At 46.4% G+C, this 144179-nt stretch overlaps 1 protein-coding gene across 1 annotated transcript; it reads left to right on the top strand.

Annotated features, from left to right (window-relative positions):
* Positions 1 to 30364: 30364 nt before the first annotated feature.
* DISP3 (dispatched RND transporter family member 3) lies at positions 30365 to 79580 on the top strand. The gene is given in 23 exon segments (XM_087702044.1): positions 30365 to 30585; positions 46495 to 47412; positions 49647 to 49866; positions 52983 to 53119; positions 54370 to 54504; positions 54594 to 54754; positions 55701 to 55785; positions 55788 to 55839; positions 57930 to 58054; positions 58057 to 58074; positions 60022 to 60183; positions 60297 to 60458; positions 63937 to 64062; positions 65233 to 65369; positions 66068 to 66249; positions 67348 to 67478; positions 68866 to 69041; positions 69141 to 69267; positions 70450 to 70595; positions 72169 to 72328; positions 74015 to 74128; positions 75048 to 75214; positions 77176 to 79580. Coding segments are annotated over 23 exon segments (4191 nt in total). The 5' UTR covers positions 30365 to 30398; the 3' UTR covers positions 77539 to 79580.
* The last annotated feature ends 64599 nt before the right edge of the window (positions 79581 to 144179 follow it).

The raw sequence follows: 144179 nt of genomic DNA, 5'->3' as shown, positions 1-144179 counted from the left end.
CTGACAGCTGGCAGACTAGCTAACTATCATGGTTGCAGCCAGGGTAAATGCAACCAGCGATCCTATTTAAGCCCCAAACTTTGCATTTCACCCTCTCTGATAAGTTGAGCTGCAATCCTGAAAATGAACCAGAGATCGGTGGTCGTGCACCAGTCTATCTCCAGATGTTCCTGGGGTTCATCATTCCCCAGCTGGAAGCCTTCTGAAGCCACTGCAATTGAGTTCACACACTATTGTCAAAAGTATAGTTTGGGGTTCCAACTGGAGCCAGGGTTGCAGGAGAATAAATAAAATTGAGATCCAGACAGCTGTGAAGAAAGAAGACATTTTTATTCCTAAAAGCAAAACAGTTTGCTTTTAGGGGCAGGCTGCAGAGAAATGGGATACAGTGGCAAACGTTTATGGAGGGAACCTTTCTTGGGTGTGGAAGTGTCTACATGCTCAGGGTGTGGGTGTGTGTGCTTGTGAACATACAGTTCTGCTGGGAGATGTAATTTAACTAACTATTTGTGTTTGCAGGGACGCGGTGGCTCAGTGGCTAAGAAGCTGAGCTTGTCAATCAGAAAGGTCAGCAGTTCGGTGGTTCGAATCCATAGCACCACGTAATGGAGTGAGCTCCTGTTACTTGTCCCAGCTTCTGCCAACCTATTCCCTTCGCACATACATGCTTTCAAACTGCTAGGTTGGCGGAAGCTGAGACAAGTAACGGGAGCTCACTCTGTTACACGGCTCTAGGGATTCAAACTGCCAGCCTTTCTGATCAACAAGCTCAGCCACCGTGTCCCAATAGATTAGATACACTGAATTTTTTTTGAATATCCCTAGTAGGTCTGAAAAAGTCTTAGGATAGAAATGGAAGATTTTTTTAAAAAATTGCCGTATTCACGAAATATCGATCCATTTTGCTTAGTAACCCGCAGAAATGAATGTGAGAATTTCTGTGTGCAAAACCTGCAATTGTTTGTCCAATTGTGGCTTTGCCCACACCCGCCAGATAAAAAGATGTTTTTCAAACACTGGAAGGCTGGAAGTCATGGATGGGCTTGGCATCAAAATATCTCCTAGGTTGTTGGCAGTTGTGTAATTTATCTCTTCCTGTTACGACTCCTGCTTTTTTTAAAAAAAAAAACATTTTTCAGAACCAACATACAGAAATGTTTAATTTGCAGTTCGCTCCCCAGCTTTATCTCTCTTGGTTGCTCTTTTCTTGGCGAGTCTGAGCCGAAAGACCTGGTCTCCCTCCCTCCCTCCCTCCACCTCCTGAGTGAACAGCTTTTTCCAGTCGCCTTCCTTTGCTGTCTTCTGCAGAGTTTTATGTTTATTTCATTTGCCAAAAGTGCTTTCTTATTCAGCGGGAGACAGAAAGGAAACTAAAAAAAAAGCATAAAAAATCCATAAACAGCAAATGCATCTTGTTTGCAGCTCTCCCGGTTTGTACAATTTGACACACACACACACACATACACAAACACACATTCACACGCACGCGCACACAATTCTTCATACAAGAACAATGGTGTGCCTTTGTGTTTGTGCTCTGGAAAATAGTCATTGATTACGGGGATAAAATGAATTCAGCCAGCAGAATCTTCCCTTTTTCAGCTTTCCTGGATGTGAGCAGAGAGTGGCAACGATGGGCTAAAATTAATCAAACCTGTTGGATCACTAATTAATCCAACAACTAATCCATCGTTATCGTGGCTTTCAGTTACATTTTTAGGGAATCCCAGGGGTTGGGGTTGTTTTTTTTTGCCTGCTTCTCACGGAATGAGCAGTAAGAGAAATGAAAACATCGATAAGCCGGATTAATTATAGCTTGGCCATTATTCCTCAGACAGGAGCTAGTAGATATTATTAAATGTTAGATATCTTTATTCCACATTATCTGTCCTTTCTCTTGAAAAAGAAAGAGATGAGCGGGGGAGAGACAGGGAAGGAAGCCCTCCCTTGTTGAAACACAAGATAGAGAATACGTTCATTTTCACTGAATAATTGGTTACCTAAACCCTGGGAAATTCATTAATCTAGAATCTTGGATTAGGCACCAGTCCCCTGCACGATCCTTCTGCTGCCTTTTCTTTATTAATTTGAACCCAGGCACAATATTCCCTGCGTTGCCCACTTCGGGGACTCCACACAGGGTCTTCCCTGCTTCCTGGTCCATTCCTGAAAGTTGCGTTTGAATGTTCCCCCGAGTACGAAAAAACTCTGATATCAATCCTGCTATTCCATTTACTCCGTATTCTTCCCGGGGCCTGATGGAGACCAATTTGCAGCTGACATGTTTGCCTCCGATGAGAACGAGTTGAAGGACAGACGTGTGTTGTCATCCATTGGGTCCTGGAGGCTCTTATTAAAGGGACCTAAGCACGGCAGTCTGTCAAAAGGATATTAATTTTGCATTTCATTCCCCCCCCCCCCCCCCCGGTCTTGCAAATTTACGCCTTCCCTGGAAAAAACAGGTTTCCACCATTCCCCTGATTTTAGCAGTCTGCAGACCCCGGGAATGTCTTTCATCTTAAATGCCATGTCGGAGAGGATGGGAATAGATGTTCTCTCTTGCACATACCTGTGCCCTGAAATGGTAAATCCCATTCTCTCTCTCTCTCTCTCTCTCTCTCTCTCTCTCTCTCTCTCTCTCTATCTCTATCTCTATCTCTATCTCTATCTCTATCTCTATCTCTATCTATCTATCTATCTATCTCTATCTCTCTCTCTATATATATATATATATAACGCAAGGCCTTTCATCCGTTTAACACCTCATTTGCAGGAACATGGGGAGGAGGTAAGTAGAGAAGGGACTAGTTTCCCCCACACACACACATATTTTCTTTCAGCACCATGGAGAGCACCAGTGTGGTCTGGTGGGCCTTTGGTCTCTGGGGGGAAGGCATCTCCAGCTACCTCCCAGTAGCAAATCTGAAGACCAGCTCTCTGCCTGGGATGGGATGGGTATGGGTGAGGGGATGCAAACCAAGCCAGAGAGGAGGAGGAAGGCTTGAATTCAAATTTCACCAAGGAGAGAAGCAACCTAGAACTAAAGTGAAATTTCCTAACAGTGAGGACAATTAATCAGTGCAACGGCTTGCTTCCAGAAGTTGTGGGTGCTCCATCACTGGAGTTATTTAAAGAAGCGACTGGACAGCCATTTGAATGGAATGCAAGGGTAGGGTAGGGCAGGGTGGAGTGGAATGGGAGGGGAGAATAGAATAGAAAATAGAATAGAATAAGGAATAGACTATGATAAGGAATAGAATAGGGAATAGAATAGAATAAGCAATAGAATAGAAATAGAATAAGCAATAGAATAGAAATGGAATAGAATAAAATATAATGAATAGAATAGAAATAGAATAGAATAGGGAAAATAATAGAAATAGAATAGAATAAGCAATAGAATAGAAATAGAATAGAATAAAATATAATGAATAGAATAGAAATAGAATAGGGAATAGAATAGAATAGAATAGAATAGGGAATAGAATAGAAATAGAATAGAATAAGCAATGGAATAGAATAGAATAAGAAATGGAATAGAATAAAATATAATGAATAGAATAGAAATAGAATAGGGAATAGAATAGGGAATAGAATAGGGAATAGAATAGGGAATAGAATAAGCAATAGAATAAGCAATAGAATAGAAATAGAATAGAATAAAATAGAATAAGGAATAGAATAGAATAGAATACCTCCAAGTCCCTTCCAACTCTGTTATTCTGTTACCATTATCCATCATTTGTCTGAAGTGATATAGGGTCACCTTCTTGAGCAAGAGAGGGGGTTGGACTAGAAGATCTCTAAGGCCGTTCCCAGCTCTATTCCGATTGAAAAACAGCCTTTGATGCTGGAGGATGTTTTCATTTCCTCAGGGTTGGCCCTTGGGTGACACCCAACACCTCCACATCCAGGACCATCTCAAAGAGCCCAGCAGGATAAGGCAGCACAGAGTAAGTCTTTTCAGAGTTTTGACAACCGCGGCAGCCCACGCTAGTCTCTGATCTACACTCCCCCCCCCCCCGCCCTCTTTAGCTGAGTTCACATATTGCCATAAGCTGAGAAAGTGACAGCTGGGCAGGGTCACGAGATGCTGCCTCTTCCTCTACCTGTCCTCCCCCCCTCCATCACAGCTTTCCTTGCTCTTCGTTTCATTTCAGAAAGCGAAGGTGGGGGGGGGGGAGAACCCGATATTTTGCATTCACTCTGTGCATTCTCCAGAAGCAGAGTTAATTTTGTAGCTCCAGCAGCAATTCCCTCTCTCTCTCTCTTTGCCTTCGTTTATAGTTAGGAGCCTGGCTGTAATTCATTCCCTGGGAGCCCTGTAGCCATCGATCAAAAGGTGGACAGCTAATATGTCACTGATAGAAGGAACGGTGTCTTCAGAGTGGATGGGGCGCCATAAGCCAGCCTTAACTATTTCCCCCCTCCCCACACACCTGTCTTTAATTCCGAGGGAGATGATAAAAAACAAAGACACGTTCATCCAGGAAAGAAAGAAACACCACCACCGCCCCCAACCGCTCCGATCTTCTCTATCCTGGTGAGCATTTTGTGTGCTGCAAAGGTATCTGATAAAGGGATGTTCCTTTGATCATCTAAATCCAGGCCTGACTTCATTGGAAAAATCCCTTCCAACTCCCTGGGATGTTGTGTGGATCAAAAATCAGATTCCCCCCCCCCCCTGCCCCTTTGCTCCCATCTGGTTTTTGCTCATCACGCGTAAGGCAACCTACTACTTTTTCAGTTCAACCTGCCTCCGAGGTTTAGCAGCTTGTCATTGTGGCGATGTTGCCATGCAGCCACAAAAGGAAGATGCAAACAGATTATTGAACAAATAAAGGGTAAAAAATAGTCATCCTGGCACCAAAATATCACCTAATGAACCCAATAAATCCAGAAGCTGGATATGTACTGTGTTTCCCCAAAAATAAGACAGGGTCTTACTTTCTTTTGACCCCCAAAATAAGCGCTTGGCCTTATTTTCAGGGAGGTCTTATTATTTTTAGGGTGCAGGAGACAGTGAGTGTGGTCACCTCATGGCTGCTGCTGTGTGGCAATATTTTGGGGGAGGGATTATTTTCTGGGGGGAGGGATTATTTTAGCGTATGCGTCCAAAAGCCCAATTGGGCTTATTATCTGGGGAGGTCTTATTTTCGAGAAAACAGGGTAGCTCAACTCTCAGGGAGCAGACCAGGCAGTCAGCCAAGGCACACGGTTCAATTTATGATTTATAAGTCATGGGCAACTAGGAAATTTCTCTGCCTGCCCTGAAGGATTTTACAGGTGAGAAGGAGATGTTCATATTTTAGCGTTTTCTTTTTCCCCCGAAGTGATAACAAACACCAGAACCTCGATAGCTTGCTAGAGAAACAGACCTTGCCTTTGCAATTCTGCCTAATAAAACCTTGCCTGATCCCAGCTAAAGCTTTTCCTGTATGCATCATGTTGGTTTGAAATCCAAAGAAGTAGTCATGTTTGTGCCTTTAATGCCAGTCCTCATTTTCTGACTTTACGGAGCTCTGAAGAAGGCTGTTTTTAAATAGCGGCACTTTAATTTTAATACATTTCACCCTTCGATATGTCTGTAATGAGCCTTAACAAAAATTTTAAAGATGCTGCAGAAGTTGTAACTGTAAAAAAAACGGCCATAAGTCACTTTTTTGTAACTTGGAATGGTCAATAAATGAATTGTTGTAAGGATGTATGTTACCATATTTTTCGAGTATAAGACGCACCAAGATTTTGAAGAGGCAAATTTAAAAAAAAGGGGGGGGGGTTGCACTCTGCAGACCTCCCAAAAATGGCCCGTTTTTTGTCAAAAAAAGGGCATGCATAGCCTTTAGGAGGCTTGTAGAGTGCTCCTGGCGGCTGGGGGGGGGGGGGCAAAAACGAGCATAAAACGGCCCATTTGTTGCTCATTTTGTCCTCCCCAGCCCCCAAGAGCACTCTGGAAGCCTCCTAAAGACTATGCATGGCCATTTTTTGCAAAGGGGTTTCGGGAAGCCAGAAATGCTGTATTCAGTGTATAAGATGCACCCAGATTTTCATCCTCTTTTTTGAGGGAAAAAGGTGTGACTTACACTCCGAAAAATACGGTAGTTAACAAATTACAAAAATCCATGTCATGATGTGTCCCTCCTTGTTCTTTCTCACCAGGTGTGTTGGGTGGGGGGTGGTGGATACCAATGCAGCAATGGTGGGTTGCAGGTGGTATGCCCCGGTACGGGCGTACCAGAGCCTGCCTGGAGTACCGGATACCGTTCCGGTACGGTGCTCCAGAGGGCCCACCCGCCCCCTGAGATCCTTGCCTGTCTTTTAAGGCTTCCGCGCTTCTGCGCACACGCATGGCGCGTACAGCGCCTGTGCAATGCTCCACAGAGCAGCTGGAGCATCGCGGAGGCTCGCAGAGGTGCGTGCATCCATGTGGACGCTGCCGGGCCCGTTCCAACCGTACTGGTTGGAATGGGATCCAGAACCCACCACGGCAGTGCAGGTAACAGTCTCACCACCAGTGGTGGGATTCAATTTTTTTAACTACCAGTTCTGTGGGCGTGGCTTAGTGGGCGTGGCTTGGTGGGCATGACAGGGGAAGGATTCTGTAAAATCTCCATTTCCACCCAATCAGCTGGGACTCGAGAGGCAGAGAATAGATGGGGGCGGGGCCAGTCAATTGGTGGTATTTACCGGTTCTCCGAACTACTCAAAATTTCTGCTACCTGCTCTCCATAACCGGTCAAAACCGGCTGAATCCCACCTCTGCTCACCGCTGACAACTTTTGAAAGCCGGAGAGTCTCTCATTATTTCTTGATGCTTCCCTCGGCCCTTAAGGATGCTCTGCCGCTTTCAATCGGCCAACCTGAGAGATTTAATTATTGCCCGCAAAGGAGTCGCTGGAGCACAAGAGCGAGCGATGACAAAGCTTTCTCTTTGCCTCTGTGAGCACGCTCGGTTCTTATTTCATTCACCCCCAGAGCTTCTTTTCATGGTGAAGGCTGGGCCCGGGAAACAAACCACGGCTGGAAGTGAGCTCCCTTTCAACTGATTCTGAAAGATAATCACACGTCGCCAGGCTTCTGACGGCGGCCTTTTCTAAAGAATTGTTCCTCCGTTTCTCTGCCGTTCTGATGATTAAATGCTTCCTGACGTTTGCTGCACTTGGGTCGGGGTGTGTGTGTGTGTGTGTGTGTGTGTGTGTGTGTGCAAAATCAACATTTTGTCTGCCTTTCGAACTTTTATTTTGCTTGAAAAGAAGGGCGCGGAAGGAAGGATCCAGTTTTGAGGAACCTTCTAGTAATTCCCCTTTGCAACGAATTAACTTTCTATGTCAGGGGTGTCAAACTCAAGGCCCAGGGGTCGGATCCGGCCCACGGGGTACTTAGATCTGGCTCACTGGGCCGCCCTGGAAACAGCGAAAGAGTGGTCTGCGGTGCGTCTGCCAGTGAAAACAGGCTCCCAAACTCTGTTTTCAGCTGCCGCGGCCTCCTGCAGCCCTCTGCCAGTGAAAATGGAGCTCGGGCGGGCCGCATGCGGCAGCAGAGCTGTCAGCAGATTCAGACAGTAAAGAGGTTGGGGAGGAAGATGGGCCAGACCTGGAGTCTGGGGAAGGCCCTGATGAGGGCTCTGTGTCGGAGGCAGAGAGGGGGCCAAAGCCATCTGACAGTTATCAGCTGCCTTCAGAGTCAGACTTCAGTGAGGCAGAAGAACAGCTGGAGCCTGTTCCCAGTGTGCGCATGCGCAGAGTTGCCAGACAAAGGGAACAGCTAAAGAACAGGGATCAACTTGGGAATAAGGTCACAGGTGGATGGTGAATGGCCCTTCCCAGAGGGAATAAAAGAGGAGCGACAGGGGAGTGGAGTTTGCAGGAGACAATTAGTTCATTCCTGCATTTTTGCCAAGTATTGTGGCATCTGAAAGATATCGGCCTGGCCACTCTCCAAGCCTGTTAAAGGTTGGTAATTGTGAACTATCTTGAAAGGCTGTGGGTCAGGACTTTATTATTCACTATAAATTAAATAAAAGGGGTTTATCAGGACGAGGACTCGGCTTTGTGCTGCTGGGGAAGCCTAGGTCAGACCACCACCACAGGCGCTCCCGATTGTGACATCGAGATGGCCACACCCCATGGCTACGCCACACACCCCGAGGTCAAACACAACCCTGATGCGGCCCTCAATGAAATTGAATTTGACACCCCTGTTCTTTATCCTTTCTGGAATTCGTGCTTTAAAATGCTATGTCACTTCATCTGTCGCAACGCATCTCCAAATACAGAAATGTTATCACGCCAGGGAAATATATATGCTGAAATGAGATATTTTTAAAGGAAGTGTCACCTGGATATTTATATTTCTCCGTTGTGCGGGTGTGTCTCCAAAGAGAGATGCATTTTTGCAATATTTAACTCCGTACTGTCATCTTGACTCTTTCTCATGTGAGGACTTTATATATCATTCTTTATTAAATTATCTAGACTCCAAGGCCTTCTGCAAATGTATCGGAACACGAAGCTCAGGATGATATACAGGTAGTTCCTTGACTTACAATGTTCATTTAGCGACCACTCATAGTTACGACGGCACTGAAAAAAAGTGATTTTGTGTGGGTTTTTCGAACACAACGCTTGTGGCATTTCCACAGCCACACAATCAAAATCCAGACGCTTGGCCACTGACTCATATTTATGACGGTTGCAGTGTCCCGGGGTCATGTGTTGTGACGTGTTCTCACCTTCTGACAAGCAAAGTCAACAGGGAAGCCAGATTCACTTAACAACCAGATTCCTAACCTGACAGCTGCAATGAATCAATTAACAACGGTGGCAAGAAAGGTTGTGAAATGAGGCAAAATTCACTGTAAAAAACACAACTGTTTCACTTAGCAACATAATTTTTTTGGGCTCAATTGTGGTTGCAAGTTGAGGACTTCCTGTATTGTTAAGCCTCCCTTTCATGCACAGGTTTCACCCAGTTTCTCCCACCTATATATTTATTTTATTTCGTTTTTCCATCAGTGTCCTGGTCACCTAATTCCAAATGCATCTGGCCAAGTAGCCAAAAAAGAAAAAAGAAAAAGAAATGCGAGAAATCAAACCCCACCAAAGCGATGGCATTGAGTCGGATTCCTCCACTGTATTTTTTGTTATTTTTCTTTAGAAACCAAGCATAAAATTCAGCCCGCTGATTTAAAGACAAGATCTGGAGCAGCATAAACCAGAACGGTCTTTAAGAAGCCTGCAAAACTCCATTAAGCACACTGGTTTTAATTCTTATTTATCAGTATTTGGCATCTGTAGAAAGGGCTGGGGAAGCCTTGCCTGTCCCTGTTCTGACAGAGGCTTCCCAAGAGCATGAAGCAAACTTCTTGTCCTGACAAAAACCCCTTTTATTAATTGACTGTGAATTCTGCTCCTTCACATCCAGCAACATCTTTCGAGGGAGGATTTACGGTCACAGACCTTCTCTGGCTTGGAGAGCTGCCAGGCCGATAGCTGCAGAACTTGGCCAGGAGTCTCGGAGAGTCAGGAACCAATGAAGTGAACTAATGGTCTCCTGCAAGCTCCACTCCCCTTTCGCTCCTGTTTTATTTCCTCTGGGAGGGGCCATTCATCCTCCACCTGTGGCCTTACTCCTGTTCTTTAGCTGTTCCCTTCGTCTGGAAGCTCTATCCATGGGCACCCTGGGAACAGGCTCCAGCTGTTCCTCTGCCTCACGGATGTCTGACTCTGAAGGCAGCTGATAACTGGCATCTGGCTCTGGCCCCCTCTCTGTCTCCGACAGAGGACTGGCCCATTTTCCTCCCCAACCTCCTCACTGTCCGAGCCTGCTGCCAGTTCTGTTGTCGGTTGGTAGGCCACAACAGCCTTTTCCTTTAGGCTGAATAATGTTGTATCCTTCCCGGAGTGTCCCATTTTCTGTGACTGAAAGAACTGAAGCCGGCTCAGAGGGAAGGCCACAGAAATGGCTTGTAATCCCCCCTGAGCTTTTCAGATAGGACAGAATTTAAATCTAAATGGCAAATAATGTAATAACACCTCTTCTAATCTCACCCTTTCTAATCTAAATCCTCCCAGCCTTTCAAAGCTCTAACTACTTCCTTTGAAACTGGCCACATGAATACCGAGCTGTCGTATTCATGTGGCCATAATTTTATATATAAAAACCAGAGAACACCCCCTTAATATGTGTATACTGTATGTGTATGTATATCTCTCTATATATAGAATAGAATAGAAAGTATGTAGAATAGAATGTAGAAATAGGATCGAATAGAATAGGAATAGAATAGAAAATAGGATAGGATAGAATAGAATAGAATAGAATTCTTTATTGGTCAAGTGTGATGGACACACAATGAATTTGTCTTTGGTGCATAGGCTCTCAGTGTGCATAAGGAGAATAAAATACATTCATCAAGAATAAAAAGATACAACACTTAGTGATAGTCATAGGGTACTAATAAGCTATCAAATCATACTAGGAAACAAATAAAAACAATATAAATTGAAAGATACAAGCAACATGGTAATAGTCATACGTTGGAAGAGATAGATACTAGTAATAGTATCTAGAGTAATAGTAATAGAGTCTTAGTAAATTATTTGAACAGTTGTGGGAATTAGTTGTTAAGCAGAGTGATGACATTTGGGGGAAAACTGTCCTTGTGTCTAGTTGTTCTGGTGTGCAATGCAGTGGTGGGTTTCAATTTATTTTACTACCGGTTCTACTCCCAAGTTGACCCTGATTTCTTAGCTGTTCTTTTCTTCTGACAGCTCACTGGGAACAGGCTCCAGCTGTTCTTCTGCCTCACTCATGTCTAGCTCCGAAGGCAGCTGATAGCTGCCAGACAGCCTTAGCCCCATCTCTGCCTCCGATGCAGAGCCCTCACCCAAGCCTTCCCCAGCCTCCAGGACTGGCCCATGCTCCTCTCCAACCTTCTCATTGTCCGATTCAGCTGCCAGCTTCCCTGGAGGGCCACAACCCCTGCATTGTGGAAACCAAGTCTATTTTGGTTGGCTCAGATGTCATGACTGACCCAACTCCACTCTTCTCTAAGATGGAGTGGGACTTTCTCTCTCTAAAATGGTGAATGTGCTATTCTCTAAGCTGATTCTGCTGTCTGGTTTCCCTGCTGTTTGAAAAAAACGAGGTCCAGAAGCATGGAGCATCCACTGCTTTTCACCCAATGATTCCTTAAGAATCCACAGACCTAGTTTAAAGATCTTGGCTTCCCTTCAGCAATGGACTTGGCAATAGGGAGTGCCAGCATTCTGAGGAAAAAGGCCCACAAATTACCCATATATCTTCTCAAGCTTTCCTGGAAGAATTTAAAGATCCGACTCTTCTGGGCCAATTTTACAAGATGAGACCTTCCCGATATTTATTTATTTACTTAGCAGATTTATATAGGCGACAACATCTCTCTGGGCATCCCACAGCACATAAAACCCATAAAACACTCAAGCATATATTTTATTTAAAAACCCAGAAAGCAGAAAAACCAATGATAACAAGAGGAAAACCATCAGATGACATTAAATTCTTTGTATTGTCTTATTTATTTCCCTTTCCCTGTTTATTGTGAGCCGCCCGGAGTCCTTCGGGAGTGGGCGGCATACAAAACTAATAAACAACAACAACAAACAACAATAAAGGTAAAGCTTCCCCTTGCACATATATGCTCCCGACTCTAGGGGGCGGTGCTCATCTCTGTTTTAAAGCCGAAGAGCCAGTGGAAGAAGACGTCTCCGTGGTCATGTGGCTGGCATGCCTCAATGCTGAAGGCGCATGGAACGCTGTTCCCTTCCCACCAAAGGTGGCTCCTGTTTTTCTACTGGCATTTTTTTACATGCTTTCAAACTGCTAGGTTGTCAGAAGCTGGGACAAGTAACGGGAGCTCACTCCGTTACGCGTAGTGGTGGGTTTCCACTTTTTTTACTACCGGTTCGGTCGGGCACACGTGCGCGCTCCTGCGCATGCACAGAAGTGTCCAAGCGGGTGGGCGGAGCCTCCTGCCACCGCTACTACCGGTTCGCCTGATCTGGGCCAAACTGGGAGCAACCCACCTCTGGTTATGCGGGACTAGGGATTTGAACCTCCGAACCGCCAACTTTTCTGATCGACAAGCTCAGTGTCTTAATCACTGAAATTAATACATGGAGCCATGCCTATTCTGCTGGGCCTGATGAGGCAGGGATAGTGTATGTTATCCCTCAGACAACCCAGCCCTGTGCATGAAGACTTTTCAAGGTCAAATCCACCATCTTGAATTGCACCTGGAAGCAAACTGGTAACCGACGCAGCTTGTGAAACCCAAGTGTCTCATGTGCCCAACTAGACCTGCCCATAACTTTACCACCTGAAGCTTCCAAAAACTAGAATTAGAATAGCAGAGTTGGAAGGGACCTTGGAGGTCTTCTAGTCCAACCCCCTGCCTAGGCAGGAAACCCTATACCATTTCAGACAGATGGCTATCCAACATCTTCTTAAAGACTTCCAGTGTTGGAGCATTCACAACTTCTGGAGGCAAGTTGTTCCACTGATCAATTGTTCTAACTGTCAGGAAATTTCTCCTCAGTTCTAAGTTGCTTCTCTCCTTGATTAGTTTCCATTGCTTTTTCTCCTGCCTTCAGGTGCCTTGGAGAATAGCTGGACTCCCTCTTCTTTGGGGCAGCCCCTGAGATATCGGAAGGCTGCTATCATGTCTCCCCTAGTCCTTCTTTTCATTAGACATACCCAGTTCCTGCAACCGTTCTTCATGTTTTAGCCTCCAGTCCCCTAATCATCTTTGTTCTTCTTCTCTGCACTCTCTCTAGAGTCTCCACATCTTTTTTACATCATGGCAGCCAAAACTGGATGCCGTATTCCAAGTGCGGCCTTACCAAGGCCTTATAAAGTGGTAATAACACAATGGCCCCATGTAGAGTGCATTTCAGGCATCCATTCTAGAGGTGACCAGATACCCAGGACAAGAGTCCCTGTCTCTGATTACTCTGGCCAGATGGAAGGTTATTAACCTATATGTCTGCAATCTGCCCTATAGTTTCTGGCATGCCCAGATGTGGGACAAGCTTGGTTTGACGCCCTGAAGAGGCTCTGTAGAAGTCCAGTTTGATCCTAACACAACGCAGGAGTTTACACTGATTCGGCTCTAACTGGAGACGAATATTTGGTACTTATTCCCTGCAGCCAGACTGCTTGCTTCTCTTTCCCAATCATCCGTCCTTCATCCTTCCTTTGATAAATCACGAGCTGTGCTTAAATCAGGGGCCTGGCTCCACCCCCCATATATTGCAGGATAATTAATGAATTGATCGGCAAAGAGGGCAAAGCATTAATCACACAGGGCTGTCAGATCAATGGATGGGCTTCCTCTCCGCCGAAGGAGTCAGGCGCATCTCGCTTTGGGAGAGCAATCATTTTCTTTCCGATTATCACTGGTGCATGTTACTTCCTGCTAGCCAGCTTCCTGCTGACCAGGCAGCTGGACCCAACATCCCAGAGCAGAGGTGAGGGTCAAGGTTTGACCGCAGAATAAGGTCCTAAATTGTCCCTTCCAAGATATCATGAGCGAGGTTCTTCTGCGACCCAAGGCCAATCCTTCCCGCCTCTTCTTCACAAGTCAGCCGTGGTCCCTCTTGGCTAACAGAGGGGCTGGACCAGAGGTGGTATTCAGCCGGTTCGCACCGGTTCACACGAACTGGTGGTGGCCATTTCCCCAAGGTTGGAGAACTGGTAGCGATGGCTGGCTGGCCACGCCCCAAACTGGTACCCCAGCCTGTCCCCACTCGCTCATCCTGACCGCCTGGTTCCGCTTGCTCATCCCGACCAACCGCTTGACACTCACTTGCCCTGCCCTCCCAACACTCACTCGCTTGACGTCCAAGGGTTGTGCATGCGTGATGAATATGGCGTCGATGGCAGCAGGCTTGGAGTCTTCTTTGCCAGCTAGCCGCTTCCCTCAGGCCGCTAAAAAGTTCCAAAATTAATTTCCACCAGTTTGGTGGACGTGGCTTGGTGGTGGTGGGTGTCATGTGACTGAGTGGACATGTGCGTGAGTGATGTCAAGTTGGTCATGCCCACTCAGTCACATGTTTCCCCCCCCCACTAGCCACGGCCACCAAACCAGCAGGGAAATTTTTTGAAACCCGCCACTGGGTTTCAAAAAGGCAAGAGGTCGCCCTTGGGCCAAGGGGGGGACTCCCTCCCCTGCAGCTGCTAAGGATGGGAAGCCTCATCTTGTAACAAGTTGGGTGGTAGATGACATCCAATTATCCAAACAGAATACAATGTAATTTCACCCTTGGGCAGGTCCGCGTTTCCCCCGGAGGGTGATGTATGATGCTGGGGCCGCTATCTCTGTTTGTCGAGCCTGTGGCTTTATCCCCGGTTTCCTGGCAAATCTCCGAAGCTCAGGAGACAGAAAGGAGGCGAATTTTACAGCTGAGGAAGTCCGATAAACCACAATAGAGCACGCGGTTGTTAAAAAATCCCAGAACAAACACAAAGAAATTAATGGGTCTCCATCACGGGCTGATCCTTTTCTATTTGATTTCTACATTTCTGGATATCCCCCCACCCTCCTCCTTCCCTCTCCCCTTCCCTTTTGTTCTTGCTTTATGTTTTGTTACTTGTTTATAATAAAGTCAGCTTACAGGGCAGTTTTACACAAGGCTGCCTGCTGGTGCATCAGGAAAAAACACACACACAGAATTTAGACCGGGGAGGGAGAGATATTAGCAAGCGAAAATGTGATTTGGCATTGTTGAAGGGAAACAGTTAGTTTTTTGCAGATGTGTTATGGGGAATATTTCCAGGTTCACAAACATTCTGATGGATTTTGCCTCTGGATTTTAGTAGGGAGAAGAGTTGAATTAAACCTGAGGCATTGGGAACGTTTCCCGTTTGTGATTTCGGCACAAAATTTGTGCCTTTGCACGAGGCTGTCAATTTTACCTCCTTTGGAAGTGTCTTTGGAATCTGGTGCCCTGTGGTTAGATGCATGAATTCACACACACACAAACAAACACACCCGATCTGAAATAAATGATCAATCCAGGCACAGCAGGACAATTATGTTGTGTCGTATTTCAACAATATGCATGTTTCCATTCCTCAGTGAAACAGTGTAGGAAAAAAAAATCAGTCTTAATATGATATTGTCTATACTGGCATTTCTCAACCGTGGCGATTTGAAGAGGTGTGGGTTTCAACTCCCAGAATTCCCTTCTGGGAGTTCCCCCATGCTGGCTAGGGAATTCTGGAAGTCCACACCTCTTCAAATTGCCAAGGTTGGGAAACATTGGTCTATATGGCTATTTGGTTTGGTTTTCTGTTAGTCATCTAGTTTTCCATTCCATATTCTATTCCATTCTGTTCCATTCCATTCCATAATCCATTCCGTTCTATTCCATTCCATTCCCTATTCCTTTAGCAATAGCACTTAGACTTCACAGTGCTTTTACAGCCCTCTCTAAACAGTTTACAGAGTCAGCCTCTTGCCCCCCAATAATCTGGTCCTCATTTTACCCACCTCGGAAGGACAGAAGGCTGAGTCATGGTGAGCCTGGTGAGATTTGAACTGCAAACTGCAGCTAGCAGTCAGCTGAAGTAATGTGCAGTACTGCACTAACTACTGCGCCACCTCGGCTCTTCCATCCCATCCCATCCCATCTTCCATATTTCATTCTGTTCTATTCTGTTCCATATTCCATCCCATCCCATCCCATTCCATATTCCATTCCATATTGCATTGCATTCCATACCATACCATACCATACCATACTCCATTCTGTTCCATATTCCATATCTAATATTCCATTCTGTCCCATCACATCCCATTCCATATTCCATTCCATACCATATTCCATTCCACGCTATCCAGCAAGAATGTTTTGTAATGGAACTGTGCTAAATATTGGGAAGCCAAGATGAGCCTCTCCCACTGTGGTGCAGCCCTTACGTGAAACACACCATTGTAGGGGAGGCCATCCGTGGGCCAGTCTTGCCCAACTTCTGGGCCAAAGACTTTGCAGGAAAGGAGGAGCAGCCTCCCCCTCTTCTGCTTCTCCCTTTTGCTGCTGCTGCAGCTTTTCCTCCAGGAAGTCAATTCTGACATGTTGCTTTGAAAGCACACCCAAGGATCCACACATGCATTCTTCCCCAACTAGGGTTGTTTCTTTTTTAAATGGACATGCTCAGAATTACTGTTCCCAAGGCAACTGTAGTTCACCTCTTTTTTCAGAAATAAAAAAATAAAAACACCATATTAAAGCAGTCGAAGGATGATTACGAAAGCTGAGACATCCAAGGAGGGAAGAGAAAAGAAGGGACCAGCGGACCCCAAACTGGGGTTGCAGGGGGTGGGAAGAGGGAATAGAGTTCAGGACCTGAAGCACTATATCAATGCTGGCGAACCTTTTCAGCGCCGAGTGCTGAAACGAGGGCGCGCACGCACACACAAACCAGAAGAGCAGCTAACTGGCACACATGCGCACGCCGAGAAGATGGTCTTCCACCTGGTTTTCCAGTTTCTGGCATGCATGCGCATGCAAAGACCAGGTGCTGGGTGCGCATGCGTGCACCAGAAACCGGAAGATCACCTTCCCAGTGCTCGCATGCGCAACAGGTGACTGCTCTTCCGGTGCTCCCATGCGCGCAAAGACCAGGAACCCAGAAGAGCAACGGGCGACAGCTTGCACACCCAGAGAGATGGCTCTGCAGGCGATAGGTTTGCCATCACAGCATTATATAATCTTCAACTCCCCTGTGATCTTACGCAGGAGGGGAATTTGCAGCCCAAGTTTTCATCTTTAGGTGATAATGCAAGGAAAGTAAAATTTCCGGGGACTCTCAGCAGGTGGGAATTACGTCAGGCCGTTGAAGTTTAAAACAAAATCATTTGAGGGCCAACAGGGTCCTTAGGAAAGCACTGAGATGTTTTATGAAATGTTGCCAATTCCCCTCTGTGACTTACAGTATCTTTTTCCCTCTAAATGTTGTATATTCTCGTAAGGCTGAGTGTTTCCCTCCCCCCCCCCACTCCGTCTTCAGGATGATGGATAATTCCCTCTTGTGCCCAGATGAAGCTGTTTTAGCCAGCCAAAAAACAAAAAACAAAACCACGCCCCTTCCAGCTTGGCTGTCAAAAATTGAGAAAATCAGCCAAGCAGGCCTTGTAGAATACCCATCAAAAGCAATCCAGAGGGGAAATGGAAACAACTGGGGTGGGGGGGGATCACGGCTCTGGCAATGAACAGATTTTGTTAATCCAGAAATATGAATGGCTACGAGCCACAGCTTTTGAGACCATCTCCTCATTTAGCTCTGATTAGCTCTTCTTCCCATCACCACCGTATACGTTTCTCCTTTCTGTTTCGACTGCAAAAATCTTGGCGCAGGATTAAGAGTCGTGAGGAGCAAATATACACACATACATACAGTTTTATACTTGCATGCATCCATCCATAATTCTACCAGAGTCTCCGAGAAACGAAACCTTTGGGTAAAAAGCAGCTGGACCGGCTGAGCTTTCCAAGGCTCCCACGTGGCTCTCGTTAAAAATAATAAAAATAATAGAACATCTCATTATTTGAACCTGGCTGAGAAAATTAGAATGGGGGTGGGGGGATTGTTCTTTCCATCTCTTGTTCAGCCTCAGAGGATTTTCCCAGGATCCTTTGCGGATGATGGACAGTAGCAAAATTCCAGCAGTGTCTGTCTGTCTGTCTGTCTCTCTCTCTCTCTTTCTGTGTGTGTGTGTGTGTGTGTGTGTAAAAGGGAGTTCATTTATTCAGTTACAGAAGATCAAATAATACTCCCCCCCCTTCCCTCCCCAGATGTAGAATATTCTTTTCTGGGGGAAGAAAAATATTTTAAGGGGCTGAATCTCAATGGCAAATTGTGTGTGTTTCCCCTTAATATTTCATAGAACAAGCTATCAAATTCCCACCAGAAATGCAGTACCAGCAGAGGTGAGTTGCTGCCAGTTCGGCCTGGTTCGGCTGAACCAGTAGTGGAATTTAGGTCTGGGTCGCGGAACTGGCAGCAACCCAGACTGGCCACGCGTTTCCCTTGTCGCCGCTGCCATTGCTGGCATGTTGTTAAGTAGTGCGCGTGCATGCACAGTTCACTGTAAATTGTTCTGCGCATGCACGAAGAAGAATTTAAATTGAACTGCGCACGCGCAGTTCAAAGCAAACTGGTAGTAAAACCAGGAGCAACTACCTCTGAGTACCTGTGACCCGTCAGAACCGTGCTCGACTAAGCCGCGCCTGATTAAACCGCGTCACTGACGTCATCAACAGGGTGACAACAGCCAGCGCGGAGAAAGAAGGGCGCTTTAAATAGCGCTTTGAAAGCAAGCCGATTCAACTTAAGGTAAGGGTTAGGTTTAGGGTTAGCTTTAGGGTTAGCTTTAGGGTTAGGTTAAGGGTTAGGGTTAGGGTTAGGTTAAGGGTTAGGATTAGGTTTAGGGTTAGGTTAAGGGTTAGGTTTAGGGTTAGGTTAAGGGTTAGGATTAGGTTTAGGGTTAGGTTAAGGGTTAGGTTTAGGGTTAGGTTAAGGGTTAGGATTAGGTTTAGGGTTAGGTTAAGGGTTAGGTTTAGGGTTAGGTTAAGGGTTAGGATTAGGTTTAGGGTTAGGTTAAGGGTTAGCTTTAGGGTTAGCTTTAGGGTTAGGTTAAGGGTTAGGGTTAGGTTTAGGGTTAGGTTAAGGGTTAGGATTAGGTTTAGGGTTAGGTTTAGGGTTAGGTTAAGGGTTAGGTTTAGGGTTAGGTTTAGGGTTAGGTTTAGGGTTAGGTTAAGGGTTAGGTTTAGGTTTAGGGGTTAATTTTAGGTTTAGGGTTTACAGCGTGCTGCTGTCTCCGTGCTGTTGTCGCCCTGTTGATGACATCAGCTACGCGGTTTAGTCGGACGCGGTTTAGTCGAGCACGGTTTTGTGGTGAAACCCTGAGTACCAGGTGAGCTAATCAACGGTCTTTCCCCCCCTCCACACCTAAAAAGCTGTAATTATTGTTGTGACATGGCTGTGGCATTGCTCCACCCCTTTACAAGAATTTGTGCATCTTTCCTTGAGGAAAGAACCATTGAATGTAGCATCCAAGTTAAAGAACACCAAGATTAGCACGAGGCGTGGCAGATCTCAGGCATGGAAGAGGTTCAATATTACAGCATCTGGGGGTAAAATATTTGGCCTTGTGAAGACTCAGCCAGCAGGGATCCGAGTGGGTCAAGGTATCAGGCCTGCAGTTTTCTTTTGGATCTTTGACCTGCCACGCTTTCTACTATTCGACTATGCCTTTTCTATGGTGGGAAAATAGGAGGGAGGATTGTACGGAGTTAGATGCTATGTAGCCATAACAACATTCTTTCTAGAAAGCCAAGGTCATCCTTTGTCTCTGCACCTCTGCACCTGACCGGAACTGGATGGGTGGAAGCTGCCACCATGGCATTGGACCATGTGATGGGACTTGTGGGTGTGGGGAAAAGATCTTGAACTTTTAACTGGGTGAGGAAAACCGGGAAGCTTTCCGATTCGGGCTTTCCCAGATGTGCCAACATGGCTCTCTTCATAAATTGGAACTTTGAGCAATACTTTGCCTCGGACTCTGATTTACTTTTGGATGCTATTTGGAACCTTGGCATTGATCTAATTCGGATCTCTCTGTCGGATGTTGTTAGCAGATTCAGCCAGGAGCAAACTCGATCTGCACTAATCAAGGCTGCATCAAATATTTGCTTTTATGTTCACCTAAGCCAATACATGCCAAAAAAAAAAAGGTGGGGGAGAGGAAGGGTTCCACCTCCGTGGGCCGCCAAGCAGAGTGGGAAGGGCGGACGGAGCCGAAAGCTGGCAGCGTGTGGATTAAGGCCCATGAATATGGATGAGGCTCTAATTGGCTTTTCTATGTAGTCCAAAGGGGCTGGGGGGGGGGGCGCTAGGCTTCAAGACTTAATTGTTGTAGACAATTAATAACTTGGATCGTCTTAATTCCATATTGCGCTCCACAGCTCATTAGAAAAGCAAGGAGAGGTAACCCTCCGAATGAGCCGGACACCGTCTGCTGCTGTGCCAGTTGGAAAATTCAGAGGGGAGCAGAAGATCACGGCCAAACAAGGCTCCAGAGCCTTTGAAGCTGCCAGAAGCAGCACTCCAAAATTTTGCAGGTTTGTCTCCAAGGAAACTTTGCATGGGGGTGGGGGTGGGGGGGATTGCATCTAAAATTCCCTGCTTTTCTCTAATCCAGATGAAGGGTTAGGATCGGCAGGGGGGGGGGGAGAGAAAGGAAGAAACCAGTGGTGAAATTAAAAAAAAATTACTACCAGTTCTATGGGTGTGGCAGGGGAAGGATACTGCAAAATCCCCATTCCCTCCCCACTCCAGGAAAAGGATACTGCAAAATCCCCATTCCCTCCCTACTCCAGGGGAAGGATACTGCAAAATCCCCATTCCCTCTCCACTCCAGGAGATCGATACTGCAAAATCTTCATTCCCTCCCTACTCCAGGGGAAGGATACTGCAAAATCTCCATTCCCACCCCACTCCAGGGGAAGGATACTGCAAAATCCCCATTCCCTCCCCTCTCCAGGGGAAAGATACTGCAAAATCCCCATTCCCTCCCTACTCCAGGAGATCGATACTGCAAAATCCCCATTCCCTCCCTACTCCAGGAGATTGATACTGCAAAATCCCCATTCCCTCTCCACTCCAGGAGATCGATACTGCAAAATCCCCATTCCCTCCCAACTCCAGGGGAAGGATACTGCAAAATCTTCATTCCCTCCCCACTCCAGGGGAAGGATACTGCAAAATCTTCATTCCCTCCCTACTCCAGGGGAAGGATACTGCAAAATCCCCACTCCCTCCCCACTCCAGGGGAAGGATACTGCAAAATCCCCATTCCCTCCCTACTCCAGGAGAAGGATACTGCAAAATCCCCATTCCCTCCCTACTCCAGGGGAAGGATACTGCAAAATCTTCATTCCCTCCCTACTCCAGGGGAAGGATACTGCAAAATCCCCATTCCCTCACCACTCCAGGGGAAGGATACTGCAAAATCTTCATTCCCTCCCTACTCCAGGGGAAGGATACTGCAAAATCCCCATTCCCTCCCTACTCCAGGGGAAGGATACTGCAAAATCTTCATTCCCTCCCTACTCCAGGGGAAGGATACTGCAAAATCCCCATTCCCTCCCTACTCCAGGGGAAGGATACTGCAAAATCTTCATTCCCTCCCTACTCCAGGGGAAGGATACTGCAAAATCCCCATTCCCTCTCCACTCCAGGAGAAGGATACTGCAAAATCCCCATTCCCTCCCTACTCCAGGGGAAGGATACTGCAAAATCCCCATTCCCTCCTCACTCTGTGGCCAGCCAGAGGTGGTATTTGCCGTTTCTCCGAACTACTCAAAATTCTCACTACCGGTTCTCCCGAACCTGTCAGTACCTGTTGAATTTCACCCCTGGAAGAAATCCACCGTGCCGATCGACGAAGTGGATGAAAACTGTGTGAAATATGCAGCAGCAGGGGGGGAAAAAGCGTGGGTGGATGTGAAAAGATGGAGGCGACATCAAAGTCTGATTTCTGAGAGAGCTTTCTTCGGGGAGAAGACGCCACGAGGCCTCCTCCGTACGGAAAAATATCCTGCGCCAGCCGAAGTGGGCCGAGGGCAGGGAGGGAGAATTTTAAGCAGGCTGCTTAGAGGAAAACCAAAACGAAACTTGGAAACCTGGGTGAACAGGATTTGAGTCTAATAAAGCTACCGGCCACTGGGGGATCAACGCGAAAGATACCGCGATGACATATAGCAATGAAAGCAGAGAATATTCCACAGCAGTGGAAACGGGGCGACTGTGAGCCTGGAAAGAAACCCGAAATTGATGGGTAGAGAACTTTTCCACATTCTTCATCACTCCTTGCATTCCCAGTGAATTTTAGAAACTGGTGAGGAAGAGAAGGCTCCAATCATTCTTTGATTGACAGTTCCCTGCAGGTGAGCATCTGCCAGGAGTCTTCCTGGGCTCCTGAAAGGCCCAGCTGCTGCACAGAAGGACTTTGAATACCAGCAGGAGATGGTGGGTTCCTGCCCCCCACCTGCAGCCTAATTTAATTCCTCTTCCCCCATCCTAGTTTTAGAGAGAAAAACTGTACTTTTTCAAAGCTTTTTTCAAAGTCTGGAAAATCAAGCAGAGTGAATGCTCATCCTTTTAATTTTCTGTTCTTCACAGTTCTACAGCAGTCACACCTCCGTCTTTTTCAGCAGTGGCAGAAATAGAAGTAGAAATGAGGGCTAGAACCTTGAGTTCCAGGCAAATTTGCTGGGAGCCATGGATGCTTGGATTTAGAAGTGCAGATGCCCCTTGTGGAGAGACACTGAATTGCGGGTAGAACCCTCTTTCCCCAACTTGGTGCCCTGGCTGGACTTCAGCTCCCTGAATCCCCTAATCAGTATTTCAAACAGAGAATTCTGGGCTTTGGGGTCCAAAACATTTGGAGAGAATTAAGTACAAAAATGCTTGGCAAGGGTAATGAAATATGTCAAACTTTTACCTAAACTTGCCTAGCTGAATCCTCTTGAACTGAGGTGTAGAGGCTAAGAGCCTAGTCCTCGTGGTTCTTATTAAAAGGAGTACTGGAAGCATAGTCTTCCACTGAGTTGAGCATTGTGCAAGCAAAGATACGGGCAACGAGCTACTTAGAAATGTTGGGAATTAAATTTAAGTTTGATTAAGTTGGTCTGTGGAGATATTTTACAGTTTTCCACATTGAAGCCCTGCCTTGTCAGGATTCGTCTCTTTCACTTGGACTGGCATTGCCGAAAAGCCACAGGCAACTTCAGCTCCGAGAGGCAGTGTTAGAAATTCTGTTTATATACACAGAGCAAATAAAATGTACTGTCACCATGTGCTTTACTGCTCAACTATATTACTGTAACGAAACAGGAAAATCTACTTAGAACAAAAGAGCATAGAGTATATACCATAGATCCGAACTTGTAAATACTGCCATTTACTGGCTGAATACTACTGTAGTTTCATAGAAATACATTCCAACAATGAATGCCAATGCCAATGGGCAGTTTGAAGACAAGACAATTACGCTGCCTTGCTGAAGTCTCAAGGAAGTCCCTCAAGTCTGTGTGGATGATTCCCACATGTGTCCCAAAACAGTTTGAGAGAAGAAAAACAACAACAAAAGGTACAGCTGAGCAACAGCAGCCAAAATAGGCCATCCTAAACACGACTCACTGGAGAAGAGCCTACTGGTGGGAACGATGGAGGACAAAAGAAGAATGGGATGAGAGAGAATGAGGTGGCTGAATGGAGTCACTGAAGCAGTCGGTGTGAGTTTAAATGGACTCCAGAGGATGGTAGAGGACAGGAAGGCCTGGAGGAACGTTGTCCATGGGGTCGCAATGAATCATACACAACTTATAACTAACAACAAACAAAAACCATTGTACTCTCCTGTGTGAAATTTAGAAAGGATGAAAGGAAGCAGCCATTTTGGAGATGCTGGATAGATGTTCCTTGTGATCATCTGGAAATTTCAGCCCCTCTCCCTGGTCCCCAGTGAGGTTCTTCCTGAATTGGCAGGCCCACCCAACCAAGGAGCCATCGGTTGCCCTGGTTTTCTTGACCCAGGCACCCCTCATCTTTGTCTTTTACAGCTGTCCCTGCAGTCTTCTCTGACTGGGAAGCTCCATCCTTCTCTTAGCTCTGTGGCTGGGAAGGTGCATCGAGCCCAAAAAATGTTCGTGGTTTTTACCCTCTCCAGGCTCTATAGGTTTTCCTGGAGCCTTCGGGGGGGGGGGGGGCTGAAAACGATCTACCCTAAGCTCTGGATGCCCTCCGGAGGCCGAAAACAGGCCCGTCTCCGAACTTCTGGTACTTCTGATAAGCCCGTTTTTCGCCCTCCCAGACCCTCCACGCGGGCCCTGCACTTACCTGGCATCCAAAACGGGCTGCATGGAGACTCATGGGAGGGGTGGGGTGGGTGGGCGTGGCCAGCCAGTCCCTTCAACTACCGGTTTGGCGAACCAGATTAAAATTAACATCCGGTTCACCTAAACTGGTCCGAACTTAGCTGAATCCCATCCCTGGTCTTCACAGGAGGGAGATGGGCTTCTGGCATTGTGTGATTCCTCCTCCTCCTTCTTCTCCTCCTCCTCCTCCTCACAAGCCCCTGATTCTGCAAAGCTTCCTCCGGCCTTCCTTTGCAGTGCAAAACCACAAACCCTTTCCAGAAAATAGCTCCCCGAAAGCTATTAAGCTTGTTTAATTGCAGGGAGAGGGGGGAAAAAAACGCCACCTCAGCTGGGATTCTTAATGTCCTGTGCATTTTCCGTTTTCCCTCGCTTTCATCCCTTCCTCACATCTCCCCCCTGCGATTTCTTTGACGTGCCTTTTTTTGCTCACTTGGCCTCTGGTGATGGTTACCTCGGTCTGTCATTGTTTGTCTTGGGAATATAAACTTATTTGTCTCGCGCTGGCTGGCTGGCTGGCTGGCAGGATGAAACGACACCCAATTTCTTGCTCAGGTGAAAAACCAAACAAGCATCATTTCCAGGGCAAATCTAGTGTTCAAGCCTCGGGGTCAACAGCAGATCTATTGTTACTGTCCTCAAAAAAGAGAGACGGAAGCTTTGTCCAGCACTGGGGAAGTGAAGATGGGTAAGGGTCCAAGTGTCACTGGGAATTTTTTTGGTGGGGGGGGGAGGGTGTTTGAGACTCAAAAGAGTTGCCCATTGGAAACTAAACAAGGAGAAAAGTAATCTGGAATTAAGGAGAAACTTCCTTTTTTAAAAACATTTTATTTTGTTTATGCAAACTTCACATCTTTGCAACACATTACACTTCGTGTACATATCTGTTGTGATTCTTTTATCTGCACATATAACTCTTGTATAGCTATAACTTTATATATATATCTGTGTGTGCATTTATATTATTTCATACATCTTTTTTCTTCATTCTATATATAACATTCTATATATTCTATGTGTAACAACCTTTATTACATTTGAATCCTTTTGCATTTATTTCCCATTATTTATTTGCTAGTCTATTTTGTATTTCTATCTTGTAATCATTTTCCGGTTTTGTAGTTTTTTTGTTTAATTTGTGGATCTTCCTTCCTTTCTTTTTTTTTCTTTTTTCTTTCTTGCTTCCCCCCAACCCCTTTCCTCTAGCCAATTATACCCATACGGAGTATGGGTAATAATTATACCCATAAATCCCATATGGAGTAATATTCAGATTCTTCTTTTGGAAAAGAATCTTTTCTCACTGTTAGGAGAAACTTCCTAACAGTGAGGACAATTAACCAGTGGAAGAGCTTGCCTACAGAAGTTGTAGGTCAGGGGGTGTCAAACTCAAATTCATTGAGGGCCCCATCAGGGCTGTGGTTGACCTTGGGTGAGCGTGGCTGACTAGGCGAGCGTGGCCAACTGGGTGGGCATGGGCAGCTTGACGCCACTCCTCAAAGTGCTGGCATGTTTCCTCTTCGCATTGGGTAGACTTGAGTTTGACACCTCCAATTGTAGGTTCTCCAACACTGGAGGTTTTTAAAAAGAGACTGGACAGACATCTGTCTGAAATGGAATAGGGTCTCCTACTGAGCAGGGGGTTGGACTAGACGACCTCCAAGGTCCCTTCCACCTCTATTCCGATCGTGCAAACAGGAGCAGCGTTTTCCAGGCCCAATTCGGGCAGAGCTGAGAGGTTTTGCTTTCCAAGCCAGGTTTCCCAACCTAGGAAGACTGTTAATTTATTTCTGGTTTGTTAAGCCTTGTTCTTAGATTGTTCCTCTTCCTGGCTTGAGCTATTTTAGCTGAAATTATCCCACTCAATGCTGTGCTTTCCTGGTTTATTCCCCCACCCCCACCCCTCAATCCAGCATAGGTTTGGCTGCTGATCCTTTTCCCAAGAATCTTTGATCACCAGGGACAATAATGCCTCTGTGTGTGTGTGTGTGTGTGTGTGTGTGTGTGTGTGTGTGTGTGTGACTAATTTGCACTAGGGATCGTTAAGAGAAGGCAATCTGAGGATTTTATTTTTTTTAAATGAGACATGGTGCAGAAAAACCCTGGGGAAGGGGAAAGGAATGTAATAGCGCTCTCTCCCCCCCCCCCTTTGCAGTAAGCTTTGCGTTTTGCAGTCACTTTGAAATGAACTTTTTGCAGCTGGGAGCTCCTGCCAACCAGGGGCTGCCCTCCCTCCCCTCCCACCCCCCAAATATTGTGTCTCCGATCAACAATCCTGGCCACCAGGGGCTGCCCCAACTCCTCATATTGTGTCTTCGACCAACAATCCTGTGGGTACTGGCCTAGAAGCTCTGCGCTGGCTTTCGGAGCCCACGGCTGCAGGGAGCTTCCAGCTGTAGCCGCAGTCTACCTCTGAATGCCTAGCATTTAGTCCTGGGTAGTCCAAGGACAGAGGCCAAGAGGGTGTAGTTGCAGGGAGGACATCTCAGCAGGAATAGACCATAAAGGGAGAGGCTTCTCCCATCATGGCTACTATAAGCTGTGAACCATTCGGAGTTTTCCCACCGCAGAGTCACCCTTTGTGGAGTGCCCAGGGCAGCTGGACTCTGGAGTTGTTGGAAGCAGCCCTCTGTGCCCCCTTCGCTAGCCTGTGTGGTCTTCCCCTGCCTCTCTTCTGTCCCTAATTCAGAAATGGACAACCTGTGATCCCGAGAACTGCTGGATCCTGGGTGAATGGGGATAGGTTTAGGCCAGCTGTTTTTTTATTTGTAGCTCAGGGTGGAGATGAGGGCTCCTTGGTGCTCTCTGAGCTTGCTTGTTTTCTTGCAGACTTTTCATTAACCTAACTGGGTAACATCATCAATGCTAGTACCAAAGAGGGAAGGAGGGAGGGAGGAAGGAAGGAAGGAAGGAAGGAGAGAAGGGTTGACATGAAGGGTCCTTGGTGCTCTCTGAGCTTGCTTGTTTTCTTGCAGACTTTTCATTAACCTAACTGGGTAACATCATCAGTGCTAGGACTAAAAGGAGGGAGGGAGGGAAGGAAGGAAAGAAGGAAGGAAGGAAGAAAGAAAGAAAAAGAAAGAAAGAAAAAGAAAGAAAGAAAGGGAAAGAAAGAAAGAAAGAAAGAAAGAAAGAAAGAAAGAAAGAAAGAAAGAAAGAAAGAAAGAAAGAGAAGTATTTGTAGCTGAGAGTTAACATGAGGGCTCCTTGGTGCTCTCTGAGCTTGCTGGTTTTCTTGCAGGCATTTCATTACTCAAATGAGGTAACATCATCAGTGCTAGGACCAAAGGGAAGGGAGGGAGGGAGGGAGGAAGGAAGGAGGAAGGAAGGAAGGAAGGAAGGAAGGAAGGAAGGAAGGAAGGAAGGAAGGAAGGAAGGAAGGAAGGAAGGAAGGATTGACATGAGGGGTCCTTGGTGGTCTCTGAGTGTGCTTGTTTTCTTGCAGACATTTCATTAACCTAACTAGGTAACATCATCAGTGCAAGAAAACAACCAAGCTCCGAGAGCACCAAGGACTCCTCAGCTGTATTTTCTTTTTATCTCCTCTTGGCTGCTTTATAACCTCCCTCTGGTACCTTTTGGCCCCAATCTCAACCCGCTTCTGGTCCTGTCTTTTTTAAATACATAGTAATACCCTTCCTTCCTGCCTGCTTGCCTTCTCCAGTGCCGCAGGTGAGATGCAATGCTGATCTGGGAGAAATGCCTTGTCATCCACCTGTTTCAAGGAGTCCCTAATTTTGCTCATTGGATTGGGGCAAGAAGGAGGGTTAGGGGACACGGCTCCCGTCTCCCCAGCCCTTTTGCACCTGCCGGATCTTTTTCTATGCAGCCCCCTCCTCCCCTTTCCCCCCATACCAATTCATCCAAGTATGTGGTTGCTGGCTCGGCATACCTGCAAGGGGAAACTGGGACCACCCACCGACCCACCCACCCACCCAGCCCTCAGGCTGACCGGATTCCCTGGAGCTGGATTGTGGGGGTGACCAGCTAGATCAAGTGGTTGATGCAGCCAAAGTCCCTGTATTTACTCCCCCACCCCTTGTTAGTGGAGGAAGTTAGGTGGAGTTTTCTCCAAGGTGGGGGTGGGGTGGGGTGGACAGCCTGTATTGCTATCCTTTCTCAGTGCTCCCTTCGATCCCAAGGGAAGCAGATCCTTCTGGAGGAATCTTCTCCCAGGTTACTGGGGGGCAGTGATGGGGGGATCCTGCCTTCTAGACACAGTTGGGGGGGTGTCTTCCTCCCTCCAAACAAGAGGGGGGGAGACAATCCTCCCGTTTCTCTCCAAACAGGCCTGAAGGGGAGTTTGGTCCCCCCCCCACAAGTTTTTACCATGGCTGGGCAAAAATCCCTCTTGCCTCCAACTCAACTCTGCCAGAGGAGCAAAACATTTTTCTCGTCCCAGCCATTGCTGGCACGCTCCAGGACTACAACTATCCAAAATGTATAAATGATTGTGATTGATACTAAAACTGTATAAGGAGGTATTGAATAATGGAAGAATGAAGGATGGCACTTTGATTTAACTAAGGAAACTTGAACAACAAAATAGGTGGAAAACACGTCTTTGAATATTATAACGATATGAAAGGGGAGGGAGTTAAAATAGGGATAGGTTTTAGGTTTAGGTTTAGGTTTTATTGACATTTGTAGGCCGCCCTTTTCCCTGAGGGGACTCAGGGCGGCTCACAGAAAACCAAGGGAGGGGGAATACAACATTAAGACGACAACATATAATAAAATCAACACCATACATTCAATATTCGGGCGGGGTAACGGTCCTTATCCCCAGGCCTGACGGGCGAGCCAGTTCTTCAAGGCTGTGCGGAAGGCTTGGACGGTGGAGAGGGTACGAATCTCCGCGGGGAGCTCGTTCCAAAGGGTCGGGGCGACTGCTGAAAAGGCCCTCCTCCTTGTAGTTGCCAGCCGACACTGGCTGGCCGATGGAATGCGGAGGAGGCCCAGTCTATGCAATCTTATAGGTCGTAGGGAGGTAATCGGCAGAAGGCGGTCTCTCAAGTATCCAGATCCACTGCCATGTAGGGCTTTATGGGTGAGTAAAAGCACCTTGAAGCGCATCCGGAGATCGACAGGTAGCCAGCGCAGCTCGCGGAGGATAGGTGTTATGCGGGTGAATCGGGGTGCACCCGCGATCACTCGCGCGGCCGCGTTCTGCACTAACTGAAGTCGCCGGATGCTCCTCAAGGGCAGCCCCATGTAGAGCACATTGCAGTATTCCAGCCTAGTAGGGAATAATAATAATTATATATACTCCCATGATGGATTGAATATTGTTAATAATTGGTGTTATTAATAATCCCACACATTTGGAACATTGAAGCCATGGTGGGATAATGAGGGATTTTCATAATACTGAAGGACAATACCTAGGAAGGGATAACAAATATAGGACGCAAAGAAATGTTATTTGTGTTTAAATGAATTAATGGGGAAATGTAAAACAACTATGAAATGAGATAAACACTGTCAAAGTTAGAAGGTAAGAATTTCACATACTATTTGTATTATCATTGTTAATGTTGTCACAAAAAGATTTGACTCAGTCAATGCAATGTTCACAAATTATGTATGTTTATTATTAGGAAATAATAATAACAACAATTATTATTATGTATTAACAGGTTAAGGTATACAAAAGGACAGAAATATGGTTCAGAAATGAAAGGTAATAATAAAAGGCCTGTATAAATAATATGAAATAATGGAAATGAAATGTAATATGTAGGAATAATAAGACAACGTTTATGTGTATTGAAATGTATGTTACCCAGATACCACACCATTCATGCATTGATATGTATAGAATATAAAAATATTTATATTTATATATAAATAATCTCTCTCTCTCTGTATGTAGATGTTTGTGTGTGTGTGTATAATTGTCCGTCTGTCTGTCTGTCTGTCTGTCTCTATCTATCTATCATCTATCTATCTATCATCTATCTATCTATCTATCTATCTATCTATCTATCTATCTATCTATCTATCTATCTATCTATCTATCTATCTATCTATTCTATCAATATAAATTCGATTGCAAAATAGCTGGGTCCGAGGGAAGTGGAGTCACCCGCTTGCTCTTCTCCCCCTCCTTTAAAAAAAACCTCCTTTGCCAGCCTTCCCCTCCCCTTCCACGGCGTGGTCTCGCCTTCCCCTCTCCCCCCCCCCTCCGCCCCCAATACTGTACAGCACCGGATTATACCATCCTGCCTCCCTGCCGTGGGGGAGAGAGGGAGAACAGCGGGAGCCTGCATACATTGCCCGGAGCGGCTGCCAGGCTGCTGAGCCGGCGCTGTCCAAGGTGGGGAGAAGCGGGGGGGGGCAGCGGGGGACAAACCCCCAAACTGCCGCTGCTGCTTCTCCTTATCCCATCTTCGTCGTCCCCCACTCGGAGTGATGGTAGAAGCCCGGCTTTCGCAAACGCGAGGCTGCCCAGCGGAGTATAAAGAGCCGCGGAAGCGCGGATGGGACTCGGCTTTGGCAAAGCGCAGCTCGGGGATCGGCGCTGCCTCCGGGGGGAAGATCGCCGGCAACCTGCCCTGGAGAGGAGGCGCTTCCTCCGGACCGAGTTTCTCCCGGAGAGGTAGCAGCTCTAACCGGAGGGGTCCTCTGCCCGCTGAGCCGCTCTTGGCAGGTGGGGGAGACGGTGGCGGGTCCCTCGCGGTCCCCACTGCCAAGCATGGCGCACGTTGGAGAGAAAGGGCTGCCTTGGCGGAGGAGCCCCGTGCTTGGCAGATGGGCGCCCAGTGGGCGAACGTGGGTTTGGAGAGTTTGAGGCTTACGACTGTACTGGTGGGAAGCCAGAAGAGGATCTTCTTCCCTGGGTCCCTCCGGGTCTTCTAGGGAGGGGGAGACTCGGTTGTCCAGAGCAGCTGTCACCAACTGGTGGTCCGTGAGAAAATGTTGGTGGTCCACAGAAAAATTATTTGCATTTTTTATATTGCACTAAATGCTATTTAGACGCAGAAAAATTATTTGCATTTTTTATATTGCACTAAATGCTATTTAGACACAGAAAAATTATTGGCGTTTTTTATATTGCACTAACTACTATTTCGACGCAGAAAAATTAGTTGCATTTTCTATATTGCACTAAATGCTATTTTGACGCTCAGCTTGTTGATCAGAATGGTCAGCAGTTCAGCAGTTCGAATTCCTAGCGCCGCATAACGGAGTGAGCTCCCATGACTTGTCCCAGCTTCTGCCAACCTAGCAGTTTGAAAGCAGGTTAAACAAAAATGCAAGTAGAAAAATAGGGACCACCTTTGGTGGGAAGGTAATAGTGTTCTGTGAGCCTTTGGCGTTGAGTCATGCCGGCCACATGACCACGGAGACGTCTTCGGACAGCGCTGGCTCTTTGGCTTTGAAACTGAGATGAGCACCACCCCCTAGAGTCGGGAACACGACTAGCACAGATGTGCGAGGGGAAACTACCTTTAAATACTATTTATCTTTTTTTTTTAATCATATTAGTGTCCGCCTGATTTCAGATTATGAATCTAGTGATCCCTGAGATCTGAAAGGACAGTGACTCCTGGTCCAGAGAGCCGGACTGGAGTGTGTGTGTGTGTGTGTGTGTGTGTGTGTTGGTTTTGGTGAGACTAGATGTTGCTACTTCCTTTTGTTGGGCTAGCTAGCTAGAGAGAAGAAAGAGCTCTTAAAGAGTTGTTTGAGTTGGGGTGAGGGAGGCATAAAAAGTTCAACTTGGCATCTTTGTGGTGATTCCTGAATTTCTCAAAGGGGTGTGTATATCTGACAAAGCACCACCAGTTTTGGAGAGACCGTCCCAGTAGGATGCTTGGGGTCTTCACTGAGAAGAGGAGGGATGCCAGGCTAAGAAGATGCCCGGCTGCTCCCCCCTTTTCCAAGTTCAGTAAGAGTTCCCATTCAAGCAGGCCTCATGGTTGGACTCCGAAGCCTGGGTATTTTTCCAAGGGGGGTGGGAAGGAAGGAAGAGGAATAAGGAGAAATGATTGAAGCAAGGGATCCTGAAGGAAGGGGCTGCCATCGCCTTAAAAAACCAACCCCTGAGCCCCTGTTTGCACCCCACAATTCAAAGCACACCCTGAAATGTTTTGGCGAAGGTGTCTCCTAATTTGTCCAATCGGAATAGAGTTGGAAGGGACCCTGGAGATCTTCTAGTCCAGCCCCACTTGCTCAAGCAGGAGACTCTGTACCGTTTCAGACAAGTGGCTGTCCGGTCTCTTCTTAACTTAGTAGGGTTGCATCCCAATGCAAAGTCTCTGCCGCCAGGTGACTGGGATGGGAACTGAGCCAGGTGAGGTGGGGTTGGGATGAGTTTTGGGATTGCCACCTCTTTGTTTAGCTTCCTTAGCAGCTAAGTCAGACTTTCCCTGTTTGCATCAGCTTCATCCGTGCATCCAGCAGACAGCCAGGCAGGTGGATTTAGACATCGGGGGTCACAAAAGGGGCTGGTCAAGGTCCTTGGGTCTCTCTAGCTGAAGATCTTTGGGCCGAAGTTGAATAGGACCCCTGCTAGAAGGAACTAGCTAAGCAGAGAAAAGTGGGAACAGGAATGGTTTGTCCTTGTCAAGAACCTGTTTTAGGGCTTCACAATTTCACTTTTGTCCCTTGAAATCCTGGCATTACTCTGTGTGTGTGTGTGTGTGTGTGTGTGTGTGTGAGAGAGAGAGAGAGAGAGAGAGAGATGAGATAAAGAGAGAAAGATACAGAGAGAGAGCGAGAGCGATGAGAGACATATGAGAGAGAGATACAAAGCGTGCAATGAGAGAGAAAGAGAGAGAAATTATATATACACACATATAGAAATTATGTATACACACATATATGTGTGTATGTATATATATATATATATATAGAGAGAGAGAGAGAGATACAGAGAGATACAGAGAGAGCAGTGAGAGAGAAATATATATATATACATAGAGAGAGAGACAGAGTGATGAGAGAGAAAGAGAGATACAGAGAATGAGAGATGAGAGAAAGAGATAGAGTGATGAGAGATACAGACAGAGAGAGATACACAGAGAGAGTGATGAGAGAGAAAGAGAGGGAGGGAGGGAGAGAGCGAGTGGCTGACCTGTGAAGCCGCTGGTGGTTGCAGTAACACATGGAACTAAGTTGGGCTGCTGAAGGAAGCAAAAGGAGAGGAAAAGGGAATGACTTTAGTCTGAAGGCTGCATCCTGAGCTTTTGGTTGTGGCTTGGAAGAAGTCATGGGAAATCTTGAAGACTCTGACTTGGGGGTGGACTGTACCAAACTGGTGGCCCTTCTGGTAGAACACATGTTTTAGAATTTAGAAAGGAAAGAAGGGAAGGCAAGGGAAAGGGAAGGAAAGAAGGAAAGGAAAGAAGGAAAGGGAAGGGAAGAAGGAAAGGGGAGGGAAAGGGGAGGAAAGAAGGAAAGGAAAGGAAAGAAGGGAAGGAAAGGAAAGAAGGAAAGGGAAGAAGGAAAGAAGGAAAGGGGAGGAAAGAAGGAAAGAGAAAGGAAAGAAGGAAAGGGAAGGGAAAGGGAAGAAGGAAAGAAGGAAAGGGAAGGGGAAGGGAAGCAAAGAAGGAAAGGGAAGAAGGAAAGAAGGAAAGGGAAGGAAAGAAGGAAAGAGAAAGGAAAGAAGGAAAGGGAAGGGAAAGGGAAGAAGGAAAGAAGGAAAGGAAAGGAAAGAAGGAAAGGAAAGAAGGAAAGGGGAGGGAAGGGGGTGGAAAGAAGGAAAGGAAAGGAAAGAAGGGAAGGGAAAGGGAAGGAAAGAAGGAAAGGGAAGGAAAGAAGGAAAGAGAAAGGAAAGAAGGAAAGGAAGTGAAGGGAAGGGGGAAAGGAGAGGAAAACCTCTGAATTTTTCATTTGGACCAAACTCCCCAGAGGAAACAAGGCAGGACAGATTCAGCCTCACAAATAATTCAACCGGGAAATAAGGAGAAATTTCCTGACCGTTGTGGGAACTTCATCCCTGGAAGCTTTCAAGAAGAGACTGGACTGCCATCTGTCAGAAATGGTGAAGGGTCTCCTGCTTGGGTGAATGGACTAGATGACCTAGGAGGTCCCTTCCTTTGATTAAAATAACCAAAGAGGGGGCTTCTGCGAAGGACCACTGCAGCAAAGCCAAGGCCTCTTCTGCTTCAAGTTAGTTCCCATCACTCACCTCAGCTGCCTTTCCATGCCCCAATTCTGTCTCCAGCGCTTGCACAGGGGGAGCAAAACGGGGGCGCAAGCAGAGCCGGCGTGCTATTTCTTCAGTACAGCCCGGCGCCGTGATGATCCTGGCTGTTGTAGCGTTGGAGCAGGTGTGTGGGAGTCTATCGATAAACAGCAGGCGCGATCCTTGGGTAGGAAAGCTGCTGGCACTGCAAAGGGGCTTTTTTTTCCAGAAGGCTTTGGCTACGAACCCAAAAGCGGCTTTTAAAATGGCATTTTTCAACCCTTATTCCAGCACGTTTCCATTGGTGCCACAGAACACACCAAGCAATGAAACACGTCATTATGAAGTTAAAAGGGAAGGAGTTGGCTAGGATTGGTCCCTTCCTTATTTTCAGCCTCCCCTTCCCCTAAAAGTCAGCTATGTAAGCTGGGAATGGGTGGAAGGGACCTTGGCAGGCAAATGCCTCCTTCCCACTCGAAGCAAAACCAGAGTTGTGAATTCAATTCTCGGCTTGTGGAACGGTGTTAAAAAGATGCCTGGGAGTTAAGTGTACGATAAGGCGTTTGTTTACTGAATGCATTTGAAAATCTTCTCCCCCCCCCCCCGCCCCCAGCTTTCAAAACACCAAGGATGGTAAATCTGTAGAGATTCTCCATCTTTTAGGTCATGGTTGTCCCAAAAGGGTTTTTCCTTTCAGGAAGCAACTGGACTTCCTTTTTTTTTAAAAAAAATATAGTTTTTATTAAACATTATTACCTTTAAAAACAGAAAGAAAAATACAACAACATAAGACAAAACATACATAACAATATAAAGTTTTGTATCGGCATTCATTAGTTATACATTTTTTTTAAGCGTAGAACATACAGATACAAATACAATTTTAAACATACAACCCCCCCTCCCCTCCCGCGGTAACAGTCATTCACAGCCCAACTTTTTTCTTTCCTTCCTCATTGTTAGGTCTCTAAGCCACATCTTCTCATTGCAAAGTTCAGGGATCTATTACAATACCCATGTTCACTTTTAACTTTCCCCATTTTAAGTCCCTGCTGTTCTCCTTGTCGCCCACATATACCATAAGTTCCAGCTAAGATAATGTTCCGTTTCTCCTTTGCCCCTCAGCCAACCCGTCATTCTATCCATTTCTGCACATTCATAGATCTTTTTAATTATAACATCTTCCGACGGTATGGTAGTGGATTTCCAAAATTGTGCATAGGTTATTCTTGCGGCCACAATTATATGTAGGCTCAAATGCCATATTGAACTGCTTATGTTTTCTGGTTTAATGCTTAGTAGAAGGTTCTCGGGTCTCCATTCCATGTTTGCCCCGGTAACCTCTTTTAGCCATTTTTTAATCCTTTTCCAATATTTCGTGGCCTCAGTACAGGACCACCAAATATGGTAGAATGTGCCATCCTTTCTTCCACATTTCCAACACAATGGAGATAACCCAGGGAACATCTTGGCTAACCCTTTTTTTTTTCTTTTGAAGACGTTTTGCTTCTCATCCAAGAAGCTTCTTCAGCTCTGATTGGATGGTGAGGAATAATAGAAGGATTGATATTCCTTGCAAGACAGCTGGTCGTTTGCATCCTTTTGGAGAGTCCTTGAGGCCACTTGGAGGTTTTCCTGTGTCCTCAGAATCACCTGAGTGGTGCAAATGGTTCCTGTAGTCATCCAAGAAGCTTCTTCAGCTCTGACAGGATGGTGGGAACGGAAGGATTTATATTCCTTGCAGACGTCAATCTTGCATATCAATCCTTCCATTCCCGGCCATCCCGTCAGAGCTGAAGAAGCCTCTTGGACGAGAAGCCAAACGTCTTCAGAAGAAAAAACAAGAAAGTCCCAGTTGCCTCCTGGAAAAAAAAAAAAAAACACCTTTTGGGACAAAGGAAGGTAAGGCTGTCATTACCTTTTTGGGCTGAAAGGCACATCAGCAGTGGAGAAAGAACCAGAAGGGGACAAAGGAGGAAAGAAGTGGGGCCAGTTCTTAACGTTACAGAACTGCAGTTCATGATCATCGCCAGATTAAGCCGTTGTGTGAATTGGCACAGTGAGCAAATCCAGCCAACTGCGGTCTATTCAGGCAAGCTATGATTAGATAAGCTACGGCTTCGTACACCGGGAACAATCTGATGGAACAGCAGTGCAAAGCCCTGACGGAAGAGAAACCGAAGGCAGCTGGCTTTTCTCTTAAAAATACACACATTTTCTTCCCCAAATTAAACCTTCCTCACTCTCACTGATGCGGTGGCTCAGGGGCTAAGATGCTGAGCTTGTCGATCAGAAAGGCCGGCAGTTCGGCAGTTCAAATCTCTAGAGCCGCGTAACGGAGGGAACCCCGTGACTCGTCCCAGCTTCTGCCAACCTAGCAGTTCGAAAGCAGGTACAAAATGCAAGTAGAAAATTAGGGACCACCTTTGGTGGGAAGGGAACAGCGTTCCGTGCGCCTTCAGCGTTGAGTCATGCCAGCCACATGACCACGGAGACGTCTTCGGACAGCGCTGGCTCTTCGGCTTTGAAATAAAGATGAGCACCGCCCCCTAGAGTCAGGAACGACTAGCACATGTGTGCGAGGGGAACCTTTTTCTTTACACTCTTTCAACCACTCCCTGTAAGGCTTGCTTTATACAGCTTAGCTATCTTCGTTCTCCAGATAGGCGCTTCCAAAGATGGCGCCACTTACCATAAGATCGTATTAGCCAACCTCGTAGCGGCATCACTCCCCTGCCCCGCGCTCCTCTTTACTTTCTTTCTGGTTGGGCTTCGATTTTCAGATCTCAATTCTCTTTCTCTCCAAGTTTCTTTTGCTGTTATTAGGCTCCCGCTGAGCTCAGAAGCCACAGGTGCCCTTTTTCTTTTTAAGCCTGTGTGTCGTTTGGAGGGGACGCAAGTGAATGAATTCCCATTTGGAGGAGCAATGGGGGTCGTGCCATCAACCTCTCTTTCTCAGATCCCGCCTGGCTCTTTGGCTCTGCTCTCTGCGGCTCCTGACACCTGACATTTTTTCTGCACTGCTGGGTAAAGATGGTGAGATTTGCTGATGCCGGCACCTTCCTCCCCCTCTTCCTCCTCTTTCTTCTCCTTGTCTCCTCCTGCTCCTCCACCATATATCCTCCTGCTCATCCACATCTCCCCCTCCCGCTCCTCCCCCTTGTGTCTTCCTCTCCCTCTTCTTCTTCCTCCTCTTTCTTCTCCTTGTCTCCTGCTCCTCCTCCATATTTCCTTCTGCTCCTCCACGGCATCTCCTCTTCCTCCTTCTATTTCCTCCCCCTCCTCCCCTTCCTCCTCCTCCTCCTCCTGCCCCTCTTCTTCCTCCTCCCCTCCTGCTTCCTCTTCCTCCTCCTCTCCCTCTTATTCTTATTCCTCTTTCTTCCCCTTGTCTCCTCCTGCTCCTCCTCCATATCTCCTTCTGCTCCTCCACGACATCTCCTCTTCCTCCTCCTCCTTGAGTCTCCCTCTCCCTCTTCTTCCTCCTCTCTTTCTTCTCCTTGTCTCCTCCTGCTCCTCCTCCATATCTCCTTCCACTCCTCCATGACATCTCCTCTTCCTCCTCTTTCTATTTCCTCCCCCTCCTGCCCCTCTTCTTCCTCCTCCCCTCCTGCTTCCTCTTCCTCCCCCCCTCCCTCTTATTCTTACTCCTCTTTCTTCTCCTTGTCTCCTCCTGATCCTCCTCCATATCTCCTTCTGCTCCTCCACGACATCTCCTCTTCCTCCTCCTCCTCTTTCCTCCTCCCCCTCCCCCTCTTCCTCCTCCACCCCTTTTTTCTCCTTGTCTCCTCCTGCTCCTCCTCCATATTTCCTCCTCCTCCCCTCCCCCCCCCCCCGCCACAGGCCCCTCTCTCATCCGGAAGCTGTTTGCCCTTCTCTTTGCAATCCCCATTAAAGCCGCAGCTTTATTAGGCCTCTGGGAGCGGATTGGATTTTTCGAGGGCTCTCCATTAGCTAAATTTGCTAAACACTCATCCACTCACCCTCACACTAGCAGGCTCTTAAGGGGATCTGGCGCTTAGATTGTGTGAGCCGCACCCAGATATTCTAGCCTGGGAAAAGCCTCTGCAAACGGCACCAAGGCTCCCCCCCTTTTTTTTTCAGGTAGGGAAGCTGTGCAGCCCGGTAGCTTCAGAGGCTTATCTGGGCAGTGATAAAACCACTATTTGCGGTCTGGGCTTGTTGGCAAGCTGCCATTCAGGTGCACCCCCGGGCCAGCCCTAGCTTAGCTCGTGCACCGTCAGCCAAGGACCGAGCCGAAAACCAAGTGGCTTTGATTATTATCCCTCTCCTTACGGGAAATCCCACGGTTGAAATCACAGCTTCACATTTCCTTGGATTTAGGATCGAACAAGCAAAGATGATCTGTGAGGCTTCTGTGTAACTTGTGTTTTCCACCCACAAAGAGCCTTCTAGAGAGAAGGGAAATTCAGGGGAGGAGGGTAAGCCAGAGCAGAGTCCTCTGAGCTTCTTCTGTCCTGTTTTTCTACATCGTTGCTTCTCCGAGCATCCGATAAATAATTTCTCCTCTTTGGGAATGGGAGACCGATTCCACCTCCCCAACTCTCTGGCGCTGCAGAAGTTTAAAACCAGCTAATGAAGCTATTATTCTAATCAGCTGGAAAATTCCAAGGAGGCTTAGAGATGATGGCTTAGTCAATTCGGCTACTGAGGAGAAGGACGGGGGGCTTATTTAACAGGCCCAAGAAATTGGGAGGGGTCTGTGTGTGTATATTGCATGGCTGGATGGGAAGGCGAACCCGACTGCCACCACTTTCAGCCTGACTCCAGAATTGAAATGATTGACAATGCACCCCCCCCTCCGGATCAAGGGAGGCCTACCGTGTGTTCCTTGGAGCAGGGGTGGGTTCCGGAAGCCGCTACTGCCGGTTCGCTCAGGGGTGCGGTGTGCATGCACACTTGATGCACAATACCACTAAAATTGCTCTGCGCATGCACAGAAGCAAAAAAACAAGGTGGTGATTTTAGGGTGGGCAGTCCCTCACTTCACAAGGAGAATGCATACAGAGACAGAATAACAGAGTTGGAAGGTACCTGAGAGGTCATCTAGTCCAACCCATATATATATATATATATATATATATATATATATATATATATATATATATATATATATATATATATATATATATATATATATATATATATATATATATATATATATATATATATATATATATATATATATGGTGAACCCATGGCACACGTGCCACAGATGGCACGCTTTGCCCTCTCTGTGGGCATGCGAGCCGTCGCCCAGCTCAGCTCCACCGCCTCTGTGTGTGCGTTCCTCCCGCCAGCCAGCTGATTTTCGGCTCTCTGCCGCAGATGCGGGAGACGCCTATGCAAGCATAGTGGGGCAGGGCACACATGGGGTGTGTGTCACATGCACATTGCATTGTGGGTGTGGACATGCACATGCACGCTGTCGCACACTTGCACATGTTTTCAGCACACAAGGACAAAAAGATTAGCCATCACGGCCCTATGCAGTTCCAGACAAATGGCTATCCAGGGTCTTCTTAGAAGCTTCCAGTGATGGAGCAGCCACAATTTCTGAAGGCAACTTCGGTTCCAGTGGTTGATTGTTCTCACTGTCAGGAAGTTTCTCCTTAGTTCCAGTTTGCTTCTCTCCTTGATTAGTTTCCACCCATTGCTTCTTGTTCTACCCTCCGGTGCTTTGGAGAATAGCTTGACCTCTTCCTCTCTGTGGCAGCCCCTCAAATACTGAAAGACTGCTATCCTGCCTCCCCTGGTCCTTCTCTTCACTAGACTAGCCATGCCCAGTTCCTGCAACCATTCTTCATATGTTTTAGCCGCCAGTCCCCTCATCCTCTTTGTTCCTCTTCTCTGCATTCTTTCTAGAGTCTCAACATTTAAATATTGCGGTGACCAGAGACAGTATGGTGTAGTGATTCGAGCACCAGACGTTGCTTAGATCAGAGTGATGTTCACCATGCAATCTGCATAGTTTTTTTTTTGAAGGGTTTAGCACCCAAGACAGGCAGGCATCATTCTCCTGGGGGTGGGGTGAGAGGTGTGTGTGTGTGTATTCCATTTCCAAGGCCTGCAGCTGCTTTATCTTCCAAATTCTTCAAAGTTAAGCAAATTGTCTTCGCCAGCAATCTGCCTTCTGGACAAATGGCTTGGCTCCAGATTGCTTCCCCCTCCCTTCCTCAAGTTTTTGGATAGCTGATGAACCGAAGTGTGTGTGTATGTGTGTGTGTGTTTTTGTGTGTGTGCGTGTGTGTGTCCTTGGAAGCCCCAATCACCTTGTCTCTGTGGTGATTCTCCAGCCAGGACAACGAATAACCAGGGGTTGTAAATCCTACCATGGGAACAAGATTGGCTTCCCCCTGGAATGACTGGGCTCCAGAAAGCTTGGCGTATTTCATCCTGGAAGCATCACGTATTCCGTCTTCAACAACCAGGACAAGCTCACTCAGTTAAATGCCTCCTGGCCCCACAATTGGACTGAATGCAGAATGAGTTTGTTTTTGGGGGTGGGTATTGCAATACATATTATTATTATCTCTTTTATTCATTAAACATGAAACTCAGTCAACTAAACATTTAAAGATGTGTCACAAATACCATTGAATGGTACTGATGGTTGATAGGGGTTGCTGTCAGCTTCCTAGGTATTAGCCAAGTATCATCTTCTTCCTCTTCTTCTTCCTCTTCTTCTCCTCCTCCTTCCCCTCCATCATCATTATTATCTCTTTTATTCATTAAACATGAAACTCGGTCAACTGAACATTTAAAGATGTGTCACAAATACTATTGGCTGGCACTGATGGTTGATACGGTTTGCTGCCAGTGTCCTAGGTATCAACCAAGGACCTACTTAAAATATAAGATGTTCCAAGTATCGCAGTTTTTTGCAGTTCCGCTGGCGTTATTGCAGGAAGCTGCAATTTATGGATGTATCTTATAAAATTCTTGGACATGGTACCAATTGCCCCGATGACAATGGGTATCACTGTGACATGCTTCATTCATAGCCGTGTAATTTCGATGGCCAGGTTGCGATATTTCATTATTTTTTCTAGTTCTTTTCTTCGACTGGCCTGGTACAGCGATATCAATAAACTGTACACTTCGGCCCTCTACAACCGTGATATCTGGCGTGTTCTGCTCCAAATGACGATCCGTTTGTATTCGAAAGTCCCACAGGATCTTCACCATCTCATTTTCTGTAACTTTTTCCACTTTATGTTCCCATGACTTTCTGGATACGGGTAAATCATATTTTTTACATAGTGACCAGTGGATTAATTTAGCAACTTGGTCATGCCTAGCTTTGTAGTCGGTTTGCGTGATTTTGCTGCACTCACATATTAAGTGTGAAACAGTTTCAATGTTGTCGTTGCAAAGTCGGCAGTTTGGGTTGTCAGTGGATTTTTGTATCTTTCATGGCGTTAGTTTGTAATGGTTGTTCTTGAGCAGCCAGGATTAAACCTTCAGTTTTTTTTCTTGATGGTTGTTGTTGTTGTTGTTGTTGTTGTTTTTATTGTTTCTTTTATTAATTAAGCATGAAACTCAGCCAACTGAACATTTAAAGATGTGTCACAAATGCCATTGACTGGTGCTAATGGTTGATACGGGTTGCTGCCAGCATCCTAGGTATCAACCAAGTACCTTCTTAAAATGTACGATTATTATTATATACTTTATTCATTAAACATGAAACTCAGTCAATTGAACATTTAAAAATGTGTCACAAATACCATTGACTTGTGCTAATACAGGTTGCTGCCAGTGTCCTAGATATCAACCAAGTATCTCCTCCTCCTCCTCCTCCTCCTCCTCCTCCTCCTCCCCCTCCTCCTTCTCCTCCTCCTCCTCCTCCTCCTCCCCCCTCCTCCTTCTCCTCCTCCTCCTTCTCCTCCTCCCCCTCCTCCTCCTCCTCCTCCTCCCCTCCTCCTCCTTCTCCTCCTCCTCCTCCTCCCCCCTCCTCCTCCTTCTCCTCCTCCCCCTCCTCCTCCTCCTCCCCCCCCTCCTCCTTCTCCTCCTCCTCCTCCTCCTCCTTCTCCTCCTCCTCCTCCTCCTCCCCCTCCTCCTCCTCCTCCTCCCCCCCCCTCCCCCTCCTCCTCCTTCTCCCCCTCCTCCTCCTCCTCCTCCTCCTCCTTCTCCTTCTCCTCCTCCTCCTCCTTCTCCTCCTCCTCCTTCTCCTCCTCCCCCTCCTCCTCCTCCTCCCCCTCCTCCCCCCTCCTCCTCCTCCTCCTCCTCCTCCTCCTCCTCCTCCTTCATTATTATTTTGGAGGAACCCATTCAAGGCTCTCTCCAGCAAACTTTCCATTTGAGAGCCCGGGAGGGGAAGAGGCCAGCTGGCTCGCCTGCAGTTTTGGATGCTACGGAGAAAGGTTGTCATCGTGGAAGAGTGGAAGTGGGTTTTGAGATGGAAGGGACCCTGCTAGGAGGTGTGCTGGTGTGGAGTTCTTGGCGGTGAAATCTCCAGGCTGATTTCGCCCAGCCAGACAAGAAAAAGGCCCGACGTGCAGCTGACTTTATAAATTAGAAAAGGGTTGACATTGATTATATTTGGTAGTACTTTCGTGTGTTTTGCACCGAGTTCTTATGCATCCCTGGAAAACGAAGTGAATTCAGTGACAAGGTTGTGGGTTGCATGAAGAAAGCGGGAGATCAGTTTTCATTATTTCTTTAACACAGTCTGGAAGGGAGACTGCTATAAACTGTGTTTTTTACCCTGATAGCGACGAGAGCAAGGAAATCTTTAAATCTGTGGAACGCAGTAAGAAAGCTAATTTTTCTTTTTGCCTCGTTCTTATCAACAGTACTTTGGGAAACCCTGGAGAACCACATTTATGGCTTTGCAGTCGATCAGGCATGCTTGATGAAACCTTCCCAGCATTTGCAGCCCAATTTATGACGGATGACGCAAACATGAGCAGTTCCTCTTTTCAATGAAGGGAGCTATCCTGAAATAATTTTTTTCTGTCCCTTCTCTCTCTGGACATGTTTCCAGCAAACGTTTTCCCAAAAGAAAGAAGGTAAAAATGACCAAATGCTAACTGAATTTCAAGCGGAGAACAAGTGCCCCATCACTGGAGGCTTTTAAGAAGAGGCTGGGCAGCTACTTGCCAGAAATGGTATATAGCCGGGTTTACCCAACCTTTCGGTCCGCAGGGACCACTAAATTCATATTTTTAAATCCCGTGGACTACTAATATGATCTGCCTAATGACCGGCTGGGTGGACGTGGTAGGTGGTCATGTGACTGGGTGGGTGTGGCCAACTCAATGTCACTTATGTCAAGAGGCGCCTTGACGACCTCTACTCATCCCTCCCCTCCCAGCCATTCCTCTCCTGCCCTCCCAGGCTCCTTAGGGCCCCAACGGGAAGCAGTTGCTGGAGCTAAGCAGCCACCAGGAGAAAGAGTTGGCAAAACAGCTCCGTTCAAATTGGATCTGGCTGAGAAGGAGGCTCAGCAGAAGCACCTCACTGGGGACTAGGAGCATAGGGAAGACCTGCGGGAGTGCAAGGCTGGGTGCCGGCGCCTGGAGGCTCAGTGGGCTGAGATGGTCAGCAAGTTCCAGGCCATGATGCAGTCCCACTGGAACGAGGCCCTCTGGCTCTTCTCCACCAGCGACTCTTCCCTCCAGCCTTTGCCCAAAGCCCCCCACCAGGAGGCTGAAGCAGACCCCAAGTTGGGATTTCTGCCCCCACTCTGACCCTCACAATATGACCCCGAAGGGGGAGACTCTCTGCAGCCACACAAGCGTTCATTGCACGTATCCATCCCAGGGGCCGTAGTTTGAGGACCCCTGATTTAGTGCAATATAAAAAATGCAAATCATTTTTCTATTTAGTGCAATATAAAAAATGCAAATCATTTTTCTGCGGACCACCAAAATTTTCTCATGGACCACCAGTTGGTGACCGCTGGACTAGAAGATCTCTAAGGTCCCTTCCAACTCTGTTATTCTTTTAAGTTGGAGGCACATAAGGCACACACACACACATACATCTACTGTGTGTAGATATACTTAAGCCCGGGGATCTTGATTTCAAGAGTTCATACTAGGGCTTCATGCCATCTTGAATGGTTAAAATTTAAAATATTTCAGCTGTAATTTCTCTCTCTCTCTCTTTTCCTGGGCATGCGTGCCTCCTGTGGAATTGAGGGGAGTTTATTTCTGAGAAGACAAACAAAAGACCATCATTTCTGTGGTCTTCCGGAAAGAATCAGACATCAATTCCCATCATCCCTGGCCGTTAGCTGTGAGGCTATGGGAAGGGTGATTGAAGACATAGAGTGGTCATATCTGTTGGAATTAGGACCAGGAGAAGAGGACCCACCTTAATGATGAAATGTACTCTTCCTTGATGTATCAATCAATCTGAAGGTGGATCTTGGAGGTCTTCTAGTCCAACCCCCTGCCTAAGCAGGAAACCCTATACCGTTTCAGACAAATGGCTGTCCAACATCTTCTTAAAGACTTCCAGTGTTGGGGCATTCACAACTTCTGGAGGCAAGTTGTTCCACTGATTAGTTGTTCTCACTGTCGGGAAATTTCTCCTTAGTTCTAGGATGGACTCAGAATAGACCTGAAAGGGACCTTGGAGGCCTTCTAGTCCAACCTCCTGCTCAAGCAGGAGATTGGTTGATTCTCCTTGATTAATTTCCATCCACTGTTTCTTGCCTTGTCTTCTGGTTCTTTGGAGAACAAGTTGACCTCCTCTTCTTTGTGGCACCCCTTCAAATACTGGAATACTGCTGTCATAACACCCCCAGTCGTCCTTTACCCTAGACTAGCCAATACCCAAAACATGCCAAAGAAGATTTGATTGGTTGTCGTTCTCGGCTGCTACCAACTTTGGGGTCTGTTAGTTTTCGATCCCTGGAGCCCGGCGCTAAATGAGAAGCCGGCAAGCGCAAACATCGGAACGCCGCAGGCCAAATGAGAGATTCCCCATTGTGGAAAGGCTGAAAAAATACACTGTTGGTTCCGTTTGGGAAAAATCCCCTCCTCCTGGACGCTCTTTTGGCTTCTTAGAAACAGCAAGATATCAACTCGCAGACGTGAAGCCTGTTTTAATCCTGGGAGGTTTGCCAGGAAAGATCTGAAAGCTCTTAATAAAGAAGAAACGCTGGATGATTGTGAGAAAGGGTTATATTTATACACAACATGTCTCTTTTGGCACGCCGCTCTTTCTTCCTTCTCTTTCGATTGATAATTTTTCTCAGAAAAAAAAAAGGGTCTTAATGAGGTGATTTTAGGAGGCAGAATCTTTGATGGATTGAGTTGGCTCACGGTCGGGGATATAAATATAAAACCTGTACGGAGTCTATGGAAGAGGAGGCGGGCCAATGAAATGCAAGGAGCTGTTTCCCCGTCTCACTTTAAAAACCCAGCTGGGATTTTTAATAGGTAAAGGTTCCCCTCGCGCATATGTACTGGTCGTTCCCGACTCTAGGGGGCGGTGCTCATCTCTGTTTCAAAACTGAAAAGACAGCGCTGTCTGAAGATGTCTCCTTGCTCCCTCCCTCTCTCCCTCCCTTCCTTTTCCTTCCTTTTCTTTCTTTCCTTCCTTCCTTCCTTTTCCTTCCTTCCTTCCTTCCTTCCTTTTCCTTCCTTTTCCTTCCCTTCCTTCCTTTCCTTCCTTTTCCTTCCTTCCTTTTTCCTTCCTTCCTTCCTTCCTTTTCCTTCCTTTCCTTCCTTTTCCTTCCCTCCCTCCCTCCTTCCCTTCCCTCCTTTTCTTTCTTTTCCTTCCTTTCCTTTTCCTTCCTTCCCTCCCTCCCTCCCTTCCTTTTCCTTCCTTTCCTTTCTTTCCTTCCTTCCTTTCTTTTCCTTCCTTTCTTTCCTTTTCCTTCCCTTTTCCTTCCTTCCTTCCTTTTCCTTACTTTCCTTCCTTTTCCTTCCCTCCTTCCCTTCCCTCCTTTTCTTTCTTTTCCTTCCTTTCCTTCCTTTTCCTTCCTTCCCTCCCTCCCTTCCTTTTCCTTCCTTTTCTTTCTTTCTTCCTTTCTTTCCTTTCTTTTCCTTCCTTCCTCCCTCCCTTCCTTCCCTCCCTCCCTTCCTTTTCCTTCCTTCCTTTTCTTTCTTTCCTTCCTTTCTTTTCCTTCCTTTCCTTCTTTTCCTTCCTTTTCCTTCCTTCCTTCCTTCCTTCCTTCCTTCCCTTTAGTACTAGCACTGATGATGTTACCTTGTTTGTATGATGAAAGGCCTGCAAAAAAACCTACCAAACTCAGAGAGCACCAAGGACCCCTCAGTTTTTTTCCTGGCTGGTGTCAGGAAGTGCGATCCGTTTCTTAGCGGTTCTTTGTGTTAAATTAGCAGTTCAACCCTTTGCCTCCAATTCTGTTCGGACCTCTTGATTCTCCTTTTCTCTTTCCAGGAATGGACACAGAGGACGACGCTTTATTGCAAGATGTGTGTGGCAATGAAGACGAAGAGGGGGCTTGTGGCCCTGGCGTGAAAACCAGAGGGTCCCGCCTCTGCGGGAAATGCCAGTGGAACCCCAGGCACCAGGCCACTTTCGTGACGCTCCCCTCCTCGGATTTTTGGACCGTGGTGGGCTGGGTCTTCACCAACCCTTATTCTGCCAGCCTCATCCTCTTCTTGGGGTGTGCCATTCCTGTCGGCTTGGCCCTGACCATGTTCCTCCACTACCCCGCTCTGGACATCGACATCTCGTACAACGCCTTTGAGATCCGCAACCACGAGTCCTCGGAGCGTTTCGATGCCCTCACCCTGGCCCTCAAGTCCCAGTTCGGCCTTTGGGGACGCAGCCGCCGAGATCTAGCCGACTTCAGCTCGGAGACTTTGCGGAGGCTGATTTTCGAGAAACTGCAGCACCTCCAGCGCAACACCTCGCGCCCGGGGTCCCCAAGCCTCTCCCGGAGGCGGCGAAGGGACGCGGGGCGGAACCAGGCCGGCCCAGCCAACCACACCTCCCACCAGTCCCGAAGTCCCCTCCCTCGGTGGGAGTACCCGAGCGCCACCGTGAGCGCCAACACCCAGACTCACGCCCACTGGCGCATCGAACTCATCTTCCTCGCTCGGGGAGATGCCGAGAAGAACATCTTCACCTCCGAGCGCCTGTTGACGATCCACGAGGTGGAGCGCAAAATTATGGACCATCCTCACTTCCAGGAGTTTTGCTGGAAGCCTCACGAGGTCCTCAAAGATCTCCCTTTGGGGTCTTACTCCTACTGTTCCCCTCCTAGCTCCCTCATGACCTATTTCTTCCCCACAGAGAGGGGTGGGAAAATATACTACGACGGCCTCGGACAAGAGCTTGCCGACATCCAAGGTGAGCCTTGAGGGTTTGGTGGAGGGACTGGTCCAACCTAGGATAAGGAGTAGTAATAGCGCTTAGACTTATATACCACTTTATACGTAGTGCTTCATAGCGCTGCCTGAATGGTTTACAATGTCAACCTGTTGCCCCCAATAATCTGGGTCCTCATTTTACTGACCTTGGATGGATGGAAGGCTGAGTCAACCTTGAGTCGGTCAGGATCGAAGTCCTGGCTATGGGCAGAGTCAGCCTGCAATACCCCATTCTAACAGGAAGGAAGGAAGCAGAGGTGGTATTCAGCAGGTTCTGACCAGGAAACCAGGAGGGGAAATTTCTGAATAGTTTGGAGAACCGGTAAATACCACCTCTGACTGGCCCTACCCCCATCTGTTCTCTGCCTCCTGAGTCCCAGCTGAATGGAGATTTTACAGCATCCTTCCCCTACCATGCCCACCAAGCCATGCCCACAGAACCGGTAGTAAAAAAAATTGAATCCTACCACAGGAAGGAAGGAAGGAAGGAAGGAAGGAAGGAAGGAAGGAAGGAAAGAAGGAAGGAAGGAAGGAAGGAAGATGGAGGGAAGGAAAGGAAGGAAAGAAGGAAGGAAGGAAGGAAAGGAAGGAAGGAAAGAAGAAAGGAAGGAAAGAAGGAAGGAAGGAAAGAAGGAAGGAAGGAAGGAAAGGAAGGAAGGAAAGAAGAAAGGAAGGAAGGAAAGAAGGAAGGAAGGAAAGAAGGAAGGAAGGCTCTTGCTCCCAACAACCTGGCTCTTCATTTTATGACCTGAGATGGATGGAAGGCTGAGTCAACCTTGAGCCAGTCAGGATCGAACATCCTGGCAGCGGGCAGAGCCAGCCTGCAATAGTGCATTCTAACCATTGTGCCACCAGGGCTCCTTTCGTAGAGTCTCCAGAGCTCCTGCCTACCCCATAGTCCGCTTAAAATAATTGCTCCCCTGGGGCCAAACTAGCCAGAGTCAATAAAAGAGGGGAGGCGTAGGAGGAGGGAAGAAGAAAGCAAGCAACTCCACCACTGCTTCTCTCCAAGCACCGTGTTTTCATGCTCTGTGGAGCATGCTGGGAATCATACTGAAGCCTGGAGGATGCTCGAATAAATAGCAAAGCAGGGCAAAGAAGGAAGTTTCTCCCCAGTCTGCTAAGGAGAAATTTCCTGGCAGTTGGGACCAGGAGTGAAATCAACTTAACCTGTGCTTAACCGGTTCGCAAAGGTGAGCATGCGTGATTTGTGCAGAACCTTCTGCACATGCGCAGAGCATCAAAAACGCAACACGATGACATCCAGGTGGGTGGACGGAGCCTGCTATTGAGTGCGCCTGCCGAGGTAACTAGAAGAGCGATTGGGGGTGGGTGGGAATCCTTTATGCCAGGAAATCCGACGATTCTAGCTGCCATATTTTTCAGACTATAAGACGCACCTGACTAAATTTAGAAGAGGAAAAAAAGGGGGGTTGGCCTCTGAGCACCTCATTTTCAGCTCTTTGGGGGGCTTTTTTCTGCCTTTTCCCAATCTTTTTTCTACCCATTTTCGAGGTTTTTTGGCCTGTGTTCGGCCCGTTGGGGGGCAGGGACTGGTATGTTTTTGAGGCTTTTCTCGGCCTGTTTTTGAGGCTTTATTGACTCATTTTGAGGCTTTTCTTGACCTATTTTTGAGGCTTTTTTCAGCCCATTGTTTTGGGAAAATGGGCTGAAAAATGCCTAAAGAATGGGCCAAAAAAGTCTAAAAAATGAGTCATGAAAAGCCTCAAAAATGCCCCCCAAAAGCCTTGAAAATGGGCTGAGAAAAGCCTCGAAAACAGGCTGAAAAAAGCATCAAAAACAGGCTGAAAAAAGCCTCCAAAATGGGCTAAAAAAGGGCCGTGTGGAGCCCAAAAAATGGCTGGTGGGTGGGAGGGGCTTCGGCAATATTTGGTCTATAAGACGCACAGACATTTTCACCCCCTTTTGAGAGAGATAACTGCGTCTTATAGTCCGAAAAATACGGCAATATAAATCACGTGTCATAGCTGATCGTCGGAAATACTAGTTCGCCAGAACCGGTAGCAATTTTTTACTACCGGTTTGGGTGAAGTGGTTTGAACCAGTAGCATTTCACCCCTGGTTGGAACCCTTGGAAAGATTTGCCTCCAGAATTGTGCTCCAGAAGTGTGGTACATAGCAGGGGGTTGGACTAGAAGACCTCCAAGGTCCCTTCCATCTCTGTGGTTCTGTCACTCTGTTGTTTCCCCGCAGGGTCTCTCGAGCTGGCCATGACCCACCCGGAATTCTACTGGTACGTGGACGAGGGTCTCTCGGCCGAGAACAAGAAGAGCTCCCTCCTGCGGAGCGAGGTGCTCTTTGGCGCCCCCCTGCCCAGCTACTATTCCATGGATGACCGCTGGGAAGAGCAGTGCCGGAAGTTTCAAAACTTTGTGGTCACCTACGTTGCCTTGCTGGCCAAGGAGTCGACCAGGTGAGCACGGAGGCTCTGCCCTGCTCCGTCCCCGCCTGAGTTTCCAGTCCGGAGGGTTGACGTGGATCCCTCCACTATGCAGGAATGGATGAAACATTCGTGGCTCTCCTCCTGTAGAAAGTTAGCCTATTAGGGACAAAGGCAAGGTGGGGTTCCGGCCATTGGGAGCTGAGGTCGGTGGCTCCAGGAGAGGCGGGTCAGGATAAATTTTCAAGTCAACTTAAAACAGTCGCGGCGGCTGGGCTAGGAAACCTTGCAGAGCGAGTTTTCTACATGCAAGCCTCCACTCGGTAGCCGCAGCTCAAAAGGAGCCTGCCTGCTTGAGGGCTCTTTGTTCCGCTGGGGCTGAAGAATAAAACAGAGATGCTCAAGCTTTCCGCAGGGACGGATCACGCAAGATTCATCTCCGATGGAGTCTCTGGTGTTCAGTGGTCAGGTGTGAACACAGCCAGTGTTTGAGTCACGTCGGGGCAGGCCAGGCCCCGTGAATGCAAAGATTAAACAAGCATTCAGAGTTACGTGTCTGATGCAACGGCCCCCAGCCATTCAAGCTTGGGCAGGGGACATGTGAGTGGAGGGCGTGCGTGCACAGCTTCATTTGTGCATGCGACAGGTGCGCACGTCCTCCACTTCACTTCACACATCCACGTTTGCTCGTATCTCCCATGGCCTGGTTTCAAACAGGCCGCAGCAGCCCTGTAGTAGACCATGCACGGGGTCTCTCTCTCTCTTCTCTCTCTCTCTTCTCTCTCTCTCTTCTCTTTCTTCTCTCTCTCTCTGTCTCTCTCTCTCTGTCTCTTTCTCTCTCTTCTATCTCTGTCTCTGTCCCCTCTCTCTCTCTGTGTCTCTCTGTCTCTCTCTTTCTGTCTCTTTCTGTCTCTCTCTTCTCTCTGTCTCTCTCTCTGTGTCTCTCTGTGTCTCTCTCTCTCTCTTTCTGTCTCTCCTCTCTCTCTCTCTGTCTCTTTCTGTCTCTGTCCTCTCTCTCTCTGTCTCTCTGTCCCTTTCTGTCTCTCTTCTCTCTCTGTCTCTCTCTCTGTCTCTTTCTCTCTCACTGTCTCTTTCTGTCTCTCTCTTCTCTCTCTCTCACTGTTTCTTTCTGTCTCACCTCTCTCTCTGTCTCTCTCTTGTATCTTTCTGTTTCTCTCTGTCTCTCCTCTCTGTATCTCTCTGTCTCTCTCTCTCTCTGTGTGTTTTTCTCTCTGTCTCTCTTTCTGTCTCTCCTCTCTCTCTGTCTCTCTGTCTCTCTCTTCTCTCTCTCTCTGTCTCTCTCTCTGTCTTTCTCTCTCTCACTGTCTCTTTCTGTCTCTCTCTTCTCTCTCACTCTCTCTTTCTGTCTCACCTCTCTCTCTGTCTCTCTCTTGTCTCTTTCTGTCTCTGTCTCTCTCTCTGTCTCTGTCTCTCCTCTGTGTGTGTGTGTTTTTCTCTCTCTTTCTGTCTCTCTGTCTCTGTCTCTGTCTCTTTCTGTCTCTCTCTTCTCTCTCTCTTTGTCTCTCTGTTGCTCTGCTTGATGCTCTTGGCTCAAAGGAGCCATGGAAGCAGAGAAGGAGGGGAGAGAGAGACCTCCAGGAGTTGCGCAGGAACCCCCCTCCCCAGCCCATCTCCCCTGCTGCGAGGGCTTAATTGCTTCTCTCATTTAATTAACTTTCTCAGACTCTCCCTCTTCCCTCTCCTAAGGAGCAGGGCTATTTCATGCAGCTTTGGACACAGGCTGCTGACTTCCTAAAGATACCAAACGATTATCCCCCTTTTCTTTTCTCCTTTCAAATAATCAGAGTTTAGGTTTCCCTGGAGAGCTGCAGCCGAGGGCTTGTGTGGCGGATGGACTGGGGGTGGGGGAACATGCTCCCTGGCACCGTGTGCAGTGCCATATTCTTTGCTTTTTCGGGAACGATGTGACTCTTCCCGGGGTTTGGGAGCTGTGATCTGTGGCTTAGCGTGTTGTTCTCTATTTAGCCCTCCATGGTTTCAAAACCCCGGGCTTAATTTATTACACAAATCACAGCTTTCCCCGCAAATTCAGGGGCCTCCAGATTGTAAAAACCCACCCACCCCTGTCATGTGGAGCCTGTCCAACTGGTTTGGGGTATTTTTAGGTGGGAGATGCAAATCTAGCTACTTGGTTGGCTACTGAGCATTCAGCCCATTATGTTGTTGTTGTTAGTTGTTAGTTGCACAGTGGTATCCGACCCATCGCAACCCCATGGACCACCTTCCTCCAGGCCTTCCTGTCCTGTACCATCCTCTGGAGTCCATTTAAGCTCACGCCGGCTGCTTTGGTGACTCCATCCAGCCACCTCCTTCTCTGCCGTCCCCTTCTTCTTTTGCCCTCCATCGTTCCCAGCATGAGGCTCTTCTCCAGGGAGTCCTTCTTCCTTCTCATTAGGTGGCCAAAGGATTTGAGTTTCCTCTTCAGGATTTAGGACCTTCTAAAGAGCAGTCAGGGTTGATCTCCTCTAGGACTGACTGGTTGGATGGCCTTGTAGTCCAAGGGACTCGCAGGAGTCTTATCCAGCACCAGAGTTCAAAGGCCTCCATTCTTTGGCACTCAGCCTTCCCCATGGTCCATCTTCCACAGCCATCCATTGCAACTGGGAAAACCATAGCCTTGACTATACGCACTTTTGTTGGCAGGGTGATGTCTCTGCTCTTTTATACAACCTAGCAATTACAAGTACTCTTTGCCTTAGACCACAATTGAGCCCAGAATGTATGTCACCAGAGAGAAATTTGTCAAGTGACTTTTGTCCCATTTGACGACTGTTCTTGCCACCTTTGTTAAGTGAAACCCTGCCGTTGTTAAATCAGTAGCACGGTCGTTAAGCGAATCTGGCTTTCCCCGCGGATTTTGCTTGTTGGAAGATCACCAAAGGGGAGGAGGGGGAAACCCCGTGACCCCGGGACACTGCAACTGTCATAAATACAAGTTGATTGCCAAGCGCCTGAAATGTAAATCAAGGGATCCTGCGGGAGGCTGCAACGGTCGTAAGTGTGAAAAAGGGTCATCATTTCTTTTGTCACTAAATGAACTGTTGTAAGTCTGGGACTACCTGGATTTCAGTTTAACCAAGTTAAACGGGTCGGGTCAGCCAAACTCCCATGTTTTTTTCTTTCTGCAGCAAAGTGGAGGTCCTGTATGGCGGGACGGACCTGTTTGACTACGAAGTGAGGAGGATATTCAAGAACGACATGTTGCTGGCCTTCATCAGCAGCTCCTGCATCGCAGTGCTCGTCTACCTCCTGGCGTCGTGTTCAGGTAAGGGGAACGGCCTCTGCTCTGCTCCCGGCACCCCCTCGCACCTGCAACCGAACGAGTCTCCACCCTTTGAGCTCTTGGGGGGAGCTGTGAGCCCCTGGTTGGATCGAGGCCTGGAAGAAAGTTCACAATCCTTTTACCTCCACATTGCCGGATTGCCGGGACACAATCAAACCACTTTATAAGGCCTTAGTGAGACCATACCAAGGGTGGCTTGGGCTGAGACACTGAGCTTGTCGATCAGAAAAGCCGGCAGTTTGGCGGTTCGAATCCCTAGTGCCATGTAATGGAGCGAGCTCCCGCGACTTGTCCCAGCTTCTGTCAACCTAGCAGTTCGAAAGCACGTAAAAAACACGTAGAAAAATAGGAACCACCTTTGGTGGGAAGGGAACAGTGTTCCATGCTCCTTCAGGCATTGAGTCATGCTGGCCACATGACCACGGAGACGTCTTCGGACAGCGCTAGCGCTTCGGCTTTCAAATGGAGATGAGTGCCACCCCCTAGAGTCAGGAATGACTAGCACACATGTGCGAGGGGAACTTTTACCTTCAGACCATATCTAGAATATTGCATCCAGTTTTAGTTACCATATTATAAAAAACTTGTTGAGACACTGGAAAGAGAGCAGAGAGGATCACGTGAAATGTTAATAGCACTTTATAAAGCCTTGGTAAGGCCGCCTTGGCATACTGCATCCATAGCTGAGGTGGCGCAGTGGTTAGGGTGCAGTACTGCAGGCCACTTCAGCTGACTGTTATCTGCAGTTCAGCGGTTCAAATCTCACCGGCTCAAGGTTGACTCAGCCTTCCATCCTTCCGAGGTGGGTGAAATGAGGACCCAGACTGTGGGGGCGATATGCTGACTCTGTAAACTGCTTAGAGAGGGCTGAAAGCCCTATGAAGCGGTATATAAGTCCAACTGCTATTGCTATTGCTATAGTTTTGGTTGCCACGATGGAGAAAAGATGTGGAGACTCTAGAAAGAGTACAGAGAAGAGCAACAAAGAGTATTAGGAGACTGGAGGCTAAAACATAGGAAGAACGGTTGCAGGAACTGGGTATGTCTAGTTTAAGGAAAAGAAGGACTAGGGGAGACATGACAGCAGTCTTCCAATATCTCAGGGGCTGCCACAAAGAAGAGGGAGTCAAGCTATTCTCCTACCGCCCATTCTTCAGGCGGTCGAACTAGATGACCTACAAGGTCCTTTCCGACTCTGTTATTCTCTTCTCTTCTCTTCTCCCCTCTTGCAGTCTTCCTGTCATTTTTTGGCATTGCCAGCATCGGAATTAGCTGCCTGGTGGCTCTTTTTCTGTACCACATTGTCTTCGGGATCCAGTACCTGGGAATCCTGAATGGAGTGGCAGCCTTTGTCATCGTGGGCATTGGTAAGAGACGATCCCACTAAGTCACGAGCTCTTCTCCCTCCCCCAAAACTCTGCCCCCTATCTGTCCCCCTCCCTGTGCCATTTTTCAGGGGTGGACGACGTCTTCGTCTTCATCAACACCTATCGGCAAGCCACCCATCTGAAAGACCTCAACCTCAGGATGATCTACACCATCCAGACAGCTGGCAAAGCCACCTTCTTCACTTCTTTAACCACGGCGGCGGCCTACGCCGCCAATATTTTTTCCCAGGTGAGCAGCTAGAAGAACAATTCTAAATTTACCACTTTCCCTTAAATAGTATTCCTTAAGCTCTTTGTGGCCTGCCAGCAGAGCTGGCAGCAGATTCGGACAGTGAGGAAGTTGGGGAGGAAGATGGGCCAGTCCTGGAGTCTGGGGAAGGCTCTGATGAGGGCTCTGTGTCGGAGGCGGAGAGGAGGCCACAGCTGTATGCCAGTTATCAGCTGCCTTCAGAGTCAGACATCAGTGAGGCAGATGAACAACTGGAGCCTGTTCCCAGTGTGCGCATGCGCAGAGCTGCCAGGCTGGGGAATTCTGGGAATTGAAGTCCACCCATCTTAAAGTCGCCACGCTTTGGAAACACTGATTTAAAGTGAGATCATGACTCTCTTCCTTCTATAATCTGTCCTGTCTAGTTGTCAAAGTAACAATATTTTCCTCTTTTACTCAAAAAACTATCCTTTTGTTGCATAAATTCATTTCCAAAAAGCACATACAGATAGCTGATTCATTAACTTCTTTATATACATAAGAATAGATGAATAAATGTAGAATACCAACAGGTGGTTCTTCCAAGTAAACACAAGGCAGGAGAGTTACAGGAGAGAAACACAAGCAGCTAGTTTCATTTCAGCAGACAAGTCCAGACAGACTGCTAGTTTACTTCTCATAGCAGCAAACTGCTCAAGTTTCTGTTTCAATTCTCTGCACAGATTCGGATCTGTTTCAATTCTCTGCACAGATTCAGATCCATTGGCTGGCTTAGTTGCTATGCCTATTCATTGGCTGATCTTGTTCCCATGTCTCTCCCAGTCATGAATATTTTAACAAAAATCCATAAAGGGATCCAGGTTGATTTTTTAAAAAAAAAATCCAAGTAGTGTTCCCCCCCCCCCCCTTCTTGGATCTCCAGGAGATAGTTACCTGTCTCCTGCCTTCTCCCCTGTCTTTTATGTAGATCCCAGCTGTCCATGACTTTGGTCTTTTCATGTCCTTGATTGTTTCCTGTTGCTGGGTTGGAGTCCTTTTCACCATGCCAGCTGCTCTGGGATTTGGTCTCTCTACTGGTCCTCGCTGGAAAACACCTGTCAGGCCAGGTAAGGCCAATTGAATCTATTTTAAATTAAAATAAATAAATCCGCTTTGTGAAGCCGGCCTGAAGTAGCAGCTGCGCCTCTCGAGCAAAAGAAATGGAGTACTGAAATTGATATTTTCACATGGGGTGGACATGCTCAGAAGCAAAGAAATATTGAACAAAGATAAAGAAAATAGCTAGAGGAAATTACTAAACAACAAGTAGATTTGAAACCGGAATTATTTTTATTGGCTATCTTAAGAGGAAATTATTGAATTAAAAGAACCTCAATATATCATGTTATACATAATAACAGTGGCCAGAATCATTTATGTGCAAAACTGGAAAAATGATAGCACTCCCTCCGATGGAATGGTGATAAAAGAAAAATGCTAGAACATGCGGAGATGGATAGGCTAATAATGGAAATAAAAGAAAGAGGAGAAATGGAATGCTAGTTGATTTGGGACACATGGTATAATTGACTAGAGAATAGAAGCAAAGAATAAGAAGGTAAAAGTAAATTAAGAGGCGACAAGAAATGTAATATATATATAATTACGCAACCACAATAATGGCATATTGTATGTACACAAAAGTAAAGGAAGAATATTGAAAATAACTTGTAGGTACTTATGAGTTATACCAGGGGTCGGCAAACTTAAACACTCAAAGAGCCATTTGGACCCGTTTCCCACAGAAAAGAAAACACCGGGAGCCACAAAGGTCCTAACCGGAAGCCCCCTGTTCAATTCTGGAGCTGACCGGAAGTTCAGTTCCCCCACCATAGTGTCTCCTCCTAGCACGGCGTATTTTTTCCTCTACCTGTCATAACCGAAAGCCCATCAATTGTGGAGACAACTGGAAAACCCTCCCCTTGCCATAGAGATTTCTCCTAGTGCACTGTGATTCCACCCCCCCCCCCCGGAAGCTCCTCTCAAAATTGTGGTGCCGACTGGTGACGGAGCTGCAGCAGAGGGAGGAAAGAGCCACATGCGGCTCCAGAGCCGCAGTTTGCTGACCCCTGAGTTATACCAATACTAGAGCGCTGTAAAGATGGAAATTGTGATACAAAATGAAGAAAACTGTTTAATAAAAACTATTAAAAAAAGAAAAGAAATTGATTTAGCTAGATTATCAGGGTGCACCCAAACGAATGTACTCAGATGCTCTTCTCTTTTAGAAGGCACTTTTCACCTACCCTTCCTTCAAAATGAATATAAACCAGGAGAAAAATGCAGGAAAAACAGTCCAGGTTAAAACCAGCCAGTGCTTCCCAATTTTTTCCCCTTTACCCCAAACTGTATTTACTGTAAAAGAGAGTCCTTATTTAAATGTTTCTGTTGTCTGAAATTGGCACAGGTAATCCTCAACTTAACAACCACAATCGAGCCCAACATTTCTGGAGTTAAGTGAGAAATTTGTTGAGTGAGTTTGGCCCCGTTTTACAACTTTGCTTGTCACATTTGTTAAGTGAATCGCTGCAGTTGTTAAGTGAGTCACACGGTTGCTAAGTGAATTGGGCTGCCCCATTGACTTTGCTCGTCAGAAAGTTGCAAAAGGGGAATCACACGACTCCGGGATACCACAATCGTCATAACTATGAACCCGTGGCCAAACATCTGAATTTCTATCACGTGACCATGGAGATGCTGCAGAGATCGTAACTGTGGAAAACCATCATAGGTCCCATTTTTCCAGTGCCGTTGTAACTTTGAACGGTTGCTAAATGAACTGTTGTGTCGAGAACAACCTGTGAATAGTTTGTGTGTCGTTGGCTAAAGAAAAAAAAAACTTTTATTACCTAGTTTGGAGTAACTTCCTCAAATTTGGCAAGCAACGTGTTCAACAACCTGGTGAATGAAGCCAGCAACTTGGGAGTGGGCTCCAGACAGACCCCCCCACCGTCTCTTTCCGGCCCCCTGCCCAATGCATTATCAACAGTAATTGCTCAGACACCAGGTGCACCTGATTCTTGCCTGGTGTGTAGCGGTTTCGCAGCTCGGCTGGTCTGCCCCCTTCGCTCCGCCAAGAAAGCCGGGCACAGCTGCCTTCCCCCGGAGAGAAAGCGCAGTGAGATTCATTTGGCCTCGCTTCCTCCCTGGTCTGCAGATGCAGTAAAAAATGCACAAAGGAAAGCGCTTTGCAGAGCTCGGACGGCCTGTTCGTCTCCTTGGCAGTGGCTGGCAGGTCAGGGCTGGGCCCTCTGCCTTACCTGGATGATGACATCCCCCTGCTAATGTGGAGGAGGAGCCAGGTAAGTCACAGGTAGTGGGTCGCAAACACAGCTGCCCACACATAATCAATGCACACTTGGCCAGATATCTGTGTCTCCTTCCTAGAGATATTGGAAGAGTTTCAGTTCAATTGATCAGAATATAGCGGGAAGGGACCTCGGAGGTCTTCTAGCCCAACCCCCTGCTCAAGCAGGAGACCCTCTACCATTTCAGATACTTGGTTGTCTAGTCTCTTCTTAAAAACCTCCAGTGATGAAGCACCTACAACGGATGCTGGCTGGGGAATTCTGGGAGTTGAAGTCCAGACATCTTCAAGTTGACAAGGTTGAGAAACACTGACCTACAACTTCTGGAGGCAAGCTGTTTGGTTGATTGTCCTCATAAGAAAGTTTCTCCTTAATTCCAGGTTGCTTCTCTCCTTGATTAATTTCCATCCATTGTCTTGCCTTCTGGTGCTTTGGAATATAATTTGACACCCTCTTCTTTGTGGCAGCACCTCAAATACTGAAATACTGCTTTCATGTCGTCGCCCCCCCCCCCCAATCCTTCTTTTCTCTAGATTGGCCATACCCAATTCCTACAACTATTCTTCATATGTTTTAGTCTCCAGGCCTTTAAACATCTTAGTTGCTCTTCTCTGCACTTTTCCCAAAGTCTCAAAATATTTTTTGTACTGTGGTGACCAATATTGGATGCAGTATTCCAGGGGTGGCCTTACTAAGGATTTCTAAAGCGATGCTAATACTTCACATGATTTCGATTCTATGCCTCTGTTTATGCATCCAAGGATTGTATTAGCTTTTTTGGCTGCCACCGCACATGGCTGCCTCATGTTTAAGTGATGGTTAATTAAGTTATTGTGTAATAACCTGTGCACCATAATTGTGTAATAATAATTAAGTTATTGTGGAGTGCCCCGTGTTCCTCATTCATCCCTTTGCCCAAAAAGTTTCTCACCTGTCTTTGCAAAGTAAGGCTAGGTGGACTTTTGGTTTTGACTGAGGTGGTCCAATTGGTCTGGATCAGGTTGGAGTTTCAGAACCTTGGAGAGCATCACAATGGCTTTGAGATCAGAGCATTTCTAGATTTACCCCTTCTATGAAAAATGGAATTCGGGTCATTGTTGGCTCTGATGAACCCATACTAGTGACTGTATCCTTTGGAATAAACATTGATTTTTTAAAAATTGGACTACCATATTTGTTGAGTATAAGACGCACTTCCCCCGCTTAAAGAGGGTGAAAATTTGGGTGCATCTTATACACTGAATGCAGCCCTGCCCACCTGCCAGCCCCTCCACCCTTTGGCCTCTGCTTCCCAGCAATTTGTCTCCTTGCAGCAAACAAACAGCCTGTTTCAGTTTCAGCACAGCCTGATTAGCACAAGCAGCTATTGGTCGGTTGGACTGGCCTCCCGACTATCAGCTGTTTCAGGCTGCAGGGATTGCCATTGCCTATTGCCGCCTCTGCATGACCCATTTTCTGCCTCTATACCCCATTTTTGGCCTCTGCACACCCCATTTTCCACCTATTCTGATCTCTGCTGCCCAGAATGGGCAGAAAATGGGGTGCACAGAGGCCGAAAATGGGTTGTGCAGAGGCTGAAAAAGAGATGTGGAGGCAGAAAATGGGGCATGCAAAAGCGGCAATAGGCTATGGCAATCCCTGAAGCCTGAAACAGCTGATCGTGGAGAGGCCCGACAATCAGCTGCTTGTGCTAATCAAGCTGAGCTGAAACTGAAATGGGCTGTTTTCTGTTTGCTGCAAGGAGGCAAATTGCTGGGAGGCAGATTTTTTTTCCTTGTTTTACTCCCCAAAAGCTAGGTGCGTCTTATACTTTAAAGCGTCTTATACGCCGAAAAATATGGTACTTTGCTTAGTTCAGTACCTAAAGGGCTTTGGCCTGGTCTGTGGCCAGTGTTTGTATCATGTCCTTCAATGCATTCTTCCCTTCTGTTTTCTGGCCAGTTGCTCTAGAAATGGGGGACGTCCCCTTGGTATCTGTATTGCCTGAAAACCACCATCTCACTACCAACAATGACAGCCCGGGACACCTGATCACTCACCTCCAGAAGCTCCTCCAGTGCTGGGCGCTGTGGTCAGCAGTCAAAAACAAGTGGGTGATCGTTGGTAAGTCACCTGCACCTAAGCACCTCCTTGATTTCAAAACAAGTTTATGGAGGCCTACCACAAGAGTATCATCTCACGCAGGGTCTCTGCCTGCCCCGTGTTTCTCCTTCCAGGGCTCTTTGTCTTGGTTCTCATCCTTTCCGTCTTCTTCGCCAGCCGCCTTCGCCCAGCTAGCCGTGCCCCTCTCCTCTTCAGGCCCGATACCAACATCCAGGTCTTGATGGACCTCAAGTACAACTTGAGTGCTGAGGGCATCTCTTGTGTCACCTGCTCAGGTGAGTTCGATGGAGCCCATGAGTCACCATGGCAGGACAGGACATGAGAGTGTCAGTGACCTCCATGTTGTGTTCAGGTTGATCCATGTATTCTTCCAAGATGTTTCAACCTGATTTCTGGGCATGTTGGAAGGCAGGAGGAATCTTCTCATCCAAGGGAAATCTTTAGCTCTAGGACAGTACCCTTCCTTTCCCCTTAGGAACAGGGGTGTCCAATCTTGGCAACTTTAAGACTTGTGGGCTTCAACTCCCAGAATTCTCCAGTCTTAAAGTCGCCAAAGTTAAGACAGTCCTGGTTTAAAAGGTTCCCCCGTTCAGTTCACCTCTACCGGTCAGGACCCTGGACAGCTACATTTCCCCTGATAGCTGGATCAGTATAAGCCGTGGTGGCTAAGACACTGAGCTTGTTGATCAGAAAGGTCAGCAGTTTGGCGGTTCGAATCCCTAGCGCTGCATAACAGAGCCAAGGTGGCGCAGTGGTTAAATGCAGCACTGCAGGCTACTGCTAGATCAGCAGGTCAGCGGTTCAAATCTCACCGGCTCAGGGTTGACTCAGCCTTCCATCCTTCCGAGGTGGGTAAAATGAGGACCCAGATTGTTGGGGGCAATATGCTGACTCTCTGTAAACCGCTTAGAGAGACCTGAAAGGCCTATGAAGCGGTATATAAGTCTACTGCTATTGCTATTGCTATAGAGTGAGCTCCCATTACTTGTCCCAGCTTCTACCAACCTAGCAGTTCGAAAGCACGTAAAAAATGCAAGTAGAAAAATAAGAACCACTTTGGTGGGAAGGTTCCGTGCGCCTTCGGCGTTGAGTCATGCCAGCCACATGACTATGGAGATGTCTTTGGACAGTGGCTTCAAAGCTGTTTCGGCTTTGAAACAGAGATGAGCACCCCCCCTAGAGTCGGGAACGAGCGAGGGGAACGTGCGAGGGGAACCTTTACCTTTTATAAAAAGATTCCCCTTCTGAACACACGATAATGTAAACCCGTATTTCCTGCGCTCACCAAGCACGTTTGATCCTACTCATAACTAAACAGGGTTGGATCAATTACTATTGGAAACCCAGGAGAACAGCTGCTGATCGCATTAAGAATTTCAGGCCAGAAGAGGCAGCCGTGATTCAATAATCAAAGAGCAGGTTGTGTTCCCAGATCTAATTAGTCTTTATCTGTATCGGAAGAACAAAATAATTTCCTCTTACCAGGCAGGCAGGGTGGTTGGCTCTCTTCAATTTATCCCAGTGACGCTACGTTCAGAACTTAGAGGAGAAGGACATTCCAATTTAAACTATGACAGAATAGGATCCTTTATTGGCCAAGTGTGATTAGACACACAAGGAATTTGTCATAATAGTCATCATAAATACATTCGTCATGAATCCTAAAATACAACACTCAGTAATAGTCATAGGTTACTAATAAGCAATCAAATCATACTAGGAAACAAATAAAACAATATAAATCGTAGCGATCCAAGCAACAAGGTTATAGTCATAAGTGGGAAGACATAGGTAATATAGATAGGTGTTCTGGTGAGTCACGCCGACACAAGATTACTGCTAGACAATTTATTCACAGTAAATTGACAAGACTTTGGCAACAACCCAGACTTTCACAGATAAGAAATACACACAAGAGCTTCTCCAGCTTTAGTATAACGGTTGTGTCCTGCAAAAAGCCTCCTCCCAAAGTCTCTTCTTATATACTTTCTTGGCAAGAGCCTAATCACAACCACCTGGCCCCAATTATCTTCTATATCTTCATAGTTGCTGTCGGCACTTATCTGCCCGTCTTTGCCTGGTGTCTGGGACCAACTCCCTTAGCTCCTCCCCACTGCTCCAGGGCCTGACATCAGGGACAAACTCCCATTGGCTTTCACTGCTGCTCCATGCTTCAGGCGCCTCCTGGTGGCCAACCAGCCTCTCTGGTCCCTGCTCGGAGTCTGAACCCTATCCAGGGTCCTCCACATCTTCCAGAGCCGACTCCTAGGGCCCCTCGCTATCGGAGTCTGCTGGGCCACAACAGATAGGGAAGAGAATAATAATAATAATACAGTCTTAGTAAATTATTTGACAGTGTTGTAGGAATTAGTTGTTAAGCAGAGGGATGGCATGGGGGGGGGGGGAACTGTCCTTGTGTCTAGTTGTTCTGGTGTGCAGTGCTCTATAATGTCATTTTGAGGATAGACGTTGAAACAATTTATGTCCCAGATGTGAGGGTTTTAGAGCCGTCTTTTTGACTAAATGAAAGCAATGCTATTTTAACTTTTGGGGTCCATTCTCATTGGTTAGACTCGTCCTTTGGGAATTTCTACCCCTGAAATCAATTGTTCTTGCTATTTGAGACCCTGCACAGTAACTCTGCCTAAGGGGCTCTTTGGAATGCAAAAATGGCTGTCCCTTGAATGAGTTACGCAGCAGAAGACCCCCATGTGAAAATGTCCCCCTTCCCGGTGCTGCTGTTCTGTCCTAGGCTTCCCCAAAAAGCACGAGGCGGAGTCCTGGTCTCGACAAAACCCCTTTTGTTCCTCTCATTCACATTCAGCAAAGCCTGGCAAACAGTCTTTCAAAGGAATATTTATGACTACAAACCTTATCTGTCTTGGAAAGCTGCCATATAAATATTTTCCAACTGTGCAAGGAAAGACTGGGCACAGAGTCTCTCAGATTCAGGGACAGATCTTCACACTCCTGAAATGAATCTAATGAGCAAACAAATTGTTTCCTGCAAAAGCCCACTCCCCTTTCGCTCCTCTTTTAGTTCCTATGGGAGAATAGAATAGAATAGAATATACTTTATTTGTATGCCGCCCTTTTCCCTGAGGGGACTCAGGGCGGCTCACAATTCAGGGGGAGGGAAGGACAAGACAAGTACACACATGAAGACAATACATCGTTAAAAAGCACAACAGTCATACTATTCGGGTGGGGTTGAAGTCTTTAGCCCCAGGCCTGTCGGGACAGCCAGGTTTTAAGGGCTATGCGGAAGGTCTGGAGGGTGGTGAGGGTACGAATCTCCATGGGGAGTTCGTTCCATAGGGTCGGAGCAGCCACCGAGAAGGCTCTCCTCCGAGTAGTTGCCAGTCGACATTGACCGGCTGATGGAATTCGGAGGGGGCAGTCACGGTCCATCTATGACTTTACTCCCAAGTCGACCCTGATTTCTTAGCTGTTCTTTTCTTCTGGCAGCTCTGCGCATGTGCACACTGGGAACAGGCTCCAGCTGTTCCTCTGCCTCACTGCTGTCTAACTCCGTAGGCACCTGATCACTGGCAGACGTTCTCGGCCCTGTCTCTGCCTCTGATGCAGAGCCCTCGTCTGAGCCTTCCCCAGCCTCTAAGACTGGCCCATGCTCCTCCCCAACCTCCTCACTGTCTGACTCTGCTGCCAACTGTGCTGGCCACTGCCAGGCCACAACAGCTACTGCCCTTGACGGGAGATGCTCTTTTGTCCCTGACTAACCTTGTGTGACAGGCTTGTTTCAGGAAAAACCCCGTAATCTGCAGAATAACATCCGCACTTCTCTGGAGAAGAAGAAGAGGGGGTCGGGCCCCCCAGGAAGCGGCCGAGGGAGCCCCCTGGATGACAGAAGTCTGCAAGGTGAGCTTCATCCTTCTCTCGAGATCTTTTGACGGGCGTCTCTCCATGGCTGGCTCTCCTGTTGGCCTCGAGGAATCTAATCGGAATCATTGATTCGATCGGGGGGGAAAAACCCATGTTTGAGTTGACTTGATTTGATTCAGATTTGAAAACCGGTCTGAAAAAGGCCATTTCCATACAGGCACAGAGCCAGCGGCAGTTGAATCAGGTGTGATCCGCTATCACCAATTCAATACACATTTTGGATGTCAGCACGGCCCGCATCTGGACTCACTCCTGAATCTAGGCCCATGATGGCAAACCTATGGCACACATGCCATAGGGGGGAACTGAGAGCCCTCTCTCGGGGCACGCCCGCCGTTGCCATCTGCTCTTCTGGTTTCCAGCTGCTCTTTGCAGGCGCTGGAAAACAGACTGAAAAACGGGCAAAAAAACAGCATGTTTTTCGGGCCGTTTTCAGTCTTTTGGCCCAAAAATGGCCTGAAAAATGGCAAATAAACAGACATGCATGCTAGTCTTCAGGTTTGGGCAATCGGTGCCGAAAAGGTTCACCATCACTGATCTAGGTGCTGCCCAGTCCTTTTTTCCTTGGGCCTGACGCAGGAGGAGCGATGTTCTGACCCGGCTCCCAAACACGACAAACCGTCTGTCGTTAAATCAACGATTCCTTTCTTACAAGCGCCGTCAGCCCCGGCAAAAAGCTTCTTTCTCACCGCAGGCTAACAAGTCTGTCTGGCAGGGGGATGAATAGTTGTTTGCCACACCTATCTCCTCCCCCTGCCTTTTATCCCCAGAGCTAGGGTGGGGCTTTGCTAGCAGCAGTGGCTCTTCCGTGCCAAGGGCCGGCCCATAGATTTCCACTGCTCTCCTCTCCTCTGCCTTCTGTGCATCTGCAGTCAGGCACTGGACCCAGCTGTTCCTCCTCTTCCTCATCAGCCACCTCCAGACCTGGTGGCTGTTGACTCTCCATCTGAGGGCTGATGGACGGCCCAGGCTCCGCCTCCGTCTCTCTCTCTCTGCCAGCTCCATTCCCTCTTCCTCCTCGAAGCTCTCAGGTTGCTTTGATGCCCTGCCCTGACTCCCACGCCTCCTCCTCTGATTCCGTTGCTGAAGGGGCCGCCGCCCGACAGGCCACAACAGGCGATCTGACGACTGTCTTGTCTCCTCCAGATCCCCAGGGAACCGTCTACATCTTCAGATCCAAAGGCAGCAGCCGGCCGGTGATCTACAGGTTTTCTCTCAACGCTACTGTGCCGGCACCCTGGCAGACAGTGCCCGCGAAAGATGGAGAAGTGCCATCCTTCCAGGTAAGCCCCGACAGGCGACAATGATGAAGAGGTGACTCCTTTGTCAGGGGAGACCATAAATCGGCACAGAAGGGCAATTGGGCAGCTTGGGCCCCTTCAATAGCGCATCGTCCAGCTTTTGCGTAGGGGGCATTGCATTTCCGATGCTTAGATTAGATCAGTCTCCACTGAACCTAGATCAGTAGTCCCCAACCTTTGTGGCTTGGCAGCACGGTGGAGGGGTGGGAGAGGGGGACTGGCCCGTGTGAGCAGCGGGCTAGTGCGCGCGCACATGCACAGTTCAACTTGTGCAAGCGGCGGGCATGTTAAGCTGCCAGCTGCGCCAGCCCACCGCTCACGTAGCCTGGTTGGAAATAGGCCATGGCCCAGTACTAGACCGCTAACCGGGAGTTGGGGACCCCTGGTCTAGATCGTTGCTGGACTGCAGGGCTGCTCGTCCTTCCATGATGGTTGTGGGCAGTGGGACTTGTAGTCCAAAGTGCTCTAAACGGCCTCTTTCATAGCTGCTCTTGGAGCTGTGGGTCAGGTGGCAAGTGCCAACTCCGCGTTCCTTGCTTGCCACTTGGCTGAGCCCAAGAGAGAGAGGGGCATGCCACCCTTAAGTTGTCTTTTCTGCCCCGTTTGCCCCCCCCTCCCCCCTCCTGCCAGCCTCTAGAGACCTATAGTGAAGTGTTGTGTTTTCATTAATCCATGCTTAGGTGTATAAAGTTCCTTACGGTAACTTCACCAAGAGGCTGACCGCTTGTATGTCCACAGTAGGGCATGTCCAACCAGGGGCCAGCAAGAAGTGGATGATGACCAGCTTATCATGCGACACGAAGAGAGGGTGGAAATCCGACTTCAGCTTCTACGTGGCCACCCAGGAGCAACAGCGCACACGGTAATGCTGAGCGGGTGGGCAGACGAGCTCAGAGGGTAATGTTGGAGAGCACTAGATTGGGGATAGGGGTGTGTGTATGTGTGTGTGTGTGTGTGTTTGTTTGTGTGTGTGTGTTCTGAGCTGGTTGTCACACCAGTGGGTTTCTTCTCCTTACTGTGGTGGTGCAGTATTGCTTTCTAACTCTGCTCACTGCTGGCAGTTCAATTCTGACTCAAGGTTGACTCAGCCTTCCAAGGTGGGTCAAATGAGGACCCAGATTGTTGGGGGCAAGAGGCTGACTCTGTAACCCGCTTAGAGAGGCCTGTAAAGCACTGTGAAGCGGTATCTAAGTCTAAGTGCTAGTGCTACCTAACTACCTACCTTCCCTCCCTCCCTCCCTTCCCAGTGGTTAGAATGCCATATTGCAGGCTGACTCTGCACACTGCCGGCAGTTCGATTCTGACCGGCTCAAGGTTGACTCAGCCTTCCATCCTTCTGAGGTCGGTAAAATGAGGACCCAGATTTTGGGGGATAAGAGGCTGACTCTGTAACCCACTTAGAGAGGGCTGTAAAGCACCGTGAAGCAATATCTAAGTCTAAGTGCTAGTGCTACCTACCTACCTTCCCTCCCTCCCTCCCTCCCTCCCTTCCTTCCTTCCCAGTGGTTAGAATGCCATATTGCAGGCTGACTCTGCCCACTGCCGAGGTGGCGCAGTGGGTAGAGTGCAGTACTGCAGGCCACTTCAGCTGACTGCTAGTTCAGCAGTTCAGTGGTTCAAATCTCACCGGCTCAGGGTTGACTCAGCCTTCCATCCTTCCGAGGTGGGTAAAATGAGGACCCAGATTGTTGTTGGGGGCAATATGCTGACTCTGTAAACCACTTAGAGAGGCCTGAAAGGCCTATGAAGCGGTATATAAGTCTACTGCTATTGCTATTGCTATTGCCGACAGTTCGAGTCTGACCAGCTCAAGGTTGACTCAGCCTTCCATCCTTCTGAGGTCGGTAAAATGAAGACTTCGATGGTTGGGGGCAAGAGGCTGACTCTGTAACCCGCTTAGAGAGGGCCGTGAAGCAACATGAAGCGGCATATAAGTCTAAGGGCTATTCCTTTTCCCCAGGAAGCTGTATTTCGCCCAGTCACATAAGCCTCCGTACCACAGCCGAGTCTGCCTGGCGCCCCCAGGCTGCCTCCTCAGTTCCAGTCCAGATGGACCCAACAAAGGATACCTCTTTGTGCCAAGCGAGAGAGGTGAGCCACCCATGAAGTGGGCATGGGGGAGTGAGTTCTCTTCATTGTTGCATACTTGTGGTTTGTTGTGGTGCTGGGAGAGGAAGCAGTGGGAGGAGGCTCAAGGCAGCTCCCAGGAGGGGGGGGACTTTCTGCAGCCCCCTTAGTCTGACCACCATGGAGGGTTGTTGTGAGGATCGGCTTAGGGAAGAATGGCCACAGGCATGATAATAATACAGGAAGTCCTCAACTTACGACCTCGGATGAGCCCAATTCCCCAACAACTCCAGTTTAAAGATGGGGGTCTTTAGATTTGTCCTCTTGCCCTGTTCTCCTTTTGGATGGATTAAAGCAGTGATGGTGAACCTTTTTGGCACTGAGTGCCCAAACCAGAACATGCATGCTCACTGGCTGGCATGCGCTTTCCTGTTTTTTTGGTGTTTTGGGGGCCGTTTTCAGGCTGTTTTTCCAGCTGTTTGTAGGCCGTTTTTCAGGCAAAAACAAATGTTTTTCAAGCCAAAAAAACAACAACACATTTTTGGGGGGCCGAAGAAAACACCCATAAATGTCCCAAAACCGGCCTATAATGACTCACAAACAGGACTGAAAATGACCCCAAACCCAGCCTGGAAATGGTCTGGAAAATGGCCCAGAAATGACGCATAAAATGGCCTTGTTTTGGGGCATTTTTCAGGCCATTCTCAGGACATTTTCCATTGCTCCGGTGCCAGCAAATATGAGGGGAAACCAGAGGAGCAGCTGGGGATGATGTGTGTGCCCAATGAGAGGCCTCTGCGTGCCACCTTCGGCAGCATGGCCATAGGTTTGCCACAGGGGTGGGTTCCTGCCAGTTCTGACCTCTTCTATAGAAGAGGTTCCACAAATCTACATTGCCGTTTAGAACCAGTTCCAGCTCCCTTCCCCCGCCTGTCCCCACATCATCAAGATGAAGAGCGAGAGGAGGAATTCTGGGAGTTGAAGTCCACAAGTCTTAAAGCTGTCAAGTTTGAACACCCCTGGGGGTTTTTTTCCTGAAGGGTTAGGGGTACAAGGGTCTTGTAACTTGACAGCTTTAAGACTTGCACACTTCAATGCCAGAGTTCCTGAGCCAACATTTTGGTTGCTAAGCAAGAGCGTTGTTAAGTGAGTTTCACCACATTTTACAAGTTGGCCACACCCACCCCGTCAAATGACTGCCAAACCACTCCCACTCAGTCACATGGCCAGCAAGCCACTCCCACCCAGTCACATGGCCAGCACGCCACTCCCACAAAGCAGGACACATCTACAGAAGAGGTTCTAAAAAGTTTGAAACCCACCACTGGTTTGCCATCATGGGATTAAAGCCTCAACGTCATCACCCGAACAGCTGCACCACTTCCTTGCTCTGTCCTCTCTCCTTCTCCAGCATCTGCCAGATCCAGGTTCTCCATCACGTCAGGATTCAACCCCTGCAGGAACGGCAACTGTGGGAAGCCTGCCGTGCGTCCGCTGGTGGATACGGGCGCCATGGTCTTCGTGGTGTTTGGGATCCTTGGGGTCAACCGTACCCAGCATGCTGACAACCACGTCATTGGAGACATGGTGCGTGTCCTTCCCTGGGGTCTGTGGGGGCGGGAGGATCCGTCCCAGGTCGGGTCTCGCTTACATCTCCTCTTCGCCGCTTGTATCTCCTTTGGAAAGGGTAGCGTCATCTACGACAGCGGCTTCGACCTGTTCAAAGAAATCGGCAACCTGTGCCGGATCTGTAAGGCCATCGCCAGCAACGCCGAGCTGGTCAAGCCAGGAGGAGCCCAGTGCCTCCCTTCAGGTATCTTCCCCTTCCCGTTTTCAGCAGGGGTAAAATTCAGCACGTTCTGGAGAAGTGGTAGTGGAAATTTTTAGTAGTTTGGAGAACTGGAAAATACTACCTCTGACTGGTTCTGCCCCCATCTATTCTCCCGAGTCCCAGCTGATCGGGAGGGAATGGGGATTTTGCAATATCCTTCCCTTGGAGTGGGGAGGGAATGGAGATTTTGCAGCATCCTTCCCCTGGAGTGGGGAGGGAATGGGGATTTTGCAGTATCCTTCCCCTGGAGTGGGGAGGAAATGGGGATTTTGCAGTATCCTTCCCCTGGAATGGGGAGGGAATGGAGATTTTGCAGTATCCTTCCCCTGGAGTGGGGAGGCAATGGGGATTTTGCAGTATCCTTCCCCTGGAATGGGGAGGGAATGGAGATTTTGCAGTATCCTTCCCCTGGAGTGGGGAGGCAATGGGGATTTTGCAGTATCCTTCCCCTGCATTGGGGAAGGAATGAAGATTTTGCAGCAATCTTCCCCTTGAGTGGGGAGGGAATGGGGATTTTGCAGTATCCTTCCCCTAGAATGTGGAGGGAATGGAGATTTTGCAGCATCCTTCCCCTGGAGTGGGGATTTTGCAGCATCTTTCCCCTGGAGTGGGGAGGGAATGGGGATTTTGCAGCATCCTTCCCCTGGAGTGGGGATTTTGCAGCATCTTTCCCCTGGAGTGAGTAGGGAGTGGGGATTTTGCAGCATCCTTTCCCTGGAATGGGGAGGGAATGGAGATTTTGCAGCATCCTTCCCCTAGAGTGGGGAGGCAATGGGGATTTTGCAGGAGCTGGCACTGTTTGAAGACGTCTCCATGGTCATGTGCCAGCATGACTAAACGCCGAAGGCACACGGAACGCAGTTCCCTTCCCACCAAAGGTGGTCCCTATTTTTCTACTTGCATTTTTTACGTGCTTTCGAACTGCTAGGTTGGCAGAACCTGGGACAAGTCACAGGAGCTCACTCTGTTACGCGGCACTAGGGTTTCGAACCGCCGAACTGCCAACATATCTGAGCGACAAGCTCAGCGTCTTAGCCACTGAGCCACCGTGTCTTACAACTAAATTAAATAAATACATCATGAACATAGATGTGTGGGCAGTTTTGCAGACCCCAATTTGCAGAACGCACAGGGGAAAAACCCCGCTTTTCTTTCCCTTTCTAGGTTACAGTGTCTCCTCTGTCCTTCAGATGCTACACCCAGAGTGTAAGAGCCTCCCTGAGCCCAACCTGCTTCCGGGACAGCTCTCCCACGGGACGGTGGGGGTGAAGGACGGCAAAGTCCAGTGGATCTCCATGGCCTTTGAGTCGGTGAGGGACCCCTGATTCCCAGTTCTGGCTTTCTGAGATCGCCAGGCCCTTTTTCGTCTCCAGAACTGAAAAACGGATCAAGATCCTAGTCCTCAAGGGCCAGGCTTTCAAACTCTCGATACTTGCCTCCATACGTTGTGAATGCTGCAACACTGGAAGTTTTTAAGATGATGTTGGATAACCCTCTGACTGAAGTGCTGTAGGGCTTCCTGCAGGGGGTTGGACTAGAAGACCTCCAAGGTCCCTTCCAACTCTCTTTTTCTATTTTATTTTAATCTAGCAAAAAGAAAGACTAGGGGTTGCAGGAATTGAATATGTCTAGTTTAATGAAAAGAAGGACTAGGGGAGACATGATAGCAGTCTTCCAATATTTGAGGGGTTGCCCCAAAGAAGAGGGAGTCAAACTATTCTCCAAAGCATCTGAGGGCAGAACAAGAAGCAATGGGTGGAAACTAATCAAGGAGAGAAGCAACTTAGAACTAAGGAGAAATTTCCTGACAGTGAGAACAATTAATCAATGGAACAGCTTGCTTCCAGAAGTTGTGAATGCTCCAACTCTGGAAGTCTTTAAGAAGATGTTGGATAGCCATTTGTCTGAAGTGGCATAGGGTTTCCTGCCTAAGCAGGGGGTTGGACTAGAAGACCTCCAAGGTCCCTTCCAGCCCTGTTGTTCTGTCATTCTGCATTGTCCTTTTCCTCTAATGTCCTACTTCTTCCTTCCTTCAGATCACCTACAAGGGAAAATCATCCTTCCAGACTTATGTTGACTATCGCAGAATAAATTTAATTAAACTATGTCTAGTTTAATGAAAAGAAGAACCAGGGGAGACATGATAGCGGTGTTTCAATATCTCAGGGAAGAAGAGGGAGTCAAGCTGTTCTCCAAGGCACCCGAGGGAAGGACAAGAAGCAGTGGGTGGAAGCTAATCAGGGAGAGAAGCAACCTAGAACTAAGGATAAATTTCTTAACAGTGAGAGCAATTAATCAGCGGAACCACTGGCCACCTGAAGTTGGGGGTGCTCCATCACTGGAGGCTTTTAGGAAGAGACTGGACAGCCACTTGTCTGGAATAGTATATTTCTTCTGTCCTCACTCACAGTTCTCCTGCTTGAGAAGGGGGCTGGACTAGAAGACCTCCAAGGTCCCTTCCAGCTCTGTTATTCTGTCATTCTGCCTTGTCCTTTTCCTCTAATGTCCCACTCCTTCCTTCCTTCCTTCCTTCCTTCCTTCCTTCTTTCCTTCCTTCCTTCTTTCCTTCTTTCCTTCTTTCCTTCCTTCTTTCCTTCCTTCCTTCCTTCCTTCTTTCCTTCTTTCCTTCCTTCCTTCCTTCTTTCCTTCCTTCCTTCCTTCTTTCCTTCCTTCCTTCCTTCCTTCCTTCTTTCCTTCCTTCCTTCCTTCCTTCCTTCTTTCCTTCCTTCCTTCCTTCCTTCTTTCCTTCCTTCCTTCCTTCCTTCCTTCCTTCTTTCCTTCCTTCCTTCCTTCTTTCCTTCCTTCCTTCCTTCCTTCCTTCCTTCTTTCCTTCCTTCTTTCCTTCCTTCCTTCCTTCCTTCCTTCCTTCCTTCCTTCCTTCAGACCACCTACAAGGGAAAATCATCCTTCCAGACTTATTCCGACTATCGCAAATGGGAAACCTTCCTTCAGGAGCAGATCCGGCAGTTTCCGGAAGGTTCCTCGCTACGCCGCGGTTTTCAGACCTGTGAGCATTGGAAGCAGATCTTCATGGAAATCATAGGTGAGCGATAGGATCAGAATGAGAAGTAAGTATGATTTATTGTTACTAGCAAATGTGCTTATTAAATAAATGTATTTGGCCCTTTAACACAGAGTGACTTCATGCAGCTTGCAACATGTTGGGGCTAAGAGAGGGAGGGTGAAATCTTAAATACAGTTAGAGTACACCCCCTGTTACTCCTGAACATGGATGGAGTGCATATCCCACGACTCCTGATCATTGCTGTAGAACAGGGATAGGGCCCTTTTATGACTTGTGGACTTCAATTCCCAGAATTCCCCAGCCAGCATGTCACCAGCCACAAGTCCACAAGCATAGCAAGCTGGAGAATTCTGGGAATTAAAGTCCACAAGTTATAAAGGGACCATAGTTCCCCACCTCTGCTGTAGAGCATGTATCTCCAAACTTGGAAACGTTATGTCTTGTGGACTTCAACTCCCAGAATTCCCCAGCCACAGGTCCACAAACATGGCGGGCTGGGGACTTCTGGGACTTGAAGTCCACAAGTTATAAAGGAGCCAGTTTCCCACCTCTGCTGTAACACAATGGTCTGTAAACTTGGCAACTGTAAGACTTGTGGACTTCAATTCCCAGAATTCCCCAGCCACAGGTCCACAAACATGGCGGGCTGGGGACTTCTGGGAATTGAAGTCCACAAGTTATAAAGGGGCCATACTTCCCCATCTCTGCTGTAAAGCAAGAGCCTCCAAACTTGGAAACTTTATGACTTGTAGACTCCCAGAATTCCCTAGCCACAGGTCCACAAGCATGTCTGGGGAATTCTGGGAATTGAAGTCCCCAAGTCTTAAAAGTTGCCAAGTTTGGAGACTCTAGCTGTAGACAAATGACCGAAAGAGATGGGAGCCATTAGCCAAGCAAAGGGGGCTGAAACATTATTTAAATCATCCTGGGAAGCCCCGGGGAAGCAAGATAAGTGCCTCTCTGATTGACAGGGCGTAGAGAAGGAGGGGAGATCAGCACGATGAGGCTTGCAAGAGTCCATCAGGTGTAGTTTTGGTCTTCCTGTGGAGTGGATTTCCTAGCCTGGCTGTGTTCCCTCTGCTGGGTCCTTTCCAAGCTGATTCAGACGGTGACGAATGAATCCTTAGGTGTACTATAAGTAGGATTCTTCTCTATTCCTATTCCCTACTCCTGCCCCCCCCCCCCAAACAGCTCCAGAAAGTAAGTTGGTTCTCCCCTAGTGAGAGATGCTTCCGCTTCTCCTGCCTTTTGACCTCTGCATCACTGAGCCCAAATCTCTGCCTCTTGTAGGATGAAGAGGGAAACAGATCTGCTTCTCCCAAATTCTGGGGCAATTGCACATCTCTCCCCCTTTTCATGGTGCAGAGTGTGAGAGTGTGGGGTGTGTGTGTGGCCTTGGTTCTAGATTGCTTCTCCCCTTGGTTGGTTTCCAAGAATGGATGGAAATTCATCAAGGGGAGAAACAATTTGGGATTAAGGAGAGACTCCCTAACAGTGAGAACAATTAACCAGTGGAACTGCTTGCTACCTGACGCGCTGGGTGCTTCATCGCTGGACCTTCAAGGTCCCCACCCCAACTCTGTGATTCTAACGGGCTCTTCCTTGAGCAGGGGGTTGGACTAGATGACCTCCAATGTCCCTTCCAACCCTGTCCTTCCTTGATGATTCTTGCTCTCTCTTTTCTCCTCTCTGTCTCTCTTCCAGGCGTGCAAAGTGCCCTTTTCGGCCTCATCCTTTCCCTGGTGATCTGCATTGCCGCCGTCGCCCTTTTCACCACTCACCTTCTCCTCCTGCTTCCTGTCTTGCTCACCATTTTAGGTAAGGGCGCTCTGTCAAAACCTCCTTGCCTCACCCCATCCCAACTCTCTTCTATTCTTGTGTGCGCAGGAAGGAGTCCTGGCTGAATTCCTATAAGACCCTGTTTTCTTTTTTAAAAAAAAAATTCACTTGGATATCAGAGCAAGCAGCCAACCCTCCCCAGGAACCAAGTTTGAGATGTTTCCCCCTTCCTTTTCATTCTTTTCGAGCAGGGGTCCCCAACTCCCGGGGCGGGGCCTATTTGGAACCGGGCTCCACGAGAGACGGGCCACTGTGCATGTGTGCACAGCTCAACTTGTGCAAGCGGTGGGCCAAGCCCACACGGGCATGCTGCACATGGGCACGCACACGCCATTCACCTGGCCCAGTTTCCCCTCTCAGCCAGGCTTACCAAGCTGTAAAGTTTGGGGGACCGCTGTTTTAGAGGGGCTTTGGGCAAGTAAGGGGGCTGCACCAGTGGTGAAATTCAGGTTTTTTTACTACTGGTTCTGTGGGTGGGGCTTGGTGGGCGTGGCAGGGGAAGGATATAGTAAAATCTCCATTCCTTCTCCACTCCAAGGGAAGGATACTGCAAATTCCCCATTTCTTCCCGATCAGCTGGGACTCAGGAGGCAGAGAATAGACAGGGGCGGGGCCAGCCAGAGGTGGCATTTGCCGGTTCTCTGAACTACTCCAAATTTCTGCTACCGGTTCTCCAGAACCTGTCAGAACCTGCTGAATTTCACTCCTGGGCTGCACCAGCTGTCATCCCAAGAGGCGGTGCTGACCCCTGCCTTTCCAAAATTTCCTCGCTCCTTTCGCCAGCAACAAATCAGCGCCAGGCAGGGTGGGAGGAAACTTTGGTTTCAGCTCCGAAACGGAGCCCTGAACCAGGGAGAGAGAAGCAGGACCTTTGATGGCTGCCCGTATCTTTCGCCAGGCGTCGTCTGTCTTGTGGTGACTGTCATGTACTGGTCGGGCTGGGAGATTGGGGCGGTGGAAGCCGTTTCGCTCTCCATCCTGGTGGGCTCCTCGGTGGACTACTGCGTGCATCTGGTGGAGGGCTTCCTTCTGGCTGGGGAGAGCCTCCCCCCACACCTGGCAGAGGTGAGGCTTTGTCTTGGGGTAACTCCTTCTTCCTCCTCTTCCCCACTTCCACATCCAGGAGATAATAGCACTAGCCCTTACACTTATATATTGCTTCACGGTGCTTTTACAGCCCTCTCTAAGCATTTTACAGAGTCGGCATGTTGCCCCCAACAATCTGGGTCCTTATTTGACCCACCTCGGAAGAATGGAAGGCTGAATCAACCTTGAGCCAATTGGTCAGGATCGAACTGCTGGCAACGGGCAGAGTCAGCCTGCAATACTGCATTCTAAACACTGGGAGGGAGAGAGGGAAATAGCAATAGCACTTAGACTTATATACCACTTCACAGTGCTTCGCAGTCCTCTGTAAGTGGTTTAGAGCCAGCCTATTTCCCCCAACAATCTGGGTCCCCATTTTACAGACCTTAGAAGGACGAAAGGCTGAGTCTGGTGAAATTCGATCTGTCAAATTGCAGGCAGCCGGCAGTCAGCAAAAGTAACCTGCAGTACTGCGCTCCAACCACTGCGCCACTGTGATAATCACCATGATAACCACGTAGGGCAAAAACTCTGGAATAGGGAGAGAGAGCTATTAAGTGCGCCCCATTTCCTATGAACTATTCCTCAAAGCCCAACCTGAACAATATTTCAGAGCCATCTTGGTGTATTTCACCGTCTGAAATGTTTGCTGAGCTAAAGATGGGTCCAAAATTTGATCGGCAATTTGGTCCAGCGACTGGAATTGAGAATCCAAGCTGGTTACTGGTTTTTAGGTGGGACCAGGAAGGACGCGGTGGCTCAGTGGCTAAGACGCTGAGTTTGTTGATCAGAAAGGTCGGCAGTTCGGCGGTTTGAATCGCTAGCGCCGCGTAATGGAGGGAGCTCCCGTGATTTGTCCCAGCTTCTACCAACCCTAGCAGTTCGAAAGCATGAAAAAATGCAAGTAGAAAAATAGGGACTGCCTTTGGTGGGAAGGGAACAGCATTCCGTGTGGCTTCGGGAGTTGAGTCATGCCGGCTGCATGACCACGGAGACGTCTTCGGACAGCGCTGGCTCTTCGGCTTTGAAACAGAGATGAGCACAGCTCCCTAGAGTCAGGAAAAACTAGCACCTATGTGCGAGGGGAACCTTTACCTTTACCTTAGGAAGGTTCAATGCATGCATTTGGGGGTGAGGAGGTGGGTGGGAAGCCTGCCAAGGGGTCCCATCCTAACACAGCAGGCATCCCGTCCTGTGTGTGTGTCAAAGTATGCATGAGGGGAAAAAATCACAAACAGCGAGACAAGGTTGCCCATTATCACCGTTATTTTTTGTCTTAACCTTAGAAGTTTTAAATAGAAAGATTAGAGAAGAAGAAGAAATAAAAGGAATGAAAATTAAAAAAGAAGAATACAAGCTACAAGCGTTTGCAGATGATTTGGTTTTTATTCTTGAAGATCCACTAGAGACAGCACCCAAATTGTTAGAAAGAATAGAGGAGTACGGAAAAGTAGCAGGTTTGAAAATAAATAAAGACAAAACAAAGATTTTAAGACAAAAGGAAGAGTTGGCAGAAGCTTTGCAGATTCAAATCCACAAGCAAGGTTAAATATTTGGGGATATACCTAGCAGCTAGATGTAGCCCTCTCAAGGAGGACAATTATACTAGACTAAAACAACACATTGCGACTGACTTGATGAAATGGGAAAACCTACAACTATCAATGATAGGAAGAATTTCTAAAATTAAAATGAACATTTTACCCAGAATCTTATACCTATTCCAGACAGTCCCAATCAGATTGGGCAAGGACTTTTTTGAAGATCTAAATAGGAAAAAAAATCACATGCATGTACAAACTTTCAAGTGCGGCTTGGATTTCCTTTTTCTTCTAGGATGGGGAGTGGGGGGGTGTGGAGACCTGAAATGGGACATATGGTCTTAAAGGCCTGGGGGGTGGGGGGAGAAGCAGAGCTGACACACCTCTTGTGGCCCGCAGGACCCCAGCTCCAGCCGCCAGTGGAGGACGGTGGAATCGGTGCGTCACGTGGGCGTGGCGGTCGTCTCCAGCGCGGTCACCACCGTCATCGCCACCGTTCCTCTCTTCTTCTGCATCATCGCGCCTTTCGCCAAGTTCGGGAAGATCGTGGCCCTCAACACGGGCCTCTCCATCTTCTACACCCTGACTGTCAGCACAGCCCTGCTGAGCATTATGGGGCCGCCGTCCTTCACCCGCAGCCGGACTTCCTTCCTCAAGGCGCTGCTGGGAGTGCTGCTGGCTGGGGTGGGTGGCCTCGGCCTTTATCTGGTGCTGCTGAGAAGCGGATTGGAGATCCCCCTCCTCAGTGGGGCTGGCTTATAGCCCCCAGAGACCCCCCCTCTCAACAACAAAGAGAGAGAGAGAGAGAGGACTGTAGGGTGAGGCTTCTTGGGTGCATGATCTTTTTCGGGGTGGGGTGGGTTCTTGATCCTGTTCCACGGGAGTTGCTGGGGGACGCAGCGCTCTGCACGTGGACCACTCTCCCGTCGGCAGAATGGGGCCCCGGGAGCCGTTCTCTGCCTCCTGGTGAAATCAAAGCTGTCATTTTGGGTCTTTTCCCATGCACACAATGGGGAGAAGCCAGGGTAGAGGAGAGAGACGGAATCCTCCTGGGCAGTCCAGAGAGGTTCCCCCCCCACCCTCCATCTCTGGGACCAGCCAACACGTTTCAAGCAGATGTGGTATACATTTACCTTTCCTACCAGTTCGTAAATGTAAGCGCACAAGCCACTTCCGCACATGTGCAGATCAGTGGGGAAATTCAACTTTTTTACTACCAGTTCCGTGGACGTGGCTTGGTGGGCATGGCAGGGGAAGAATACTGCAAAATCCCCCTTCCCTCCCCACTCCAGGGGAAGGATACTGCAAAATCTCCATTCCCTCCCCATTCCAGGGGAAGAATACTGCAAAATCTCTATTCCCTTCCCACTCCTAGGCAAAGGATACTGCAAAATTTCCCACTCCAGGGGAAGGATACTGCAAAATCCCCATTCCCTTCCCACTGCTAGGGGAAGAATATGGCAAAATCTCCATTCACTTCACTCCAGGGGAAGGATGCTGCAAAATCCCCATTCCCTTCCCACTCCTAGGGGAAGGATACTGCAAAATCTCCATTTCTACTCCACTCCAAGGGAAGGATACTGCAAAATCTACATTTCCACTCCACTCCAGGGGAAGGATACTGTAAAATCTACATTCCCACTTCACTCCAGGGGAAGGATGCTGCAAAATTCCCATTCCCTTACCACTGCTAGGGGAAGAATATGGCAAAATCTCCATTCCCACTTCACTCTAGGGGAAGGATACTGCAAAATCTCCATTTCCACTCCAGGGGAAGGATACTGCAAAATCTCCATTCCCACCCCACTCCAGAGGAAGGATATGATGCCATAGAGCCGGGCGCTGAGGGTGGGGGTGGTGGAACCGCTACCGGTTCGGGCGCCCCAGTAGAATACCAACTCTGGTTTCAGGATTTCGGCGACTTCCAGAAATTCTGCCTCTGGTTTTCAAAGTATCCCTGTCAGAGGACCAGGAGAAAATGGCTTCCCCAACCCTTATCCCCTTCCTTGTCTTCGGTTTCCACTTGCACTTTAACTCCTACCTCCCCTCTGCTTGTTTCCAGGTAGGGTTTTCTTGGGGGTGGGGGGGTGGGGAGAAAGAACGAGGATCTGGACAGGCACAAAATTGCTCCCCTTTGGTGCAAGGAAAATAATCAGAGGCTGCCTTCTTCCTTTGCATTCTTCAAGGTTCCCTCCCCGGCTCTGAAAATCTTTCCCAGCTTTGCCTTTTATTAAGGTATAAATATATTTAGCTTGATTGCCTTTGCTCTCTCTCCAGCTCTTTGCATTTTCTCAGTCTCCTATTTTGGATTTCCAAACCATGTTTTTTTTTTGGGGGGGGGGGGGATGAGAAACAGCCAGAGTTAAGCCATGGGGCTGGCTGGCTGTTTGGGAATTCTGGGAGTTGAAGTTCCCAAGGCTGAGAAAGCACTCTGGGCCTTTCTCTGGCTGACCCATCTCTTGTTCTTGAGAAGGGTGTTTGAACGCTGCCTGGAAGTGACAAGTGGGTTGAAATTTCACCCCTTCAAATGTCTCAAGTCCAGCCTTGAGTTCACCCTTAAATTTCCTGCTTTTTTTCCTCCCTTTCCTTCCCCTCCCTTTTCTTTTCCTTCCTTTTCCTGCCTTCCTTCCTTTCTTCTTTTCCTTCCTTTCTTCTACTTCCCTTTCCTTCCTTCCTTCATTGCTTCCCTTTCCTTTCCCCTTCCTTCCTTCTTTTCCTTCCTTCCTTCCTCCCTCTCTTCCCTTCCCCCTTCCTTCCTTCCTTTCCTTTCCCCTTCCTTCCTTTCCTTTCCTCTTCCTTCCTTCTTCCTTCCTTCCTCCCTCTCTTCCCTTCCCCCTTCCTTCCTTTCCTTTCCTTTCCCCTTCCTTCCTTCCTCCCTCCCTCCTCGGAATATAATTTTTTGAGCCTCTAGATTTTGTTCCCTTTGAAGAGAAGTGTTTCTCTTGGGAAGGCCATAAACTGCCGGTGATTTACCACCGCAACTAACAGGAATCCTTGGGTGTGCAGAGGCTCCTGCTTGGCTGATTTACACTGAAGGGGGCTTCACTCTTGGCTTGCCGGATCCGTAAATTAACTTCTGCGGAACGGAGGAGCCTGCGGGATCCCGGTAGCTGGTAGCAGGGCAGGTTGCCAGCTTCTTTTTTAGCCAAATGAGGACCTTGAAATGCCTTGCTTGATCTGAGCAAAGCCCTGGAAAACCTCCCGGCTGAGAATAGCCAGTTCGGAACATGGGTGGAGGGTGGGTGGACGGACAAGCTTTTCCACGTTGGGATCTGGTTTTGACGAGCAGGTGTCAAGCCTTCGTCTTTATCATTTGTCCCGGCAATTACAGAGCACAATTTCTTCACTTTTTGCTGTCCCTATTATTATGTGGTTAATCTTTGGTGAGATTCACAGCCCTTGGGGCTGGTTGGTAGCTCAACAGCTCGAGTCCTAACCAAGGACCTAGGAACTGTTAAGGTAACGTCGGAGGATATAAGCTGTTCCAAGTAGGGTGGTTTTTTGTAGAATCAGAATGTTCAAGTCTGATAAATTTAAAATTTCCAAATAGCGAAGTAGCCCTTTGGGTATTGCTCCAAGGGCTCCAATTACAATCGATTATTATTATTATTATTTTGGAGTTGGCTGTTCCCTCCCGCGTTCCTGAGTTACCCATCCTGGGTTGTGGAATTTGTATGCACGTGTAAGTGTTCTTTTTTTGAGACCCTTGGAAAAGAAGACACATTTTGACATTCGCTTGTGTGTGTGTCTGTGTGTCTGTCTCTCTCTCTCTCTCCCTCCCCCTCTCTCTCTCTCTCTCTCGCCTTGTTTTTTTTCTCGCCGCTATTTTCATTCTGCTGATGTTTCAACGGTTTCTCGTCTTCAGGCCTCTTCGCATTTTCTAAAGGTAGACTACCACTTGCTGCAGAAGCTCTCTTTGGTTGGGCACAGCTCTTAACTCACCATAACTCATCAAAATCGTTGGTGTTTGGAAAGGGGGAGAAAGTCCCGAGGGTCATTCCAAACTGGTGGCCCATTGATGAAACCTTCAGGCTCAGAGGCAGTCTATCATGAAATATTGGCTCTGCATTAGAGAAGCCACAAGCAATATTTAGACCAGTGTTTCTCAACCTTGGTGACTTTAAGTCCTGTGGACTTCAATTCCCAGAATCCCCCAGCCAGCTGTGCTGGCTGGGGGATTCTGGGAATTGAAGTCCACAGGACTTAAAGTCACCAAGGTTGAGAAACACTGATTTAGACGTTTCCTGCCCCTGTCTAATTCTGGAAAGTCATAGTTTTAACCTAGCAGGTATTTCTGTCTCTGGGCACAATGAGAATATATTTGCTGGAGGGGAAAAAAAAACAACCTCATTGGCAACAAGAAGGGCATCCGGCCACTAAACACTCAGCTCCATTCAGTTGCCCAGACTCCACCCGTCAAGGAATTATGAGGTCAGTAAAAGAAGATGATAGTTTTAACCTGGAACCCGGCTGAACGTTGTGCTCCTTACTGAACTTCCTTCCTTTACTAGTTTAATATGAGGTTAATGTTACATACAAGAAAAGAACAAACCCTCTTCAACCCCTTTCAAAATAGTCAAAAGAATCCAAGCCGCATTTTTAAATCGGGCTAATAAAATAACAAGCCACCACGAGATATTTTTTCTGTCATCGTTTTGAGCGTCAGGAAGTCCAGGCAAACAGTTTGTTTCTTGCCATCTCAGATCCCAGAAAGAAAGAGAATATTTTTCAGCCTACATTTGTGGAGTCCTAACCACATCCAGGAATGCCTTTCCTTTCTCAAAAATGTCATCTGGATACTTACTCTTCAGAAGTGTCTCTCTCTATAAAAGTGAAATACCACTCATGCATCATCATGAAATCTCCAGAACCGTAAAGCCTACAAACTTGAAATTTAGCATGTACTGGATGTTCCTCTTGGCTTCTAGGTACTCGCTAAGAAAGGATTTTTCAAAATGACCATCAGATCATTAGTATTTCTTATATTATTATCAACACGCTCTGAAGCAAAAGAGTTAGACTACTCCCCCTCCCCACCTGAAAAGAACTCTGTTCCAACTGCCACTTGGGCATGGCCAGCATGTGACTCATCCAGCCTGTGAGCTGGGAGTTTAGGTATTCTACTCCCTCTCCCCACCTGACAAACACTGATGCTAAGGAGTTAGACTGAGGGAGAGAAGGAGATAAAATAGGAAAGATCTCTGTGAGGCAAGCCTGAGGGAGAGAAGGGGTTAGGGGAGACCTCTGTGGGGCCAGCCTGAGGGAGAGAAGAGGTTAGGGGAGACCTCTGTGGGGCCAGCCTGAGGGAGAGAAGGGGTTAGGAGAGACCTCTGTGAGGCAAGCCTAAGGGAGGGGAGAGGCTGATTGTAACTACTCATTAATGTTCAAGCTTTGTCACTTTTATCAAGTCTGATCACATAGTTCTGTAGCAAAGCATGGGTATCCAACTGACTAGTACCAGGATGGCGAACCTGTGGCAAGCGTGCCACAGGTGGCATGCGGAGCCATTTGTCGGGGCACGTGAGGTGGTTGCCCTGTCAGCTGGCCAGCACGCATGCGCGCACTGGCCAGCTGATTTCAGGTTTTTTTAAAGCCATTTTTTGCCCTCCCCAGGCTCCAGAGGCTTATAGGAGCCTGGGGAGGGCAAAAAGAGCCTCCCCGACACCCCCCCCCCCGGGAGGCTTCAGGAGCTTCCCTGAAGCCTCCGGAGTGCAAAAAACTGGCCTATGAGCAAACTGGAAGTTCAGGAATGGACTTCCGGTTTGCTCGTAGGTTTGGTTTAAGCCTTCCAGAGGCTTCAGGGATCTTCAGGAGGCTTCCCTGAAGCCTCCGGAGGACTAAAAAGGACCCTACGAGCAAACCCTCATAGGGTCAGTAGGGTCCTTTTTAGTCCTCCGGAGACTTCAGGGAAGCCACCTGAAGGTCCCTGAAACCTCCGGAGGGCTTAAACTGACCCTATGAGCAAACCAGAAGTGACTTCCGGTCTGCTCATACTGTGCTCATAAGGTCATTTTTTGCCCTCCAGAGGCTTCAGGGAAGCCTCCTGAAGGTCCCTGAAGCCTCTGGAGGGCCTCCGGGGGCGTGTGGGAGGCTCTTTTTTTATTATAAAGCCTCTGGAGCCTGGGGAGGGCAAAAAAAGCATGCAAAAAATGGGGGGAGGCCTCTCATGCCTGCATTTGCACTGGGGGGTTTCGCGCATTGCATTACGGGTGCGGCATGCCTCCGCGCAACCTCCCTGCGCTCCCCCCCCCTTGTAACACACGAGCCAAAAAAGCTTCACCATCGTTGGACTAATATATATTTTATACAAGCATCTTTTTAAGGACTTCAGAAGGACCAACTGCCTGCTTGGTTGGTTAACACCAACCCAACTTCTTCACTGCTACTAAGAGGGTTAATAGAAAATGCTATTTTTCGGGTCATCAGTATCACAACCTTTTGGGTTGAGCCTGGTTAACTCCTGATCTGAGGCCGAGACACTGTTGAAAATAGATGCTAGTTCCAAGTCTCCATGGAGCCTCGACATAAATTGAAACGCAGCAGTCTTTAAGCAGAAGATCACGGGCTGTTTTGTCCCCCGTCGTAAAATGTGATTTTTGCTCTCAGAGTGCAAATTCATCTTCATTTCTGATTCTGCTTCAGTCGAGGCCTGGGATGAACGAAAACAGGCACGGCGGGGGGAGAAACACACAAACAAAACAGAAATATAGGATAACTCCGGAGACGGAAGGAGGGCCAGCTGTCCTTACTTGTCTTTCTTTCCAATCGGGCAGAATCCAAAAGGAAAAAAAAAAAAAAAAACCTCAGCAAGCAGACAAACCAAAACTGATTTGGGGGCAGAAGAAGCTCCAGGTGTAAAGTTTAAAGGCCGGTTTTGTGACGTCACCAAAGGTCCACAAGAACCTTGAATGCCCGAAGTAGGAAAACACTATTAGAAGGACCACCAACTAGACTTTGAGGTAGGCTAGTTGGGAAGAACAATGCCACTCTGGTCCTTCAAGCTCTATGGTTGGTTGACAATGGAGCCCCCATTCAAGCCACCGGATGCTGGGCAGATTAGCCATGCTCTAGCACAGGGGGCTCTAACCTTGGCAACTTTATGACTTGTGGACTTCAACTCCCAGAATTCCTCAGCCAGCAGGCACTGGCTGAGGAATTATTAGAGTTGAAGTCCACAAGCTAAGGTTGGAGACCCCTGCTCCAGCAGATGGTGCAGCTTGTCTTCCTCATCTTCCCAAGACATCTGTAGGCAGAGGAGACCCAAGGGTCATCTACAGGTAGTCCTTGACTTACAACCACAATTGAGCCCAACGTTGCTAAGGGAGACATTTGTTAAGTGAGTTTTGCCTCATGTTAGGATCTTTCTGGCCACATTTGTTCAATGAATCCCTGCAGTGGTTAAATTAGTGATATGGTCATTAAGTGAATCTGGCTTCCCCCCTGGACTTTGCTTGTTGGAAGGTTGCAAAAGAGGAACATGATGTAACCCCAGGACACCGCAACCGTCATAAATATGAGCCAGTTGCTGAGCATCCGAATGTCAGTCATGTCACAATGGAGATGCTACAATGGTCATAACTGTGAAAAATGGTCTTAGCTCCCTTTTTTCAATGCTAAATGAACTGCTGTAAGCCGAGGACTACCTATAATCACGTTAACCACCTTCCCGTGTCATGTTATTGTGTCAAAGGTGTAGCTACTCCTCTCTGGCGGGTAAGAGAACACCTAGCCATGGGGGGGTTCACACAACTGCGAGAGATCCAACCAAGATGGAGACAAGCCAACATTAAGCCAAGGTGAGAATTTATTTATTTATTTCGTTTATTTAATTGGTTTGTATGCTGCCCACTCTCGAGAGACTCAGGGCGGCTTACAGGTAAAAATAACATACAAAAAATAAAAAACAACATTAAAAATTCCACAACATTCATAACTTAGGATGGGGCTGGATAAAATCAACAGCCCCAGGCCTGCCGGAACAGCCAGGTCTTGGTTGCTTTGCGGAAGGCCAGAAGGGTAGTAAGGGTCCGGATCTCAATGGGGAGATCGTTCCATAGGGCCGGAGCAGCTACAGAGAAGGCCCTCCCCCGAGGAGTCACCAGCCGACATTGACCGAATGAATGAAGCTACACTGGACACTTTTCCAGCCAGATCTCCTTGGCTGGGAGATCTTCTTGATAGAAGAGAATCTCTGGGGATTTCTTGACCTTTGGGGGTCTCTGAAGGTGGGGGCCGTAGAGCCGGAGCAAGTGGGCACCCGTGATTTCCACTCCCAGTTCAGGCAAAACAGTTTGAACCGGCCGAATACCACCTCTGCCCAAGAGTGATTCCATCTTCTTTCTCCGATCGGATTGGGTTTCCAAGTAGGCTATTCGTGAAGCTTCCCAGCAAATCCCCTCTTGGGGGGGAAAAAAATAAAATAAGCGAAGTCCTCTTTAACAACAAGCCCAACGCAGGGAAATCTTTCTTTGCGCTGCGTTCTCTCCTTAAATTTGCAACATCTCGATCATTTACAAAGCTCCCACCCATTAAGCAAATGAACATTTAAATTGATTCCGAATTAGCAGATGAATGGTTCTCTCCATCTCTCGGCTGCCAAGTTCAGCAGTGGGTACTCTTCAGAAGTTGGGTAGAGTTTGGGGGACCCAGAAGGGACGTTAAAAGATTTTTTTTTCTCTCTCGCCACTCAACCCCCGTATTAGACCGAGTTTTTGGTCACGCTCCACGAGGGCATATTGATTTACATAAAAGAGAAAGGAAATAAAACTGCTGACTTTTGCTATCGGGGCTGAATAAAAGAAAGGGGGAAGCAAAACACTCTTAAGAATTTGCTGCATCAACATTTTCTTCCCCTTATACGGCGTCCCCTCCCCTTTTCCCCGTTTTTCTATTAACTCTCCCAGTAAATGCACTTTAATGCAGCTGAATTGATTGGGGGTTGTTAAATAACCTTGAGATTTATAGCCCCATTAAAAGTTCCCCCCCCACCCTACCACCCTTCACTGTTTGCTTGGGATGTTGCACAATGCTCCCCGTCTCCATAAAAGCCAAAAATGAAATAAAATCCCTTCATCCTTCTCTATCTGCACAATTCACATTTCGTGGAGGGTCCAGGTGCTCCGTGAGAAGTGAAGAGAAGCCACAGGCCCAATTTCCGTGGAGGAGGAAGACGTCAGCGAAAAGGTTCCGTCTGAACCTGAAAGCTATTGTTGAAGTTCTGATGGCTCAAACGTGGCCTATTCAAGAGAGTTTGTCCCCCGGGGAGAGAATAACTGGGATCCTGTAATTATTTGGATTGAACGGTTGGGGAGGAGGGGTGCCCCAAATATCTTCTCTACAGGGCACTAAAAGCCATAAATTGGACACAAGTTTGTTGTGTGTTCTGTTCTTTCACACTTGGCCAATAAATAATTGAATTCTATTCCATTCCATTCCATGTTCTGTTCTATTCTATTCATCATTCCATTCCATATTCTATTCTATTCTATTCTATTCTATTCTATATTCTTCTCTATATTCTCCTCTCCTATTCCATTCCATTCTATTTGTGATTCCATTCCATTTTATTCTATTCATCAGTTCAGTTCAGTCCATTCCATATTCTATTCTATTCTATTCCATGTTCTGTTCTATTCATCATTCCATTCTATTCTATTTTATTCTATTCTATATTCTCCTCTCCTATTCCATTCCATTCTATTTGTGATTCCATTCCATTCTATATTCTATTCTATTCCATTCCATTCTATTCTATATTTCCTCTATATTCTCCTCTCCTATTCCATTCCATTCTATTCATGATTCCATTCCATTCCATTTTATTCTATTCATCAGTCCAGTCCAGTCCATTCTATATTCTATTCTATTCCATGTTCTATTCATCATTCCATTCTATTCTATTCTATTCTATTCTATATTCTCCTCTCCTCTTCCATTCCATTCTATTCGTGATTCCATTCCATTCTATATTCTATTCTATTCCATTCCATTATATTCTATATTCTCCTCTCCTCTCCTATTCCATTCCATTCTATATTCCTATTCCTATTCTATTCCATTCCATTCTATTCTATTCTATATTCTCCTCTATATTCTCCTCTCCTATTCCATCCCATTCTATTCGTGATTCCATTCCATTTTATTCTATTCATCAGTCCAATCCAGTCCATTCTGTATTCTATTCTATTCCATGTTCTATTCATCATTCCATTCTATTCTATTCTATATTCTCCTCTCCTATTCCATTCCATTCTATTTGTCATTCCATTCCATTCTATATTCTATTCTATATTCTATTCTATTCTATTTGTCATTCCATTCCATTCTATTCTGTATTCTACTCCACTCCACTCCCTATATTCTATTCATCCCAGACATTGGATGTGGGACCAGATTGTCTATGGAGATTCTCAGTCATCCAGGTCATGGTTGCCACAAAGGTGCTTTTTCAGGAGGCCACTTCTGTTTTTTTCCTTTGAAGACGTTTCTCTTCTCATCCAAGAAGCTTTTTCCGCTCTACAGGAACCATTTGCAGACCGAAGACAACAAGCTTCTTCAGCTCTTGCAGACCACGGGAACCATTTGCCCTTCCGTTCGAGAGGCAGACAACACAACGGCACTGAAGAAAATGACTTATGACCGTTTCCCCCACTTAACGACCTTGGAAGCATCCCCTGGTCACGTGATCAAAATTCAGACCAACTCATGACGTTTGTAATATCCGTGTGTGTGTGTGTGTGTGTCACATGATCCCCTTAACAACCGTGTCACTCCCTTAGCGTCTGTAGGGATTCACCTAACAACGGTGGCCAGAAAATGTCCTAAAATGGGGCAAAATTCATTTGTTAGCAATAGAAGCTTTGGACTTAACGATGATCTACCTGCATTTTGTCTCATCTTTTGGCCTCCCTCCCACCTTAGCCCAGAGTTTTAATTTTGCTTTTTTCAACCCACAGCTATGTATTCAGGAAGGGCTAATCACCGGAGCCTTGCAGGGCAGCTCCGGTGTGTGGTTTTGTGTTACCTGGGGAAGAACATATGGGAAGGCCCACCCTTTGACTGGGAGTGTTAAAACAGGCTGACAAATTTGTCTCGTGAGTAATGGAGGCCTTCAGTGCTTGTACAAATTTGTGCTGAGCCAAGGCAAATTTATTCCGCATTACGGATGTCAGAAAGGTTGCCAGGGGCTGGGCGTGATTTACGGCTCAGCCGGCAATTGTTCCCTTTTCTGCATTCTTTGCAAGATGCTTGTAAGTGGGGAAACTTAAAGTCTGCAGCGAGAAGGCCTTGCGTGGAATTAAAATTACTAAGAGCGTATTACTGTTCTTCTTCTCGTCTTTGCTATTAGCTATCTCCTCGTACTTAGGACTATAACCTTGTGGCTTGTATCTTTACAATTTATATTGTTTTGTTTCGTATGATTTTGATTGCTTATTTAGTAGCCTATGACTATCACTAAGTGTTGTCTCTTATGATTCTTGATGAATGTATTTTTATGTACACTGAGAGCTTACACACCAAAGACAAATTCCTTGTGTGTCCAATCACTCTTGGCCAATAAAGGAATTCCATTCTATTCTATTCTATTCTATTCTGCAAGGAGAGGGCATTATGTAAAAGACAGGACAAGAAACAATGGATGGAAACTGAGAGTTTAGGATAAATTTTTCTGACAGGGAGAGCAATCCACCCATGGAACAGAAGTTGCCATCAGAAGTTGTGGGAGCTTCATCCCTGGAAGCTTTCAAGGAGAGACTGGACTGCCATCTGTCAGAAATGGTGTAGGGGCTCCTGCTTGGGCAGGGGGTTGGACTAGATGACCTACAAGGTCCCTTCCAACTCTGTTAATCTAATCTAACTAAGGAGAAACTTCCCCACCGTGATGACAATGAACCAGTGGAAGAGCTTACCACCAGAGGCTGTAGGTGCTCCAACACTGGAGGTGTTTTAGAAGAGCCTGGACAGCCATTTGTCTGGAATGATATAGGGTCTCCTGCTTGAGCAGGGGGTTGGACTAGAAGACCTCCAAGGTCCCTTTCACTGTTCTGATTCTTGACCCTTCTAGTTTGCTAATTCCGCAAACAATTATTATAAAAAAGATGCAGAGACGCTAGGGAGAGGGCAGAGAAGAGCAACAAAGATGATGAGGGGACTGGAGGCTAAAACATATGAAGAACGGTTGCAGGAATTGAGTATGTATCGTCTAGAGAAAAGAAGGACTAGGGGAGATGTGATAGCAGTGTTCCAATATTTGAGGGGCTGCCCCAAAGAAGAGGGGGTCAAGCTATTCTCCAAAGCACCTGAAGGCAGGACAAGAAGCAATGGATGGGAACTAATCAAGGAGAGAAGCAACCTAGAACTAAGGAGAAATTTCCCAAAAGTGAGAACAATTGACCAATAAACGGCTTCCCTTCAGAAGTTGAGGATGCTCCATCAGTGGAGGCTTTTAAGAAGATGCCTTAATTAAAAAGAACTATGAATGTGCAGAAATGGACAGAATGACGGGTTGGCTGAGGGACAAAGGAGAAACGGAACATTATCTTAGCTGGAACCTATGGTATATGTGGGCGACAAGGAGAACAGCAGGGACTTAAAACGGGGAAAGTTAAATAGCAGTTGTTAACAATGGATAGATAGATTGATAGATTGTTTATTTATATGCCGCCCTTTTCCCTGGGGGGACTCAGGGCGGCTCACAATCAAAAGGGAAGGGGGGACAGACTTTTACATATAAGACAGTACATGATTAAAAACGCAACATTCATACCATTCGGGGGGGTAACAATCTTTAGCCCCAGGCCTGATGGGATAGCCAGATTCTAAGGGCTGTGCGGAAGGTCTGGAGGGTGGTGAGGGTACGAAGCTCCACGGGGAGATCGTTCCATTGGGTCAGGGCTACCACCGAGAAGGCTCTCCTCCGGGTGGTGGCCAGTCGGCATTGGCCAGCGGATGGAACTCGGAGGAGGCCTAAACGATGAGATCTAATGGGTCGTATGGAGGTGGGAACTAAAAGTGAACATGGGTATTGTAATAGATCCCTGAATTTTATAATGAGAAGATGTGGCTTAGAGACCTAAGAATGAGGAAGGAAAAAAAAAGTTGGGCTGTGAATGACTGTCACCGCGGGGGGGGGGGGGGGGGTTGTATGTTTAAAATTGTATTTGTATTTGTATGTTTTACTCTTAAAAAAAATGTATAACTAATAAAGATTACTTTAAAAAAAAAGAAGAGTTTGGGCAGCCATTGATCTGGAATGGTACAAGGTCTCCTGCTTGAGCAAGGGGTTGGACTAGAAGACCTCCAAGGTCCCCTTCCACCTCCGTTCTCCTGTTATGCATCTCTAGAAAATTGCAAAAAAAGATCTCTAGGAAGAAGGAGCTTAATGAATGAGGCTGAGAACCTCCAGTGGTCAGCCTGGCCTTGGTGCATGGATTGTCATCTCAGGTGGTGAACTTCTATCTACCCCCAGCCCACCTCGCCATTACAAGCCCAGCTTTGAAAAGGTCTCTGCAGCACCACTGCCTTCCTCCCACTGTCCCTTTCCCAACCCCTCGGGGCAAACCTGCGAGAAGATGAATCCGCACAGCTTCAACACCCAACCAGACCTCCAGGAATCGCCTGCAATTTTCAGAAAGGGGCCAGCCTTGTTTTACTTGCAAGCCAGCCATCAATGCTGCTTTACTTTCCCCCCCCCTTCTCTAACAGCCGCAGCCGGCAAGCAGCAAAGATACCCAATTCTCAAGGGACCACCGTGAATCCCAGCTCTTCATTTCTCAGACTCCTGAGCTGGAAGAAATCAAACGCCGCAGTCCAAATGGTCATATCGGCTGGTTCCAAATACCCTTGAAGGTCAGCTGATCTGGGTTCGAGTCCAGCAACCATGCAAGCCAATTGGGACCGTTGGGTTTGTTCTGACCCCCCTCCGTCCGGTGACTAACGCCGACACAAGCTTACTGTTAGCCACGCTTTATTCACAGTAATTACTTATAGGCAAGACGTTGGCAGCAACCCAGAATCCCACAGATAAGAGATACAATACACACAAGAGATCAGGATACTGATGACCATCTTTAAAGCACTCCATGGTAGTGGATCTGGGTACTTGAGAGACCGCCTTCTGCCGATTACCTCCCTAAATCGACCAATTAGATCGCACAGACTGGGCCTCCTCCGAATCCCATCTGCCAGTCAATGTCGACTGGCGACCACACGGAGGAGAGCCTTTTCTGTTGCTGCCCCGACCCTATGGAACGAGCTCCCCATGGAGATCCGCACCCTCACCACGATCCAGACCTTCCGCGCAGCCCTCAAGATCTGGCTCTCCCAGCAGGCCTGGGGATAGGCTTCCAATTACCCCGCCCGAGTGTTTGATTGCTGAATGAAAGTTGCGTTTTATTATTTTTCTTTTGTTCACAAAGTGTTTTGTTTTTTACCTTGCACTTCCCCTCCCCTGTGGTTGTAAGCCGCCCTGAGTCCCCTCAGGGAAAAGGGCGGCATATAAATCCCAATAAAACCAAAACCAAACCAAAACCAAGAGCTTCTCCAGCTTGGTACGAACGATTGTGTCCTGCAAAAGGTCTCCTCCCAAAGTCTCTTCTTATATACTCTCTTGGGAGGAGCCAAGCCACAACCACCAGGGCTTGATTATCTCTTATGAGTCTGTCTCCGTAACTGCTGCCTCCATTTCTCCGCCCTCCTTTGCCTGGCATCAGGGACAAACTCCCTTTGATCTTCCCCACTGCTCCATGCCTCAGGCGCCTCCTGGTGGCCAACCAGCCTCTCTGGTCCCTGCTCAGAGTCTGAACCCTGCCCAGGGTCCCCCACATCTTCCATAGCAGACTCATAGGGGTCCTCGCTATCGGAGTCCATCGGCAGCTCCAACGGCTCCTGCTGGGCCACAACAGGGTTGTACTTTGGAGACAGAGCAAAACACCATCAGAGTGGGAAGGGACCTTTGAGGCCTTCTAGTCCAACCCCCTGCTCAAGCAGGAGACCCTATGTTATTTTAGAGAAATGGCTATCTTCTTGAAAAACTTCTGGAGCACCCACGACTTCTGGAGGCAAGTTGTTCCACTGGTTAATTGTTCTCACTGTTAGGAAATTTCTCCTTTGTTCTAGGTTGCTTCTCTCCTTGGTTAGTTGATGAGTGCAACCTCTTCTTTAAAGTGGTTATTTTCCATAATTGTTTCTCCTCTCGCCTTCAGGTGATTTAGAGAATAGATTGACCCTGTCTTCTTTGTGGCAGCCCCTCAAATATTGGAAGACAGCTATCATGTCAGCCCTAGTCCATCTTTGCACTAGACTAAAGGTAAAGGTTCCCCTTGCACATAGGTGCTAGTCGTTCCCGACTCTAGGGGGTGGTGCTCATCTCCGTTTCAAAGCCGAAGAGCCAGTGCTGTCCGAAGACGTCTCCGTGGTCATGTGGCCGGCATGACTCAACACCAAAGGCGCAAGGAACGTTACCTTCCCACCAAAAGTGGTCCCTATTTTTCTACTTGCATTTTTACGTGCTTTCGAACTGCTAGGTTGTCAGCTGGGACAACTCACAGGAGCTCACTCCGTTATGTGGCGCTAGGGATTCGAACCGCCAAACCGCCGACCTTTCTGAGCAACAAGCTCAGCGTCTTAGCCACTGAGCCACCAGGTCACTAGACTAGCATATCCAATTCCTGCAACCCGTTCTTCATAAGTTTTGGTCTCCAGACTCCTAATTAGGAGAAGCTACGCCTAGCGTAGGCCCAGCAGAGTCTCCATTGTCCAGATCCGTTCAAAGATATTTAATGGGAGAAGGATGTTGTTTGCTTTTCCAATTTGGAAAGTTGGACTCAGTTCAGGGAGGCTGGTTGGAAGGCTGTGGAGTCAAATCTCCAGATGCTCCGTGGATAAGAATAGCGAGCGTCATATTGTTCTTCCGCTCTACAGTCGCACCCCTCCACAATATTCAATTAGCACCACTTCTGTCTCCGGAGCCTCTCCTGACGTCGCCTCGGCCCTGTTGCTTTAGCAGTCAATAACCAGCTTCGAATTGCCCATTAAATTCAGATTTGATATCTGAGGGATTGAGACGGGGAGAAGGAGCAAGTTGACGCTATCCGTCTTCTCTCTGGGGCCTTCGTGCAGAAACATCGACGCACAGGCACACGATGCTGTTTCATGGCTCTGAGTGCCCGAAAGCCCTGGGTACGATTTCTCCTTTTGGGCAATTTAAATTGCAGATGACATTTTCAATTAGCTTCCTCCGCCTTCCGAGAGCCGGAGAGTTGGAACTGAATAATGAAGGCTGAGTGGCCTCACTCTGCTTTGGTGGCTTTTAGCGGTCCTTTAAGTGGAGGGACTGAGGCCGAACTCCTGGCAGCTTCTCCGGGAGGTCATCAGAAAGGCGTTGAGCTTTTCCAGCTAGGGATGATGAGCGTCAAACCACCGAAAAGTTAAGTGGAAACAGAGAGAGAGAGAAAAAAAGTGGGCCATTCTTACAATTTTCTCCTGGGATCCTGTCCAAGAGTTTAATTCTTTTTTTGTGTGTACCGAACCACCAGTAATGCCGGCAGAAACCCTCCCCCTGCTCCAGTCCCCTAATCATCTTTGTTGCTCTCCTCTGCATTCATTCAAGAGTCTCTACGTCTCTTTTACAATATGGTGACCAAAATTGGAGGCACTATTCCAAGTAGGGTCTTGGGTAAAGGTTCCCCTCGCACATATGTGCTAGTCATTCCCGACTCTAGGGGGCAGTGCTCATCTCCATTTCAAAGCTGAAGAGCCAGCGCTGTCCAAAGATGTCTCCGTGGTCATGTGGCCGGCAGGACTCAATGCCGAAGGTGCATGGAACGCTGTTACCTTCCCACCAAAAGTGATTCCTATTTTTCTACTTGCATTTTTTACGTGCTTTCAAACGGCTAGGTTGGCAGAAGCTGGGAGAAGTCACGGGAGCTCCCTCCGTTATGCAGCGCTCCGGATTCGTACCGCTGAACCACCGACCTTTCTGATTGACAAACTCAGCGTCCTACCTACTGAGCCACCACGTTCCTACAAGTGGGGGGGTCTTACCACGGCCATAAAGTGGTACTAACACGTCACCTTATCTTGATTTCATCCCTCTGCCCTGAGAACGCAGAAAGGCGACTGGCTTTTCAGTTACACAGATGTCTACGCAGAAGAAGAAAAAAAACTGAGATGGGGCAGGGAAAGATTACTCTGCCTGGAGAGAAATAACCCCCCTTCCCAGCCCCCTACTCAGCCGTGGCCCTCCCCAGTTCTTCTTCTTCCGGCAGTTCATTACTGTTTAATTTAACTACTGCCTGTCACCTGGCCACCATTTATCCTGCCGGTCACTGGAGAGATTTACCTATTTATTTTAGATTTCAAACGAACAGCTCGTTATTCCTGGCGAGGGCAGGAGGCGTTTTCTTCTATAATTCGTTTTGCCAATCCTGACAGTTGGAAAATGAAACTCATCTCCCTCTCCCCAATGCCCCCCTCTCCCTCCCCCACCCCCGTTTCTTGCATGTTAATCTATTTCCTCTCTGGGACTCTCCCTCCGAGGGGGCCTATCCATCATCTGCGCAAGAAAGTGATCCTGCCCTCCTTCCGTTCTTGCAGCCAGAAGTTCGTTTGAGCATTTTATCCAAGCATAGAAGCTGCATTTTAGCATCCAGGCCCCTTGCCAATTTTGGATGGAATTGGAATAGAATAGAATGGAATTAAGAACATAGGATCGAATAGAACAGAATTAAGAATATAGGAATAGAATGGAAGAATAGAATAGAATAGAATAGAAAAAGAATATAGAATAGAACAGAATTAAGAATATAGGAATAGAATAGAAGAATAGAAGAATAGAATAGAATAGAAGAATAGAATAGAGTAGAATAGAATAGAACAGAATAGAATAGAAAAAGAATATAGAATAGAACAGAATTAAGAATATAGGAATAGATAGAAGAATAAAATAGAATAGAAGAATAGAATAGATTAGAGTAGAATAGAATAGAACAGAATAGAATAGAAAAATAATATAGAATAGAACAGAATTAAGAATATAGGAATAGATAGAAGAATAGATTAGAATAGAAAAAGAATATAGAATAGAACAGAATTAAGAATATAGGAATAGAATAGATTAGAATAGAATAGAAGAATAGATTAGAATAGAATAGAAAAAGAATATAGAATAGAATAGAATTAAAAATATAGGAATAGAATAGAATTAAGAACATAGAATAGAATAGAATTAAGAATATAGGAATAGAATAGATAGAAGAATAGATTAGAATAGAATAGAACAGAATAGACTAAAGAACATAGGAATAGAATAGAATACTGAACAGAACAGAACATAATAGAACAGAATAGAATATAGAACAGAAAATAGAATAGCTCCATTTAGATGTTCCCAATTCAAAACAGCAGCTTCTGTGAGGTCACCATGATCTTCCCCACAAAGGCCACTGTTTACACCTCCGAATCAATCACTGCCCCTCCCCATTTTTATGCCTCTGAAAGCAAAAATGAACCGCAGAGATTTTTGCAAGACACCAGCAGTCCAAAACCATCTCTACTCACCCAATTTTTCTCCAAATACTCAAAATCATGGTTGCTTTGCCCCTTCCACTGTTAGGGTTCATTTCCCCCTCTGTTTGGGGGACCTGGCATCTATCCCCCCACCACTTGTCGACCTGCGGGATTGAACACTCCCATAAATCAAATGTGGCATTTCAGGGCAAGGATCGGCATATCCTTGAAGCCGCCAAGGAGCCGGTGTGTCAAGTTGCCAAATAAAAACTCGGTGAGTCCCCACCTGGAAAAGGACGGTCTCTTTTTCTGGGCCACAACCCAATTCCTTCCTTGTTGCTTTGCCCACCTTCCAATGTTCTTGGCTGGCTGGCTTTGTGTGCCAGTTAAAAAATGTTTGGCCCCCATAAAACCTCCTTGTCTGCTCGTAAACCCTGGCAGGGTAATTAATCAGCAAGACATTAAACCTTTTTGTAATGGTTAACGCTCCTCGGCGAGCACCACTCCAAATTAATTCGTTTCTCATATCCCAGGAATTGGCCTTCTCTCCCTTCTCCCTCCCCCCCGCAACCCCCCTACTCTGTATTCCTCAAAATGAAATTATGGAATTTTAAAAAGGACAGTAATTTCCCTTTATGAACCCAAGTCATTATTCATTCATGAACGGTTGCAAAAAGAAAGAAAAACGGGGAAAGAGAAAAATCTTTCCCGTTAATTAGACAGCGCTCTTTCCCAACAAACCAATTTAGTGTAGGGGGAATTTATATATATTATTTTCCAGCAAATCTGGCTGAGTGGGGGAAGTGTTTGGAAGAAGGGAATGGTTTGGCAGCCTAACCGCAGGAAATCGCTTGCAAGGATGCAGCTACCCCGCATACTGAAACTCTGCCGTAGTTGCCGTTTTCCCGTTTATGGACCAAGCGGTGTCAGGTTCGAGATGCCAGTCCTGCTGTTTGCATGGAAATAGCAATAGCAATAGCAGTTAGACTTATATACCGCTTCATAGGGCTTTCAGCCCTCTCTAAGCGGTTTACAGGGTCAGCATATCTCCCCCTCATAGTCTGGGTCCTCATTTCACCCAGCTCTGGAGGATGGAAGGCTGAGTCAACCTTGAGCCGGTGAGATTTGAACCGCTGAACTGCAGATAACAGTCAGCTGAAGTGGCTCCAGTAGTGCACCCTAACCACTCCGACCCCAGGGCCGCGCAGCAGGAACAAGAAAGGCAGAGGGAGAGGCAGGAAGGTCCGTCACCGAAGATGGATGGAGGTGTACAACTTTTGGATCGTCTATTGAGAAGGCTGCCGATTATTTCCACTCTTATGACGGTGCTCAAAGCTTTTCCTGACTTCATTTGCGAGCCACCTTCAGGTGCACAATTGTGCCAGGGCATGGCACTTGAGTTGGGGGCAAGGAGAGAGGGCAGGAGTTCCTTGGGGGCTCTCTCTCAGCTCTGCCTTAAGAGGCCGAAGGGCTGGTGGCCACAGACAACGATCCTTCTAAATAAATAATAGACTTGGATGGGATCTTGGACGTCTTGGAGACCGACCCCCTGTTCAAGCAGGAAACCTATACCCATGATATGAGCCGAGGTGGTGCAGTGGTTAGAGTGCAGCACTGCAGGCTACTTCAGCTGACTGTTAGCTGCAGTTCGGCGGTTCAAATCTCACCGGCTCAGGGTTGACTCAGCCTTCCATCCTTCCGAGGTGAGTAAAATGAGGACCCGGATTGTTGTTGGGGGCGATATGCTGGCTCTGTAAACCGCTTAGAGAGGGCTGAAAGCCCTATGAAGCGGTATATAAGTCTAACTGCTATTGCTATTGCTATGATGGGGAACCAATGTCACACGTGCCATGCCGAGCCCTCTCTGCCGGCATGCAAGCTGTCACCTCCATTGCACATGCGCCTCCCGCCAGTCAGCTGATTTTCGGGTCTCTGCTGTGCATGTGCAGGGGGCGGGGCGCATGTGTCCTGCCCTCAGGTGCTTTGGAGAATAGCTTGACTCCCTCTTCTTTGGGGCAGCCCCTGAGATATTGGAACACTGCTATCATGTCTCCTCTAGTCAGTGGTGGGTTTCAAAATTATTTAGAACCTCTTCTGTAGGTGTGGCCTGCTTTGTGGGAGTGGCTTGCCATCCATGTGACCGGGTGGGAGTGGCTTACCAGCCATGTGACTGGGTGGGCATGGCCAACTTGTAAAATGTGGTGAAACTCACTTAACAACGCTCTTGCTTAGAAACCAAAATGTTGGCTCAGAAACTCTGGCATTTGAAGCACGCAAGTCTTAAAGCTGTCAATTTACAAGACCCTTGCACCCCTAACCCTTTAGGAAAAAAACCCCCCAGGGGTGTTCAAACTTGACAGCTTTAAGACTTGTGGACTTCAACTCCCAGAATCCCTCCTCTCGCTCTTCATCTTGATGTGCGGACGGGCAGGGGGAGGAAGCTGGAACCGGTTCTGAACGGCACTGTAGATTTGTGGAACCTCTTCTATAGAAGAGGTTAGAACTGGCAGGAACCCACCCCTGCCTTGAGTCCGTCCCTCTATTAATGCAGCCTAGGACGGAAGGCGCCATCGCAACAACGTTGAGTCAGCTGACAACAGTTGGGATGAAGTGCTTGTTAAGGAAATTAATTGGCCGCAGCTCTGATTAGAGGAAGCCTCTTTTAACGAAGACTGTGGCAGGGGATGATGGTTTTTCAGACTTTGTGCCACCGAGCCTTCATTAGCAGGAGCTTGGCTTTGTTTTGATTTGATTTTTAAAAAAAATAAAAAATAAAACCTTGTGAGCTCATCCAGGCTTCTTCGCCAGCAAATAAAAAAAGGTTCATAGTTCAGGCATAATTATCTTATCATCAGCCATCCCTACCCCCCCCCCTCTCTTTCAGGGCAATTAAGAAGCAGCTCATTAAATTTAGTGGCTACCGAGGTTTTCAAAACAGGAGGGGAATGCATATTTATTTTTAAAAAAACCCTCCACAATGCCATTCTGTTTATCTAACAAAGCATAACGAATCTGACGATTTCAAATGCGTCAAATGGCAAATTGCTCAGAAAGAAGTACCGTTTTTTGTTTTTTTTTAAGGAATTGGGAAGCCGGTTCACTTGGGAACTCCCTACGACCAGATCTGGCAAAAGATCGCCATCTTCCCCCCTCCCCCCCAAAAAAGCCCCAGCGTTTAGAGAAAATATCTATTTATCTCTCTGCAACTTTATTGTCTGCTGAGAGGCTTCAAAGTATGATAAGGGCTACCGTATTACATTTAAAAGCAACAAATTTAAAGTAGGAAAAGGAGAGGGAATGGGTCTTGTAGAGAGGAGCTCAGCTAATGTGGGGCGCCAGCTCTAAACGCCCCTTCCCTGTTATCATCCTGGACACACCCACTTTTTTGGCCACAACCGTTTCCCCGCCCACACCTGTCCGCCAAAGCATTTCTCCAATCCCTCAAGGGCCAGAAAGGCCAAAATGGCGGCCATGACACCGTGACCCACCTCAAAAGCAGGCGGAGCATCCAGCTGCTGTGGCCTCCATTTTGACTCTTTTGACCCAAAACCCCTTTAAGTTATTTTATTCCTTTATAAAATTCGGTGCTTCCATCCCGAGAAGCCGAACTGGTTCCAAAGCAACGTGGTGTCTTGACCCAGGCTTCCCAAGAGCGTGAAGCAAACTCCTTGTCCTGACAAAAGCCTCTTTTCTTAATTGACTGTGAATTCTGCTCAGTCACAATACAATAGGAGAGTTGGAAGGGACCTTGGAGGTCTTCTAGTCCAACCCCCTGCCTAAGCAGGAAACCCTATACCATTTCAGACAGATGGCTATCCAACATCTTCTTAAAGACTTCCAGTGTTGGGGCATTCGCAACTTCTGGAGGCAAATTCTGTTCCACTGGTTAATTGTTCTAACTGTCAGGAAATTTCTCCTCAGTTCTAAGTTGCTTCTCTCCTTGATTAGTTTCCACCCATTGCGTCTTGTTCTACCCTCAGGTGCCTTGGAGAATAGCTTGACTCCCTCTTCTCTGTGGCAGTCCCTGAGATATTGGAAGACTGCTATCATGTCTCCCCTAGTCATTCTTTCTCTTAAACTAAACATACCCAGTTCCTGCAACCGTTCTTCATATGTTTTAGTCTCCAGTCCCCTAATCCTTTGTTGATCTTCTCTGCACTCTTTCCAGAGTCTCCACATCTTTTCTACATCGTGGCGACCAGAACTGAATGCCGTATTCCAAGTGTGGCCTTACCAAGGCCTTATAAAGTGGTATTAACCCTTCACGTGATCTTGATTCTATCCCTCTGTTTATGTAGCCTAGTTAAATAGTTCTGCTTTCTCCCTGTTGCTTGTCACCTTCACATCCAGCAAAGTCTTTCAAGGGAGGATTTACAGTCACAGACCTTATCTGGCTTGGAGAGCTGCCAGGCCGATATCTGAAGAACTTGGCCAGGAATCTCGGAGAGTCAAGAACTAATTAAGCTAACTAATGGTCTCCTGCAAGCTCCACTCCCCTTTTGCTCCTCTTTTATTTCCTCTGGGAGGGGCCATTCACTGTCCGCCTGTGGCCTTCCTCCCAAGTCGACCCCTTGTTCCTTAGCTGCTCCCTTCATCTGGCAACTATGCGCATGCGCTCATTGGGAACAGGCTCCAGCTGTTCTTCTGCCTCACTGATGTCTGACTCTGAAGGCAGCTGATAATTGTCAGACAGCCCTGGCCCCCTCTTTGCCTCCGACACAGAGCCCTCATCAGAGCCTTCCCCAGACTCCAGGAATGGCCCATCTTCCTTCCCAACCTCCTCACTGTCCGAATCGGCTGCCAGCTCTGCTGGTTGCTGGCGGGCCACAACACCTGGAGCTGACATTCCAAAGCCTTTAAAACACGTTCGATTTCTCTCACGGGACACGATCGTTTTTCCTTTCCTTTCCTTTGACCAAGACCGTAAACAGCAGGGCGGGCGGTCATTTAAAATCTAATTACCACGAAGTTTAATGGGATTAAAAGAGGAAAGGGCCGGGATGGCGCCAGCTCCTTTGCAGCCACTTGCCTTCTCCCGAGGCCTCTGCTAATTTCCTAATTATTTCTTTTTATCTCTCAGCATTATGGATTTTCCGAGGAGTAAAATTAAAACCGGCCGGAGCAACGCTGGCGGCTTCTGCTTTTTCCAACCATGGGGAGAATCAGATGGCCTCTAAAAGGCTCTGCTTATTTCCTTTGTCCGCATTTTGGGGGGGCTGCCCATTCAGAATGCTGGACAACCGAAGAACGAAAAGCAAAAAATGTCACCTCAAGATCAGTCTAAGGAACAGAGAGACAGACTGACGGGCACGAAAAGCTTCCTTGGGAACCGGGGGTGGGGGTGGGGGAGGAGTTTGCTAGGGATAGAATGCAGTATTGCACTTTGCGAACTCTGCCGACTGCCAGCAGTTCGATCCCGACCGTCTCCAAGGTTGACTCAGCCTTCCATCCTTCCGAGGTCGGCAAAGTGAAAACCCAGATTGTTGGGGGCAAGAGGCTGACTCTGTAAACCACCTCAAAGAGGGCTGTAAAGCATGATGGGGCTGTATGTAATGGCCGTTGCCGTTGCTATGCCCATCACGTTTCCCCAGCCACATCCTGGACCAGCTAAAACTTCTGTACAGTCTCCAAGGACAGCCCCATGCAGAATGCATTGCAGTCCTCTGGATGAAAGATGAGCATGGTATGGGTGTCCTGAGGGAGCCTCTCCCAATCTGGAGAGGGTTCAGTTGGCAGACCAGATGGGTTGGCCACAGCCACCACTGCATCCAGTTTTGGTCATCGCACTATAAAAAAAGACGCTGAGACTCTAGAAAGAGTGCAGAGAAGAGCGACCAGGATGATGAGGGGACTGGAGGGTAAAACATACAATGAACGGTTGCAGGAACTGGGCATGGCTAGTCTAGTGAAGAGAAGGACCAGGGGAGACAGGATACCAGTCTTCCAATATTTGAGGGGCTGCCACAGAGAGGAGGGGGTCAAGCTATTTTCCAAAGCCCCTGAAGGCCCGACAAGGCATAATAATGGATGGAAACTGGCCAAGGAGAGATTCAACCTGGAAATAAGGAGAAATTTTCTGACAGCAAGAACAATCAACCCATGGAACAGAAGTTGCCTTCAAAAGTTGCGGGAGGGTCATCACTGGAGGCTTTCAAGAAGAGACTGGACTGACCTCTGTCAGAAATGGTGTAGGGTCTCCTGCTTGGGGGAGGGGTTGGACTAGATGACCTACAAGGTCCCTTCCAACTCTGTTAATCGGTTATCTGATAGCACTTCCTCCTCAGCTAGGACTGATGAATGTTGCCTGACCACCCCCTCCTCCCAATGTCATAACTTGGAGGGGGACCTTCAGAAACCTCAGGATGGGAAATCCTCAGCTAGATAGCAATAGCAGTTAGACTTATATACCGCTTCATAGGGCTTCCAGCCCTCTCTAAGCGGTTTACAGAGTCAGAGTCAGCATATTGCCCCCAACAACAATCTGGGTCCTCATTTTACCCACCTCGGAAGGCTGAGTCAACCCTGAGCCGGTGAGATTTGAACCGCTGAACTGCTGAACTAGCAGTCAGCTGAAGTGGCCTGCAGTACTGCACCCTAACCACTGCGCCACCTTGGCTAGATGACCTTCAGCTCCACACACCCGTTATTTAGGGAGATCCCTTTGGCTTCCCAACCCCTGAACCACCCTGGTCTCTCGGTTTCCCAGGCCATGCCTGGTGGTGGTGGTGGTGGGGGGGGGGGCTGCAGATTCATTGCCTGGCCTGAATTCCTCCCATTTCTCGCTTCCCTCCTTACAGAGCGCGGAGAAGCCTGAAGCCGCGCCAGCCGCTGATTTTCCACCCACAGAGGATGCCCACCTAATTGAAAATGCCATCTGTAATCTAAATGTCAGCGCTGAGATGGTTATTAAAGCCCCTCTCAACCACCGTGCCTCATTTCGCAGTTTCAAAGCAAGGCAGGTGAAGGCCGCTAACGGAGCGTGGAAGCCGAGCTTCAAGGCGGTGAATCAGTTTTTTCCGCTTGCAGGGATCTCCTTGTTTCTGCCTTCATCCTCCGACGGGCACCAGATCCTGCCAGCCTGATGCTGCCCTTCGGAACTTCAGAAGGCACGAGGAAACACCTCTGAGCATGTGCAGAGAGCTCCCACCTCTTCCGCCTCAGCCCTGATACCTTTGAGGCCGAAGGCTTTTGATTTTATTTTATTTTTTGCCCAGATCAGAAGATCTCTTGAGATCTGCGGAGCCGAAGGCAGACCCACAGCTCCCCCTAGCTTCTATTTTTGGGATCATCTCCTAGAACACAGAACATCATCGGAGTTAGAAGGGAGCTTGGAGATCTTTTAGTCCAAGCAGGAGACCTTATACCAGTGATGGTAAACCTTTTCGGCACCAAGTGCCCAAACTGGAATGTCCATGCCTTTTTGGCCATTTGGGGGGGGGGGGGCTGTTTCAGGCTGTTTTTCAGGCCCTTTTTGGCCATAAAACAGCCCAAAATCGGCTTGAAAATGGCACGGAAAACAGCCCCCAAACCAACTTTTTTGGGGGGCCATTTTCAGAGAGTTTTCCAGGGCTCCTGTGCCTGCAAAAACCAGTGATGGAAACCAGAAGAACAGTTGGCGACAGCATGCATGCCCAGAGAGACGGCTTTGCGTGCCACAAATGGCATCGTTTAGCCATCATGGCGGTATATCATTTCAGACTAACGGCTGTCCATTCTCTTAAAAACCTCCACCCACAACTTCTGAAGGCAAGTCATTCCACTGATCTATTCTTCCCATTGGGACCTTGGAGTCCAACCCCCTGCTCAAGCAGGTGACCCTGTACCATTCCAATCTCTGCTTCAAAAACTCCACTATTGGAGCATCTACAACTACAAGCCATTCCACCGGTCGATTGTTTTGTAGGAGTTTCTCCTTAATTCCAGGTTGCTTCTCTCCTTGGTTATTTTCCATCCATTGTTTCTCGTCTTGACTTCGGAGAACAGCTTGATTCCCTCGTCTTTGGAGCAGCTGCTTAGAGATTGGAAGACTGCTATCGTCTCTCCCCTTAGTCCTTCTTTTCATTGAACTAGACATATTCAATTCCCGCAACCGTTCTTCATATGTGTCCAACCCTGAAGCTGACCTGACTGAGGCCATTTTGTGGCTTCAGGGATGCCACAACTGGGGCTGAAGGTTAGGGGGGGGGAGTAGAGGTAGCTGGGGTTTGTAGCCAAAGCAAAATCCTTTCTCTTGGGAACCAAGGACATTCCAGCAGGTGCTCGGAAGGAGGGGACTGGAGTCACCTAGCAACTGGACAGTATCCTGATTGGACCACGTGACTGATTGGGGAAAGTGGAAAACTTTTAATTAGGTGGAAACCGTGGGAACGTTTAGAGTCGGTTTTCACCAGCCTGTGCCAATATGACCCCTCAAATAAAACTGTTCTTTGAGGAATCTACCAGCTTCTGAGTTTTGGTTGCTATGGGTACTTGTGACCCTGACATTAAACTGACTCTTAAATCCCACACTCCAATTGGAGCTGCTGTCCATCGTCCTGAGCCCCAGCTGCTTATCTGGGCTACCCAGGCATCTGGAAGTCTCCACCTGTTCCTAATCATCTCTGTTGCTCTTCTCTGCATTCTTTCCAAAGTCTCAACATCTTTTTACATTGGATGAAGCATTCTAAGTGTTCTAAGTGTGGTCTTACTAAGGGCCTTATAAAGTGGCATTAACACTTTAACATGTGATTCTAGCCTTTGGTTAAGGCATCCTAGGATTGCATTGGCTTTATTTTTGGCAGCTGCAGCTGGCTCATATTTAAGTGATGTTCACTAGGACTCCAAGTTACTGTTATTGAGACTCAATTGCTGTCCTCAAAGTATCCTCCCCACACACACACACACATTGGAGAAGGTGCCCATTGATCATAGAGACCCAGCTTTGGTTTTTGGGATGGTTTCATTGGTAGTATACAGGACAGGACAGGACAGGACAGGATAGGACAGGAAAGGAAAGGAAAGGAAAGGAAAGGCGAGGAGAGGAGAGAAGGAAAGGAAAGGAAAGGAAAAGGAAAGAAATGGAAGGGGAGAGAAGAAAAGAAAAGAGAAAAGGAAAGGGAGGGGGAGAGAAGAGGAGAAGAGAAGACGAGAGGAGAGAGAAAAGAAAAGAGAAAAGAAAAAAAAAAACCTGCCAGGTCAACCATGCCAGAGGAAACAGCAAATGCATTTTTGCTGCAATATATTGGATTATTTCACTTGCTGGCAACAGAAGAAACACGATTTAATTCCCCCAGCAAGGCCGTGAGAGAAAATCACTTTCCCTTAACCATTTCCCCCTCTCTTTGAAGTCATTTTTTGTTCGTTGCCAGGGGAAGAACGTGGCAGATACGGGGAGCTGAAAACACTGCCTCCATTCTTCCATCGGCGAGGAAAGTGACAATTCTGAAAACCTTCTGCTCTTTTTTTAAAAAAAAAATTCATTCCCCAAACCTCTCCATTCCTTGAAGTGATTCATTTCTGGTCTGGGGGACAGAGTGCTTACATTTAAAAATAAATGAATGGGTTGTGGTCAGGCAGGGAGAGAGAATGATTTTTTAAAGCAAAGAAAGGAATGGTGATTCTGTTCCAGAGCTTGGAAAAAATAAAAACCCCAATATACCATTTGTCGTTTTAAAACATTAACAGAATAACAGAGCTGGAAGGGACCTTGGAGGTCTTCTAGTCCAACCCTGTGGAAGAAGGAGAGCCTATACCATTTCACACAATTGGCAGTCCAGTTTTGAAAGCCTCCAGTGATGGAGCATCCACAACTTCTGAAGGCAAGTTGTTCCACTGATTAATCATTCTCATCATCGTGAAATTTCTCCTTAAGTTCTAGATTGCTTCTCCCCTTGATGAGTTTCCACCTGTCACTTCTTGTCCTGCCCTCAGATGCTGTGGAGAATAGCTTGATTCCCTCTTCTTTGTGGCAACCCCTGAGATATTGGAAGACTGCTATTCTCCCCTAATCCTTCTTTTCATTAAACTAGACATACCCAGTTCCTGGAACCGTTCTTCATATATTTTAGTCTCCTGTCCCCTCATCATCTTTGTTGCTCTTCTCTGCACTCTTTCCAGAGTCTCCACATCTTTTTTATATTGTGGCTGTAGTATTCTAAATGTGGCCTTATCAAGGCCTTATCAAGTCATATTAACACTTTAGAATTATTTATTCTATCCCTTGGTTCATGCAATTTAGGATTGCATTGGCTTCAAAGCATTCAAAGCGTATAGAACTTCCCCATCACTGCCTGTTGATCACAAAAAAGCCAACAGTTTATAGGAGTAGAACAGACACACCTGGAAAAATACTATACATGAATTGAGGAAAGCTTTCTCAAGCTTTCTCAGTGTACGGTGTTTAGCTGGGGTAGCAAAGGTGGGATTTTTTTAGTCTTGGTTTCCTAAAAAGGAAGATCTAAGGAAGGGTTGGGAGTGAAAAATTCGGGGCTACAACAGGATCAATATAATTGTCCATTTTGTCACTGGCACATGGTAACAAAATATTCAACATAAACGTAAAGGTTCCCCTCGGACATCTGTGCTAGTCGTTCCCGACTCTAGGGGGCGGTGCTCATCTCCGTTTCAAAGTTGAAGAGCCAGGGTTGACTGAAGACGTCTCCGTGGTCATGTGGCCGGCATGACTCAATGCCGGAAGGCACTTGGAACGCTGTTCCCTTCCCCCCAAAGGCGGCCCCTATTTTTCTACTTGCATTTTTTACATGCTTTTGAACTGCTAGGTTGGCAGAAGCCGGGACAAGTCATGGGAGCTCACTCCATTACGCGGCGCTAGGGATTCAAACCGCTGAACTGCTGACCTTTATGATCGACAAGCTCAGCGTCTTAGCCACTGAGCTACCGCATCCCTTCATATATTCAGTAGAAGAGGAGAATTTGCAGGAAACATTCATAAACATAATCAGGAGAATGCATGTCAGATAGTAGTCCGAGGCCCCATATGTCATTAGAAGTGAAGAAAAGGGTGAAACCCGCTTGAAATTAAGCAAAAACCATTCCTGTAAAGGTCTGGAAAATTGCAAGGGGCAAGAAAACCTACCCCTGGTGGCCACTTCCTAAATTGCAGGTTGGGAAGAAAAATCACAATAAATAATATTTAAAAAAAAAATCAGGGAACAGAGCAAGGTAAATCCGACGAGGGATTGTATTCAGAGACAGCTGATTACTTTGGTGGCCAAAACAGGATGCCAAGTCCCTTCAAATTAAATGAGAACAGAAGCCATCAAAGGGATAATTGCATACCAGTAACAGACTGCCACCTTGTGGTCATTTTTCGTATGGCAGGTGAGGACCAGTAATCGCAAAAAAAGTATTAGAAATAAAAATAATTAGGGTACCGATCTGGCGATATCCGAGTGGGATTGTGCTCTGAAGCCCCCGGTCTTTCTTGAAATGAAAACGGGGTGAAATAGACCTCAAATTAAATGAAAACAGCTATTTTCAAAGTCTATGGAAATTGCATTAGGAATAATAGCCTGCCATCTCGTGGCCATTTCGCACATGACAGGTGGAGACAAGAAATGGCAAAAGTTAATATAAATTAAAATAATCAGGGTGGAGATCGGGAAAAATCCGACATGTGTTCCTACACTGAGTCCCCAATCTCTCCTGAGATGAAAACGGGGACAAACAAACCTCAAATTAAATGAAAACAGCGGTTTTCATTGTCTATGGGAAATTGCATTAGCAATAATAGCCTGCCATCTCGTGGCCATTTCGCACATGGCACATGGAGACAAGAAATTGCAAAAGTTAATATAAATAGGAATAAGGGTGCAAATCGGGAAAAATCCGACGTGGGATCGTGCACTAAACCCCCAATCTCCCTGGAGGTGAAAACGGAGAAAAACAAACCTCAAATTAAATGAAAACAGCGGTTTTCAAAGTCTATGGGAAATTGCATTAGCAATAATAGCCTGCCATCTCGTGGCCATTTCGCACATGACAGCTGGAGACAAGAAATGGCAAAAGTTAATATAAATTAAAATAATCAGGGTGGAGATCGGGAAAAATCCGACATGGGTTCCTATTCTGAACCCCCAATTTCCATGGAGGTGAAAACGGAGAAAAACAAACCTCAAATTAAATGAAAACAACGGTTTTCAAAGTCTATGGGAAATTGCATTAGCAATAATAGCCTGCCCTCTCGTGGCCATTTCGCACATGGCAGGAGGAGACAAGAAATGGCAAAACTTAATATAAATAAGAATAAGGGTGCAACTCGGGAGAAATTCGACGTGGGATCATACTCTGAACCCCCAATCTCCCTGGAGGTGAAAATGGAGAAAAACAAACCTCAAATTAAATGAAAACAGCGGTTTTCAAAGTCTATGGGAAATTGCATTAGCAATAATAGCCTGCCATCCCGTGGCCATTTTGCGTATGGCAGGGGGAGACAAGAAATGACAAAAGTTAATATAAATAAAAATAATCAGGGTGGAGATCGGGAAAAATCTGACATGGGTTCCGACTCTGAACCCCCAATCTCCCTAGAGGTGAACACGGGGACAAACAGACCTCAAATTAAATGAAAACAGCGGTTTGCAAGGTCTATGGGAAATTGCATTAGCAATAATAGCCTGCCATCTCGTGGCCATTTCGCACATGACAGGTGGAGACAAGAAATGGCAAAAGTTAATATAAATTAAAATAATCAGGGTGGAGATCGGGAAAAATCCGACATGGGTTCCTATTCTGAACCCCCAATCTCCCTGGAGGTGAAAACGGAGAAAAACAAACCTCAAATTAAATGAAAACAACGGTTTTCAAAGTCTATGGGAAATTGCATTAGCAATAATAACCTGTCCTCTCGTGGCCATTTCGCACATGGCAGGTGGAGACAAGAAATGACAACAGTTAATATAAATTAAAATAATCAGGGTGGAGATCGGGAAAAATCTGACATGGGTTCCGACTCTGAACCCCCAATCTCCCTAGTGGTGAATACGGGGACAAAGAGACCTCAAATTAAATGAAAACAGCGGTTTGCAAAGTCTATGGGAAATTGCATTAGCAATAATAGCCTGCCCTCTCGTGGCCATTTCGCACATGGCAGGAGGAGACAAGAAATGGCAAAACTTAATATAAATAAGAATAAGGGTGCAACTCGGGAGAAATTCGACGTGGGATCATACTCTGAACCCCCAATCTCCCTGGAGGTGAAAATGGAGAAAAACAAACCTCAAATTAAATGAAAACAGCGGTTTTCAAAGTCTATGGGAAATTGCATTAGCAATAATAGCCTGCCATCCCGTGGCCATTTTGCGTATGGCAGGTGGAGACAAGAAATGACAAAAGTTAATATAAATAAAAATAATCAGGGTGGAGATCGGGAAAAATCTGACATGGGTTCCGACTCTGAACCCCCAATCTCCCTAGAGGTGAACACGGGGACAAACAGACCTCAAATTAAATGAAAACAGCGGTTTGCAAGGTCTATGGGAAATTGCATTAGCAATAATAGCCTGCCATCTCGTGGCCATTTCGCACATGACAGGTGGAGACAAGAAATGGCAAAAGTTAATATAAATTAAAATAATCATGGTGGAGATCGGGAAAAATCCGACATGGGTTCCTATTCTGAACCCGCAATTTCCCTGGAGGTGAAAATGGAGAAAAACAAACCTCAAATTAAATGAAAACAGCGGTTTGCAAGGTCTATGGGAAATTGCATTAGCAATAATAGCCTGCCATCTCGTGGCCATTTCGCACATGACAGGTGGAGACAAGAAATGACAAAAGTTAATATAAATTAAAATAATCAGGGTGGAGATAGGGAAAAATCTGACATGGGTTCCGACTCTGAACCCCCAATCTCCCTAGTGGTGAATACGGGGACAAAGAGACCTCAAATTAAATGAAAACAGCGGTTTGCAAAGTCTATGGGAAATTGCATTAGCAATAATAGCCTGCCCTCTCGTGGCCATTTCGCACATGGCAGGAGGAGACAAGAAATGGCAAAACTTAATATAAATAAGAATAAGGGTGCAACTCGGGAGAAATTCGACGTGGGATCATACTCTGAACCCCCAATCTCCCTGGAGGTGAAAATGGAGAAAAACAAACCTCAAATTAAATGAAAACAACGGTTTTCAAAGTCTATGGGAAATTGCATTAGCAATAATAGCCTGCCCTCTCGTGGCCATTTCGCACATGGCAGGAGGAGACAAGAAATGGCAAAACTTAATATAAATACGAATAAGGGTGCAACTCGGGAGAAATTCGACGTGGGATCATACTCTGAACCCCCAATCTCCCTGGAGGTGAAAATGGAGAAAAACAAACCTCAAATTAAATGAAAACAGCGGTTTTGAAAGTCTATGAGAAATTGCATTAGCAATAATAGCCTGCCATCTCGTGGCCATTTTGCGTATGGCAGGTGGAGACAAGAAATGACAAAAGTTAATATAAATAAAAATAATCAGGGTGGAGATCGGGAAAAATCTGACATGGGTTCCGACTCTGAACCCCCAATCTCCCTAGTGGTGAATACGGGGACAAAGAGACCTCAAATTAAATGAAAACAGCGGTTTGCAAAGTCTATGGGAAATTGCATTAGCAATAATAGCCTGCCATCCCGTGGCCATTTCGCACATGACAGGTGGCGACAAGAAATGGCAAAAGTTAATATAAATTAAAATAATCAGGGTGGAGATCGGGAAAAATCCGACATGGGTTCCGACTCTGAACCCCCAATTTCCCTGGAGGTGAAAACGGAGAAAAACAAACCTCAACTTAAATGAAAACAACGGTTTTCAAAGTCTATGGGAAATTGCATTAGCAATAATAGCCTGCCATCTCGTGGCCATTTCGCACATGGCAGGTGGCGACAGAAATGGCAAAAGTTAATATAAATTAAAATAATCAGGGTGGAGATCGGGAAAAATCCGACATGGGTTCCGACTCTGAACCCCCAATTTCCCTGGAGGTGAAAACGGAGAAAAACAAACCTCAAATTAAATGAAAACAACGGTTTTCAAAGTCTATGGGAAATTGCATTAGCAATAATAGCCTGCCCTCTCGTGGCCATTTCGCACATGGCAGGAGGAGACAAGAAATGGCAAAACTTAATATAAATTAAAATAATCAGGGTGGAGATCGGGAAAAATCCGACATGGGTTTCTATTCTGAACCCCCAATTTCCCTGGAGGTGAAAACGGAGAAAAACAAACCTCAAATTAAATGAAAACAACGGTTTTCAAAGTCTATGGGAAATTGCATTAGCAATAATAGCCTGCCCTCTCGTGGCCATTTCGCACATGGCAGGAGGAGACAAGAAATGGCAAAACTTAATATAAATAAGAATAAGGGTGCAACTCGGGAGAAATTCGACGTGGGATCATACTCTGAACCCCCAATCTCCCTGGAGGTGAAAACGGAGAAAAACAAACCTCAAATTAAATGAAAACAACGGTTTTCAAAGTCTATGGGAAATTGCATTAGCAATAATAGCCTGCCCTCTCGTGGCCATTTCGCACATGGCAGGAGGAGACAAGAAATGACAAAAGTTAATATAAATAAAAATAATGAGGGTGGAGATCGGGAAAAATCTGACATGGGTTCCGACTCTGAACCCCCAATCTCCCTAGTGGTGAATACGGGGACAAAGAGACCTCAAATTAAATGAAAACAGCGGTTTGCAAAGTCTATGGGAAATTGCATTAGCAATAATAGCCTGCCATCCCGTGGCCATTTCGCACATGGCAGGTGGCGACAAGAAATGACAAAAGTTAATATAAAAATAAAATAATCAGGGTGGAGGAATTACCCCAGAAAATTAAAGTAGTCAGACTGAATTACTTGGAATAAGCGATCAAATCAGGATGATGGCTGGCATATAGACTGTAGAACGAAAGAGAAAAAAGGAAATTATATGAAACTATATGGGTTTGTGGAAATACCATCCCCAAGAAAACATAAACTGAGATTTGAAAGAGACACCTATAACAATGGAAAAAGAAAGGGAGGGAAGAAGGAAGGAGAGGAGGAAGGAAGTAGAGAAGGGAGGGAAGAAGGAAGGGAAGGGAGAGGAGGGTGGAAAGGAGAGAAAGGGAAGGAGAGAGGGCAGAAAGGGGAAGAGAGAGGGTAGGAGTAGGGGAGAGGTAAGGGAAGAAAGAAGGAGAAGGAGAGGAAGAAGGAAGGAAGTAGAGAAGGAAGGGATGGAGAAAAGAAAGGGAAAATAAGGTGGTGTTACAACAGGCATTAGGGATGGTAAACAAAGGAACTCATACTGTATATTATAACCTTTTAAATGGAATAAGAATGGCAAAGAAAAAGAATAACTATGTGAATGTATACCTATCGTTGTATGTAAAAGAATAAATAACAGTAAGAATATAAAACACAATATAGGTAAACAATATTTTCTTATAAATAGCTAAGTATAAATAAATATAGAATTGTAAATAAAAATGAATAACGAATAAGGAGACCATGAATGCAAGATAGAAATGTATAGAAGGGAAAACACTAACTGTAAAGAAACCGATACGGAACTGCTGTATGATATATGATGGAACTTCTTGTTCCTATGTTATTTTAAGTCATGTATTTGTTTTTGTTGATGTGTTTATGCGTTTAAAATAAAAATAATAATTAGGGTGGAGATCAGGAAAAATCCGACATGGGTTCCTATTCTGAACCCCCAATCTCCCTGGAAGTGAAAACGGGGACAAACAGACCTCAAATTAAATGAAAACAGCGGTTTTGAAAGTCTATGGGAAATTGCATTAGCAATAATAGCCTGCCATCTCGTGGCCATTTCGCACATGGCAGGTGGAGACAAGAAATGGCAAAACTTAATATAAATAAGAATAAGGGTGCAAATCGGGAGAAATCCGACATGGGTTACTATTCTGAACCCCCAATCTCCATGGAGGTGAAAATGGAGAAAAACAAACCTCGAATTAAATGAAAACAGTGGTTTTGAAAGTCTATGGGAAATTGCGTTAGCAATAATAGCCTGCCATCTTGTGGCCATTTCGCACATGGCAGGTGATGAAAAGAAATGACAAAAGTTAATATAAATAAAAATAATGAGGGTGGAGATCGGGAAAAATCCGACATGGGTTCCTATTCTGAACCCCCAATCTCCCTAGAGGTGAAAACGGGGACAAACAGACCTCAAATTAAATGAAAACATCGGTAGTTTGCCAGAAGGCACAAATTGGAAGCAAGTCTGATTTTTTAAAAAAGAAAATAACAAAGATGGCCAAAAATGCATCTGAAAATAAGATTATTTATAATTTTGGATAACATATTATATTGTCAAACTCAAAAGATTTTTGATACTTAATTGTCGTCGTCGTCGTCATCATCATCATCATCATCATCATCATCATCATCATCATCATTCTCTCTCTCTCTCTCTCTCTCTCTCTCTCTCTCTCTCTCTCTGTCTCCCCCCCCCCGTCGGAGGGACTGTTGGCCTTTGTGGAAAACACAACAAGGAACTCCTCGTCTCCTTGGTCTCCCCCTCCCCAATCTCTTTTTTTGTTGTTGTTGGCCACTGGTGGTCACCGCATATGGTCCTCGGCGATACGCTCTTGCCCGCCACCCCTTTGAAACGCACAAGGATTGTGATGACGTCAGTGCCTCATCAGCCATAAACCTCACCACACATCACTCGTTAAAGCCCCCCCATTACTGTTAGAGTGTGCTTTCTGCTGCATATCTTAGTTAACTGATTCAGATCGGTTCAGTTAAACCAGTAGTGGTTTGTTGGCCTGGGTCGCTGGAACCGCCACACCCTCGAACTGGTTCTCCCGGTGGTGCCATAGACGTTGCCATCTTATTTTGCAGTTTTGCAGATGCACAGAAGCATTTTCATTGCATTGCGCAAGCGTGCGCAGGAAGCATAAAGCGTATACGCGGGAGGCGTGCATGAACGAAACAGCAGTAGAGCCTGCTGGAACCCACACCTGGTACAGATGACGTGAAGCCAATTCTAAAGGTTGCCACAGGCAGCTGCGTAGGTAAAGTTCTCCTTTTCCCGCTGTTCATTGTTTACCAATCCAACACAACCTTTGTGTTTTAGAAAACAGTCTGTGCCGTTTAAAGAGGACCAGTAACATAACCTTGAAGTGAATGAACTTTCACAGGGTGCGGCTGGCTCTCTTGAGTCCTCCCCCCTAGGCTTCCACCCCCTCTCTTCCAATTCTGTTAGGCTGCGAGGAAAATTGCAGGCAGGGATAAAATCCAAATCAGCTTTGACATTTCCTGTGTTTGCATGGGGGGCGGGGGCGGTCTGTAGAATACACTTATAGCAATATCATTCCTGTCCCCTTTATATTAACCCAAATGGATTCAAGGAAGCCTTCACCCCTTTTTTCCTGCATTTCTAATGAAGTATAGCTACTTCTTATATAAAACGCAAATCTGCCACCTCTTTGATTAGGTACGTTTCTTTTGAATAATTTAAACCCTCCAGCTAGCTATTGCATGTTGTACATCTGTACAGGACGTGGTGGCTCAGTGGCTAAGACGCTGAGCTTGTCGATCAGAAAGGTTGGCAGTTCGGCGGTTCAAATCCCTAGTGCCACATAACTGAGTGAGCTCCCGTGACTTGTCCCAGCTTCTGCCAACCTAGCAGTTTGAAAGCACGTAAAAAATGCAAGTAGAAAAATAGGGACCACCTTTTGAGGGAAGGTAACAGAGTTCTGTGCGCCTTCGGCATTGAGTCATGCCGGCCATGTGGCCATGGAGACGTCTTCGGACAGCACTGGCTCTTTGGCTTTGAAACGGAGATGAGCACCGCCCTCTAGAGTTGGGAATGACTAGCTTATATGTGCAAGGAGAACCTTTCATTGTACATCTTGCAGTCTCCTCTAATCATTAATTGTTGAAACAGCTCATGTGTGGAGAGCAGCTTGGGCCATTTTCTAGGTTTGTCCTGTTGGAACATGATGAGTATTGAAATTCCTCTGTCTCACATTTCCACATTTCTTCTGGTCGTAAGCTGCTCTTTTGTGTTCAGGTCTGGCCTCAGAAGGTTAATGTAGCGTTTGAAGATGAAGATGCAGCCTAGCAGCCCAGCACTGGAGGCCAGGATGGAGAAGACCTGCACAGCCACTATGTATTTCCCTTTGGTGCTTAGGTAGGTGACCACAAAAGTCACCCAGACACTGCAGAATACCAGCATGCTGAAGGTGATCAGCTTGGCTTTGTTGAAGGCCCCTGGACACGCCCCCCCAATTTTCCATTTTCCAGATAAATAGACATAGTCAGGGCTACTGGAGAAAATAATGTAGTAGATTTGGAATGAACTACTGAAATCATCCAGACCAACCCTGTTTTTATTGCGTCAGTTAGTTGTATGGCTTGACACCTTCTGCATTATCCAAGAAAACCATTCAAACTGACAGACAGAATTGTCTGTCTAGACCCTTCGTAGAAATTTCTCTCATAGAAATTCATGACTGGCAGAGACATGGTAACAAGGTCAGCCAATGAATAGGCACACCCGCAGATCAACCAATGGGAGCTGAAACAGATTAGCCCTGCAGCTCTGTGTGCTGTTCTGAGAATTGAAACTGAAACTAGTCTTGTCTGCTCTGAACTCGGAACTGAAGCAATCTCTCCTCTCTACCACGTGGGAAGAATCTGCTGTTGGTATTGTACCTTTATTCATGCGTTATTATGTATATAAAGAGAAGTTAATGAATCCTGCTGAATCAGTTATCTCTGTCTGCTTTCTGGATGTGATTTCTGTTGTGGGTTCTCAGTGAAGAACCCACAACATTCATAGGGAGACCATTCCATGCTTGCTGAGCTCTTCATATCCTGAAGGAAATGGACTCACTAATCTTTTCTCTTGGAGAAATCTGGAGAACGGGCATCATGCCAGATTATTCAAGAATACGAGAATAGCTGGCCGGAACTGCTACATAGAAAGTATTACAGTAGATATTCCAGTCACTTAATTTTCTTAGGATTGATGGGTGATCTATAGGTGATAAAGATTTAATGGAGGAATGCCAATATTTTTATTAACAAGCATGGGATAAAGAGCAATATGTTGTTGTGGTTATCAAACTAAGAAAATTCCCCCAAAAGCTCTCTTTAATCAATTCCTCAGGAAATAATGATCAATAGTGAATTTGGTCAAACTGTTCTACTCGGTATATTGGTTTCACCAACATTTTAAATTAATGATTTTGATGAAAGGAGAGCGGGAATGTACTTTAGAATTTGGGATGGACTCCTGATACCATAGAAGTTCATGGAGGCTTGGATTTTGGATGTGTTTTGTTCATGAGGCTACCTTAGACAAGATGGATTAAAATAAAGGTGTTTTAATGTGCATCTGGAAATGGACCAAAAAGAATTGTGTAGGGTTGATCACGCTTTGTCATTCAAAATCTCAAGTGGGAAAGGAGCATGAGAAGGCGGATATGCAGAGCTACAATATCTACATCTCAGGCTAAAGCAGTTATTATTGAGGCCGGCAGTTTAACATTGTGTTATATTTGCTGTTCACAAGACTGGTTTCCAAGGTGACTGACAACTCACGGGAGAGAAAAAAGATGGGAAGAAATCCCCAACCTTTCCATAATTATAGGGGAGAGCTGGAACACCTGCCATGGTTACTCAGCAGAGCTGGAAGTGAGCCTGTAAACAAGAACCCACACTCCAAAGTCACAAAAAAAACTTTCCCTCTATCGGTGTGTAATTTTTTGTTGTTGTTCTGATGATTAGTTTTTGACTGAGTTTGATTTTGTTCTTGGAGACTGGCCACACTATTGCCTCATCCCTTTTGTAGTGGTACCCTTGAGCTTTAACTTTCAAAATAAAGTGAATTTTTGCTCCAACTCAGCAGGGGATCTATTTCCGATCCGTGACATGCTTGTACATTAACTGGTCCTCGAGGATTTCTCTTTAATCATTATGTCAACAAAGATCAGAGTTCATTTTCTCCAGCAACAGGGACCATGTATTCCCTCCAGGGCCAAACTCAAGGATTGAACTCCCCAGGGACTCAATGCTTGACGACTTATTTAAATTGATATGTACTCTTATCATTATGAACCATACGGGGGTTATTTCTCTCCAGAGAAATGCTCAACAATCCTTGAGTCCAAGAACTAGTTGAATTAGCCAGAGATCTCTCCTGACAGGGAGAATTATTATCCTGAAAGTTTCAGCTCTGCTCTTTGGCCGAATCCTCCAGAGGAGACTTTGGGCAGATACACAGGGAGTCAGGTGCAGCTCTCTTCTCCCATTGACCGAGAAGGCCCTAAGTGGAAATCCTTACTTCTTGAGAAGTTGACTTCATGGAAATGTGTCCCTGGGGCATTTCAGACTTTGGATTTCCCTTCTCCCTAAAGTTTAGGGCTGTCTGGATCAGTGGTGGGATTCATTTTTTTTTACTACCGGTTCTGTGGGCGTAGCTAGGTGTGTGTGGGTATCATGTGACTGAGTGGGCGTGGCCAACTCAACATCACTCACGGCCATGCCCACTTAGTCACGTGACCCCCACCAAGCCATGCCCACAGAACCTGGTAGGGGAAAAAATGAATTTTTACCTATATACCTATTTTCCGCCCAGGCCTGGCCTAATCTGTCAAAGGCCTCCTCCTGCATGCTGTCCGTGCTCCCTTCGCCAGTCCCATTTCTGCTCCTTCAGAGGCCTCGGCCCTAGCCTCGCTTCCTCCCCCACGACCACCTCTTTCTTTGGGCTTACCTTTCTCCCGCGGTGGCTGGTTTGGACTCCAGAAAGCAAACTCTCTTTTTCGGTGTGACTGCAAGAAGCCTCCCACCACTGACTCTTTGCCAGCTGCTTCCTGGCACTGGCAGCTGGCTGGAGGCCATTGAAAACTACAGGAGGTCACAAAAGCGCCAAAAAGGCTGCCCCCTGTTCTTCGGCCCAGCCGTGCACAGGCATCCCATTGCCTGCTGCGTCGCTCCACTCAAACTTGCCCGGGAAAGTCCCTTCAGTGCAGCAGAGGCAGTGTCTGGGAGGCTTCTCACAGTCACATGGAAAAAGAGAGCTTGCATTCCGGAGTCTCGACCAGCCGCTGCGGGAGGAAGGTAAGCCTGAAGAAAGAGGTGGTCATGGGGGAGGAATCAGGGATAGGGCTGGGGCCTCTGAAGGAGTAGAAATGGGTGGCACATGTGACTGGAAAAGGGAGAGTAGGTGGTGAGCAGGTGGCTGCTCTGGGGAAAGGCTGGAGCCAGGGAATGGTGCATTCCCCAATCCAGCTGATGCAGGCGGTGAACAGGTGGTGGCTCCGGGACAAGGCTGGAGCCAGGGAATAGCTCATTCCCTGATTTGGCCAAGGGTGGTGGCTCTAGGGCCTCGGGGAATGGTGCATCCCTGGGTCCCCAACCCCTGACTCAAGGCGAAGGGTGAGCAGGCGGCATGCTTACCTTTGTTGAGCTGAGCAGTGTGGGCAAGATGCAGAGGCAACTGGCGAGGTGATTAGCTGGTCCGCGTGATGAAGGCAACATATATAGGGCTGGGTTGGGCGGTGCTAGCATCGAGTGGGTGGGCGGGGTGAGTTTTGTGAGCAAGTGAATGGTGACTAGGCAGCTGGGCGTGGCCAGCCAGAGGTTTCTACCAGTTCGGCAAATTTCCCCTACTGGTTCACTCGAACTAGTGCGAACCAGCTGAATGCCACCTGTGGTCGTGATTCCTTCCCATCAAAGTGTGTTACTCTGGGGAAAATATGGAGTGAGTTCAAAGGGAGTCCTGCTTCTGTCTGTGGGGGGTCACCCTGAAAGCAGCCCCCTTTTCCATCTCCTTTCCCCAAATGTGAGAGACCTCTGCTTTCTTACTAGCGATTTAAGGGATGCAAACTTCTCCTTTTCCCTTGTACCTCCACCAAGCCCCTCTTTATTATACAGGTGAAACTCGAAAAATTAGAATTTCGTGCAAAAGTTCATTTATTTCAGTAATGCAACTTAAAAGGTGAAACTAATAAATGAGATAAGACCCATTACCTGCAAAGCAAGATAGTTCAAGCTGTGATTTGTCATAATTGTGATGATTATGGCGTACAGCTCATGAAAACCCCAAATCTACCATCTCAGAAAATTAGAATATTACATGCCATCAATAAAACAAGGATTGTATGTAGAACAATATCGAACCTCTGAAAAGTATAAGCAATGCATATGTACTCAGTACTTGGTTTGGGCCCCTTTTGCAGCAATTACTGCCTCAATGCAGCGTGGCATGGAAGCTATCAGCCTGTGGCACTGCTGAGGTGTTATGGAAGAGCTGGAAGAAAATATTTTCGGGGGAACACAGTAATTGCAAAATAAATCAGATATATTTCTAATGTGCTGACTTGTGTGCTGCATTTTCTGCAAAGTATGTACTTTTATAGATATATTTAGAGCAGGAAGAATGATACGGTGGGAAATAGCAATAGCAATAGCAGTTAGATGTATATACCGCTTCACAGTGCTTTACAGCCCTCTCTAAGCGGTTTAGAGTGTCAGCCTATTTGCCCCCAACAATCTGGGCCCTCATTTTACCCACCTCGGAAGGATGAAAGGTTGAGTCAACCCTGAGCCAGTGAGATTTGAACAGCCGAACTGCAGAACTGCAGTCAGCTGAAGTAGCCTGCAGTGCTGCATTTAACCACTGCGCCAACTTTCAGGAACTGAAAGTTCAAATGTACCCGGGTCTTTGCAGAGAGTGATGGCAGTAAGAAAGCAAGAAAGAACAAGGAAATAAGTTGTTGAAATGCGTGGAGAAAAGTATAAAAAGAATGTCTTGGGATGAGTTCAGGGCCACTGGCCATAGCTATTCCTCGCTTGGACCTAGCTATGGTCTTTGGACCTCATTGCAATGGGTTATTGATGTAAGTTGTGTTGTGATGGCTGTTCATGTGCCAAATTATTCAGGAAATAAACCTCTGAATCTTAAAGTAAGATTTATTGCTTGTGGCTTGCCTGTGTTCCTTTTTATTGGGATATTTTTTACGACAAGTGGGAGAGCTTCCAAAGAGAGGACCTGGGATATGGGCTTCAAAAATGTCAGCAATGGGTTCTCTGCCCAGTTGCTGGGTGGGTGTGGCCTAGCCGGCCCCCTGCACCATGGCTGGGGGCATTTTTCCGGTTCACCGACAAAAGGGCGACCGACAAAAGCGCGTCCGACGAAACCGTGGTGACAAAAGTTCTAAACCGCGCCCACGAATGAGCGCTGAAGCGTGCCGACAACAGTGCGCCGACAGAAGCGCGCTCTAAACCTAACCCTAATCTCTCAACAGTTGATCCAACAGTTCAACCAGGAGTACCAGGACCCCCACCTGCATCTTCAAAGCACTTGGAGGTCTTTTTGTACAGGGAGGGCTTCACAGAAAGCCCCAGATGTCAAAAGACCCCATCAAGGGCACCCACAAAATCAGAGGAAGGGCTACCAGGTTTCCCCACACCAGCTTCTGGTTGGGTGCAGTAAGAAACCAAAATCTGGTGAAGTAAATTTGTATCACTTTATAAAGCCTTAGTAAGGCCACCCACCCCTGGAATACTTGCATCCAGTTTTGGTCACCATATTACAAAAAAGATGTGGAGACTTTGGAAAAAGTGCGAAGAACAGCAACTAAGATGGTTAGGGGTCTAGAGGATAAAACATACAAAGAATGGTTGCAGGACTTGGGTATGGCCAATCTAATGAAAAGAAGGATCAGGGATGACATGATAACACTATTCCGGTATTTGAGGGGCTGCCCCAAAGAAGAGGGGGATCAACTTATTTACCAAAGCACCAGAAGGCAGGACAAGAAACAATGGTTGGAAACTAACCAAAGAGAGAAGCAACCTGGAATGAAGGAGAAACTTCCTAACCAGTGGTGGATTTCAAAAAATTTCCGAACCTACTCTGTGGGTATGGCCTCCTTTGTGGGATTGGTTGCCGGCCATGTGACCTGGTGGGAGTGGCTTGCCAGCCATGTGTTTTCTTTCTCTCTCTCTCTCTCTCTCTCTCTCTCTCTCTCTCTCTCTCTCTCTCTCCTTCCTTTTGTCTCTCTGTCCCTTTTTCCTTTTTTTCTTTCATCTCTCTCTCACTTTTTCTTTCTTTCTTTTTTCTTTCTTTCTTTCTTTGCAAGGTGGCGCAGTGGTTAAAAAGCAGCACTGCAGGCTACTGCTAGATCAGCAGGTCAGCGGTTCAAATCTCACCGGCTCAGGGTTGACTCAGCCTTCCATCCTTCCGAGGTGGGTAAAATGAGGACCCAGATTGTTGGGGGCAATATGCTGACTCTCTGTAAACCGCTTAGAGAGGCCTGAAAGGCCTATGAAGCGGTATATAAGTCTACTGCTATTGCTATTGCTATTGCTATTTCTTTCTTTCTTTCTCTTTCTCTCTGTGTGTAAGTCTGTCTGTCTGTCTGTCTGTCTGTGTCAGTGGTGGGTTTCAAAAAATTTTGGAACCTCTTCTGTAGGTGTGGCCTGCTTTCCGGGTCCACTGGTGGAACCTCTTCTAACTGGTTCGGTAGATTTGACGAACCAGTTCTACCGAACTGGTGCGAACTGGTAGGAACCCACCTCTGTTCCTAACAGTGAGGACAATTAACCAGTGCCTTCAGAAGTTGTAGATACTCTATCAATGGAGGTTTTAAAGAAGAGATTGGACAGCCCCCTATCTAAAATGGTATAGGGTCTCCTGCTTGAGCACAGGGTTAGACTAGAAGACCTCCAAGGTCCCTTCCAGCTCTATTACCATTGAAAACAGGTTCCACCATTCACTACACTATGGACACCACAACCATCTCAGCTTACAGTCCACTATTTAATAAACTTAGAAACTTAAAAAAATAAAGGATCTCAGTGTCTTACATGAAAGCAGAAAGACAACACCAAAAGGGGGGGGAAATCCACTCTATAACTTTCCTCCACTTCACCCAATGCTAATAGTCCACAGACAATCACTTTCCTGCCTTAGTCTGTTCTCAATGAAAAATTGATACTGCTCGCGTTAAAAGAATAATTTGGGATCAAACTCCATAGGTTTGTGTTCTGACCCCCCTCGTCCCACACCAAAGCATGCCGAGCCAAAGATACTTTACGGAATTTATTAACAGACAGACAGGTCCTTGGCAGCAAACCAGCACAGACAAGCCTTGGCAGCAATCCAGCCTGCCAAGCTAACACTACAGTTCTCCAACATTAGTGAATGCGTTGACTCCTGCAAAAGGGGCGTGTGCACAAGCATTCCTTTTATAGTCTTGAGAGGAGCCTAATTACCACCAGCTGAGTGCAATTACCTCCTGTAACTGCACAATTGTTCTTTACGCCTAATAGCTCTTCGGTGCCGGGCATTCAGGAACAACTCCCTTGGCTCCTCCCCACTGCTGACGTCTGGATCACACTCCCTTGTCTCCTCCCCACTGGTCCAAGGCTCAGGCACCTCCTGGTGGCCAACCAGCCTTTCTGCGCCCTGCTCGGAGTCGGAACCCTGTCCAGGGTCCTCCACATCCTCCAGAGACAACTCATAGGGCCCCTCGCTGTCGGAGTCTGGTGGCAGCTCCAACGGCTCCTGCTGGGCCACAACAGGTTTGGATGACCTTCCCCAGCCTCTGTCTCTGGAGACAAGAGACCATGTTGAAGGACAGCAAAAGAAGTTAATTCCCTGGGTGTTGAACTATCTTCCCCCAGCATCATTTTCTGGATGTGTCCTGAAGGACCCCAACTGCTACAGATAAGTGTTCCCTAGATTATATCTGTAGCTTTTCACTAACATGCTTTTCCTCAGCTTCTCCTGTGCACAATAACCCCCCCCCCCAAAGGTCCAGGATCACAAGAGAAAATGTTTCTCATTGTAATTATGACCGTCTGGACCCTTGAGATCTCTATGCCTTGTGATAGAGACATCAGAATGAAGCTGTAAGCAAAGGATCTGTTATCAGAAAAAGCTAAGTCCAGATGAAGCTGAGTCTTTCTTTCTTTATATCACAAAAATCTTCCGGCATTTCCATCTTCTCAGAGCAATTTGTCTGCTTCCAACTGTTTCTGTTGCTGGTTGACAGGAAGGGGACCATGGACCCGCTTCTGCTCCTGATGCTGCTGATGTCCCAGCCAGTCTCTGGGAAGCTTGGAAGGAAATGCCCACTGAATTTGAAGTTCCAGGGTGGAAACAATCCATGGGAATTCTATAGGCCAGGGCACCATCTGATTGGTATAGTCAACACAGCATCAACCATATCACGTATAATGTTGCCTTTCAATAGGGCTCCTTCTCTTCAGTCAAAACTGTAAGTCATTCAATTACATTTGCAGTTCTAACCCTCTCCTTTTCTTCTTATTCCTCTTATTCCTATATTGCAGGGCATGTCTAATTCCTTGATTCCCATGGCTTCCCTCTTTTGTTTTATTTTGTGGAAGAGATTCAAATCCAAAGGTGGGGCTGGAAAAAAATCCATATTCTTCGTCTCTCCCAATCCAATTTTGTGAACTCATCACCTGAATACTGGCTTGTGTTGAAAGTAGGGATTGAAACAGTTGTGGTTGCCTCAGCCCAGCCTGTTTCCACATTGTGTAACTTACCACTCGTTTCGGCCAATAGAGTCTACTGAAGACACACTAGGCTTGTAGAGAAAGAAGGATTATTATTATTATTATTATTATTATTATTATTATTATTATTATTATTATTATTATTATTACACAATTGTATCACAGCGGCCAGTTGTTTCGCTGGATTTGGCATTGGTTACTAGTCGGGCCCCACCCAGGTGCCTAGGACGTTGTAACGTATTTTCGTAATATGCGTGCAGATCCAAGCAGTGCGGCTTTTTGCATTTGACTGATGGTGATTTTGTCAATTTTTAACTGTTTTAAATATAATTCCAGTGCTTTTGGAATAGCACCCAGTGTGCCAATTACCACTGGAATTACCACTGCTGGTTTGTGCCATAGTCATTGAATTTCGATTTTTAAGTCCTGGTATCTTGCGATTTTTTCATGTTCCTTCTCGGCGACCCTGCTATCACCTGGTATTGCGATGTCTATGATTATAACCTTATGTTTCTCAACCAGTATGATGTCTGGTGTATTATGTGCCAATATTTTGTATACGGAAATCCCATAAGATCTTGACCATCTGATTTTATGTGACTTTTTCAGGCTTATGTTCCCACCAGTTTGTTCCTGTTTTAATATTATAATTTTTGCACAAATTCCAGTGGATCATTTGTGCTACTGAATTGTGCCGCAATTTATAATCAGTCTGCGTGATTTTTTTACAGCAGCTATGTGATCTATTATTATTATTATTATTATTATTATTATTATTATTATTATTATTATTATTATTATTATTAGTGTTTTATATGTTGATGATAATAATATGAACATTTTTTTCTGCAATAGTCATAGTAAGGCTTTTATAGAAGTCCTACGCTTCACTTTTGCCATCCAAGTTTTCAACAAGAATACCCAACTCCTACATAATCTCACACTTGGCTACAACATCAATGACAACTATATGAGCCCTTTACGCACTTCAGAAATCTTGCTGGACATGCTCTCTACTGGGGAAGCCAACACTCCCAATTACAGCTGTGGAAGGAAGGAAAACCTTTTGGCTCTTCTTGATGCAGCTAGCGGGGACATCTCCATCCAGATGTCAATATTAGCAGACACCTACAAAGTCCCACAGGTTTGTGTGTGTGTTTCTCTGTCTCGTAAATGGAGTGGGGGTGTTTGAGAAGTTTGCAACTTCTCTAGGTTAGATTTAAGAGCTGCTTTTCAGTTGCCCTATTAGCAAACATGTCAACTATGGCTTACCCTAGTATGTCCATATTCAAATCATAAATGGCCTGAAAAGCAATAAGGGAGGACTTTTTTCTGGCTATTCAACTACTGAAAAAGCATATTTAATTGTGAGGCCTTCTTTTGGTGTATTCATTTCCATATATAGTTGCATTGGCAATAGTAGTGTGTGTATGTATAAAATGGAATTAAAAGGGACTCCAATAATCACAGGCCACTTAGTCTAATAGATATTGTAGCTAAAATATATGCCATGTTCCTCTTATGTCTATGGGTCTACCTCATGGAAGGATAAGGGACGCGATGGCTCAGTGGCTAAGATGCTGAGCTTATTGATCAGAAAGGTTGGCAGTTCAGTGGTTCGAATCCCTAGCACCGCATAACAGAGCAAACTCTCATTACTTGTCCCAGCTTCTGCCAACCTAGCAGTTCGAAAGCAGGTAAAAAATGAAAGCAAAGAAGAAAAGTGCATTCCTTGCAAAAGAATAAAAGCCATTTAGGTAGAGTTAAAAGTGATATAAATTTGTATAAAATGAATAATAAATAAATCAGTAAACTAATATTGAGAACAGATTTGTCCTGAAATATCTAATTGCACAGTGTGTCAGTCAGGCAAAGTATGGCTTGCTGGATTCATCAAGGTGCTTCAAGGTGCTGGTCGTTACCTTTAAAGCCCTACATGGCTTGGGACCTGGATATCTGCAGGACCGCCTCCTGCCACATACCTCCCAACAACCCATAAGATCTCACAGGATGGGCCTCCTCCGGGTACCGTCAACCGGGCAATGCCGGTTGGCGACTACTCGGGGGAGGTCTTTCTCTGTAGCTGCCCCAGCCCTGTGGAATGATCTACCCGCAGAGATCTGGACCCTTCCCACTCTCTCGGCCTTCCGGAAAGCCATTAAAACCTGGCTGTTCCGGCAGGCCTGGGGCTGTTGACCCCAGAATATGGTCCAGCCCCATTTAGAACGGAGTGCATGTTGTGTTGTATTTTAAATCTATCTTTTCTTTCCCTGTATTTTATTTTTTGATTTATTTCTGTATTGTAAGCCACTCGGAGTCCTACAGGATTGGGTGGCATATAAATGTTATTAAACTTGCAAACTTGCAAACTTCATAGATTTTAGTCCAGTATCTCATAGTAAAAGGAGACATATTATGAAGCGAATGGATTGTCCTTAAAATGGAGCTCAGACTGTTTGTCCTGATCCAAGCCCTTGTTTGAGAGGGGGGTTTGGGCTCAATGGAGCCATGAGAAGAAGGATCATTACTTACCAACGGGAAAGGGAAGGATGCATATTTGAACCCTTGTTAGTCTATACATCCATAATGCCTGCTACAACGAAAGATCCTGAATCCTTATCCCCAATTATTAAAGTCTAGAAGACTGAGGTTACCCCCCATGTTCTTTTAACAAGCTGATGTTTGGTATATCAAGAGCCGAGGTGGTGCAGTGGTTAGGGTGCAGTACTGCAGGGCACTTCAGCTGACTGTTATCTGCAGTTCAGCGGTTCTAATCTCACCGGCTCAAGGTTGACTCAGCCTTCCATCCTTCCGAGGTGGGTGAAATGAGGACCCAGACTGTGGGGGGCAATATGCTGACTCTGTAAACCGCTTAGAGAGGGCTGAAAGCCCTATGAAGCGGTATATAAGTCTAACTGCTATTGCTATTGCTGTTGCTGTTGCTATATGTGATGTTTCAAACAGATATCACTAATAGAACAAACCCAATCACAGCATCTGAAAACTATCTTTGAGGTGAATAGGACTTCAGCTGCTGCCTTGAAAGCAGAATTGGGAATGTATACTATTTCAACTAAGATGATTAAAGGCTTGGAGATTAAAACATATGAAGAACGGTTGCAAGATTTGGGTTTGGCAAGTCTAGAGAAAAGAAGGACTGGGGATGGGTGGTGGGGTGGACATGTTAGTAGCATTCCAGTATTTGAGAGGCTGCCACAAAGAGGAGGGGGTCAATTTATTTTCCAAAGCACCAAAAAGTAGAAGAAAGAATAGTGGATGGAAACTAACCAAGTAGAGAATCAACCTGGAATTAAGAAGGAACTCGTTAACAGTAAGTACAATTAACCAGTGGAACAGCTTGCCTCCAGAAGTTGTGGTTGCTCCATCATTGGCGTTTTTAAAGAAAAGACTGGACAGTCACTTGTCTGAAATTATATTTTACATTCAGTCTTGTTAATATTCTGTCTTAAATATTTTAAACAATAGCCAAATCCAGAAATGTTCACCAGAATGAAGTTGGATTTATTAATAAACTTCTGGAGAATATCTGACCAAATATATAGCACAAAATTCTTCACTGCTTTTTCAGATCAGTGATAAAATTGCTTTGGAGGTTCAGATGAGTAAATCCCCTTTTTTCTACTGGTTGCTCCCCAAAGAAGGGTTCCAATACCCACTGATTGTCAAACTGCTTCTCTATTTCAAATGGACGTTGATTGGGCTCTTGGCTTCAGACTCGGAGAAGGGAGAGAATTTCATGAGGACTTTCCCTCCTATGCTTGTCAGGAATGGAATTTGTGTGGTTATATCGCAACAATTCTCAGCAACGGGCGATATGGCATCATCCATCAGGGATAAACTCGCCAAATGGAGTCAAGTCAATGTCTTTGTTATCTTTTTAGAATTTGTTGCCGTTCTGGAGAGAGTTGCTCTTTCCTTTTCAACACTTGAAGATTTTCCAGGACCTATTGAAAAGAAAGTCTGGATGCTTATAAATTTTGAATCGTTTTCAGTAAAAAAGCATTATGATTTATTTAAAAATGTTCATAGTTTTTGGAGCTTCACTTTAATGGATAAGAAAAAACCAAAGGACTATGCTTTTGAACCCTATTTATTTGTGGAAGACCAATTTACACAACGTTATTTCCGCTGTTCTGTTTCAAAGCACGTCTTTTCTGTCAAAGCCAGGGCAAGATGCATCCAGAAAGCCCTGCTGGGGACTCAAAAGAAAAGCAACAGACTACCAGTTAGCAATGACATCCATGTATACAGTGTCATTCAGACTGTGGCCCATGTCTTGAATGCGGCATATTCCTCCAGATCGAGGAGGAGAAGGAAAGAGGATGAAAAGACGTTGGGGACCCCAAGGCTGCAGCCATGGGAGGTACGAGATCCCAATGGGGACCCATGAATTTTAGTTCCTAAAGATGCTGTATGCATCTTTAAATACATTCCTGCGTGTATGGGTTTGTGATTCTCATTGTAGAATGATAACCTTTATGAATTTGAATTAGTCTCTGAGACCATCTAACTCCTCTTCTCTGTAGGAATCCCAGTTAAAACTTCTCTGACTAGTGGCTGCTGGGTTTCAGAAAATCCGTAAAGAGGAAGGAGGGATCCAGAGGTGGGATTCAGCCGGTTCGGGTCACTTTGGGTGAATCAGTTGTTAAAATTCTGCCCAGTTTGGCAAACCAGCTAATCTCACCACTGGCTGCCCCTGCCCACTTTTTGGCTTTTTTGGGGCCGAAAAAGGGCCAAAGGACAAAAAGTAGCGGTGGCAGTGGTGGGATTAACCCAAACCAGTCAGAATTGCTGAATCCCATCTCTGCCTTTGAGGCAAGTCGCCAGGAGGCAGGGCTGGGTATGATGAGTGACATTGAGTTGGTCACACCCAGCCAGTCACATGACCATCTGGCCGTGCCTACCTAGCCAGAGAACTGATTGTTAAATTATTTAAATCCCACCACTGGATGGATCAGATAAGAGGGGAGAATGCTTACAGCTGCATAATAGGAGACAGAGATAAACTCAGATAGGATCCTCTTTAACTTTTCACGCTGAAAAAAATGATGGAAGGTTTGTACTTTCGGACTGAAAAATTCTGTTAATGCAGCATTGCAATAAAGTTGAATGAGTTCATCTGATGATGTTTCCTATCTGGTTTACGAGGGAGAAGATTAGCCCGGCAATTTTCTTCTTGACAAATCCACATTTTCTGGTAATCAACCTGGCTAATTGTGTCAATTATATTTCCTCAATATGTAGCAGCAGATTGAGGTTTGGTTTAGCAATCTACTTACGAAAGACCAGGACTCGAGACCACGAAGGCGAGAGAAACAGGTTTATTTATGCATCAAGAGTTCAGTGTGTTCGCACACCAAAATCTGAACTGCCTGGGCTCTGCCCAGAATGCTGCTTTTATGCCGTGTTCCACACTGTGCATTCTCAAGGCGTTTCCATACACGAGACAAACATGACATTTCAAAAACGAGAAGTTCATTTTGGAATGTTACAAACAGAGAAGTACATAGGAAAAATACAAAAAGAGAAGATCTTATAATGTCTTAAGCTATCGGCCGTTTCACCTCTGTTCTATCTTACACCCACGCCTGGCTTCCTGCGCCCCTACTTCACAGCATCTTGCCACACTGTTCCAGCAATATTTTTAATACTTATGAGAAAGTTAGGAGTCAAGAAGTCAGGAAGTCAGAAGTTAGAAGTCAGAAGTCAAGTCAAGTGCACTAAAGTGAAATGTCAAGCTAATATAAATTTATAAGGTCCATTCTATTAAGACCACCTAACCTGGCCAGCCACTGGTGGGTTTACCTGTGCACCCCCTCTTGCCTCAAATATACATTTTGTCATGCTATGATTGACACACTTTTCTCAATCTTTTTTTCATTTTCTTCTGAAAATAGTTGTAACATTTAATTAAGCCTATTTGCAAGTTAGACCAGTGTGGAAGAAAGGTTCAAATATGGGATAAGAAATCAATTTTTCTGCTTTTAAAATTCCTGGATATCCCTATTCTAGTTCCATCCTTTCCTGGAGAAGAATGAGTTTTACAATATTTCCCCCATGGAATTGTACATGGACCAAAATGGAGCTGTAACAATAGATGTGTACATTAAATGCTTGTTGCTTCTCACCAAAGAGGATCCTAGGACAATATTTCTGGGGATTACAAAAAAAGAGAGACTTTTTTTCAAACAAAGTATGCTAACGTTGCTCAACAAGGTGGGAGAAAGTTTTGTATCTTTTCTCTGTTTTCTAAACCTTGAGGTCCTATTTCAAAGGGGGTGTGTGCTAAGCCCAGTGGTGAAATCCTTTGATGTCTGCTGCCGATTCTGTGAGTCTGTTTCCAAGTGTGCATGCAGCGCTAAAAAAGGAACATTCTGAAGCCTTCCGAGCAAAGGTAAGTAGAACAGTGTGTGTGTGTGTGTGGAAAATCCAATGCTTCTAGCTAATATAAATTGTGCATCACGGCTGATCGTTGGAAATATTAATTCACCCAAACCGGTAGCATTTTTACTACCCGTTGGGAGAATTGGTCCGAACCGGTAGTATTTCACCCCTGGCTAAGCCTAGCCCCCAAGGTGGTTGACCATCACTGAAAAATAAATGTGGGGAGTAGAAATCTGATGGTTTCCTTAGGATGCTTGGGAGGCTTCGGGACAATTCCATTTTGTGAACCATCTACAATTTTGTATTTCCATCAAACTTGTGAGAAAGCTTCAAGGGCTGGGGAATGTGTTGCTCATAGCTTCAGGTTTGTTTGCTCCTTGTTTTCAAATAGCAAAGGAGAAGGGAATTCTGTGCTGACCAATGCCTGAATTCAGGTTTGGACTGAATTCCTAATGGGGTCAAAAGGACCTCCACCCAGTCATGATTCAGCTTATGAGGAAACTGAATCATGACTGGATGGAGGTCCTTTTGGTCCCATTGGGCTCCCATTAAGCTCCATGGTGTACTGCTTGGGGAAAGTGACCTGAAAGAGAAGGTTCATAGCCGTTGATGTTCTTCAAGAGACCAGACCTGGTCAGAATTATCCATGCCTCCCTTTCACAGGGCACATAGAGGCTGGTTGGCCACCAGGAGGCGCCTGAACCTTGGAGCAGTGGGGAGAAGACAAGGGAGTGTGATCCTGACGTCATGCATTGGAGCAGTGGGGAGGAGACAAGGGAGTTGGTCCTGGATGCCTGGCAACGGAGGGCTAATAGACATAAAGAACAGTTATGCAGTTACAGGAGATAATTGAACTCAGCTGGTGGTAATTAGGCTTCTCTCAAAACTATAAAAGGAATGACTTTCCACACACTCATTGCAGGAATCAACGTATTTACTAGAGCTGGAGAAGCTATTGTGGTTAGCTTGGCAGGCTGGTTGCTGCCAAGGTTAGTCTGTGCTGGATAGCTGCCAACGTCTAGTCTGTGCTGGATAGCTGCCAACGTCTAGTCTGTGTGTTAATAAATCCTTGAAGTATCTTTGTCTCGGCATGCTTTGGTGTAGGAAGAGGGGGGTCAGAACATTTACGCAAGTGAATATGAGAGGGTACTGTCTAATATTTATTTCTACATCCATTTTCCATGGATCATGACAATGGTGAAATTAATTTTTTTACTACTGGTTCTGTGGGTGTGGCTTGGTGGGTGTGGTGTGGCTTGACAGGGGAAGGTTACTGCAAAATCTCCATTCCCACCCCATTCTGGGGCCGACCAGAGGCAGCATTTGCTGGTTCTCCGAACTACTCAAAATTTCCACCACCAGTTCTCCAGAACTGGTCAGAACCTGCTGGATTTCACCCCTGGATGGTGAGTGCTAACATATTTTCTTTGGCATTCCTATTTTTTCTGCTTAGTCCCTGCCTCAGTCCAAATGTGTGGAAAGTTGTCATCCTGGATTTGTCAAGAGGGCTCGAGAAGGAGAGCCGGTTTGCTGCTACGATTGCATTCCTTGTCCAGAGGGGACCTTCTCCACTCAGGAAGGTGGGTGACATTGGAAAAAATTGGAGGAATTGTAGATGTAAAATTATCCAGAATATGGATGTAAGTGCAGCTAAAATATGCATTAAGGGTCTACTGTTTTCCTCTTTGTTTTCTTAATGCTCCTTTTCTTACCCAAAGGGAGGTATAGCTAGAAGACATTAAAGAAGTGCCTGGGAAAAGATGGGAGGAGGCTGTGACAGATTTGGCAAGCTTTCTTACTACCGGAGAAAATATATTTTCTTTTTACCAGAAGATAGTTTTGTAAAATTTTTGATGTGTTCCAAAAAACTCCGATGAGGAACATCGTTTTTTGAAACTCGAGGAATTCTTTTGGGTCTACTTCATGGAAGGATAAGGGACGCGATGGCTCAGTGGCTAAGATGCTGAGCTTATTGATCAGAAAGGTTGGCAGTTCAGCGGTTCGAATCCCTAGGACCGCATAACAGAGCAAACTCTCCTAACTTGTCCCAGCTTCTGCCAACCTAGCAGTTCGAAAGCACGTAAAAAATGAAAGTAGAAAAATAGGGACTACTAATTTTGGTGGGAAGGTAACAGCGTTCCGTGCGGCTTCAGCATTGACTCATGTCAGACACATGACCACAGAGACATCTTTGGACAGTACTGACTCTTTGGCTTTGAAACAGAGATGAGCACTGCCCCCTAGAGTCGGGAACGACTAGCACATATGTGTGAGGGGTATCTTTACCTTTGCCTGGAAGGATAGTGCATTGCAATATTGGCCTCCCCTTTAGGATAACTGAGGCGGTGTTGCTGGTCCACAATGAGGTGGTGTGGATAATTATGACTGAGCTTCAGGATATGTATATTACCACTACTCCAAGTAGCCATTCCAGATTACTTGCGGGATAAACGTTCTCTGCCAACAAAGTAGATTTCACAAAATAGGCATCATCTAGGTCCAATTATCTTCAGAAGTGCCACCTGGCAGGTCACAGGAATTTTATGCAGAAAGTTTAACTGATTTATTATTTACCTCTAATAATATAGGTTCCTATGAAAGTTCAGTACATTACACAGGAAATCCTACGACTTCCCCTAATATGATCCACCTTATCTACATAGATATTTAAAAATTATATTATCTTTTTTCTAAGGATATGTAAAGCAATGCATCTTGAAAAACATCTTTGATATCAACTGTTGTCCCCAAAAGCTTTTTCTTGAAATTTGAAAGGATAAAATGTTAAAGAAATACTGCCTTTTGATTTTCACAGATACAGAAAAATGTACCAAGTGTCCGGATGATAAATATCCAAATGAGGACAGAGTCCAATGTATCCCCAAAGTCATAACCTTCCTGTCTTACAAAGAATATCTGGGCATCATCCTGGTCTCTTTTGCCCTTCTCTTCTTCCTAACCACAAGCCTTGTTTTAATCATCTTCATTAAATACCGAGAAACTCCCATTGTCAAGGCCAACAATCGGGATCTCTCCTACATCCTCCTGGTCTCCCTCCTGCTTTGCTTCTTATCTTCTTTTCTCTTCATTGGTCAACCAAGGAAAGCCACCTGCCTTCTCCGACAGACCGTTTTCAGCATCATCTTCTCAGTTGCCATTTCTTCTGTCTTGGCCAAAACCATCACGGTGGTGCTGGCCTTCCTGGTCACAAAACCAGGAAATCAAGTGAAGAGATGGTTGGGGAAGAGCTTGGCCAACTCCATCATCCGCTCTTGTTCTATAGTCCAAATTATCATCTGCTCCATCTGGCTGGGAGTTTCTCACCCATTTCCTGACTCTGACCTCCACTCCCAGCCTGGAGAGATCATCCTGCAATGCAATGAAGGGGCTGTTGTCATGTTCTACATCACGCTCAGCTACATGGGCTTCCTGGCTGCCATCTGCTTCACAGTGGCTTTCCTGGCCAGGAATCTGCCTGGGGCCTTCAATGAAGCCAAACTGATCACCTTCAGCATGCTGGTCTTCTGCAGTGTCTGGGTGACGTTTGTGCCCACCTACCTGAGCACCAAAGGGAAATACATGGTAGCTGTGCAGATTTTCTCCATCCTGGCCTCCAGTGCTGGGCTGCTGGGCTGCATCTTCATCCCCAAGTGCTACATTATTATTTTGAGACCATACTTGAATACAAAGGAACATCTTACAGCCAGAACAAATGTAAAAACATGAGACATAACAACAGTATGTCATTTAAAGAATTGTAAAATTTGCTTTTATTTTAAATAAGACATTAATTAATTCCATTTAGATAGTATGTGGAAGGAAATTGTATCTTCATGTTTCCAAATAGAAATGATTTAATGACTGTAATTCATGTAACTTGTAACTCCCTTCCCTTTCATCTCAATAAATTTTGCTAAAGAAAACTATGAAAATCATTCAGAGCAATTTGATTTTAAGCAATTGCCAATGAATTTGGCACCTTTTAAGAAATGATTTGAGCAATTAATGCTATTAACAATGTCTAAAAGTATATGTATGCGAGAGAGTGAGTAGGGAAAGAGGTAAATGTCAGCCCTGGAAACCATCTTTTTTGTTGGACCTTCAGGGCTGCCACATTTAGTGCCTGGGAAAATGGGAGGGGGTTGCAAGGAGTGGTGGAGGATTAGCCATAACAACATTCCCTTCTCCTGGAGTCAAGGGCATTCAGCCCACATCTGGATGGGAGTAAATGGAGGTTGTCTTCTGTTGGGGCGGTGAATTGATTGGACCGTGATGGACTTCTGAGTGCAGGGGGTTGGATCTTTGACTTTCTTTTGGGTGGGAAAAACCCGGAACTGTAAGAATCTCAGAATTTCCCCAGAAGGCCTGGAGATTAAAGCATATGAAGACAGTTGCAGGAATTGAGTATGGCCAATCTAGTGAAAAGAAGGATCAGAGGTGGCATGATAACAGTATTCCTGTATTTGAGAAGCTGCCACAAAGAGAAGGGGGTCAAGCTGTTTCCCAAAGCACCCAAAAGCAAGACAAGGAACAATGGATGGAAACTAATAAAGGAGAAAAGCAACCTGGAATGAAGGAGAAACTTCCTAACAGTGAGGACAATTAACCAGTGGAACAGCTTGCCACCAGAAGTTGTGGGTGCTTCATCATTGGAGGTTTATAAGAAGAGAATGGACAGCCCACTATCTGAAATGATATAGGGCCTCCTGCTTGAGCAGAGAGTTGGACTAGAAGACCTCCAAGGTCACTACTAGCTGTAGTTTCCATTAAAAACAGTTTCCACAATTCAAGCCATTTTTCACAAAAACAGGGGGTGCAGAGGGTTTGGGAGGCCTGCAGAGTGTTCATGGGGCCTGGGGAGGGCAAAAACACCCCTGTTTTTGCAAAAAAACAGACCCATTTTTCACCTGCCAAATCCCCCATGCATTGAGTTTGTTTGTTTATTGGTCTTGTTTATTGGCCTTGTATGCCGCCCACTCCCGAAGGACTCCGGGTGGCTTACAATAAACAAGGGAAGGGGATAAATACACAAAACAACACTTTAAAATACACAACAGTCACAGTTTCTGTGGGGCTGGATATTTCGAGAGCCCCCCAGCCTGCTGGAACAGCCAGGACTTAACGGCTTTGCGGAAGGCTGGGAGGGTAGTAAGGGTCCGGATCTCCATGCGGAGGTCATTCCAAAGGGCTGGAGCTGCAACAGAGAAGGCTCTCCCCCGGGGAGTCGCCAGCCGACATTGGCTGGCAGATTGAATCCGGAGAAGACCTAACCTGTGAGATCTAATCAGTCTATGGGAGGTAATCGGCAGGAGACGGTTTCTCAGGTACCCAGGTCCGATGCCATGAAGGGCTTTATAGGTAACGACTAGCACCTTGAAGTGGGTCCGGAGATTAATGGGTAGCCAGTGCAGCTTGCGGAGGATAGGTGTGACGTGGGTGTACCTGGGTGCACCCACAATCGCTCGCACGGCTGTGTTCTGGACCAGCTGAAGTCTTCGAACACTCTTCAAGGGCAGCCCCATGTAGAGTTTTTGCCCTTCCCAGCTTTTAGGAATACTCTGCAGGCCTCCCAACCCTCTGCTTCCCCCGTTTTTGTGAAAAACAAGCCTGAAAACAGGATCCGTGTGGCAGGGTTTCCAGAGGCCAAAAAATGGCTGTATTTGGTGTATAAGATGCACCAACATTTCCACTCCCTTTTAGGGAGGAAAAAGTCCATCTTATACTTTGAAAAGTATGGTACTTTTTGAGATGACCTCTATCAGTTTGTCATATCAAAATGGCCACAGGATAGCACCCCAGAAACAAAACGTATGCCTGGATAAGATTCAGCGTCCAATTTTGTGGTTAGAATTGGTGCTAGTAGCTGTTTTTAAAATAAAGACACATACTCATGTTCAAAGAAAAACAAGGAAGCCCAGTTGCCTCTTGAAAAAAGCACCTTTTTTCCATTGAGTTTTTTTCAGATTGGTACCCAGTTGGTTGCAAAAGGAATTGACCAACAAACCAGAATTGACTGGATAGCTTGTTGCCTGAGCCTGGAATTCTGGGCTGAGAATGACTGGCCCATAGTCATCCAGCTGGTTATTTTATGCCTGAGGATAGGGTAGGGGAGGGGAGGGTGGGGTGAGGTGGGGTGGGGTGGGGTGGAGTGGAGCAGAATAGAGTAGAGTAGAATTGGGAATAGAATAGAATAGAATAGAATAGAATAGAATAGAATAGAATAGAATAGAATAGCATCAAACTCCATAGCTCTGGGTAGGGTAGGGTAGAGTAGAGTAGGGTGGGGTAGAGTAGGGTAGGGTTGGGTAGGGTAGGGTAGGGTAGGATAGGATAGGATAGAATATACAGAATAGAATTAATAGAATAGAATATACAATAGAATAGAAAATAGAATAGGAAATAAAATAGAATGGAATTAAAAGAATAGAATAGAATAGAACACAACAGAATAGAATCCCTTGTTATTCATGCTTTTCCTTTTGTGTTGAAGCTTCCTTTCTCTCCTTTTCAATCAGGAAAACACCTGGATATTCCACTTTGTGAGACTCCTTTGAATTCTTCTAATTGTTCTTTAGAAACAGGAGGGGGATTGATTGATTCACCCCATGAATAGTGGACCTCCTGCTCCTGGTTCCAATGCTGCTGGTGTCCCAGTATGGAGCTGAGTATTTCTCTATTAGTGGCTTTAATATGCTATGGTGTATTTTTGCCATTCAACCCACCAGTAAGAATCTCCAGCTCCTGCACAATCTCACACTTGGTCACAACCTCCAGGATAACTAACAGAATACACTTGGCCATTCAGATGCCTTGCTGGACCATCTTCTCTACCAGAGATATCCATATTCCCAGTGACGGTTGTGGGAGGAAGGACAACTTCCTTTGGCTCTTCTCGATGCAGCTGACAGGGACTCCTCCATCTAGATGTCCACATTAGGAGGCTCCTACAAAGTCCCACAGATTCCTGTGTGTGTTTCGTTCTTTGGCAGGCTGTATGGGGTGTGGATGGATGAGCGATAGATCCAACCATATCTTCTCAATGGGACTCAGGAGCTACTCGTCACTGTTGTAGATCTCCTGGCTCAGGAGTGGGCTCTCCCGTGGGGACAGGAAAGGGTCAGAACAGACCTCTGCTACCACAACAGCAATCCCATTGCTTTGGGGTCTCCTGCTCCACACTTGTGAAGGGATAAGACAAAAGGGCAGAGATGAAACCCTGTTGAATAGCCCGGTCATTCAAGGACTGGTCATTTCCAGCACTGATCAAATAACAGTGACAACAATTGTGATAAAATTATTTTTTTTATTAATAACAACAATAATAAGTAACAACAGTAATGACATAAATGACATAAACAACAGTAACGGCTGGAACAACTGTTGAAACACTATTTGGTCATTCAAGGACTGGTCATTTCCAGCACTAATCAAATAACACTGACAATAAGGATGATAATAAAAATAAAAAAATGTATTAAGAACAATAACAAAAGGAACAAAAATAAGAAAAAAACAGGAACAACAGGAACAACAGGTGGAGTCTTGCGTGATCCTCTGGAAGTTGAGTGAGGGGACCTTTTCAGGGATGGCTGGACATGGTGGAGACAGAGAATCTGTTCTCATTGGTGATGAGGAGGGAAAGTAGGGGGAGAGGGGAGGGGGAGGGAGAACGGGCAGGAGGAGGGGTAGAAGGGGAAGATGGCAAGAGGAGGGGGGGAAGTAGGGGGAAGGAGAAGGAGGGGGAGAGGAGGAGGAAGGGGGAGGGGAGGAGGGGAGGAAGAGGAGGAGGCAGCTCCCTCTACTTGAAGCTCCCAGCTGATGTTTCCATCAATGGTCGGTTTCCTCGGGAGCTTCTCCAAGTCCTCCTCCTGGTCCTCTCCTTTCCCGCGCGATGTCCCTCACAAAGGTGGTCGGGTGAGGGACTCTCTTGCTCTGGAAGAAGCAGAAGGGGAGAATTAATAGCCGGTCTTCAAATGTGGCCTCCCAGTCTAAGATTCAGCTATTCCCCCCTCCCCCCTCCTGCCTAAGGGCTCCTCACCTCCTCAGCCGGTCCCTGAAGGTCTTCGTTAAGAAGGTGTTCTCCCCGCTCAACCTCCGGTTTTCCTGCCGAAGTGTCTCCACTTTGGCCTTGAGGGCCACGCGTTCCTCCACCATGGTCTCGAACATGATGGCATTCCTGTAAATTATGAAGAGAAAGAGGAGAAATTATGGATGGATGGATGGATGGATGGATGGATGGATGGATGGATGGATGGATGGACGGACGGACGGACGGACAGACGGACGGACGGACGGATTCTTCTATAAATTTCTTACCTATCCAGTTGTTCCTGCAGCTTTTTCGTTAGAATGAGGAGCTCCCTTTTCTCCCCAGCTTGCTCCAGAACTCTGCAGAGGAGGCTCCGATATTCCTCCTTCTCAAATTTGAGAGATTCCTCCAATTCCATGATTCTGTGAAAGAGGAAGACAAGAGTGAAATTAGCCCCCTCCACATTTCCTTCGAATCATGCAACCTGTTTAAAATTAAAACTACCTAAAAATACCCGGCACTTCCTTTCCCTAACTTGCTAAGTGATTTAGTTTTGCCCTTTTGCCTAAGTCAGGTTTGCTGTCAGAGAATGTCTCACCTCCTCTCTTTCTCCTCCAGCTGCCTGCAGAGTTCTGCGTTGGTAATCACAAGCTGGGAATTTTGTTTCAGGAGCTCCTCATTCTTCTGAGTTGGGTTGCTGTAAATACGAGGACCAGAGATAATTATTTTCCCTAAAGGAGAAACCTGTTTCTCAGGACAGAAATTCAGAGCCTCAGCTCTCTGCCCCAAGTAGAAACTAAGGGGCCAACTTTTAGAAATGCATATTTAGAAAGGATACTCTGAACAAAGGTAGGATTAGCCTTCAGCCACAATCGGAATTGCCCAACAACTCCCTTCATTGCATCAGCACCTACAAAGTTAGCTTTGACCCCTACAACAGCCAGTAGAAGGCATGTTCTTGCACAGGAACAGGAAGCTCAAGTTCAAAGCCCAGAGAGAGTATAAAACCCCCTCACTCTCCACTCCATGTGGTCAGCTGACCCAGGACAGGTGATGGTTCTGTTCATCAATAAACCATCCCTCCAATCAGCCTCCATGTTTCCAGTGTCTTTCTACCAGCTTAGAACTGAGCCGGATGGTTATTTCTTCCAACCGTCTTAAAGGATTTGTCTCACCTCCTCTCCTTCTTTTCAAGCTCTCTGCATAGTTCTGGGGTCTTAGTAGCAAGCTGGGGATCCATTTTCTGGAGCTCCTCATTCCTCCTCCTTCTGCTGCTGCAAAGACAAAGACCAGAGAGAAATTAGCCCCTTGATTATTTTTTTTACTTGAATGATCAAAATTTTTCTTCAATTGAAAAATATTACAAATGCCTTTATGTATTTAAAATACCTTTCTGTTGTTTTGTTTGTTTTTTAGTGTGTGTAAATTCAGCGTTGCTATTTCTACTACAACAATCAGAAATCTCTCCTTACAGGAAACATTGCTTTAACCATTTATTGGGTATTTTAGAAAGGCTCAGGAAAAGTAGGAAATCAGTACATGTTCATGGACTTTAGATACACCTCCGGAATAATCTCAAGGGATTTGATTAGGTACTTAAATATTAAGGTTAGCATCACTATGCTTATAAGAGTTGGATTACTTAATGCTTTTTTACTTCAGTATTTAGCAAAGAAAGTCTACACACCCCTGTTAAAATGCCACGTTTTGGAAATGTAAAATAAAAAATCAGACCAAGAAAAATCACTTCCGAGTACTTCCTCCTTTAATATACATATAAGATGTACAATTCAAATTGGAAAACAAACTGAAACCTTTGAAGGGGTAAAATCAAAATTAAAAAAAAAACACAAATGATTTGGCTATATAAGTGTTCACACCCTCTTAGGAGGAGGAATCTGGCTGTCTTCAGAATTCACTGATCACATTTAAAGTGATGTTAAATTGTAGTCATTAAATATGTGAAAATTAATTAAGGGGATTAATTAATTAAAACTCTGTAAAGTTCAGCTGTTGAGTAAGGGTTTTCTGACATTTATTCAGTTGCCTCTTACAGCAAAAGCCTTGGTCTCCAAATCTTATGTAGAAAGTTAGCACACACACCTCCCCTAGAAGAATGAAATATTTGGCTCTTCTCAATGCAGCTGACAGGGGCAGAATATTATATTTTCCCTAAAGGAGAAACATGTTTCTAAAGACAGGAACATACAGCTTCAACTCCCTGCCCCCAAGAGATATTTGACAATCCTATCTACAAGACAAAAGATCTTCAGCTCCAGGATGATGGGATTGTCCTTCAGGGCCATTCAGCCACAATAGAAACTGCATTGTATCAGCCCAGGTTTCAATCAAGCTTGACTCAGATAACCTACAAAATCAGCTATGACCCCTGCATAGTCCCTTGGGAGTCTGACAGCAACCAATAGAATACATGCTCTTGCCGCAGGAACAGGAAGCTCAAGTTCAAAGCTCAAGAGAGGGTATAACTACTTCTCACTCTCCATCCATTTGGTCAGCTGCCCAGGACTTCAAACCCATGTGTTCCTGTCCATCAATAAACCATCTTTTCATTCAGCCTCCATGTTTCCAGTGCCTTTCTTGGAAATGAACCAGATGGATATTTCTTCTAACACTTATGAACCATCAAAATCACCACGCTCACCGTGAAGCATGGTGGTGGCAACCTTATGCTTTGGAGCTGCTTTTCTTCAGCAGGAACTGGGGTTCTAGCCAGGATGGAGGGAATTGTGAACTGTTCCAAGTATCAGTCAATTTCAGCATAAAACCTTCCGGCCTCTGCTAAAATGCTGAAGATGGAGAGGAATTTCCCCTTTTGATGCCACAAGGACCCAAACCAGACCTCCAAATGAAACACAAAACAATGGCTGCACAAGAAGAAGATCAAAAAATTTGGTTCAGGCTCTGAATCCAATTGGGGACCTGGGAGGGGAATGGAAGAGAGCTAGGCACAGGAGAAGACTCCCCCCTCCCCAGTCTTACAATTTTGGAACCTTTTTGTAAGGAAGAGTGGGCAAAGATTTCCAAGGCAAGATGTGCCCTGCAACGAGGCTCTAAAGCCAAAAGACTGGATGCTCTCATAAAATCAAAAGGTGTTTCAACAAAGGATTGGTTTAAAGGTGGCATCTTTATGCAGCCATGTTATTGTAAGTTTTGTATTGTAATTTTTCCTCCTAAACGATTTCCATTTTTCAATTGAATTGTATAGCTTATATATTACATTAAAGGTGGGGGGGAAATGAAGAGATTTATCTTGAGATGATTTGTTTTACATATCAAAATCTGGGCATTTTAACAGAGATGTGTACACCTTCCATATCCACTGTTTTTATACTACCAAGGAGCCTTTAGCTGTAAAAGCTTTTCTTCTGATACCTTCCACAAAATTGCAAACCACATCAAACTGATTTCCAGGAGCAAAGTAGAGGTACGGATGCAGGATGTAGGAAAAGTTTTCACTTCTCACACATGCCTAGCTGTCAATATAATATATGCCAAGGAGTTGCTGCATCATTTGCCAAGGCAGGGCCTTGTTTGTTAGCGTACGAGATAAAACAGGTAATCGCCAAGGGAAGCTCTCTTGAAAAAGGAAATTCACCTGTTGTGATTCCCAGCTTATTTTCCAAGCATTACTCAGACAATATCATTTTGAACATTTCCCGGAATACATTTTATATATATTAAATATTTTTAGACACAATGTGACGTGCGTGCCATTTTTCTCCTTCACACTCCGCAGCAATTCTCCCCCTGGTGTTTTAGAAGTCTGGAAAAGTAAAAAAAAAAAGAAAAAAAAAAGCAGGTGTGAATAGACTTATATATTCTCTCACTTACCCTCCACTATCACCACCCTCACACTGAGCTTCTGCATGTCCTATTATGACATACTCAATAATGGACACTCAAAACCTTCCCCAGAAGATTTAGATTGCTTACCTGGTGGGGGGGGGACAGGGGGTGTTGCACCGCTGAGGAGGACACCCTGGCTCTATCGGGGGGCAAGTGGCCCCCATGTAATGTTATTGGCTGAAAAACAAAGGAAGATGATAAGGACATTTGGGCTGAGCACAGGGAAATCCCTCCTGCCCAGTTAACCCCAAAGAGCCTGTTTACCTTCATGGCTCATCTCCTATCGAGTCTTGTAGCTATAGGTTACATACTTCAGGCTGTCCCCATGGCCCAAGGGAGGGCTGCATCTCTGGAACCACTGGGGAAAAAAACAGACATCTTTAGAAACACAAACTTATTGACCATCATCTTTCCTGTCAAATATTAGATGCCAGCTGATACTTCTGGCACCTAAACTCTTCACAATTGCTGCTAATGCTAAGGAGATAATAATTGGATTGGATTTCATTGTCTCCTACCTCTGTTGTTGGGCTTCAGCTACCTCTTCATACGCCGGATGTAATTACCTGCCATGTCTGTACCCTGTGAGGTATGGCAGTTGAATGACTCTGGCTTTATTCCCTCCGTCTGGCAAACTCAGGATTCGTTTTTCTCGCCACGTACATGTACAGATCTGAACTAGACCGGGTTATATCTCTGTGTCATATAATATAGGTGTCTGTGTGGGTATACACATCATATATATTGATTGATTGATTGATTGAGTGAGTGAGTGAGTGAGTTAGTTAGTTAGTTAGTTAGCTAGTCAGTCACATTTATGTAGTGTATATTCGAGGTGGAAACCCTCTGAGAGCTCTATGCAACAAATTTTCATTTTAATGTATACTGATTAGTGTACATTTAAAGTGACAATAAACTTATCCAATCCTATCCTGTCCTATCCTACTCCACTCTATTCTATTCTATTCTATTCTATTCTATTCTATTCTCTCTTTAATAACTTCAAGATGGATGCCTGGAAACGTAGTCATGGCAGAGTCGTTGGAATGTACCAACTCCTGAAATTCTTAGGGGTCGTTATGTGTTAATGGCCTTCATTTTCCTGAGGGAACAACCCAGAAAATGGGGATCCGGTTGTGTGTGGCCTCCTCCTCTAGAAGAGAAGAGAAGAGAAGAGAAGAGAAGAGAAGAGAAGAGAAGAGAAGAGAGCTGGAAGGGACCTTGGAGGTCTTCTAATCCAGCCTCTTGCTCAACCTACTTGCAGGACTTCTTGCCTGGACTTTCTGTTGGTGAATGCAGTTAATTCCCAATATGTAAATAAAGAGGGGCTCTTACTTTTTCTGTTTCTAGACTCTGCAAAGGTAGGGTCAGAACAGTATGCCGATTAATGTACATTTAAAGTGACAATAAAGTTATCCTATTCTATCCTACATTCTATTCTATCCTAACCTATTGCTATGCTATGCTATCCTCTATTCTATTCTATTCTGTTCTGTTCTATTCCCTATCCTATCCTATCCTATCCTATCCCATCCTATCTTCTATTCTATTTTCTATTCTATCCTTTCCTATCCTAAATTCTATTCTATTCTATTTTCTATCCTATCCTATCCTATCCTATCCTATCCTATCCTATCCTATCTTCTATTCTATTTTCTATTCTATCCTTTCCTTTCCTATCCTAAATTCTATTCTATTCTATTTTCTATTCTATCCTATCCTAAACTAAATTCTATTCTATTCTATTCATTTCTATTCTATTCTGTTCTATCCTATGTTATCCTACACCCTATCCAATCCTATCCAATGCTATCCAATCCTATCCTATCCTATCCTACATCCTACATCCTATCCTAAATTCTATTCTATTCTATTCTCTCTTTGACAACCTCAAGATGGACGCCTGGAAACGTAGTCATGGCAACGGGGTTTATTTTTCATTAGCTGAGAGTTTTTGCTGCTCCTTCCAGCAGCTTCTTCAGTCTGATCCACTTGGACAGGGGGGTCCTAGGCAGGCAGAGAGTCGTTGGAATGTACCAACTCCTGAAATTCTTAGGGGCCTTTCTGTGTTAACGGACGTGATCTTCCTGAGGGAGCAGCCCAGAAAATAGGGCACTGGTTGTGTCTCAGGCCAACTCCTCTACAGTAGAATAGAATAGAAGAGAGCTGGAAGAGACCTTGGAGGTCTTCTAGTCCAGCCCTCTGCTCAAGCAGGAGAACCTAAATCATCTCAGACAAGGACTGTCTGGTCTCTTCTTCAAAACCTCCAGTGAAGGAGCCCCCACAACTTCTGGAGGCGACTTCTGTTCCACTGGTGAATTCTCCTCACTGGTTGGAGGTTTCTCCTTAATTCCAGGGTGCTTCTCCCTTTCTTTAGTTTCTCTCTTTGTTTATTTAGGATAAATTTTCTAATTTCCCTTTTCTAATTTGACTAAATTACTAATTTTAATGTTTTCTCAAATTCTGGTTTATTATTAGGAATGAAACAGTGGGACGTCACCTGACCATGCCTGGCAACCTCCCCCACTGGCTTCCCCGTTGACTTTGCCTGTTGGAAGCCCCTGAGAAGATGGCGCTTGGTCACCACGTAACCCTGGGATGCTGCAACTATTGTCAGTGTGAGCCAGTTGCCAAGTGCCTGGATTGCGATCACGTGAGTGCAGGGACACTATAATGCCCTGCTTCTAAGTGGCCCTTTTCAGCTTAGTCATAACTTTCCACCGTTGCTAAATGAATGGTCATATGTCAAGGACTGCCTGTATTGCAGACATTCAGAGCATCACAGAATGTAAGCCATGAAAGGCCCCTTCACGATCTTCTAGTCCAACCCTCTTCCCCGTGCAGGAACGCAAGACCACAAATATTCACATAGACGGATCTCTCATTCTTACATTTTAATGGGCTTTTCTTTATTTTTATCAGGGATTTGATGAGAATCATTCTGAGCCAAATCTGATGTCCTAGCAAGCAACTGGACATGACCTGGAAGGAGAGTCATATCCATCTCCATTGAGACCTCAAAGGCAGGAGTAGCAGCAGACAACAGGCAAGAGGAAAAGCCATTTCAGTGATGGATGGGTTGGAAAAAGGAGAGGAGATCCCT

The sequence above is a fragment of the Thamnophis sirtalis genome, unplaced genomic scaffold (assembly GCF_051295495.1).
Source record: "Thamnophis sirtalis isolate CommonGarterSnake01/CBP01778 unplaced genomic scaffold, rThaSir2_p1.2 scaffold_15, whole genome shotgun sequence".
Lineage (NCBI taxonomy): Eukaryota > Metazoa > Chordata > Lepidosauria > Squamata > Natricidae > Thamnophis > Thamnophis sirtalis.
Note: the sequence above shows the minus strand (reverse complement) of the source record. Positions and strands in the feature narration are given on the sequence as shown.